We start from the raw sequence: 140533 nt of genomic DNA on the forward strand, positions 1-140533 counted from the left end.
ATAACATGCAAACTGCACACAGAAAGGCCCCCACTGAGATTCAAACCAGGAACATTCGTGCTGTGAGGCAACACTGCTAACCACCACACTACTGTGCAGTCCATATATGGAATCACTGTTATTACTTTGTTACACCTCCTGTTACGCCTTTATGAGAGCTTGAATTTTTGGAGTCATAGACTTCACTGATGAAATATACAATATTCTTCATCAATCAAATTCTAACTCTCTTTTGGAGCAGTTGACAAAGCAGCTTTGCAGAATGGAGTCCTGCTATGGACCTTTTTTTCTTTTTTTTTTCAATTTCCACCATAAATTTTCAATTGTATCGAGATCCGGACTGTTTGGTGGCCCATGTCGTTGAGTTGATACCTCTCGCCTGAAAAAAAGTTAGAAACAAGATGATTTATCAAAAGTTACTTCATCACCATCATCATGAAGCTCCTTTTGATTGATGGAATTAGAAAAGTGTTCCAAATGTCAATGTCCACTTGAGCATTAACTGTAGAGGTAATGACTGCCATCTCCCCTGGTCCTTGTGAATATCCCCACTGTGGGACTAATAAAGGACTAGCTGATCTTACTTGACAATAACCCCCTATCATCAATGACTGTGGGAATTAGTTTGTTTATTTCAGACAGTCATCTTTATATCCAACATCGTTTGAAAGACTGTTGCATTACAATTTCATAACACTTTCCACTGTTTTAACTGACAGCTCTCTTTTTTAGTCATGTTTTCTGTCAACCAGCTCAGTGCAACTTCTTGTTAAGGTCTGCAGACACTGGCCTTTGGCTGCAGACTCATTTTCATATCTAGACTTGTACGTGTATTTGTTTTAGAAATCTAAACTATCAAGTAATTCCATATAGTTTTTTCTCATGATTGAGTCATTTTTATCAAATTTCCCTCTACTGGATCTTGAAAAAACTTTTAACAAAACATTTTCAAAATTTTTCCAATTTTGGGAGTTTATGTATGTTTGCATGTCCTAGTCCTAGGGTCCTCCATATGCAAGTCCACATGTCCAAAACCATATGTTTATTTTGTCCCAACATGAATATCTTCATTCAGTCTTGCTGAACATTTTACCAAACAGCTGAATTTGATTGTTGTGTTCATTTTGTTTGTACCAGTTTGCAATGTGTGGTCAAATGTATTTCGAGTTTTTGTTGTCAGGTTAATTTGTTGGTCTGTTAACTAAATAATTTTTTTTTTAAAGTGAAGAAACCAGCCAGGGTGTGCTTCACTGATCTGTTCTCTTGAAATCGTGAGGGCGTTCGAGTAATCTTCGGGTAAATCTCTGGTTCAGACGTAAAGTTCCCGATGAGAGGAGCCCTGTGTAAGCAGGGTAGTTTTCCACACTTCTTGCTGTGGGGTGATAACCTTTTCTCACTTCCCTTTTATTCCACCAAATCCCTTCTTTTGGCATCTCATGAAACACTGCTCGTCCATGTGTGTCTGCAAGTCAAACAGTCAAATGAGCATGGAGATGAAAGCCATTTCATGTAGTTGTGCTTGGATGTGAGTCAGTGTGTCTGTGGTGCAGGGTTTAAATCTGAGAGGGCAACAAAAAATAGAGGGAGCACTCAACCTCCCTTCAGCCGCCCAAAATCCAGTGGCAATCCCCTATTTTGCTTTTTAAATCAGGTTTTACAAAAACCCTCCACTGCTTCGTCCATTCATGCATCCTCTTAAAACTCCAGATTTCAGTGATTTTAGTGGTGTACAGAATTGGTATTACTCCCACTATCAGTTGCTTGGAACATGTAGCTACTGCATACTACGATCCATATTGTTCTTAAGATATTTTCAATACACTCATTAATTCCAACTTCTAAAAATTCACCAGTACTGTGTTTGCCATAGGCGGTGAATGAATTCTCTCTGTTGTTGTCACATCAGTTACAGTATAATGCATGAGAATCCTGTTTTGTTTTTCATTGTAGTTAAATTAATCATTGTGGAAAGCAACCAAAGTCCCATTTGGGAAAGAAAACATCTGCTGAATGGTCACATCTCACTCTCAAAACCATTGCTGAACCAGGCCTTACCTGGTGTGTGCTTTACTGCACGTGTGTGCGCGTTTGGCAGTGCAGAAACCCTGCCTAACCTCCTCCGTGCTTCCCAATGTCCTGTCTCTGAAGAGCAATGGCCATTAAGCAGCTGTTCACTTCTAAAGCCGCAGAAAAAATGTGAGAGCTGCGAGAATGCAAATGAGTCTCGGTATGAGCCAAACGTCCTCCGGAGGGATGGACTGTTAGGTCAGAGACACACAGGAGCTCATACAGCACAGTACAATGTGCCGGCACGAGTATCTACACCCTCGAAGTTGCACAAATGCACTCACATGCAGCTAGGTTAGAATCCCTATTATGTAGTGCAAGGATTCTCTTGAGTATCAGATGATCTTGCTGTAACTACATTTCTCTTGGAATTGGAGAGCAGAGGCTTTAAAGTCTGATACATCTGATTAAACAGACTCTGGCTACAGACCTTTTATGTAGGAAAAAAAGGAAATGTTAAGCAACATTTTTTAATTTAGGTTACAGCTAGTGTAGTATGTCTCTCTTACTTTGTAATTGTGTGGTACATGGGCTGTTAAGGTGTGACTATAAAGTCTTGTGTTGTGCACCAAAGAAGAATATCATTCTTAACATACCTCCAATGTGTTCATAAAGCATCTCCTGTTTTCTTTTCTACTTTTTTTCAAGCTCAGTTGTGGGGATGTGCATTAGTGGAATGCCTTTCTCTTTCTCCCCGAGACTTGATTAGGCTCAGTAGAGTCAGCTTCCTGGTAATGAGTTTATATGATCAAAGGTAAATCATTTTATTTTCTTTTTGATTTCATACCCTAGTTTTATTTAAACCCATACATACAGCAGTCATTCTCTATGGAGGAAAAAATAAATAAATAAAAACTCTTGCATTTGTGGGACTGTCTGTTGCTTTCATGTGTATTGGTGCATGTGCATGCACTCCTTGTGCTCCCACCTAATAAGAGCTTAACCTTATTAATCACATTAGTGTGCCGGGGGTGGCACTGGCAACACTCACACATGCTTTCACAGACACACACACTCAGACATGCACACATAGGCAGAGGCATGTCAGTCTGTCATTAGTTAATAGCTCATTAGCACAAGGTGATTAATTACTCTGGCAGGGTGTGGGGATGACAAGGTGGGGGGGGGGTGAAGGAGGAAGGAAAAGGACCACAGAGACAGAACGGCTTCCACCATTGGAAAAAGAGCGGGAGTTTGGAAGGGTGAACTGGTGTAAAAATGGTAACCTCCTCTCACTTCCCGTAGGAAGGTTCCACCGCTATTGATTTCCAGAGAGTATGCTGGAGGGGCTATTCATGCAAGAGCATGGGCAAATGCGTGTGCACATACAATCTGCCTTTTCCTTGAGGCGTTTTGCTGGACTGTGTTTTTTTTCTGTGTCTCATGGGGATCAGCTGTAAAGGTTAACTAGTCTTTTCTTAAGCTTTCAGCCTCATGACAAATGACCGTGTTCAACCCATGGGGCACCTTACAGCACACCTTCTCCCTTACTCCCCCTTCACTGGCTATCCTTCTGCTTTTCAGTTGAGGAGGCAGGTCGAGGGAGAATAGGAATGGAGGTGGATGAAAATAAAATACATGGGTTGTTTTTTGTTTTCTTTTCAAAGTGTCACAGAAGAAGGAATAAATTGTGAGCTGAGGAGACAGCTAAAGTATTGGAAAATATATGAAATGACATGCATGGACTGTAAAGATTGTATTGATTGGCAGCTTGTAATTCAAAGTGCCCAGTTTGCATTTTAGAAACCAGATATTAACCGAAGGGTGTAGTAAAAATAAAGAATGTAAATCTGCATAAAAGGCCTATACATAGGTTTTACTTGATCTCAGGCCATTACATGATGCTTGCTCATCTTGTCTGTGACCTTTCCCAACGCTCCCTTTCATCAATCCTTTAAGACATTCCTAGCTTCTCTTTGCATGCTTTCCATGCAGCCTCATATCCTCCTCACTGAATTACTGGAGAATGAATGGACGCTAGTGAGTCACACAGAGTGGGCGCTTTAGTGTTACCCTCATATACACACAATGTGTATAGTTATATAGACATGCCAGGTATAATGACATCAGATGGCATTGATAAATAACCTGCATGGAAGAATTTTTCCTTTTATGTTGTAATGTATGTGTACGTACACGTGTATATATATGCAAGCAGGCTCATGTATGTGTGTGTATGATGGAGTATTGCAAAGTGTTGTCAAGAAAGCAATTTGTTTCTCCCTCAGATGGGTCTTTTATCATGACAAATCGACGTGAACCTCATCTAAAGATCCAGCATCTCCTCCTGCGCTCTTTCCGGTTCTACCTAGGCCACGCTCGCAACTGTATTATGAAGTCATGGCCACAAACCACCTCCCTCCCCCCTCCTTCTTTCTGCTGTAAAATTGAGTCTCAGCACCTCCACATGCAAATATGTGTACTGAAGGAGAATACCTGCCCAGGTGTGTGCCACTCTATCCTTTCCGCATACATATAAGGGAGTCGCACAGCTCAACTGCGTACATGCTTCTTACACAAGTAATTGTGTGACTCCTTGAGGATGATAGATGGGGTCTGAGAATGTCACGTGAAGAAATAGGGAATGAGGCTGACAGTGTTCCTCTGGAGAAGTGGCTCTGGGGTCGTCCTTTAGAGGGCTAGTCCTCCTCTCACTTCATTTCAGCAGAAACACACACCTGCATTATGTCAACTTGTGCTTTTCTTCTGACCTGAGCTTTTTTTAATCTGTGCGTGTTAGTGAACATGTATGCACATATCTGTTGGTCTACCTTACATGACTGTTGGCCTTTATTTGTGTGGCCTATTTGAGTCTATCATCCACATCAAATATAATATGTATAACATATACTATTAAAGCCTAAAAGAAGACGCACCAGCTTTCCAGAGGACGATATTACAAAGAAGCTTAAATGTTACACAGCTTAGTTATGTTGAGATACAATGTTTAAATGGGGTGTAGCTTTGATTAAAGTCTAAATACTGTTTGACAAGTGACTTAGGTGATGTGTCTTGAACATATTTTATGTCGATTAATTTGTTCAGTGATGTGGGATCATGCAAATATTAATATAACATGATGAGTTGGATGACCTCAGCCTTTTGGCTGATATGTGACAAAATGTCTGCCCTCTGCTGGGCAGTGTGAGGACCTTCACTCACCTGATAACCTGCCGCTTAAACTGGTGGCTGGAGTCTGGTGGGAGGCCAAAGAAAGGCTGATTCAATTTAGAAGCTTCATCTGACAAAATTTGTCTTTGTCTCTCATGGGACAAAATCATTTGCGGGATGAAAAGTATTTTTTTTCTTGTATCGTTTTATATTTTGTGAGGTAAATGTTTGATTGCAGAGAGCTTGAGAAAAATGTTGTTTCTTTGCCTGCTGTGTTTTTTGTGAAATTGTTCCGGTCTTATTTAGAGTCATTAAGTGGATTTGAGCGCGCCCATGTGAGATCTGCCATATTACTGGCTTCATCGCCGCAGTGTCCTCTGCCCTCCCTCCCTGCCTCCCACTTTGCATCTCTGCTTGGCTGCCTTGTCTGTTTTCTCCCTTTAACCTTAACCTTGTCCCCCCCACCCCACCGTGCCTCATTAATTTTTTCTCCTCCAGCCCCCCTATCCTCTTGTGTCTGCTATTTATCACTTAATGCTTTCCCCTCTTTTTCCCCCTTTTGCCTTTTGATGTGCATGCTTTGTCACATTTCCATGATTCTGTCACTCTTTCACTCTCCAGTGCTTCTAAGCTCCATCGTGTGTTCCCGCCCTCATTGCCACCTCCTCCTCCTCCTTTCCACCACTACGCTCTTCCACTGTCTCACCCATACCCCCTTTTTCTCTCTCCTCTGGCTCATTCGTTAGCTCCCGCCGTCATCCTTCCCCTCCATCTCGGTGGTGCGACGCTGATGGGAGGGAGAGGGAGAGAGAGCGGGTGTGTGCGCCTGTGTTGAGTCTGCTCTCAGTCTCAGCTGTGGGCAGATGGAGGATGGAGCCACAGCCACATCTCTCCTTGTCTTCTGCTCTGCCTGTCACAGGCTGAAAGGTATTCTTGGTGTTCTCTCATCCATCTGTTCTCTTGCGCCTGAGCTGGCCCTAATTTGTGACAGATCGAGCAACAAAAAGGACTGAGGACTGAAAACAAGGGGGTGACTAAAAGACCTGCAATCTCCTGGAAAAGGAGCACCGGGCATCGCGCTCATCTTTCTCCTCCCTATTGTGTTCAGGTGTGTGCTTTTCATCTCTGCAGTGCATCAGCCACACGTGTGCTGGTGCACTGATCCACACTGCCCAAGTGTGTGTCTTTCCTCCTGCGCGGTGCTCCGGCACTCAGCTAGCGGACTGTGCCTCACAGAGCTCACTAAAAACAGACAGCGAGCGGACAAGCAAGACAAACAAGAGTGAAGAGAAACAACAGCAAGGGAGATAGAAGCGACAAAGAGGACTTTGACAAGGAGGAGAAAACAGGGCTCAAAAGATTGAGAATCAAGAAAAGAGGACTCTTACGGGAGCAGAAAGGAGTGGAGTGTGGAGGAGAGGAGATAAGGGTAGAGGGTCCATCACAATGAGCGACAAGTACGGAGCAATGCATCACGCAGGCAACACTGGAAGAACCAAGACCCTCTCGCATGAGACAGGTAAGACCCCCGGACACTTCTATGTCGCTCCGATGATCAGATGTCATTGTTGTACATCTTCTTTATACATAGGTGAAAGAATGAGAACCATACTGGAACTTGAATGAAGCCAATCCCTTGTGAAGCGGATGGACAGACTTGTGGACCCTGAATTATTTCTCTCTGTTTTATTCTCAACTTATAAATTTTGCATTTCAGTGCCTAGCTGTAATGTAGGTTACATGTGCATATGATGGCGTGTATATGGGTATGGGTATGTGTGTGTGTGTGCGTGTGTGTGTGTGTGTGTGTATGAGAATGTGTGCATGGTGGATGTAGCGGTAGTGATCAAACGGCATACATTTGAATAGGACGCAGCTTTGATGTGCCCTTGAAGTTATGATTGGCATCCGCGATAGCCAGTGTGCGCACTTCGTATGTGTACCTCAGTGAGTGTGTTTGTTGTTTTTTTTCGGGGGGGGGGGGGTTTATTCTTTTGGTCAATGATTTCAAGTTGGCATGGATGTAAGTGCCTTTTCGTCTGTCAGCTCTCAGCTCTCTGGTGACCACGTTCCAATTTGCAATGATTGTAGCAATTGACAGGCAGATGAAGAAATGGATGGGAGACGCTTTGCCCCTGTTCCACATCAATACGTCATGTGTGTTCCTCAATATTTACAAGGTTATTTCTTAGTATTTGACTTTCTAATTTCATGCTGATTAATTGATTGAATATTCAGATGAGATGTGAATTTCATTTAAAAAATCAATGTGTTGTGATGTGTGAATGTGCGGCTTATTTAAGAACAGCAGGGCTCATATTTAGCATAACTGGGTTGTTTTAGAAACAATCTGACCTGCTTGGAAAAGGCTGCGTGTGTCCTCAGTATATCTCTGCTTCTGCACCCATGTGTGTATTTGTGTTTGTGTGTGATTCATATATTAGTTGTTTGATTGCTTTGTGGGTGTGAGGGGATTGCTAGCACTCGACAAGCTAATCAAACAGTTCCCACAGACAATCACAACGTGTCACACACCCCTCTCAGCAGCTCTGACACATCTGCCTCCTATCTGAGCAAACATTGTGAATTTACTAAGCTAGGAAAGCAAAGAGTGTTTTTTTTAAGAGAAAGACAACATTGTCTAAGGAAATCCACTTATTTAATGAGCTCACACACACAAACTCCCTGAACCACCCGCATGAACACAAAGATGCTCACCAACACACACACACACACACACATCTGTTACAGGGATCGGGCCCAGCGGTGGATAAATGTGCCTTTCTGATTGCTGCCACAGACAGGACGTGATTGGCATGGCAGACTGGGGAATTAGCTATGGTTTCCATGGTGACTAATTAGGAGGGTCCTGACTGGTGGGCTTATGAAGACAGATGACAGATCAGTGGTTCACTTCCTGCTTTACAAATCGGGTGGTCCCATTGGCTATCTGGACCCCCCACCATCTGAGACAGGCAGGCTCTCTGCAGGCCACCTCACACGTCTTCAGCTCACACACTGTCTCTAGATTTGCAGAAAATGAAATGTTATCAAAAACCAGCAGAAATTTGAGTCTTTGAGATTTAATCTGTTTTCTGAAGCAGTGGAGTATTTAGAAAAACAAGCACATCTCAGTTTACAGCCGAGTAGCAGCAAGTTGTTTTTTGGCTTGACCAAACTGATAGAAGTCAAATATTTCCTCACCACTTGGCCACTGCTTTACACATTAAACCCCACATGTGTGTCGCCGTAGGCTAAACCCACTGTTGCCTTATGCATATTTAGGGAATGATTCTGAACACACGTCTTTTATGTGATGGTAAAGTCAGAGGTGCGCACTCGCATGCACAGTCCCTCACGTCAGTGATGTAGCTGCAGGGCATGTGAGAGAGAAATAGGTGTGATTGGGTCCATCTGTGGCGGAGAAAAGGAGACAGAGAGAGCTCCATCTGTGGACACCTGCCCTTCCTCCAGGCTACTGTCCCATCTCTTCTGAACTGCCAGTGAGATCTGTGCTTGCACAGGTGCAAGTGCATCTGCGTGTTTGTTCACAAATCCGGACACGGTCTGTGTGTTTCTGAACATTTTTGTGAAGAATTTCTCACTACGTCGAGCTGATTTGAGGCGAATTCACAAACACTGAGAACCAAAAAAGCTGTTAAAATGTGTAAAAGTAGATTATTTTGTTTCTGACATTTCTTACCTGCTGTTAACACTAGTCTAAAATGTCAGTAAGTTGTGTTTCTTCTCTTCCAGCTGGTTTTCAACACAGACCATTTGGAATGTCAAAGTAGGGAAAAAAACAAGTGTAATAAGTTTCGTTGTGTATGGTGCTGCTAGGTTTGTTTGCTGGTATGGCTTACTGGGTCAATGTTAAGATTATTGGCTACTTTTGTGCTTTTCTTGCTGTAACTAATCCAATAAATGGTACAATTAAGGTGTCATTTTTAAGTCCTAAAAAAATAGAAAAAGAACGATCCGCCCAAGGGTGCACTTACAGCCTACACTTCTACCATTAAGTGATACTCACTGTACCATAAATAATTTATGCTCATGGACACAAGCAATTCAGTGTGCAACACAATGTTGAACACTGAAATTTTGTGATAACAGGTAGAAGGACAGTGAGCATACAGCTGTCTGCCTTGCCTCTCTCCCTTTCCCTCAGTCAGGCACCAGCTCCACCTAATGGCCTCTAAAAGTACTGAGGCACGCACGCACTCACACACACACACACACACACACACACACACACACACAATCGCATTCAGACAGACTGACATGCACATTCGAGCTTTGATTAAAATGGTCGGAGCGCAATTTCATTTCACCAAGACGAGCAGGGTAGTTAAAAAGCCGCTGAGATAATGGCTGTGCTTTTTTATTTTATTTTCCTTTTTTTTTTGGGTCAGACGCTACTTATTGGAGCGCAGCACCTCCATCCACACGGGGAGCATGGCAGAGAGAAGAGGACACAAAAGGAGAGGTGATTGGAAAAGGCACAGAGAGGGAGGGGAGAAAAAAGAGAAAAGCGATTGAAGAAGACGTGCGTGTCACGGCTAAACAAATAAGCATGTGTGAGAACAGATGGTAATAAAGTTCTCTGTTACAAGACTAGCGGCTTGTACACACACTCATTCACACACACACACACATGGGCTGACACACATAAGCACAGCTTGATTATGCAGAGTATTGGGCCGTGAGTCATTAAGACTTTGCCTCAGTGAAGCTGACTCAAAAGTGAGCAACGACAGTCATCTACAAAGACCGGTCACTAGCAGTCATCTCTCTTTCTCCTCTCCCTGTCTGTCCATCTGTCCCTGTCTGCCCTGCTCCATCTTTGTCTTTGTTTCCACTTATTTCTGACTCCTACATCCTGCTTCGCCCCACTGACTCTCCTTCGTTCCAGGCCTCTCTGTGCCCCCATCCTGCTTCAGGAAGATGAGTTTTTTCTCTGCTTTTAGCTTTCCATTCTGGCGTCTGTTAGCCAAAATGTGTGTACGAGTAAGTGTGTGTTGATGTGTGAGGGTGTTGTGTCCTCAATCACAGTGAAAGCATTTGTTTCCCTCAGCCGGGGGAGATAGATTATGTATTTCACTCCTTTTCTTCACATTGGCTTTTTTTCCTCTCCTTCCACCACGCGGTTTGTCCTCCCCACTCAAGGTCGGTCGGAAGATTGCTTTCAGCCCCCTGTGTCCTTCCCAACGCACCATGTTATATTGTGCGAACGGCCGTCAGTGCCTAGTGTGCAATTCGTTTGTGCATGTTTCAAATCGCGGAACATGGGGGCTGTGTTTTGTATGGTTCAATCTGTCCCGTCTCTCATCAGGTAAGCACTTATGTGTTTGTGCTGGCTGATGGAAAAGCAGTCAGCTGGCTCAATCTAAGTCTGCAGGTACGTTCTGAAGAAAAGGAAAATGGAAAAGGAAAAGAAATTGTTAAGATTAGAAAGCGGATATTGAAATCTTTGAGTGTTTTTGTGTTGAATATTTTTAAAAAGTAAAGTGTTTCAAAGGTTTTCCTCACATAGGCTTTTTTCTATGTGAATATTTAACTCATTTATTGATTTCTAGAGTGAGTACGTGCATCTGCAGTTGAGTGCGTGGCTGGTTTTTGTATGGACGGTTGGAGGTATTAATTTTCACAGTGGTGATTTGGGTGAGTAAAGGGCTGGCAAGCTAGCTGGTGTTCTCAGCATGCATTTTGAGCGTGTGTGCATATGTGTACGAGTGTTTGTGTGTGTCTGATCGGCGAGCTGGCTACATTTATGCTTCACTATGCTGGCTGCTCATCCATGTGTACCATCTGCATGTGGTGCTGCCATGTGTGTCACCTGTACCCCAACACATCCCACTCCTCTCATATATCTAACTATCCCTCCATCCACACCTGACACTGTCTTATTGTCCTCTTATCGCTGGCTCCTCTGCTTTCATTTAAAAAGCCAATTTATAAGCAGAGAGTGAAAACAAAACTGACATTGCTGTTAATTTAAAACCTTTCACTTACTTTGCAGTGCATATTAATATGGAAGAATAATATCTACACATAGTTATTCATCATCCCTTTTCACCTTTTAATTTTCCTTTAAAAAAAGAAACCATCATATCCTTAATCAGTGCAGCTTTGTAGGATGCAGCGTTAGGCCATTTGTTAGCTATGCGTCGCCAACACTCTAAGTGATCGATCCACACCAAAGTTAACTATGAGACAGATGAAAGTGTCACAATTACAGTCTGGCTGAAGTGAAAAATTGATCCCTGAAATTCGTCTGGAAAGGAGTTTAAGTCGTAGGGATGCAATCGCTCATCTGCACAGCCACATTGTAGCTTCTGGTGCGGCAATGACAGCCATGACTCATTGACTCATCACGTCGCTGTTTGTAAACTCAAAATCCAACTAACAGTTCCCTGTTTCATTCTTCATCTTATCTAATGTTTCCAGTTCCTCTGCTATCTCGGCCTCTGCGCTGCTACCACCTCCCGTCCATGTATCCCTCGCCGCACCTCCTTCATCTTTAATATCCTTCTCCCCAAAGCACTGACTCCAGCTTCCTGAACTCTTCACCTCTTCTTTTGTTCTCTCCCCCACATCTCTTTCTCCCTCACACGTCTGTTATTAACATAAAAAAAAGGAGAGAGACTACCTTTCCTCAAAGCCTAGACTGTGAGTCACTCCACCCTGCCAGCTTCTGGCTGCTTTCCTGGCTGTCACGGCGCGACAGATGTGAAACCGATTTTAAGGGACTGGGTGAGGACAATGGTGCACGCATTCGAGAGTTGCATCCAGCAGGTTCAAAGAGTTGTGCTTCTGCAGAAGACAGCCGGTTCTGTTTCTGCAGCAAAAATGGGTCAAATGCAGGATTGTTTCACAAGCACAGAAAGGGAGTTGTTTCTGTGAAGATATAATGGAAATGAGGCCACTCTTAAGAGTGTAGGAGGTGTCCTCATGCAATTGTGTAACTGCCTTTGTTGTGTCAGGGCATACCTTATAGAAGTGAATCCCCACAAAGTGTTTTTTTTCACACAGCTGCCAGAGGGTAGAGTGCGGAGAAACTTAATGCATAAATGGCAGTGGGGTAGGTACAAAATAAAGTTGGAGCACTCTTCCTTACGGTGCTGCTGTCACATTCGTTTTTAAGAAAAATGTTATTGATTGCATGTGCCTTAAATCACACGAAGGACTTCAAGCTTGTCTTCATGCAGAGAGAAACGCATTGAAGAGTTTTATTACTTCTAAATTACTTTGATGAACACAGTAAAACGGCTCATTCGAAAAAGATACATTAACCGTCCATCAATTTTGTGAGGTGGATGACTCGTTCAACTAAAATGTTTTGTCACTTTTCACTCAATTAAATCAAGATAATGTTCTCACATCCGCGAGGAGTCGATTAAATGGAGAAACATCACAGCTTCCCTTTCGGCATTCAGTCACAGCATAGGCCTATTTACAGCTCAGGAGGGATTTGCTCACTAGATAGTACAGATTTTTATTTTTTTTTTTTACTTTAAACTGAAGACTTTGTAGTCTTTAAAAAGGCTTGGAAGGTTTCTGTGTTTGTGCTACAAAAAATAAGCCATCACAAATTTGGAGCTTAGAATAAATCCTATAGATGCATAGCATTTTTTTCAGTATAGCTAGGATACAGTTTGTATTCATAAACAGACACAGCTTCAACAGAGTCTCCAGCTGCCATTCTGAACCGTACTGTTTTGAAGAGACAGGGTTGCCTTTAGCATGATGACAAAGTGAAACTCAGTATATTCATGTGTGTTTGTGTGTGTGTTGCTAATGACCAGTGCTTAAGGGGGAGATGAGGGGAGATGGGCCATGCAGCAGGGCTGAGGGGGCAGTGAAATGATCCCATCGATCATTCTTGATCACCTGAACTGTGTCACACAGCTCCTTCATCTCTATGTATGTATGTGTGCCTCACACTGACACACATGGTGAGGCTCAACTGTCTGTCAAACCATTTTCTGTGTATGTTTGAGCTTCAGAATGACGCTGCGGTGACTGAGCTGGCCAAACACCAGCTATTGCACGATTCCATTAGCATTGCGAAGGCTGGCCGTAGATTGCTATTGATCGAGCGTGGCTTCTATTCATTGGCTCTTCAGCAAGGAGTGCACACGCACACTTATACATTTGTGCTGAGTAGGACTGGAGTATGTGAAACCATACTGACACTTGCATGTTGAGGATGTCAGATTTTTTGTGTTTGAGTGTAATTTTACCGTATTTTTATTATCAAACTAGTGAAGCGCTTGTTGCTTGGGGGATATGGAGAGAAAGCCTCAGTGATTTGACTTGTGATTCATTGTTAGACAGGCCTGTGCAGTGTGTGTGTGGTTGTTGGCTTTTACGGGACTTGAGGAGGCTGAGCCAGTCGATGGCTGAGCTTTGGATTTTAAACAAATCAATGCCAAGTGACTGGACCCCGGAGCCACTTCTTAATGAGATCCACTGCACTGAGATCTCCATACTCTCTCTGTCTCCACTTCGCTCTGTCTGTCCATATTTCGCCCAATGATCTGTCATTATTTCTCACACTGACTTTATTGTCTATCACTCTCATTTCTCTCACCTTTTGCCCTTTGCCCACAGGCTGCATCTGCACACATACATATACCTCAGACAGAATTTTCATACATACTTTGTTTTATATTCTCATGTTCTCAGACAGTCCAATTCAGACCCTCCAGTGGCAGAAACTTTTCTCTTTCAATTTGGAAGTGTTGCAGCAGTGAAAACTGTCACAGTATGTCTCCATTTTATAAAGAAATATTATCAAAAGTCTAAAAAGACCAACGAGGCCTGCCGCATGTACAGTATTATTTCAAATATATACTTTTTTCTGGAAAATGTGCTATACATCCAGGTATTCGTGGGTCCTCCAAAAACTACATCAGTTATTTAACAAGGTGTGCACGCACATTAGAGAGCAAACATGTGTGGTCGTGTGTGTGTGTGCGTGTGTGCGTGTGTGTGTGTGTGTGTGTGTGTGTGTGTGTGCATGTGAACACATGGAGGGGATTAAGGATGTAATGCAGGATTATCCAGAAAGCAGACATCCCACTTCTTCTGGAGGTAGACGTGGAGTCACTGAGAGTTTTCGATGAGGCTGATGGATGGATGGATGGATGGATGGATGGATGGATGGATGGATGGATGGATGGATGGATGGATGGATGGATGGATGGATGGATGGATGGATGGATGGATGGATGGATGGATGGATGGATGGATGGATGGATGGACGGACGGATGGATGGATGGATTTAAAGAGAGAAGAAGAAACCAAGTGTAATTACCCTGAAAATACAATTTTTGTAAATATGAAAAAAAGACTGCATGCATGAAATGATTGCAACTGAAGAATTAATTGTATATTTGCATTACAGATGAAATAGTTATTAGAAATAGACATCCTAAGACAAACAGTCACAGAGGCTTACACTTTGGTAATTCTTTCCACAAAAACATAGTAACTCCTCGGTGTCTCCAGGAAGAGAAAACACGCTAGCTCCAGATGATCTAAGTGCTCACATCGTTTCATACCACACATGCAAGTCAGCAATGTATCTTGGGAAGAAGTCATTTAATCATTTATAAACAAGGCACACTATGACTCACTAAAAGCTAGTGCAGTGTCTGGAGAACGCGTGTAGAGGTGTGTGTGTGTGAGAAAGAGAGGGGAGGATTGAGGAAGGGGACAGGGGAGTGGAGGATAATGGTTTTGTACTTCCCAGGTGAAACACAAAATATAAAATTTTCTGAACCAGTAATAGGAGCAAATCGTCCCTCCACCTCTTGTATTTGTGTTTCTGTGTCAGCAGATCTGTCTCTGCCCTTTTTGTCAGCGCTCTTAACATTGTTAACTGCACAAATCACTGTTACTGAACATAACGGCACACATTCAAATATAATGAGACTTGAGTCATTGCCATTGCTCTGTTCAAAGTGGTTTTTATTTAGTGCGGCATGCCCAAGGTCCCCACTGTCTTTGCTCATCAACAATTGCCAAGTATTAAATAAAACATGAGACATAAGAGAAATGTGAGCAAAGGAACCCATGCTCCCCATTTAAAGCCCACACAAGGTGATAGAGGAAATCTTACACATGTGCGGGCACACACACTCACACCAAGCATTCGGGGGGGCACAGGGTCTGGAGTTGTTGCTTTTCATAATTGTTTTGGTCTAATCCTGGTTTTAATATGTCTCTCACAGCAGGCACGCCTTCACGCTTAATACTGTAGACACTGTGGATTTGTTTAATTATGTCTGTGTGTGAATGTGTGTTTCTGTGCAAGTGTCACATGCATTTAAGAAAGAAATGAGGATGTTTTAATTTACCACCTCCAGTTTGATGACGATTTGTAATGCAATCTGAGTTTGTGTAATTGAAAGGATTTGAACAATCTATAGGAGCAGGTGACAGCAAAAAGATGCAGAGAAACAAAGGGCATCTATACTTCTGGACACAATACTCACACATGGGGGCTGAAAAGACACACACATCTAGCAAGTGAACCCTTGGCAGTGCTTCTCCAGTCTGTTTGAAGTAGTGTCTCACAGGAGACTATAGGACTGTGGCAGTGTGGTGTTTCACCCTCTCAAACACACACTGGCTCGCAGGGAAAGAGGAATTGCAGCAAGAAAAGACAAGCAGAAGAGACAGTCAGAGGAATGTCCCTCCTCAAGCACACTTCAGTTCGCCTCATGCTTATCTCTGGGTCTCTAGCTGCGCTCTCTGCAGACATAGACGGGGAGCGCTCAGTGAGCAGGTTGAGGTTGTTTCCAGCCACAATTTTTTTTTCTTGCCTTTCCCTCCATGCCAATGTGCTCATATCTCCCTCTATCATTCTCAAGCTGATTGGGTGAAATTGAAACATTGCACTGGGGACACAGTGGTAAGATTACCCAGTCCTGCATCAACTTTAGAGACGAGGTGTGTTCCTTTATTTTTGTTGCACTGTAAATTAGTATAGCTGGCCATATGGAGATGGCTTTGGTCTCCATTGCTGTGCACACCAACCAAAATTAGCTGATAATCTAAAAAACATAGCAAGGGCTGTCAAACGTATCCCCACCAACTGCATCACTCAGGTTGATTGCAGCTATATATACACATAGCTGCAATCAACCTGATATATATATATATGCTCCACTCCACGTTTGAGAATCAGGTCAGTTTTCAAATGAAGTATTAGTGACCGAACTATTACAAACAACAGAGATGATTTTGCTAGACTGAATGTGACTTTGGTATTCCATTCGCTTCGCTTCTGAAACAGGTGCAACGTGACACCGCATGAGAGAACAGGTTAGAATCGCTCCTCCATTTCTCTTACTTTAGCAGTGGGGCCTGATCTGTGCTGTACAAATTCAAAGCCCCTCGTGACAATTTTGGGGCCTGTAACCTTAACTTTCCCCAAAACACGCAGTGCAAGCACATACGAATAAATAAAGAATAAATAAATAAATAAATGGAATAAATAAAGTGGGAAATCAAAACGTGTCGCTAGAGTGATGGTCGATTGAAACCTGTCAGAGCTCGGTTTATTTTTCAAGTGACTTAAAAAACAGCTCATTTGAATTTTTCTGGGTTTTTTCTTCCTTCAGCCGGCAGCCAGCCCACAAATGCCTCATATTTTCTTGAAAACAATAGATACATAAACACACACATCAAAAGATTACAAATGCACAAAACAATCCCACTTAAAGACAGTCTTGCAATGCTGCCAATTTGCAAAGCTATTATTTTGTTCCTTGTTCTGATGTTTTTGGCTCCTGTTTTCCAAGCAGTCCGTGTAAACCCAGTTATTTTCTTGTGCGTTCTGTATAAGAGCAGGTTTGTGGACAGGATGCTGCATCCAGCCATATCTCTTATTTTTCTATCATCCCTCTCCCCCTTACTCATTTCTCCAGATCTCCCTGTGGTGTCCTATAGCACAGCAACAAAAAGAACTAATACAGAAGAAATGTACCTACGCACAGGCACAGATGGAGAGACAGAAAGAGGGAGAGGATAAGGGGTGTAGAGGCAAAAGAAAGAAGGAAAGTGCCATGTAGAAACAGAAGGATAGAAGCAGGAGGGGAGGCACAATCTTGTATGGCAGAGCGGAGAGGAGAGTTAAAAGCTCTCAGCAATGTTGCCAGTGTAACACCCTTGTTCCATGTGTTTCCACGGCTTCTAGTCCAAGTTCTAAAGTAGTAGACTAGACTAGAAGACTGTCACTAGTTCTCCCGTACACACGCATTTACATGCAGAACTGTCCGTAACGGTCTGTTTACTGATGTATAAATTATTATTGTGAGTTTTTCACCCCAAAAGGTGTAAGATATTCAATAAAGGTACTTATATTTATTAATTGATAAATATAGATAAACAACAGTTGAACATGAAGGTTTATTCGAGGTTAAGACGACAATAAGATTTCTCAATGTTCCCCGACCGACACTGTCTTTCTGCACAAATATAACTTTCCTCAAGAGATTGTGTGCATGATGCACATGAAACAATCTTCATGCAATGCTACCAGTTTTACATATTTGAATGAGAACAAAGACAGTGTTATTCACTGCTTTGTGTTTTTGCTTCAGCACACATCACACTCAAGTTGAGCAGTTCTCTTGCATGTTTTCTTGAACATAAAGCAAATAAAATTCAAGTGAAACACAGAGATTTCACTTGCAGTTATAATACTGATTAATGTGTGTGTGTGTGTGTGTGTTTTCTTTAAAATACCACACAAAGTCTACAAATCCACACACAAACATGACCATTTAAAGGGATAAATGTGTGTCAGCTGAAAAAGTCATAAAGAAAGCCACCATGCATAACCCTCGAGAAGTTATAAAATTTTACTGAGTCCACTCCTCAGTTTAGTGTTTCTATAACCTTCCAGAGTGTCTTTTGCACCCTGAGCTACACAACCAGGTATGAACAAACAGACAGATAAAAGACTTGCAGTGTTATGACATCATCAAATGTGCTTGATCACCTCATGAATTTTGTATTACCTCTCTCTGAAGCTTGCAGATTTTTTTCCGGAGGTTGTCAGTATATTCTTTCCTCTCTTTAGTAATTACTCAGATTTAAATCATGTCTTAGATGTTTTTCAGTGGTTTTACTCCTCCATTATCCCTTCTATCATGTCCAGACATGTCCATGTTGAATTAATTAATTGCATAATGCTGCATAATGTAGTTAAGACCTGCCACCACATGATAGATTATATGTTCTGGATTCAAGAATAAGATTTTGTTTACTTCAAATTCAGTTTTTTTCCCCTTTCCTTTTCTTTTCTTTCTGTGCTTTTCCTCTTTCATCCTTGATTTTATTCCATCCCTCTCATGCCCTTCACCTTCTCCTCTCCTTCATCCTCTCACTCTCCCTCCAGTTCTAGAGGGTATTTTTTTTTCATCTCCACTTAGCTTTTAGTGCTCTTCTGTGCCCCACTCTAGGGGAATCCACCTCTTTCCAGACACGGCCTTATTTTAGCAACACAAGCTGGTCCTTGGAGAGCGCTGTCAGACCTCATACACTGTGCTGTCTGCCCCTCTATCTATGTGTGTGGGTTTCTGGACTTGCATTTATGTGCACATTTTCCGATGTATGAGAACTGACAGGACAAGCAGTTTCATCAGTTTCTTTCTTTCTATCGTTCTTTCGTTCCTTTTTTTTCTCACTTACTTTCCTACTTTCTTTCTTTTGGTTTGGAGCAAAGCTACAGGTGAATTATTAATGAGAGAGGGAATATTCGTTCTACTTCTGATCTCCCACTGCTACGAAGAAAGTCTGAGAAATAAGGCAAGCATGAAATATCAAACATTCTTGATCTTCTCTGAAATTCAGCTGCCATCAAGGAATTTGTGTGCTTTGGAGCTTGCAAACATCTCTGTGTCTGTGTGTGCGTGTGGATTGATATTTCCATATAAATATTCCTATTTTTTTTCACTTCACACTCCCCCAGCAGAAAACGAATCAGCCATCGTGCGTCCGTTCTCTTCCTCACCCCACTTTGGGCCCTCGGATCACCAGGTAAACCTGCATTCCGTTAGCTGTGCAATGGCGCAACGAAAATGAGCAGCAAAGACGGAATATCGTCAGAAGCATCACCGCGGGCCAAATGCCTTATTATGTCAGATTTACAAATTCCCCGCACCCGCGTTGGAGGAAAAAGTGACCTACATAACTACAGACCAGAAAAAAACACCAATGGCCCAGTTCTCCTCTCCTCCACTCCCTCAATCCCTCTATCTCTGTCCCTTCCTGTTTAGCTGCTCTCTTTCCATTTCGTCACCCCTCGTTTATCCTTTCCCCGACAGCGGCTTTGTGAATTATCACCCCTCATTCAGATGAGAGGAATGGTGTCTATGTCTCCTTTTTTTTTGGTGTTTCTCAAAGGGTACACATTGCTAAAATAATACGGTGGACAGAGGGGGTGGTTAGGTTATCCAACCAACCTGCTACCTGGTAAACACCATCTGTTCGCACAAAATCTCCCCCCATCCAACACCATGACTAGAATAGATTGATCCAGTTGCACCTCTCCTGACGCACCTTTATCATGCCAGCTTCACACTGAGGTGTGTGTGTCTGTGTGTGATGTGATGATAGTAGATGATGACAGAATTGTTGTTCTTTTAGATTTTCAGTCACACACACTTTACACCGCAGATTGCAAAAGAACAGTAAAATATGTTGAGAATTAAAAGAAAAATGAAAGAATTCTTGAAAAATAGATACAACTAGAAGACTCTAAAAGGAAGATGAAACAAAAAAGAACATTCATAAGCCAGCACAATATTCTCCTGGTTTTCATTAAAAACTAAAAAAAAATATTTTTCCTTTAAACTACACATAATGAATATTGCACTGAAAGTATCTTGCCTATGATATCTGATTTGCTATACATGATTATTGTTGTCAAGAGTATTTGCAATAACAATATTATCACAATATTACTGTTTGTGTAATATAATCAGGATAATGATATTTCACTCTTTTGATGTCCCAATTATAATCTTATTTGCAACATTCATGAATCAGGGGTAGAAACTCCTGTACCAGCAGGCAGCTGATGGCAGCATTTCAAACTCATTGTTCTGGGTAGGCTTGGTCCTTGTGTCACTAATGAGATTTACATGTCAAAATGATGAAATTTCAATCGTCTATTAAGCTTCTTATGGCTGACAATGACCTAACCCAAAGATGTGACGGTGGTACAGAATTATGTTTGCTACATTCATCCCAGATGTAATGATTTCCTTGCTTTTAATCCTTTTCATTTTCACCAGAAATGCTAAGTCCAAAGTTATTGATATAATTCCTCATTGATCCGTAGCAAAGCCTTAATTTGTCATCTCAACATTCAACCGGTTTGTTGAACTGTCAATACACAGTTTGCATGTCTCAAATGGGATCTCCTCCAGGTCTATTGGTTGGAGGGCTGCCTTGCAATAACTGGATTGTAGTTTCCTCTGCATTGTAACATAAAGGACAATAAACTGTAGACTGGAGTGGTGGCAATTAGATCACAATTCAGAGACTTGCAAAGAAGAAAACAAAGAAAAGAAAGCCTGTTAGTGTCAGAGAACTGTTTGACTGCTTAATCTATCTATATATCAACTATCTAATTATGTTTTAATGAAACATAGGATTATAAACACATAGATATAACATCTGTGCTGTCAACCTTTCCATCTGTCTTTTTCTCTACCCCCCCATCTCTCTCTCTGTCTCTCAGCCTCAAGCAGCATTGAGTCAAATCAATCAATTCAGGTTTCTTGGGCAGACCAGTGGTGTGGCAAGAAATTGACCTTTCATTTTAATGTATGTGTGTGTGTGTGTATAAGTGTGTGTGTTTGTACACAAACCAGAGGGAAGCAGTCAGAGCTAAGGCACTGCCTTAGAGCCCATGGTGCCACCCAGTGTGGCAGTGCCCCCAGCTACCTACTGTGGATCAGAAACACACACGCAAACACAGACACAGGCACATAGTCGTCCCCCATTAGCTATAGCAGATGTGACAAGTGTGGACACAGCATTAGCTAGGCTCCATGTCTTTTTTTTTTTTCTTTTTTTTTTCTTAGTTTTTATGCTAAGCAGCATGCCATTGCGGTCTTTCCATTTTTACCCGGCTGGGTATTGAGCGTATTGAGTGAGTGAGTTAGCCTGGGTTAAGTGGCTGTGCTTAAGGGCACAACAGCACTGCTGCGATCACCGGCTGCTCCCGTACAGCTTTGGAATGAGCCCTGCGAAACAAGATAAAGGGCTCATGACAACACACACACACACCCTGGCTGAAGAGTGGCAGGCACTGAAGCATGAATGAATGGACAGAGTGTGGGGAAAAGATGTTTGATTTTCTGTCATCCTTTTGTTTTTGCTAGATTGTCAATTTGTATTTATCTCATTTCCTCTCCTTTATCTCCCACATGCTCACTTATGGATTTGAAACGCCTCACACACACACAGTGCAACATGCACAGACTCATAGTACCAGATGTGGGATGACATTTCCCATCTATCCAGAAGGTGGAGGTTTAATAGAGATTTATAATGATTATCGGGAGACTAAGGAAGAATATTTTGTTGCTGCGTAAAAGTATACTGATAGATGGCGTGGATGAATGGCTTGAGAGGTGAGAGAAGTCAATTGGAATTCAGTGGAGGATGTGTTTTAGAGGCACTGACAGAGAACTGTTGTTTATCCCTGTTTTTGTGTGCTTCAGGCTACGTCGCATTTTTTCTAAAAAGTCCAAAATCTTAAGGGCCATGCTTCTGGTGCTATAACCTAAGGGCACTGTTTTGAAAAGCAATCCACTGTGCGTGCATTTGCTGTTAAGGGTGTTTCTTCACTAAGACTCCACTACTTAGTCACTCCGTGTAGCTTTCTTAATCTCATATTAATGCACTGGGATTCCTCCACTCCCCAACCCTCGTCTGCTCTCCAGAGATTTTTGTGAGGAGAATTTATTGGCCGACTTGAGCCTGCCCTCCACTCCTCTGCCGTTATCTGTCCGTCCTCATGCTGCTCTTCTGAACTAAAACAGCTCATAATTATTGTCTTAGCATCCTTCATGTATAATTTATCAGCCGTTTAAAAGCAAAGGTGCACGCAGCTAAATCTAGAGGGAGCTTCTGTCTCTCCAACTCTCCTCTCTTGCTTTTATACTCTGTCCCCTCTGTTGAACTCTCTCGCATGTGCTTTAACTTTCAGTCATGTCCTTTCATTTTGTTTTTCACTTCTTTCTGCTGTCCTCCTTCTGATCCATCTCTTAATTTCAAATTAGACAACGAAATTAGGAATAATCATGTAGATGTGTTCTTGTCCTCTCTGTGTCCATTTTCTTTTCACCCTTCACTTCTTTGCTTTTTTATTCCCTCAATACCAAAAGGAAGGGAGAAGAAAGGAGAGTCACAGAGTAATTGGATTCCCCCTAATAGCGAGGGTAATGTTGACAGTACATAAATCCTGCCACTGAAATAGCGCCTCGTTTATCTTCAGATTTTGCCTCATTGTTTTTCGGCGCCTGTTTCCCACCCTCATCTTCCTCCACCTCTAACGCCTGTATATTTTTCCATCCATCCTCCTCTCCTTACCCCTCATCTCCCCGGGGGTCTCATCAGGTAGCCTTGATTGTATAGATGGGCCTGGTATGGGACAATGCATCTCCACATAAATTGGTCGACACGGTTTGGTTGCTACCACACAGATATCGAAGGGAACAAGGCTGGGAGGAACGCAGATAAAAGGAACACATGCTTGTTGCATCGGATATGTGGTGCGACATAAGGTTTACAGGAAACAATGAAGGATGCACTTGACTCTGCTTTGAGCAAATAAAATCTGTTCTTTCTCGTGCGCATTATACTTTGCCTGTGGGACTTCATCTGCTCTCAAGGATGGTGATATTTCAGGAGAACCTTAAATCACATTCAGTGTCAAATCTGTAGACTCCTGCGCCTGTGAAACAACCACTCACTTAATAGCAAGTAAAAATTGGCTCCATAATATATTCATGCAATTTCTAAACGTTATGACTTATCCCTGCACTTCTCACAAGAGACAAATTGAAAAATCAGAAGCAGAGGGTGACATTTTCTTATTTTTGCTAACTAATACGGGTTAAGCTCTTAAAGGATACTAGATTCTGTTCCATAATCAACTTAATCAGCTTGATAACATCTTTTTATTTGACCCCCTTCCCATCTGGTAAATATCCACATGCTTCAGACTAAAGAAGCATGTGAATCTGTATTCTCCATACTGACGTGACAGACTGATTGCATTGTTTTCATCATCACAGTAACTTTTTTAGACGTTGAAATCTCCAAGAGGCAGAGAAACAACTGGTGTAAGAAATGTGCACAGAGATACTTTCTGCACTTCAGAAAATTTTGACTTTCTGGTGATTCTTTTAACTATCTCCATTTCATTGAAATACAATATCCTAAAAATTTAATTAGTAGTTATGAGCATTCTTTTTTATCCCTTACAAACCAGGGCTTTTGCCTCCCATGTGTCTGATGCCCGTTGATTAGCAGTTCCGTCAAAGACTAAAACCAAGCCTGGCATCACCACACAAATCCGCCTAAAACTGTTCAGTTTTTTTATTTGATTTGATTTGATTAATATATTTATTAATTGATTAATATACTGCTTTGAATAACAAGCTAGTTATAAAACGGACGAAGGAAAGTGCCAATAAAACAACACTACTCCTGTCGTCTGGTTCTGACTAAAACCTATCCCTCTAGATCCCTTCTAGTTCCGTAAACTCCACATGTTGATGGCTGCATGCTGAAACCAATACTTTAGAACAGCACTCACAAAGTAATGGGTGACGTCACAGTGACCACGTCTATCTTTTATATACAGTTAATGGGGGAGACCCATTCAGCCGGAGCAAATGAAACATGAATCACTCAGCAGATTTTATTTAAACTGTTTGAAGTCTAAAGAGGTAGAATTATTCATTAGACCCCAAAGCTTAGAGGAAATGCATAACCTGGATGCATCAGCAAACAGGCCAGCACATTGTTTTAGCAGAATTAAAATCTCTGGTCAATATATGAGGACTTTTGAACCAAATCAACTACCTACACATTACCAGAAATTAGGAAAGAATAAGGGCATGGATATGGTAGAGAATTGAAAATGTATTAAGGTGATGCACACAAAGAAGATAAAGTTCATGCCACTGATTTTCTCCCCTCCTCCCCTCTCCTCTAAATATCAAACAACCTCATCAATTATTGACCAAAAGTCTAGCAGTTGATCTAAACAGCCCTTTCTAGCTGTATTAGGAGCCCATCACACACACTCTCCAGCATACTCCCTTTCATGCTCTTTCATGATCCATCTCATTGACGCAGGAGTCCAGGTCAGGTCAGCTAATCAATCACCTGGTTGGCATTTGAATTGTGTGGTCTGTCAATAGGCTTCCTGTGTACCTGCTCCTCTGACCTCATCTGCCCCAAACATAGGATACACCGCCAAGGTGGCCCAAGTGCGAGGGCGCTCAGTACAATAGAGCTTTGCAAATAGTGTACGTAGGGTCTGAATGGTTTCTGTTGATATTTTCGGCAATACTGACAGTCATGCTCTATTAACTTGGTCACGTTATCCTCTTTCTTCCTGAAGTCCTGGGGCTACACACTCACCTTTCGTGCATGACAGCCTGGAAACAGAAAGAGACAATGGGATGATATGAGACATACTGTCACAGTTTGTGATTTAATAGTCTTGTTTTCAGTTTCTTATGTTTTCTTTCTCATGTTTTCAGGTTCTTGTCATGTTTCTCCCCTGTCACCTTAGTCTCACTCATGTCACCTGTTTCATTGTCATCAGCTGCACGTCATCACTAATCACTCCTTCCACAGCATTTAGTCTCCTGGTTTCCTTTCGTTCATTGCAGAATCCTCACTAACCCTTCATGCCTTGCTGCAGAAGTAAAGTCGTTAAGTTAAGGTTTCCTGCCTCATGTTCTTGCCATAGTTCATAGTCCTATTCTTGTTTCAAAGTTATTTATTCTATAGCCTTGTTTTTTTTCCATAGTCTTGTTTTGTTTTCATAGTCTTGTTAATTCACCGTTTGAGTATTTTGATAATCCGGCTCAGCCGAGCTTTATGTTTTTGCCTTGCTCCCGGTTTTGATTTTGGAATAAACCTTTTTTGAATTCAAAGAACTGCATCTGGGTCCTACCTCACCACCGATCCTGACACATACACTATATTGCCAAAAGTATTTGCTCATCTGCCTTTACACGCATATGAACTTAAATGACATTCTTAATCCATAGGGTTTAATATGACGTAGGCCCACCCTTTGCAGCTATAACAGCTTCAGCTCTTCAGGGCAAGCTTTCCGCAAGGTTTAGGAGTGTGTTTTTTGGAATTTTTGACCATTCTTCCAGAGGCGCATTTGTGAGGTTAGACACTGATGCTGGAAGAGAAGGCCTGGCTCACAGTCTTAGCTCTAATTCATCCCAAAGGTGTTCTATCGGGTTGAGGGCAGGACTCTGTGCAGGCCAGTCAAGTTCTTCCACACCAAACTCGCTCATCTGTATGGACCTTGCTTTGTGCACTGGTCATGCTGGAGCAGGAAGGAGCCATCCTCAAACTGTATCCACAAAGTTGGGAGCATGAAATTGTTTAAAATCTTCTGAAGCATTCAGAGGTCCCTTCACTGGAACTAAGGGGCCAAGACCAGCTCCTGAAAAACAGCCCCACACCATAATCTCTCCTCCACCAAACTTTACCCTTGGCACAATGCAGTCAGATAAGCACCGTTCTCCTGGCAACCGCCAAACCCAGGCTCCTCCATCAGATTGCCAGATTCAGAAGCATGATTGTCATGATTGTTAGTCCAGTGGCGTCATGCTTTACACCACAGCACCCGACGCTTTGCAGCTGCTGCAGCTGTTCGGCCATAGAAACCCATTCCATGAAGCTCTCTACGCACTGTTCTTGGGCTAATCTGAAGGCCACATGAAGTCTGCATGTCTAGGTGCTTGAATTTATACACCTGTGGCCATGGAAGTGATTGGAACATGAATTTAATTATTTGGATGGATGAGTGAATACTTTTGGCAATATAGTATGTATACGATGTAATACAATGAGATTTTCTGCAACTGACTGCATTGACATCAAGGCACTTATAAACTCAAGTGTCTATGTAGGTCAGTATTATTTGTCTTTTCACTGAGAGGTCTGCAGCTGCTCTTAACACAGCCTCAGCCATTTAATTGGATTGTCAATCTGAAGAAGGCCTCTTTCTCCCCTTGTCTAACTCTCTCACACAATAACACACCACAGCCCTCAGACGCCTACCTTAACCACACATCAGAATCATATAATAATCTGATTTTATCTGTAGCCAAGCCACATTTTTGGTTGGATGCTAAAAAATTATTGTCAAGTGGTTAAATTTGAAGGAATCAAAAGTAATGTGAATACACAGAGGAGAAAATAAGGTCATAATTGTCTTTTGGTGGTGTCTTTTCAATACTACCCACACCCCCAACATCTGACATCATTCTACAACCGATAGGTCGTATTTCTTTTTGCCCTCTGCCACTTGTTCACTAGTTCCTGTTTGTACACGCATAGAACACAAAAACTGACTCACACAGTTTTTTTTCTTCCTTTTTGCTTCTTCTGTAGATGAGTTACCACAAGTCTTTTTACAGCTGCAGTCTCATCTCCTCTTCACCTCGTCTCCGTCACCAATATTTTTTTTTAAAAATCACTGCCACGTTTCATGTCCCTCATGCTGCTTTTTTAATGACACTTTAAACCCCCCATCTCAAATTCTCTTGTTCAGTTTGCCATCCTTTTTCCCTTCCCTTTCTGCTAATTCTTTCCACCTCCTCCTCTGCTTTTAATGCTCCTCTCCAATTGTTTTCCACTTTGCGGCTCTTCCCTTCATCAGTCAGCGTGCGCTCTGACAAAGATGCAAGGTCCCATGAAGACTGCCAGACTGTCTGCACAAATCTATGCAACAACATACACATGCACACACTTGACATGTAGAAAACAGCAGGGAAAAACTTTACAAAAAAGGTAAGAACAAAAAGAGAGCTTCTAATGAATCCATTTTACTGAGTTCCATTTGATTTCACTTGCATTTATTTCTCTCAGGCCCTTTGTCAAAAAAAAAGAAAAATAGCTGATTCACAGCATAGTTCTCTTGACATTGTATGTAGAAAATCTGCAAGGAGCTAAATCAACTATTGCTATTGTCTGCATTACAAGAAGTGTAATCTATCCATTTTTTTCAAGGCCTCTATAACAAACTCTAAAGTTGTGCGTATGCTCTCAATGAAAGCTATCATGCAGTGGATTTCCTCATTTTTTGGATGAAATTAAATAGGCCATCTCTGTATTATTGCACGTGACTGTGACCATTTTTGCTGGTTTTGCCACCCTCTGCTATATCTGATTATCGTGCTTCACCAACCTGGCATTTTTCTCCTCGAAGGTGCTGGAGCAGGACTTAGCTTCTCACTGAGTCAACTTTGATAGCAAATTTGTCCTTCACACACAGTGCTATCAGAAGAGAGACATAATTTCTCTTTACTGGAAAGAGTTTGATTCAGTCCCTTCCCCAAATGCCGCAGAGTAAACAGACACAGCAGGCATTTGGTTTGGCATTCTGATGTCCTGTGGGAGATAATCTATGAGAAAAAATGAAGATGCACAGTTTGATTCTGAGGAGAGATGTCCACAACCCTCTTTCTTCCAGCACTCTGTTTTCATCCCCCAATCCCTTGCTAGCCTGGGTTGTCTGTCTCCAGGGCTTTCAGAGGAACGAGTGGGTGAACGGTGCGAGGACCTGCAGCATGTGTGCATGAGTGGATGGGAACATGTTTGGAAATGTGTGCATGCTTGAAGTGAGATGACGTGATGGAAAGTCAAAGGAATTCATGTGCAGCATGAGGAAGATTCACAAACAAGGACAAAGGTGCAAAGACAAATTTGGTTCTGCAGTTTTCCAAATGCGGTACAAACTGCTGTGGATTCCATTCTTGGAGTGCAGAATTTAGAGATTTATAGAACTGGGATGAATGAAAACAAGAACAGACAGTGCTGGCCCTATAAGAGTCAATCTGTTCCCCACTCTATTGTCGGTTAAAAACAAAGAGGGCCTGGCTTTAGACTCAGCCATCCTCTGTCCCGCTACAGCTTTCTGTCATGGATGTAACAGTTAATCCACCGCCACAAGTGCCATCAAGCGCCTTCTGCTGCTTTGACTGAGACTCTTCCATACATGCATACATGCGTTGGGATCCATTTTCCTTTTCTGAACTGTACTCAGCCATTCAAACCTCTTGCCACTCATTTTGCTTCTCCACATGTGGCCTTATACTTAAGTTTATGAGTGCAAATTTGATGGGGGGAATTTGACTGAAGGCAGATAGTTAAACAGAAAATATGACATTGTACCCTGATTTTCTGCACCACTCCTGATAAACACATGAAAAAAAAAACACATTTTCAGGCAAAAGAAACTTTTAGAAAAGCATTTGTTAAATGGATCATCAGTAAATGAGGCGCTGCCTGTTAAATGAAGAATCGAATAATGTGCAGTTAACGATAAACAGAACCTCATCATCAGCTTGGTTTAATGATAGTCTAATTGATTTTTTTCACGGCAAAGAATTAGAACGATCATTTTGACGCTGCGAGCCACAGGCTATGATGTAGCTGTGGACTGTCGATAAAAATAGCAAGCTGTCCGGATCTTTCGTTTCTTGGGTGTTTTTGTTGACTTTAATATTTCAGGTTTGTTGATTTAGGATCCATTGTAAACAACACTGCTACAGAAAACCTTCAGTGTAGCATTTTCTATTTTCTGCTCCACTAAAGAACTGATAAAACTGTTTTGCCTCCAAACAAATTTTAAACCAAACTTAGATTCAGTTTTCACTGCAGGGAATGTATAAAAAGCTTTTAAATGAATTGCATTTTCCATTTTCTTCCACTTATCATAGCCATTGTGGGATTCAGAGCCTGTCACCAAGGATGCCTCCAGATGTGACCCAACTGAGGCTGCTTCTGTCTAAAGGCAAAATGTGCCAGATGGGGGTGGAGGGGTTCAGAGTGGCTGCATTGATGGAAGGCGAGGGCCTCCAGGCAAAGAGCAGCCCTGTGACATTGAGGGGCACAAGTGGCTGCAGAGCTGACAAGATGAGAAGTGATATGCCCTCGCCACTCCTGTCAGTCATTCCACCTCATTAGAGATGGAGAAAAAGGGAGGGGGAGTCTTCAGAGGGATGTGATGAGAGAAGGTGGTATTTATGCTAGCAAGAGCCCAATCTTTTATGAGGAGTACAATCACAGGGAAGCTCCACAGCTGTCAAGGATTCCAGTTCAAAGAGTGTTAAATTAGCATAGTTTGTCCCACTAGCGTAGCAAAAAGTGTCGCTGCAGAGGCAAAAAGCATGGAATTCGAGCTGGAAGTTAAGAAAAATGGGTGGTGGGGTTGTGCAGAGGAGATAATGCAAAAGCATGAAATATTAACCCCTTGCTAAACACCAAGGCTGAGCTGTGTGTGAAATCCCACTGTTGACAATTCTAATACATGCATTCACAAGGGAGATGACGAGGCCTTGTTGGACCGTCAGATGGGAAGTGTGCATTAAGAAGCTCTTTCTTGTATTCATACACCCATAATAGGATAGCTAAGACGAAAATCCCAACAGTCATTTCAGTAACACAGATGAAACAATACTGCAAGATTCAGCAATACACGCATGCACATGCACACATCCTCACGCACACACTCACACACACGGACACAGACACAACATCCTTTGCCTCTGAAGCTAAATAGTTGATTGATGGTCTAAGCTGTGAAGAAATGCTCTCCTTTATGTCTCTAAAGGTTTGTAATTGCAGCAGTGAAAGGATGCTCACTCGCCTGGAATATTGATCCTAATGGGATTACTATCCTGCACCAAAGAGAGGGTGATGGAGAGAAGGAGATGGAGGGAGAAGGGGAGGGGTCTGGACAGAGAGGTGAACTGACAGACAGAGGGAAAGGTCCTTGCCATTTTTCATTGATTTATTTATTTTTCAAAACAATGATTCAGTAACAACTTCCATATGGGAATGATAGAATCCCTCTCTGGAAACAAGCGATGGAGAAAATACTGGCGAGAGAATAATGTAGAAGTGGGGGCTGGTTCTCATGGGAGAGATCATGGAGGGGCGATGCAGCCCTCCTCCCTCCTGCTCCTTTGGGACAGTTGTTGTTGTTGCTGTTGAGGATGTTGGTGCTGCAGTTTGAATGTTGCTAATATCCCAGCATCAGCAAATATAAGCGGGTTCAGGCAGCATATAGCAAAGATAAGTCAGAGAAATGTCTTAAAAGAGAGAACTATAATGACTTATATCAGTGTGAAGCCGGAGGTGTAATGTGAACAGAAACTGAAATATGAACAGAAACTGAAATAGAGTATAACCATATGCTCTCAGTGACCATATTGCAATTCCAGGAAAATTACAGCCCAGTGCCTCCTCTGATTATTACCATCACTATTCTGTTTTCACCCCGCCCTCCTCATCTCTCTAAATTAATCAGCATGGAGGGCCATCAGCCTGTCCGTCATTCTGTCCATCCATCCGCCTGCCTGTTTGACTGCAGTAACCCCAGATGGAGAGCTTGGCCATCAGCGTGCGGCCAGACTGTCCTTAGTAGCTAATTGAAATGTTACTATGAGGCAGAGTCATGAAATCTGCATGCATGTGTGCCTCAGCTGATAGCCCATCTGAATGTGTGTGTTTGTGTGTGTCAGTCTGTTCTAGTGTGGCCATAGTGTGGATCATCTGTGTGTGTTGTGACTAACTCCAGGCCCAATCCATGCTGTGGAGCTCGGCCACTTAGCGGCACTCACACAAAAGTCACCTTTATGAATAATTATCAGCAAACCATTATGTCTTTTCAGTGCCTCTTGATGTCCCTCTGCGGGAGTGTGTCTTTTCATAGAAGAGTGTGTATGTGTGTGGAAGTGGCTCATTGTTTGGCTGGCTTTGAAAGTTTGTTTTTCCCCAGTGGGGGTTGAGGGGGTGGGGTGTTGTTTCAGGGAGAAATGACTTTGCGTAGAGTTCAAAGGGAAGAAAGAGGTAAGGATTATCCAGATGAAGAGAAGAAGATGCGGGGGGGGGGGGGGGGGGGGGGGGGGGGGGGGCTTAGAAACAACAACATGGTCTGTAACAAACTCTGGACAAGACAATGATAATCAGCTGCAAACTGACTAAAGCACAGAGAATATTGCCTCACACAGCTGTTGAAAACTGTCTGTCCGTGTATACTCACCCACGCAGACATCTCTCTGCATGACTGTAAGGTGATTGTAAAAATTAGTTTTCAATAGCTTCAAAGACTTGTAATGCAGCCACCAATTTTATTTTGACAGACACACTTCTAAGGGTGCATTTTCTTCTTCTACGGCACAAAGAAAACTCACAGAGGGTGTGTGTCCGTCTGGTTGTGTGTATGCGGACTCAGTGTTGATCAGTCTCCCACAGTGCCGTCTCAGCCTTTAAGAACTGCAGGAGACTTGTGGAGGACAAAAAACAGCATGAAAGGAGAGAGAGAGAAAAAAAAGAATGAACGGAAGGGCAGTGTTAGGTTCACTTTCCAGCTGCGTGTTTGCATTACTTTCTGAAAGTACACTTTTTGACAAGGAGGTCTTTGCAGCATGATTATCAGAGCACAGGCGTGTTGCCTGCTGCTTTAAAACTGCTAGTCAACATGATAAGCAAGCAGGTCTTGAATTTTAATTACTGCATGTCGGGGAAGAGGTTTTAAACACGCATATAGAATTATCTAAACATTCAAAACAATTTCCAGGAACTTCATTGGCACACATCTTTCTTGGCAGGTAGTTTGCTGCACTTTTTGGGTGGATTCATTGTCTCATCTCTCTCTTAATGTTATCCCAGACTGACACCACAGTAGTGAGGTCAGGGTTCTGCCTGGGCCATACCATCTGTTTTTCGAACTCTTTGATCTTCTTATCGCTGAAGTTAGTTCAGTATGACTCTAGATAAATGTTTGGGGTCATTATTATAATGCAAAATAGATACCACATCCTTAACGATGATACTGTATTACAGATCTCAAGTGCATGAAACTTTTGCACAGCACTTCAAAGGCAAATACATGGACACATGCCATAAGAGGCATCACCGCCAGCCTTCCTGCAGGTGTTTGATCCTTACGGCAGCTTGGACTTCAGATTGATGGCTCGGCACTGATTGTTTTTGACATAGGACGCAATGGGGAAAGCCCAAGGGCCTATAAGAGCCACACAGCTTCATTTTGGCATGACATCACTGGCTGTGACCCCAGAGGTGGATTATCACTAAGGGCGCAAAGTGCCTCATTTGATTGAGCTGAGAAAGAGTTTTGAAAGAAAGAGTTGATGATATCAGTGTGAGAACTATTTACTGTAAGATGGTGTAGAACTGCAGCCCAGTCTCACAAGAAAATGTATAATGTAATATATACGTTTATCCACATGAAGTGGACTACATGTTCCAGTCATTTAGAAGTTTTTATATCTTTTCTTGTGAGACTGCGATTGTACTGTGGGCCAAAGTGGGCACATAGATTTTCCCTCAGCTCCCAGAGCAATTTTGTTGCATTATTTTCTAAACTGCTACGGTAGTTTTTGTTTTGGCTGCATGGTAATACTGAAAATGCTGCCTGACATACAGATTTTCATCATGCTGAGGCATAGATATTTAACCTACACTTTGGTATTTTTTATTTTATTTTTCTTTTTTTTTGCCTTTTTCTTTTGGAAATTTGGGGTCAGTTTGAGCCAACACAGTGGAGGCCTTAACCCTGACCTTTCTAATCAGTAACCCATAACCTTGATTATTTAATTTATTTTATCTTGTTTTATTTCATATATTTTATCTTTATTTGATCTTTATCTCATAAATCTATCCTTATTTTGTAGGAACACCAAGTCAAAGACAGCCCCTCCGTCTGTTATGTCATTTCACTGTTTTGATGTGGCATAGACCTTTCAATGCAATTCTCCCATATAGAAGAAAAGAAAAAGAAAAGAAAGAAAGAAAGAAAGAAAGAAAGAAAGAAAGAAAGAAAGAAAGAAAGAAAGAAAGAAAGAAAGAAAGAAAGAAAGAAAGAAAGAAAGAAAGAAAGAAAGAAAGAAAGAAAGAAAGGATTACTGCCAAGTGACTGAGTATGTGTGGGGTTTTTTTGTTTCGTTTGTCTCTGTGTGGACTGGTGACCTATTCAGGGTGTAACCTGCCTCTCGCCCAGTGGCAGCTGGGATAAGCTCAATGACTTTAACGAAACAACAAAAACAATCTAGTTTGATGGAGCACTTTTTGACATACAAGCTGTCTTGCTTGAGTGCCTAAAAAAAAAAAGACTGAGCACCTACAAAACTAATAATATATCTTCAAGCTCCAGTCAATCTTCATTTGTATTACTTCAAATATGTGCACTTGTTCTTATTAACTGATCACATGAGTGGAGTAGAGTCAAAGTCTCATATGAAGAGTCTCATATGTAGAATTGACTTTTCTACCAAGACTTCTCCTGGATGGCTGTGAGTTGAAGGAGCACATCCAGAGACATAGATTATCTGTGACTGATAGCATCTGGAATACAAAGTGGATTATTCCAAATTTGTGGTGTCTGAGGAAAAGTCCCATTTTCAATTTGCCGATCATGGCCTGAGGGCTCTGCAGGTTGTTCACACATGTGTTTATGAATGTGTGAGTGTGCATTTTTTCCAAACACAGTGCCCTGAGACTGATGTGCCTCATGCGTAATAAAGAAGCAGTGTAATGAGATGCCTAACTTTCCCTCTTTGAATGATATTTTACATTAAAAATGTAAATTAAAAAGTCTCCCCCCACCACTACTATACTCTCACCACACCCCAACCCCCCTCTTCTCATCACCATGTCCAAAACAATTTTCTGCATGGCTCCCTTGCGGTGGTGGGCTGGAGTGTATGTTTGTCCATGTCTCTCTCTCCGTGTATGTGTGTGTATGTGTCCCCGTCCTCGTCTGCACCCTAACTGATTGTGATTGCGTTTCCATCGGATTTTCTCCCGGCGCAAAGAAGAGCTGGGCCCAGACGGAGAAATAGGATCAGAGGGGGAAACTCATCTCCCCTTCCCAGATACATTCCCTTCTGGATTGTGTGGTCATCATCGCACACACACACACACATACACGTGTACAGTGAATGGTGTCCTCAACTACTCAGGGTATTACCAACACTAATGAGGTGTGAGAGACGGACAAAGAGAAGGCAAGTGGAAAGGAGGTGGATCACAGAAACGGATCGAGAGAGAGGAAGAGGAGTGACTATCAATCTTGCTGCAGGGCAATCGATACGAAAGGTAGAGCTGGAGAGGAACTCAGTGAGCAGAAATTTGTTGGAAGAGAACAGAGTGAAAGTTGGTAAAAGAGCCAGAAGCAGGGGAGACGAGTAGATAGAGGAATACAAGAGATCGTTGTAGCAAAAATTGAGAGGCTATATTTCCCAATTAAATTGTGTGTGTGGTTTTGTATCTGCTGTCCGTGGTTAGATGTGTGCTGTCACACACGTGTGAGAAGTTGTTTATTATGCCTCATAACCCAGGAGGATTTTACAAATTGTTGAGTGGGATGATGAGATATCTTGACTCACTAATATAACTGTAAGAGATGGTCTCATGCTTCCTACCCATACTATGTCTGTGTTGCGTATATGTGCACATGTATGTATGAGTGTGTCGGCTGACAATTTAATGCAACTGCATCAATTAGACAGCAATGAAAAGTTAGTTGTGCCAAATGTTGTGTATATGATTTAAAACAGTGTTTGTACAGTTCTAACAAGCTTGAAAGTCAATATTTGGTATGATCTCATCTATTCTTCAACACAGCCTGAACCCTCTTAGACAAGCTTTCTTGTCTTTTTTTAAGTAGTCTTCAGGACTAGTTCTCCAGGCTTCTTGAAGGACATTTCAAAGCTCCCCCTTGGATGTTGGCTCGCTTTTGTTCTGTTCACTGCTTAAATCATGTTGAAGTCCAGGCTCTGGGGGGTATTCATCCCTCCATAAGACCTGTTGCCACTGATTTTCAGTCCACTTCTTGTGTCATTTGGCATAGCTCAGCCTTTTCTCCCTGTTTCCCTTCCTTAAGAACGGCTTCTTGACAGTCACCCTTCCATGGAGACCATTCCTGATGAGGCTTCAGTGAACAGTATACGGATCAAGTGAAAGATGAGATACATGTCTCAAGTCCTATGTCAGGTCTTACTCTATTAGATTTTTTAGAATAGCTATTTCCGCTTGTTCTGAATTTGTCTAGTTTCATCTAATCCTTTAAGGATGTATAGCACACCAAGTTGAGGTATGCCAACCTTTCAGCTAATTGCTTTTTGGAAGTCACCTTGGTGCATAAATACAATTTTTATGCCTGATAAACTGGTTGTCTTTGGCATTTTTGTAGATGCAATTAAAGAAATTAGAACAAATGATGTGTTGTTGCCACATGTGGCTGGTAAGAAAATGCCAAAAAAAAAGGGTTATTCTTAAAGTTGTCTGTTTTGTGTTGATACAAAATTGATTACTGCCTAGAGGTAGCTGCCCTCTATGCTTGAATGTTTCATAGGTAAGCATTAAATGGCTTAACACTGACAGGTACAAGGAATGGACTAAAAATGAGAAAAATATTGCTTAACATGACTTGGAAAAAAAACTCACTGGAAGCTAAATCCAAAAAAAATTAGGAGTAGCAGAGTATTGTATGTGTGAGTTGTGTTTTACCCCAGATGAAACTGGATAAATCTCCCTCTAATTACCTTGTTGTCAGGGTAAACTGATTCACAGGTTTAGAGCAAAATCCACCGAATCACTCTTCACCCATCTCCGCTCTCGTCTCTGCATGACATCCATCCTCCTTTTCACTCCAGTCTTTTCTTCATCTGTTTTCTCCTCTCCATCTGGGGCCCCGCTAACCTTCTTTTTCTTCTCCCCACACCTTATTTGCGTAATCACTCTTTTCTTTTTATTCTTTGCCCCTTCCTCCTCTTCCTGCACCCTTTCTTTTGTCTGTCATGGCTGAATAGAGCGCACTCGTTCGCTGCTCTAGTCTATAGCTAGAAGCGCTCTCGCTGAGATAGATGCCTGCCTATGAAAGACATTTGTTTCCTTTACTGTCACTGTGCAATAATCAGCCTCGCTAACGCAATCAACATATTGCCCTTGCAGTAAATACAGCTGAGCAAGTGGGTCTGTGTGCTTTTTGTGTGGGCGTGTGAGCTTCTGTGTGTGTGTGAGGGAATTGGTTAAGACGAAGGGTATGGTTTTTGTTTTTATTTTTATTTCATTTGAAACGGCATGCGAATGCAGATTCTCATGCATGTGCGTGCCATGTGACCGAGAGAGATGATTCTTGGTGAAAAAGCAGTTTGTTAGCGAATTAGAGTTAATTAGCCAACTTTCAGTTCCCAATGCTGTAATTGGGCCCATTTCTCTCTGTTTCCTCCAGCTGGCGTCTCTCATCCACTGCGGAGAAAGAAGGGGTGAGAGAGTTAGAAAGAGGGGGGGGGGGCTGCCTTACATGTCTGTAGGGGTCTGTGGAGTGCGAGCGAACTTACCCCCTGGGGGTAGGAACCACTTGCACCAGGATGAAGACAGTAAGAAGTATTAACTGAGAGATAATGACGAAAGGAAGGCTGATGGGTAGGAAAAGGGGAAAAAAAAAACATGTGAGATAAGGGCGGAGGAAGCGCACAGGGGGGTAAAGGGGGGATGGCAGAGATATTGAAGGATGAGAGGGGAGGTGGTGAAATCATAAGCCATTGCAAATTGAGGGAGAAGAATGCTCAGTGGAACAGAGGTTTCAGGGTGAGCATGGAGCAGCTGTGCTCAAGTTCAGCTAATCTAGAACTTTCGCCAATATCCCTTTTGAACAGAGAAAGTTCTGGTGGTGGCTCTGAACCTCGCCTAGTGACAGACTGGTTATTTCTTGTATTTTTCGCTGAATTCAAACGGGAAAAAACGCTGAGCTGGTCCAGTTTGCCTAATCCAATGAAAAACAAGCACGTTTTTTCAGTGTAGATGAGAAGACAAGCTAGTTGTGGAGGTTGAATAACGAGGTAATTTTTCCTTTACCGGTAATTTCCTTGCCATATAATGTTTTAATAGCATTTGCTGGCATATTTAACCCTGTTATAAACTCCAATTTGCAATCTTGTTGCAAAGAGCCTTTAAACATGCAAACTGCTGTTAGCAGGGAAAATAAGACAAACACCATGCTCTCGCCTTGTCCTAACCAAATATTGAGAATAGACTTGGGGAGGTTTGAATTAAACAAAACCAGTGCTGTACCAGAGTTACACAGTGACATAAACAATGGCATGAGTTAGAACTCCAAAACACCACTCAAGTAAGTTAGGAGGTAACAGACTCCTTTCACTTCAGCCACTCCATTCTTTTCTCTCTGCATAATAAATCCATAAATGGGTAAAGATAATATTTGAAGAAAACAACACTTCAAGGGTCCGGTTGAGAAGTAATGCATCATAATGAAAAAATGGTGAGGAATAGCAGATTGAAGAAGAGGCAAGGGAGTAGTGAAATGAAGGAGCAATGAAAGATGGGAACAGACCCTCTCTTGGTAATGCACTGTGATGATCAGTAGAGTCTAATGAAGGTGCAGATATCCCGCAGGAGTCTTGCGCTCTCTTGACGACCACTGGGAATGGCAATTAATCCATGATGTACTGAGGGAGGATGCATACACTCACACTCCGGTTGGCACACATATTCAGACACAAAAAAATTTACATAAAATGTACCCCAGGCCCACTTGGCATGGGCCGTGGTCAAATGCAGTGCAAACTGTGGTGAATTCAGCCATGCTACACTTACCGTCAGATTGTAAGATATAATGTGAATGGCTAGCAGAGACCAGCATTAAGTCCACTTACTCTATACCAGCGCCAGGAAGAATTGCTCACTGTTCAAGTGATTGCCTCCATTGTGCATGCAACGTCCTAGAACTCACAACAACATGTGCCTCTTTTTTTTTCTTTTAGGAATTACAGCTCAAAGGAGCCCTGTTCTGCTTTATTGACCTGTATTTCATATATAAGCCCTATGAGTGTAAGTGAATCCTCTCACACTGACCGTCTGCTTATTATAGTCCTGGTATTTTATTCCAGTTGGTTTACTGACATGAGAGAGTATGAGAGAGATTTGGAGTGAGGAAACGAGCCTCAGGTGGACGAGTCCCTGCACTGCGGATTAGCAGCGCTGCGTGTGTATGCAGTGGAACAACTACTTTTAGAGCAGGTCACTGAGGGACCCCACACTTATGTAAAGATGAAAGGATAAACTGCTGAGACAGGAGAGTGGAGAGAAATGGACAGAGTAAGAGATAAAATAAAAAAGAGTGAGTGTGTATATATGTGCATTAGTGTATCTTTACACAGCCGACTGTGCATGAATGAGTTTCAGAGTATCTGTGTGTGTGTGTGTGTGTGTGTGTGTGTGTGTGTGTGTGTGTGTGTGTGTGTGTGTGTGTGTGTGCTTAGCAAACGTTACAAGCCAAATATGGCTGGTCTGCCCACTTCTGAGATAAAAGCATGTGCCTGTGTACTACTGGGACTGCAGTGTAATGGCACTACAAGACTGAAGCTGACACATGGTTGGAGAAAAGGGACACTATGTGTGTGCATGTGTGCTGACGGATGGGGGTCCAGAAACCTGAAGTGATGGGCGATTGACGTCACTATCAGCCCTGACATTTAGTCTGCAGGGGTTGGAAAACAGACCCTCTTCTCCTCTACCTCAACCTCTGTATAGAAACTTTGTCCCTTTTTGTTCCTGTATGTCCTCCACCTTTGCACATATAAGTTGAAATGGCCTTTTCCATCTCCTCATTCTTCATTTTGAACTCTATAGCTACTTACCCCTCATTGAAAATTAGTATTTCTTGGTCTGAGCTGCATAAAAGACAGATGAAAAATCCACCGTGCCTGCTCCTGCCATCTTTCATCTTCAACAAATGGGCACAAAATCATTAAAGTCCCCCGTCAAGGTTCTATATTTAAGACTGTTTTTCAGGCAAGTTCCATCTTGCAACCATATAACTCCCTAAAAGTACAAATGTATTTATGACTAAGAACACACAGTTAATTTCAAAAAGATTGAATAAGCCATCTATTACATATTTCTTTATAAATACTCACACACGCATCCACACTGACAGTATAGAAACAGACAGCAGAGGTGCTATCAGTTGTAGTTAAGGAGGAGGGGTCTTAGTTACCTCTAGGTTAATGATCCTCATTAATATGCGCTAATATACCCCAGGTCATGCAGTAATTAAAAATCTCATTCAACACTCTCAGCTTACGCTGACTGACTTGGCTTCGTCCTATAAAGATTAGCATTTATTATTTGTTACAGAGGTCTGCAGTTCATAGTGAGGGGTGAGACTAACAGTCAAATGTTGAGCGTTTAACTGGGCCGCCTGCCTCCACCAGTACCTTGTATAGGCTTCTGCCTGTGCTTGGCTGGGCACAACTGTTTATGAGCTGAAAGGGTTGCAAGTTGTGCCTTGGGGAGTTGCATCACGTTTGCAAGAGAGTGTTTGTGCAAAACGGGACCGCAAACAAGCACTCGGAAATACACACTTAGGCATACACGAGATGCACAACTGCATGTTAAGTCCATTAGCACGGGGACCTCAATATTCCTCTGAGTCAGCTGATGTCAACTGATGCAAGCTGTGCTAATTGTAAGATAGTATGATAGTTGCATGTTCTTGTTCTTGTTCTCCGACTAGATAGATAGATAGATAGATAGATAGATAGATAGATAGATAGATAGATAGATAGATAGATAGATAGATAGATAGATAGATAGATAGATAGATAGATAGATAGATAGATAGATAGATAGATAGATAGATAGATAGATAGATAGATAGATAGATAGATAGATAGATAGATAGATAGATAGATAGATAGATAGATAGATAGATAGATAGATAGATAGATAGATAGATAGATAGATAGATAGATAGATAGATGAGGGACATATTTATGTTATATCCACTGCAACTTTCATCCTGGTTGAGCTCGCAATCTGGATGTAATTAACATCTAATTTGCTAAGCCAGCAGCTAATAATGCAATCAGAGATTAGACTCACCTCCTAAGCACATTCTCTGAGAGACGAAGAGCTTAAAGGGGGAAGTTCTGCAGTAGGATTAATCTGAGATCCACAAAAAAAAAAAAATTGTCATTTCCAAAATGTCATTTCCATTAACTGAACTCCACAATTAAACTCTAACTGGAGGGAATAAACTGGTTGCCTATTAAATTCTAACTGTTACCTATTCATAGAAAAGTATTTAAAGGTATATGAAGTAATTAAACGAGAAATATAATCGTATTAAAAATTTCTCAAACGAAATCTTTCATAAAAAACACAAGCAAACGGGATGTGAATTTCTCAGCAAACAATAGCTTAAGTTTATGTTTAGGGACCACATAACTGCTTTTCATTTAATCCTTTGTAGTACAAAATAGTCTATTAGTATTTATGTTAACTACTTGTTTTTCTTTTTAAATCAAGCTTCTTTATCCATATAAAAATGACCCTGAAGCTCCTTTTCATAATGACTCTATTGTAGTTGCTTGTAGTTGTTTGTAGTATCTTACATGTTTTTGCTACAATTTCAGCTAAGTCAAACTGTAATAGTTATGTTGGTCCACAATACAAAAGATTACAAAAGCATTGCTTTTGTAAAGCATGATTGCAGTGTTATTGGGTGAATCATTGAAATACATCTTTCTGGCAAAGTTTGAGTTGCAAATGGAGCTTAACATGTTACTTCATAAAGATCTTTATCAACCCCAACTATGGTCACTTCCTCAAGCTAACCAAATGTTTTTATGCTGTAGTTAACTTATCCTGCCAACATTCTGAAGAGGGCTGATTTTGGGGCTTTTTTGGCTGCAGTGTGACTTGAAAAGTTACAACAGAGAAGGGTCTCAATAAAGCCCTACAAACTGAGCTCATAACAATATTCACAGCCTCCTGTTTTCTATAGTGAAGCATTAGGTGATGTGATGCCAACATGTATGAATATATTTATTTGAATAACATTTAAATCTAATCATGACTTAACTGTGTATTCGGTAACCATGACCAACTGCAACTGAGTCCAAAGCAGAAAAGGTCAAAGTTGGAGGACAGTTGGTACTTGAACTTGGTTCTCTTGCCTGACAACCTAGGGTGTAATGTCACAAACCAAACCCCCTTAGTCCTTATAAAAGTTTCTGAACATGTCGTTGTTGGGCAAATATCACATTTGAACAGCTTATTGGAAATATATGGTACAGTTTTCATTTGCACATATTTGCATGTTACATTCTTGGAGCCATGGACCTGGGTGGCATAGGCTCAGCTGATACAGTGGTTCCTTTCAGGAGGTTGGCTGTTTACCTACACCTGTCAAATTGTCCTTAGGCAAGACACTGAACCCTATATTGCCCTAATTTATTCATCTGTGTGTGACTAGATAGAAAAGACACTGCATATGTATATAGTGTGCTTATGGATGATTAAAAAAAGTGCCGTACAAGTGAATGGATGAATGAGACAGTGTTTTGTGGAACCTAGACAGAGTAAAAAAGATTCTATTTAACTGTAAACCACTTGAAAACTGAATATACGCAGCAGTTCCACATGATGCAAAATGAAGGCATGCTTTGATTTTGAAATGGACATTGTAGCATACAATGATGTTGTAGCCCAAAGAGTGTAGTAATTTTACAATTTTTGATAAACAACTTTGTTTCGTGTTGTGGACCCACAACTATTTCACATCCTGGTGTGAGACTGTGTTAAAGAGAGGTATTCATGTAAAAGTCTTGACAGACTTTTTTGTGAAACTAAAATTCTTTGCTGTGTTTGCCAGGATAAAAAAAATATATCCATGTTTTCAGAGAGAAATTTAGTATTCTCTCCTTTGCAGGAACATATTTCAGTGGAGAGATTTATCACTGCCACTGTGGCCTTTACAAATCCAAAGCACCATTGTAAAATTCTATAAAATCATCCAGGTTCAATTGTTCCTCATATCATTATTTTCAAAACGTTTCCAAAAATGCATGCACCTGAGTGCAAGAGGTACTCAGAATACTTCGGATGACTTAAAACGACACTCTTGCAATGCCACGTCTCTCAGATATAAAACCCTCCCAGCGCTAACATGCAGATTCGTGAACTGAGGTGCAAAAAACATACATTTTACTCAGAGTGAGGGGGCTCGAGCTGGTTCAGCTTGAAAGGGCACAATGCTCAAAAGTAAGCTAGTTATGGAGAACATATTGTGGCTTACTGTGTTTTCCAGTTCTCAATCCTTTTTTCTGCTCTTACTATAAATAGAGACTGCAGAACATCAAAGAGAGGAGGCAGCAGGCCACAGTGCAGTCATTATCCACCGGCTCTAAATACATCAGGCCTCTTTTGGCTGATCCCATCTCTGAGGATAGCAAGGACTCTTCGTACGTGTGTACTGTGAAAGGAGATAATGCTAACTCATCCTCATAAGCACGCACACACACGTGTCATGATACAATATCACACAAGAAACGTTATCACTGAAATTGAGTTTATTCTCGGCAGGACGATGTACATTCTATTGAACAGGCAGATCCGTTCAACCAACACATGCGGATTGCAGACGCTTTGCTTTATCCCATAGCTCTTCCATCCGCTGTTCTTGTCTTTTCTTTTCTTAAATTTTTCTCTTTGCTTTTCAGGTGTTTACTTTTCTTTTCTTATTTAGCTTTTTATGGAACTATAATGTCATAGCAACCACAGCACACGGAGGCACCCACAATGTTCAGTTCAGTGGTTATTTGTGTAAGTATGCATGATGTTTGAATATGAAAGTGTGCGTTTCATAATATGTGATTAAAAGTGTGCATTATGGTGTGTGGGCAAGTGTGCTTGTCACGACCAGTTCTGTCTTCAATGGATTTGCGATAACCGTAATTTCAAATTTTGGACGATTGCTTTGTTTCTGCATGGGCTCCAGCTTGCTTAAAATACATTTTATCTACACAACAAAAAGAAAGAGAAGACAAAAGTATAACCAGGCATAAAATTTGCCTTGAACTGACGTAAATATCTAATTAAAACTTTGATGACTGAGACTTAGGTGTTATCAAAACTGCCTGAAGCCAAAAAAATTTCTTCTGTCTAATCTTCACCTTGATCTTCATTAGAATATGTCACAGCCTCATCTTAACCTTTTGGTTCACTTTAATTAAAACCATAATAAAGGCCGGTTGTTAAATTAAATCAACATTAACTCATTTTTGCAGGTGTACACATGGAATTCCATTTGTGCTGGAGGATAATCATTCTCTCCTAATGAATAACGTGTCCACCATATGGTATTCACAAAACACACTCTTTCTCATTTCTCTTAACCTTTTCTGTGAATGATTCACCAGCACGGCAGATTTGTGGAAAGGCTCCTAGGTTTTTCGTCCCTCGGATGTTTGTTTTGCCGCCTTTAAAAGCTTTCACCGGGCGAAATAACAAACACTAACAACCAAGATTAATTTGAAGGTCTAAACAAAGCTGATTGCAGATTTCTTTTGTTTCACATCATTAAGTGCCAAGACCAGGTCCTGTTTCCAATACTCAAATAGTTTGTCCATACGTCACCCCTGAGTCTTCTCACAAGTGAGGAAAAAATATGGAAGCACGCTTGCATGTGTATAAAAACAATTCCAAAGTACGAGAAACTCTTGTGTTTAATGTTGGCCTATACTTATTTTGTCATAGTTATAGTTGCACTGTTTTGTAATAATTGGTCAGCATTTTAAAGCTTGAGCATTTATTTTCTTTAGCATGTCTACAGTTCTTGTTACTCCATTGTTTTATCTGTATCTTATTATGTATGTATGATATACAAAACACCACATGTTATTAGTTTGCTGCTCATTTTTATTTCACCTAGCTCTCTCCAGCTATCACATTGATTCATTAGTCTGCATTGGGCTGCTTAGTTAACAAAGCTGCTGCAGAAACAGCTTAGTTACAGCTGCTGCTGTACAGGTTTTGCGAGTTACTCACACATACACACTCATACAAAGACCTTTCTAAACAGATATTTCCCCCTCTGCAGATCTACTCCTTTCAGCCATTACAGAGCTGTTCAGAGGTAATGGAAGGTTGAGAGGGTAGGTACATATCCCTGTGCACCTTGAGTTGAGTTCAGATTTGTGTGTTATCACATGCACTGAATGTGTGTGTATTCGTGTGCCAGTGTGTTTGTGCGCACTATTAGGCAAGTGTGCCTTTTTTGTGCGCCTGTGCGTGGGTTTTTTATTTATGTGGGAGGAGGAGGCTATTTATTTTGATTGTTTTCAATGAGGGTCCAACGCGTAGAATCCATAACAATGCCATCAATCCACAGCGGCAGCAACAACATAGATGTAATTTATATGGTAATGCAGCCTCCATGCTTGCCCCAAGTCACACAGTGGACATCTCTGACAGTGGACAGCATGAGTGTGCCGTAGCATCCTAATGCTATAACTAGATTGCAAACACACACACACACATACATGCACACCTAAGCATCAGGAAGGCATCTTTCAATTAGCAGATGCAGATAGAGCTTGGAGTGTATTCTTGCATCTAGGTGTAAAGGTTGAGTGTATTGCTTTGCGTCAGGTTAGGCTGGTCCTCATCTCTACGCTTCTCAAAATCAAAAACAGCCTCTTGAGTGGGGACAGGAGTGAGAAAGGACATTCACATGTTGGAATTACTGAGAAATGTTCCACTGGAATTCATTACAGCACCTTGTAACACATTATTTCTCTTGATAAATGTCAAGGAGGAGTTGCAACACAACATAGCTGTATCGTCACCCCGTCTGAATCAGTTGAATAGGCCTAATTTACGGTAACATTGTGACAAAGTTCAGATGGTTTCGATGATATGGTGATATTTGGCTAAGATCTTGAATGTTTCCATTTGCTACATTCAGTAAATTCAGGTTCATTTTCCACCCTATTCTCATGTGTGAAATGAAGCTAACCTTTTATGGGAAAAAGGTAGTCATTATGAGCTTTGACTTTGACCTACACCTATTTTATTATGGATCAACACTCCATCCTATTTTCTTGAAGCTCTTCCATCCATTCTATCTCCTGATATGTGTTCATATCTCATTGAACGTTTTCATATTTAGATTTATTAGATTTATCATCTAATTGGTATCTTTTATTGCTGTGCTCTTCTCTTCATATCAAGGCCAAAGAATATTGTTTAGAGGCCTATTACTTCTTAATGACTTCTAAACCTGTCATCTGAGGTGGAGTTTGATTTGTGACTGAAAGATAGTTGAAGGCAAATATCTAAAGATGTTTTGCACAATTGATATTTTCATCTCTCCGCTCTGTATGTATATCAATTTTCCCTTTTCAATGAGTCGGACCACTTTTTCTATGCACATCCTGTTAAACTGTCTTTATGTTTGCCAATTTGAGAAGTCATCTTATGATGATGACAGCTCATTAATGGGGGTTTTAATCAGATTTATATTATACAAATGTTTTCAGGTTCCTCATTGTGGAACAACAAGCGAAATTGAAACATTCGTTTTTTATTTAAATGACATTAGAGTCACCATTAGAGTTGGAACTGATTTGGGAAGAAAAAGTTGATTGTGATCTCACCATTTCAAATCAAAATGAGTACACATATGCAGTCTAAAAATTGTTGGGAGATACACTATGACATGCTACTGACTCTCTTCCCAGTACCAGTAGATTGTGAGCCTCTCTGTTTTCTATTTTGTGAAACATGTTTACTGTCACAAGTGCACCAGACAACAGGGTTAGGAAACGGGAGAGAGAAGGCCAGTGAACATGTCTTTTGCTCTTGTCTTTTTAAACTCAACACTGACTGAATATTCTTGAAGAGCTGCTTAAACAAAAGCAGATGGAATTTATAGCTGAGACAACAAGAGTCACAGAAGTTAAGGACGGAGGCGACAAGCTTCCAAGATATCGCAAATCTTGGCATGACTCTCAGTTGTTTCTCTTTCATAAGGCTATACAATTAATGCCACTTTATTTACAATTAGAAATCTGTATTTAGATAATTACAAGAGCAAATTAATCAGGACAAAACATCATTTGTAGTGTTTTCTATTTCATCCAGATGCTATTGTCTCATGTTGCATTGCACTGATTTTCTTTACAGCAGTGTGCCTTCATTTCACTCATCCCCAGGCATACTTGGTTCAGCTTGTACTTGTAAGCTCTTGTAATGATGTACTTGTACTTGTAATGATGTTTCCAAAATCAGTAAGTAATAAATTAATCAACTAGACCCAAATAATGACAATGCTCACATCCACAACTGAGACAACCTACCTTTCCCACTGGTGGATTTTTTGTATATTTGTCTTTTTGTCCATTAAGGTAACTGTCATTTCTCTAACTGTTGCAATTTAGAGTAGATGAGAACTAATTTGAAATCTAGCGTAAGGGGTTAGCTAAAACTGATTTCAATGGCTGAAATGTATCGATGGTCGTGCATACCTCACCAAGTTAATATTAATACTTCAACTGCTCAAATGTTTTAATTTGTCATTGGTGTTGTTAGAGAGCATCTACTTCAGATAAATATGTTAACTACTAAATTCAGATGTGATAGGATATGATTTGATAAGATATAGTATAAAATTATGTACGGCAATATGATACAATATTACAATACTTGATTGTCAGCTTGTATTGAAAATTATTTTGGACTCTTTGTCCATTTTGACCAAGAGAATTAAAAAAGATCACTCACAAATATGAGATATAATCCTAACACAAAAGTAAGGCTTCTGTCAAAAACACCCTTACCACCTAACTATAAAAGATGATAAAGATTTTACAGTACACCAGAAAGTAGAGCTTTTCAATGCATGGGACAAACAAACAGAACATAACATGAATTTTAGGGATAATTCAATTTACTAGATGTCTCAATCCCCCCCCCCCCCCCCCCCCCCCAAAAAAAAGGGGGGGGGAAGCAATAACTTTTCAGTAAAAGTAAAAGTACTTTAAATGATGTTTGTCAGTTTCAATTCTCAAGGAATTCGAAAAAACCTGGAAGCAGAGTAGTGTGATGTGATAGCACCTTTCTCTCTACTGAAAGGAAGGCATATTGAGCCTCAGCTTAAGGCTGTTTGTGTGTGTGGAGGATCCGTGTGTATGGGAAGAGAGGCCCATAGTTGTACAGCAAAGAATTTATGCAGGGAAGATGAAAGAGAGGAACTAGGCACAAGCTGAGGAGAGCTCTGGGCCAGAGACGAACCCAGACACACTGTTACACATCAAAGAAAAAACAGTGATACAATCATCTCTTTAGGCTATGGAAGCCCAATTTTATTAATTAAAATACGTCTGTTGAATCATCAACTCATCTCTCCCTTCCCGTTCTACTCATTGTATCACTCATTTTCTGCAACTGAGCCGATTAGAGGAGGAATAAAAATATGGGGAAGGCTGTGAGAGAGCGCTTTTGCGGCACAACGCAAATGAGCTCAGAACATTCTTGGATGGGCAGCAGCATCCATTTGTTGCTCGTACATCCCGGCAACAACAGGTGTGCAAGATGCACAGTTAAACTAAATATGAAATATTAAAAAGCAGTGGAAAAAAAGCCTTGAGCAAAAGGGAGGGGGAAACAGGAAGAGAGATGAGATGGCGGAGACAGACTGCACTGTATAGATAAATAGAGAAAAGGGCTCATTGTGTCAGCAGCTGTCTAAATAGCCCTCAGATCACTGTCAGGCACTATCACACATACACACACTTACACATAAATGTGTGTATAGTTAGATAACACACACTGACAGACAGCTCCCCCTCAGTCCAACATCTGTGATGACAGCAGCCACGGTAATGAGTCTCTCCATGTGCCAGCAAGGGTGTGTCGCTTCTCTTTCCTCCCTGTTCAGTCCTCATTCAATCATTCAGCATCGTCTTTATCTTGTTGTCCCCCCTTTTCTTCATTTTTTGTTGTCAACTCTGTAGAAGCAGCACAATCCGCATGAGTTGCCACTCAATGAAAGCAACAATGAGTAACCTTGAGTGGTAGGCCTGATTTCTTTTTCCAGAACTACTATCCAGGTGTGCTGCTTTTCATGTTGAGGTGTGGAAGAATAGCAGGATGAAAGAAGGAAGAGATGAAGAGATGATGAATGGCTCTCGTTAGAGGGGTAATTTGTCTCTCCTTGTCTGACTGGGCTCCAGCTGTCGCTCCATCCCTCGCTCCACTCCACTCTCCTCTCCTCGGCCTAGAGCTCCTCACCTCTGCCAGATGGGTGGACGGATGGGCAGATTGAGGCGGGAGAGAGGGAAGGAGGGACTGAGAAGAGAGGAGAAAGCCATTGTGCAGTCAACAAGCAGACGTATATCTTCACAGCAAGGATTGCTTTCAAGGAGAAACACTGTATCCTGCAAACTCACAGTGAGAGGATTCAATAGAGGCGCACAGAAGCAAAGACAACAGGCAAAGCTTATACACTTGTTTGGCACATAGAAGCAAGTCAAAGCATAGTTCTTGCACATAAAATTAATGATACTTTGTAGTCAAATCAACAAGGGACTCTTATGCTTTCAATACAGTGCTACAGACTATGGATGCCTAGATTTTCCCCCATGATACACTTCTTTTTCGCACTAATCAACACTTGCATAAGAACGACAGATTCAAAGTGTGAGAGACGCGCACAGAGAGGAGGACTCTGAGCTGTATACAGATGGCCAGGGAGGCGGCTGAAGGATGGCAACGAAGAAATTGTCAAGAGAACCACGTGAGCTCTTTGCCAAGTCTTTGTTCTAATAACACAAAGCAATTTCCACTGACCTTTCTAGAAATGTAGCGGGCAGAAATGACTGCGTTAAGGATGCCCCACAGCATAATTGCTAAGGAGATTAAAGTTCCCCTAATTGCTTTTGGCCAACTCGTGCAATTTTTCCTTTTTTGTAATTAAAGTAATTTAAAATATTAATAACTACACTTGCATACACATAACCTTATGTGCACGGGCACACACTCACAATGTTGTGATAAAACCGCACAACAGCAGTAAAATAGTCTTAAACACACACATTTTTCATTGCCACTGTCACCAATAGCCTCATTACAGGCCTTGTGAAATATGCAAATAGCTTGATCCATTCCAAACATCATTCGAGGAGTGATTGATCCTTTTTTTTTTAAAGAATTTTTGCATTTTCATCCATAGCTTATTCCCTCCTTTTTCTCTTCACTCTTTCTGGCTGATTATACGCTTCTCTATTGCTATCGCCTCTATTTTTTATTGGCAATAAGTCTTTCAGCTCATGGTTTCTGGGCTGTCCTCTTTTTTTATTTCTCTTTCCATTCATTTTTCCCCTCTATTTCTCTCTCACATATTCTCCATTCCCCTAGTTACCCCTCTGACCTTAATGTCTCTTCCGCCTCTCAATCCGTCTCCTACTGTCCCTTCCGTTTCGTCTACTTTTCCTCCCCGTCAGCCACAGTGTTTGCTTTGCCACTGTTTATCCATTTTTCTCTGTTTGCTCTGATGAGATTGACCGTATACACACACCGAGGAACAGACGCACATACCTAAACAGAAGACAAGGCTGGCGTCTCTCTGGGGTGCAGTTAGCGTGGGGCCGTGGATCGATCCTAGCTCTGGTTTCCTTGATGCAAAGCTCTAAGGTGGAGCAGCCTGGACAGCAGGACAGAGGCATCAGTCTGCTTCTGTTTCTATCAAATCCATCTCCACAAAGCAGTGAGGATCCCTGGAGTCAAGCATGTGTTCTTCATGATTTATGTGTTTCACTTCGATGCGGTATAAATGGGCAAGTTAGAGAACAGCTACGCCCAACTGCTTTGTATTTTAAATAAGGCCTCCATTGATTTCCTCCCTCCCTGGCCCATGCGCTGTCTCTCTCGTGCGAGCAGTATTGCACAGTCACCTAAAGACGACCTCCATCTATTACAGGGTTTGCAGATTTTGACTTCTGTCAATAGTCAGTGATGGCATGGTGTATACTGTCAAATTAAAATCACACCACTTTTGTAATGTGAGGAAGTGTCAGTGAAAGAAAAAAAAGGTGGCGCTGGGGGTGGGGTCAACCAATACTTGTCTATCTTCAAGGTCTTCATGCATGTATGCTGTTTCCTCTATTCTTGCCAGTTTTTTTCTCTATGGTAAGAACAAAAAACGGAGACTGAAAAGCTGTGCATTGTAAGTTCCGAAGTTTTCACCAGCAAATGCAAATGATAGTATGGAGGGCGTTTGTAAAACTTAATAATAAGGCATCACTTTGTACAATAAAAAAGATTAATTTGTAAATCTGTACGAAAAAAAAAATATTGCAGGTGCCTACGGCTATCATTTTGAATGTAGAATCAGGAGACAATAAATGTTAAAACGTATTTGATCGACTGTCTAATTAGTTGTTATAATAACCTGAGTCCTTTGGTGGATTGACTGGACTCAGTGGCCTCATTCTTATCGTTTTGTTGATTGATTGAGCTGCAAATATGGCAGTCATAATTATTCTATATTTTGAGCCGTCTCTAAATAGAATTTATTAGATTTGTCTTTGTCCTTGATTCCAAACCTTCGGAGAGTAGTGCGAATTCTCTCCATCCCTCTCTTCTCTCTCTGGTGTACGGGACAGCCTGATTGTGTCCACGCATCCCATGGCTCCGACTATTTAAAGACTTGGCTGTTAACTTTCTTTTGTCTTATCCATGTAGAGGACGATCGAACAGTGGATGTAGGTCCTCACGAAAATCCTCTCCCACCATTTATATTACGGTGGGACCACATGGCATTTAAAAGAAGAAGCAGCCGATTATTTTACTTACAAAAGAACAGTTGAATTCAGAAGTGATACGATGCATTTTCACTCAGTTTGTGGTTAGGAATATCAATGGGTACTTTTGGAATTTTGTATTTCTTTCAATTCTGGCTTTTTGTCTTTTTTATATTTTGTCGGTTTAAAGAATTCTGCTTTGTTCATGATATGAATTCTTCATGAATTCATGATACGCATTTAATATACTCCAGTAAAATTATAAGAACCTTTTGTGTGCGTGAGGCTGCTTTATATTACTTTTATAAAGGGGTATTTAAAAAAAGCAAGGTTACCTACAGGTTTTACTGGATAACTTTGTTGAATACAAGCTGCAGCAAAGGTTCTTTTCACCTTTACATCCTGCATGCAGAAAGGTTTGCTCAAGGTTCATTCTGAAAATGTGCTCATTCACTTATATACTAGTTACTCTTCAGAACAACTGCTTTTGATGGAAATTATGTGTTTGACAAAAAAAAAAGTTAGAATGGAAATCATCCATCTTCAGTCACTCTTACTGAGATTATCGTGGTCAAATTTAGACGGATACCGAAGTTTTGGCAGAAAATCGCATTTTCTATCATTTGGGTTTTAAAGGGATTCTGGCTTTTACTCATCTAAGATATCCACCTATTTCATTAACTCCGCCTCTTTGAACAGGCCCCTGTATCACTGTCAGTCATCTCTTTTGTCTAACATCCCCTCTGTCTTTCTCCTTTCTGTCTGTCCCTCCATCTTCCAGGTCGCCCACTCCCTCCAATCTCCTCCTCCACCCTGCTCCCTCCGTCCCTTCCATCCTCCTCGTCAGCCCCCCATCACCCTTCCCCCGGTCCGTCTCCACCCATCAGGGAATGTCAGGTGCCCCTGCTGGAGAAAAACTCCACCCACTCTCACCTGGAGCCCCACCCAGAGGACTCATACTTGCTCCGAGCCCAGCCCTCCTCCGCCGGTAAGCCAGCGTTCCATTCAACCATCCCTTTAAGCATTCATGTATTTTGTGTTCGCACAGATATCTCATCCATCTCCTGGATCACTGCATTACCTCATCATGTGTCCATTTCCTGATCTGATTTAGACTTTGTTCAGTAAAATGCCAAGCAATTCTCCACTTTAATTTAAAGTCGCATCATGTTCTGGTCTAACCATTCCGTTTCAGCTTTTCCACATTCCTCCGAAGTCAGCATTTGTTTTCAGAGCTGGAAATAAAACCAAAAAGATTGTTTTCTGTTATTATTTAAAAAAAAGAAAGAGATGAGACACTGTACAGATCGAGACTTAACGGGGAGAATTAATTCAGGTCATGCTGAGTGATAGGTATGATCTTACTAAGAGGAAATAAGCCGCTTACTTATGACAATAACGTTTATTAATAAGTTTAAAATGTTCTTACAAGAGGCTTTTTATTGATTATATTATATATTAAGGGATAATCCTGAAGGCTGTCTGGCATTTACTGTATTTAAATAGCTCTGCTATAATTGTTGAATTTGAAATAAGAAAAATCATATGTTTTTGAATACATCCTGAACTAATGAAAGACTGCATTCTCTAATTATAAACTTCAATTCCTTTGTGGCTCGCGTGACAATTTTGAGCAGACAATAGTTGATTTGTTAATGGATTACATTTTAAATGTCACCCTCCCACCTTTCTAAGCCAAAAAACAATGATGCAAGTGAATGCAACCTCTACTTTTGGCAGAGCGCGGATCGGTTGCCAGTGAGTTGGTGTGCTTGTACTTATTTTTTCCATATGACATTAATAATCCACCAGAAAGTGAAAGGTACTGGGATGATGAATTTTAAGTGCCAGTAAGAGGATCACTGTTGTGAAGACAAACTAGTTGCTTTCCCCAGTTCTAAGCTTTTTCTTTCATCACTAGGCTCTCTCTTGCTGGCTGTTAAAGGCCCAATGTGCTTGTATCAGCACCTCACAACTATTTTTCTCTCCCACACTCACAAACACACACACAAACATCCGCAGTGATGAGCTTGTTCATTAGTATATGCATTTGTCCTCAACAACTGTGAGCCAACTTTCGGCCCTTGTTTCCCTCTGCATGTGCCTTTCCCGCTCTTCCCCTGATTCTCCATTCCTCTGTGCATCTGCACTTGTAATCAGCAGATATATTTAGCAGAGGCCTGATGGGAGGCAGAGGGGTGGGCAGAGAAGTCCTAATGTGATTTTTGGTGGAATACAATCTATTGTTAATGGCGTTAGGCTCTCCTTTGATCCAGTATAAATCTTCATTAGGCAAGGCCCGGGTCCCAGGTTCAAGAGCAACGTGATTAGGAGGCTTTTAAAATGACGTTACATCAGCTTTCTAATTGGTTTACTGTTTGCTGGGGCAACATCAATCATTAGCCCAGTAACCGCACAGCAAATAAATTCACTCTGCCACTGACACCCTAATGGCAGACACTGGCAAAGAGGGAGAGTGAGGCTTACAGGCACGCTCTCTCTTCCTCTCATTCTTGTTCACGTACACCCACACTTTATGTTCTGGGGCTCTTTTCAGTCTATGCCGAGTATGTACGCACAGACAGCGAGCAAGAGACGAAGATAGGGAAGGAAAAAAATTACAGCGAAGCAGAAAAAAGAGGCACAAAGAGGCAAATGGGAGCAGAGATAGAGAAAGTCAAACTTTGACTTTTGAAGCTCGTTAATGAGACATCTTGTATGTAAAAGAGAGCAACCAAAGCACACCAGCAAAAATAGATGGAAAGAGCGACCGAAAGGGAGATAGAGAACGAGATGCATGGAAGTCAAAGAGACGGGGGTTGGGGGGTTGGGAAGGTAAACTGATGAGAGCTTAGAGGGTGAAAGAGAGAAATTTGGATGAAGAGAGAACAACATTGAGATGAAATTGCAAATTACCATGTTTCTCAGCCAGGACTGCTGATCTAATGGGTGCAGAGAGAGTCCTTGGCTTTGGGCATCCATTAAAATGGACCTAAATGAGTTTAGAGTGGCAGTCTGGTGCTGCATAAACATACGCTGGCATTTCAGAAGGCACAGAAATGGCTGTGAGCAAAAAAAAAAACCCACATATAACCAGCAACTGCTTATGCATGTGCCGTGAAAGCGAATGCCTGTCTCAGTGTGTGTGTTCGGTGTGGTCCTGTAGAGAGTGGATGCTGTGCAGGAAATGAGCCTTACCAAGCCAGGCAGAAACTGACCACAGCGAGTTAATCCTCAGGAAGCTGCGTGCTGTTTGTGTATTTGTGTATGTGTATGTTCCTCTAAAGTAGTCCACCATTACCTAAGCTAACAGGTGGACAAACATGACTTGTGTTCCTAGTGAAGCATGACAGGTGAATGGGAACGGAACGTTGTTGCTGAGGATTGGCAGGGAATTGGTCCCTGAATGTTTATATGGGAATACTGTCTGGCTCGGAGCACCTGTCTGGGAACGCTCCCTCAGAACGCTGGGGGGAGCTGAGACGGCCAAACAGAGCGTAGCAGAGCGCTCCTGGAAAGAGCTAGCGTTAGCGCTGTCTCTGGCCATTCATTATACATGGGGAACACTAAGCTATTTTTAGCCAGACCCTCTTCTAAAGTGGCTAGCTATCTGCTGCCAGGGAAGCCACCTCAAGTCACTGCTGAAGCAATGAATGTTTAATGGCTTTGTTGAAACAAATCTACAGAAACAAAGGCAAAACAAAAACGCATTCTCTCCTTCTCCAGTAATGTTTACTTCCTAATGGGGCTTATGTATGGGTGACATTTGCGTAAAGGTGGGATGATTTGAGCGTGTGCGAGTATGGCTATGCATGTGCGTGCGGGTGAAGTGCACAAATGCATTTCTGCTTGTTGAGAGTGTTTGTTTTTGGCTGAATTTGATGACTCTTCTCTAGCGGATTATTGCCTCCTAATTAGATAGAGATGACTAGCCAAGGCAGAGGCGTTGTGTGTGTGTGTGTGCATGTGTATATGTCTTTGACTTTATCGGTCTTACATTTTTTCCAGTGTATTATTGTGTGCTCATTTGTATATAATAAACCCATGTGAGAATTAGGGCCCTTTCTCAGCATGTGTGTGTTTCTGCAGTTTCACCTCAAGCTCTCCTTTCGTGCTCATCCTCTGAGCTCTGAGAAGAATGACAAATGAGGGGTGTGTGACATTCTAAGACAGAGGACATATGAAGCAGCAGCACATGGGAATATACCACCTCGAAACACTGGGTGCATAGCAATTAACACGGGGAGAAGGTGTATAAAAAACAATGGCTGCCTTGGTTTTGACAAAAGAAAGATGGAGGAAGAGGAAGTGTGGAGCATGAAATAAAGAGATGGAGAAACAGGGGAGTCAAAAGGATGGAGGGAGGAGGAGTGAGTGGTGGGAGCTGAGCCCTGCAATGATCCCTTTTTAACTGCTGAATGAGCATTTTTGTGCTGCACACACACATGCTCACACAGACACACATCCTGCCCTGTGACTTTTCTCTGTTAACCACAGAAAATGTCAATAAACAGTTTGCTCATCCAGGGCTACAAAACAAACTGCCTTGGTTGGCTCCTGCTGCCAGCTGGCCACACACTCACACACAGACACACACTGTGAGATTAATACGGTGTGGCAAGCCCCTGCTTCACTTCACACTGATGCATGTGAGTGTGTGTGTGTGTGGGGCTTTTTTTTTTCTATGTACAGGGGAGGCAGGTTAGCAGACAGGCTAATGCTCTTCCGCCGAGTGAGTCTTCGTTGAATTGGCGAGCATAATGGACTTCCAGGGATTAGCCCGAGCCAAACCCACCAGCTTACAGCTATAGTCCCCCTTCACCAGTCGCAGGGGACCTTGGACAGAATAAAGTGGGTCAAGCTTCAGCAGCAGTCAGAAGGGCTGTGCGTTTCTCCACAAAAGGTGGCTGTGACAACAAAAGAGAGCTGTTGAGAAAATCTTTTCATGATCGGTGTTTACTCACACTGGCGAGTGACGGAGAGAAAAGAAAGGAGAAGATAAACTGGAATAAAATGTGATCTGCTTGGCTGCTCTCTAATTGCTCTATTTCCTTGTTGCATGTTTTGTCTTTTATCAAACTGGGTTCCTGGTAAAACGGTTGTTGCTATTAGCCTACCTACAGGCTGAACTGTAGCACTCAATCAATTCATCTGACTAAGTCACCTTTCTTGATTTATTGGACCAATTACCTTGTACTGTTACTGTGCTCTGCATCTGTTTCAAAGGTTAGTCTTATTTGCGTTTCTGTAGCCAAAACAAGCTGGAGTTTTCTGCAGTGGTTGTCGGCGTGTTCTGTATGAAAAACAGCCTTGTGCTTGGACTTTACTTTGCGGCAGACCCGCTTCTCAGTATGTTTGTGTTTCCTCTGGGAAGCTCTCGGTTTGCTTTTTTGTTTTCTAATGGATCTGTAGCGTATTTGTGAACAAGTTTCTCTGAAGTAAATCTCTTGTCCTGTTGCAGGAAAAAAAAAAAGCAATTTGTCTCTGATCATGAATATTTTGAAGCATGTCAACAGAAAGAGTTTTTTTTTTTTACACCAGATATTTGTAAAATTCTATTTGTCTATAATAATACGACACTGGTGAGTTGTTTATCTGCTGTATCGTGCAAATATTGATTTAGTGGAAAATAAAGGAAGAATTTAATTCTGCTGTGTAACAATACAGTGCATGACTGTTCTGGCAGTAAAGAGAAGAGAAGCATTGAATTACAGACAATACTTTGTCAGACTTGACATTTTTCTATCGTTATCTGGTGTAATAAAAATTTGCTGCTTGATGATAGACAACAGGATTTTTTTTTCCTTTTCTTTTTGACTCAGTTAGTGAAATATCTATATAAAGAACGTGATGGATCATGCCTATCTTTGCTCAACAATTTATTGCCCGGATAGTTCAACATGCACATACACAGATGGACATGAACGCAGATAACAGAAGAGACTTCAAGCCACTTCTAAAAAAACGTGCATTCCTCCTCTGTACAAGCTACACAATATATTATTCATCTGAATTTGAATTTTGAAAAAAAAGTTCAATATTTATTGTAGAAAAGATAACAAAGACAAAAGCATCCATTTTTGCTCGCTGATTTAAGCATGTGAGACAGTGGGTAAGTGTGTGTGCATTGGGGTGTCTGCTTTTGTTTTTTGCATCGCTGGGACTGAGTCCTTGCCTGCATCTGAGTGTGCAAGCCTTTTTATATGGCTTTTTGTTGAGTGCATTGTTACTAACTAAATGTATTTATGGAGATAGGATGTAGTCGGAGGTGCTGTTTCTCACATTTATAGAGGCATTGCAGGGAGGAGAAGTCAAGTTAGATTTATTTATAAAAAGCTTCTAACAAATAAGATTTACCTCAAAGTGCTTGTCATCATCGCAAGGGACACAAACAAAATGCAAATAAAAGCTAGATGAAAGAAAGGATAATAATCCTCCTGATAAAATTACATTTCATAGGAAGGAGGAGTAGTAGGAGGGCACAACAAAATCTTAAACTTCTTACATATGTCAGTTTACACTCTGCATGTATGATGCAAGAGTTGTCCTTTTCCTGCAGGTGTGTAACTGCATGTATGTTTGCATAATGCGAGTATATGCGTGCATGTATCACTCTTTCCCAGGAGGATCTTTGCATGTTCAAACAGATGTTTCGTGCCTCTCCCGTACAGCTGAGATCTGGCCCCCATCTTTCTCTTGTCTTCCTCTCTTTTTCCCCTACTCTCCCCTTTCACAAGCATCTGTTCTTCATGGCCACGTTGGTGACACCTGCGTCCCAGTGGTATAACAGAGGAATCAGGTCATGTTGCAAACTGGGGCCATTACAGCTGCAGTTGCAAGGGAGCTTACTGCCCCCTACCTGCTCTTAGAACCCATTCAAGAGAAAAGGAAAAGAGAGAAAAGTTAGTTAGCGCATGTGAAGACAGTGTTATAAATGCAATTTATTTCTGGAATTATTTGCATGATGTGGTTGGAAAGTTCATCTGCCTTTATGTTTGTGTGTATGTGTAAAGTTACTATCATTTATGCCTCTCGGGATGCTTATGATATCAGAGAAAGCATTCAGGAGAGTGCAACACATCCACACATCTCTCTTCCTCTCACACAATTTTTCTTTTCTTGTCTAAATCAAGCAAAGATGACAAATGGAGGAGGGCAAGTGTGATCACGCAGTTTGACAAAGCAGTTGCTTTGTTGTTTTTGCCCCAACGTGTATGTCTGCACATGTGCACTTACACAAACCTTTGATCGGTACGAGAAAGGCAGTGTGCAAACAAACAATCATTTCCACGGACTTTGTGCTTAGAAGTGTAAAATCATGCTGGAAGTGCAATGTGCGGCATTGCTGAAAGAAAAAGCAGAGCCGGAACTCAAGAGCCAGAATTCAAAACCAAATGTAACATCGATGACTCTGTGTGTTCTGCACTAATGTAACATTTCTATTCAGAGCGCAGCAGTCTAGAGACATGGACACTTTGTCATGACACTTGGAAATATTTTTCCTTCCCCAAGGCTGAGCCAAGACAGAATGTGTTTTCAGCATCATTTTGTTTGTCGGTCTGTTTGCTGTTAGCGACACCGTGCAAATGCTAAGAAGCCAAATTTCTTGAAACTTGGTGGAAAATTGAGCATATCACAATAAAAAACACATTAAAATTTGATGAAGATCGGCATCATTTTAAAATTCAAGACAAGATTATGCATTTGCATTTTTGGATGTTTTTTCATCCATTGTGCAGTTTTCTTCATTTCTTTTTTACCATCTGTACATCAAGAACTTGCACACGGCAGTGCTCAAGAATGATCCAGTTTGGTCAGTCTCTCCAATGTGGTTCATTGATTTTTCTAAGCATATCCCGCAAACACACATGATGAAGATGGACTCTAATCCCTCCACTGGTTCACAGACTGAGGGAGAGGGAGAAAGGTGATGTGTGAATGGGTGTTCTTGTCTGAGTCATGCCAGTTTGTTTTTCAGCTCTCTCACTCAACAGTCCATTAGCTCATTGTTAGAGGGGCTGCTATTGGATTCTAGCTGACATGTTCCCTCAAGTCTGAGAGCAACAGATGAGGGCGCATGCTGTGCTGAGTGCTCGAATATTGCTCACACACACACACAGACACACGCACCTTCACTTTGATGTGACAAAGAAAACTGTATACAAAGGCTGATAGATAGGGACACAAGTGGAAGAAGAAGTGGCAAACAAGGAAACAAAATATGGAAAATGTGATACAAAATGGAAACATATTTTTTGTGCATATTTAGTTGGAATTTCCATCTGAATTAAGTTATTGACCATTTGGAAAATATGACACCCAGTCTCAAATTATTGATTGTGGAACATAATGGAATTTTAATAGTATTATTTGATGGCTGAAGAGCATTACTTTTGATATACAGAGAAAGAAACACATTTCTGTTCTACTTTTGGATTTGTCACATTTCTGTAATTAAATCCTTAACTCCTGTGAGAATTGTTTGAACTAAAAAGTGTATCTTTGTGCTTGTTTTTTTTTCCAAGGGGCTGCCAACCATCACAATCAGTCCACATTACGGCCTCCACTGCCCCCTCCACACAACCACCAGACCTTGTCCCACCAGTCTGCAAACAGCTTGAACCGAAACACCCTGAGAGGGGGGCGTAACCCCATTCACGCCCCGGCTCCAGGCACTGGAGATGGGCCGACCACCCCGGAGTCAGTCCAGTTACAAGACAGCTGGGTGCTCAACAGCAATGTCCCACTGGAGACCAGGTCAGAAGAACTGTTTAGTCTCTATTTCTATTTTTACAGTTGATAAGGTTAAATGTTGCTGATATTTGAAGCCACTTACAGTACAGTAATTACAGCATACACAAACAAATGATGTTTCTATAATAGAGGTTTGTCCGTAACTACTGTGTGTTTGACAAACCTAATCACACAAACGACGAAGTGCTAATAACTACACATTTATTTATTTTAGTTATCACCACCATTTTCATGCGCAGGGCAGCCATATTGGATTTTGAAGTCGGGGGAGGTGTGGTTCCTCCAACTTTCCAAGTTGAAAATCCAACTTTGGGTAGAATTCTAGTTGAATTTTATCAAATTCTAAACCTCTTAGTTCAAAGAACTGCACCATTAATAGCAACACTATCACACTAGCCATAAAAGCCTTTGTAAGTTTGTTAAATGCAAGCTAGCTTTTGACCAACTGTGAGTTGGCAGTTTATAGCGGAAGAAAGTTGTTTTTTTTAAATGTGACTTTACATTTCTCAAAAGTTTTGAAAACCACTTATAAATCCAGCAGAACAGTGTTATATAAAACCCAGTTATGATGAAACTCAAAACTTGAACTCATTAATCCTTCAGTAGTCAGCATTAATAAGTGAGCAAGGCAAGCCCAGAAACTTTAAAACGCATTACACAACTTTGCTTAAAAACACCAAGCTACATAATTTTTACGAAAACTAAAACCAAGCATTAGCGAGGAAAAAAATATTCGGATTAAGCTATACAAAGTTTGGGCTACAGCTGTCAGACTATACCTGAAAGCACCACACACATTTGTACGTCTCCACAAACTTATCCATTTAGAATGGCATTTGAACTAGAAATGAACTGGAACGAACTGTCTGCACCAATGAATGTTGCCATGAGAAGGCTCCCTGTGATTTTTGTTACTTCACACCCACCTAACAGAACCCATTGTGTAACTGATTGTCTCCCTCATGATTAATTCAAATATTTATCATTCCTTATGATACAATTTTTACGGATGCCTAAGAGATTGATGTGTTATGAGATTCTTCAAAGCAGTGATACATAGAGTAATAAGAATGATGAGAAGCTGGGGTTAAGAAGAAAAGCAGAAGGCCTCGTTTTTCAGTTGAACAGCTCTGCTAATTTGTCTCTGGGAGACCAGCATATTTTTTTGAACACATAGCATAATTTTTAAATGATTAATCTACATACTGTTCTTCACTAAACAGCAACCACTATACCAGCTTAAAATCGAAAAAAGTATCGCTGTCACTGCAATGCACTCTACCTTATCACAAAATATGACACAAAAAAGTCACATGTATCAAAGTTATTATGCATGCAACCTAGAGTGAGCTGGCTAGAAATACAAACCGTTTCACAGACGCTACACATGTGTTTTTGCCAGTACACAAAGAACACTTACCAGGCAAACAGAGCATTCATGCAGGGTATTACTATTCATGAGGCATGCAATGAGAGTTACAATGCCTACATGCTTGCTAGCACGCACGTGGCCGCTCTCTGAGCATTTGCTCTGCAAGCTGTAGTTGTGTTTCTCCTGCTGGGCAGTGGAGCTTCCACCTCTGATGGGCCCAGATAAGCTCCCCCGAGTGGTGGCCCTGTGCAGTATTTATGAGGCTGGGACATGTTTAATTCAGTCCCACTGATATCGGGTCTACGCTCGACCTGTGCTGAAGCATTGTGTTGATATGCTTGATAGGTGAGAGGTATTGCGTTAAACAAGAATACCAACACCATTTTTGGAATTTGTTATTTCGACCTGTGTAATAATGGTAAAGAGTAAATAATTTAAGGGGAGAATTTCTGCCCTCAAAAATGATGCAGGGATCTTTGAAAAAAATAAATGATAAATTCTCCTTCCACTGCGACTGCCATCTTTACAGATTTAAATGAACCATCACACACCACACTGTTGAGCCCTCCACTGTGCCAGTATTTGGCTATGTTCAGGTGTTGGGGTTGGGCATGGCTCAGAGCCCGTCGCTGTGAATGGAGCCCAGAGAAATTTCAGCTCCACCCTCCAGCCCAGATTGGGCCCCATTCTCTGATCCCGGCAAAGGCGCCGGCTGAACGGGCTGACTGGAGCTGCTGATGAGCTTGCGATTGGGTCAGAGCCAGCCAGGCAGAGCCAAAGAGTCACGCCACCCCTGAGCTGGCAGAGTGAGGCCTCCATCTCATTATAACCAGCAGCTATAGGAAGAGATGAGCAACCTGTTCATGTGAGGGCGCGAGCGTGTGATTGAGTACATTTGTGTTTACTGTGTGATTACATCAAAGCATGGGTGCCCTCGGCGACTGCGGCTGCTCCCCATTGTGATCATATGTAAATCTTGGCATTTGTTGTCCACTTGTTATAGTAAATGTGTGCACGCGTGCGTGTGTATTTTGGATTGATCCAACAGTGTGACAGCAGTGAGAGGATGAAGATTGATCACCTAAGAACACCCTAGGGCTTGGTTGACTGGCAGAGGAGGAGAGAGATAGGAACCGGCGATTGGGGGGGGGAGCAGTGACACAGCAGAGGAATATAAGTCGGGGTGGGAAGGGCAAAAAGAAATGGTTTGCGGTAGAGGAGGGAGAGATAAAGAGGGAGAGAGAGGCAAAGACACGGAGGGAGGAGGTGATTGAAGGAGATTGTTTTGGGGAGGGTGTGTGAGGGAAGATAGAAAGGCAGAGGAGGGAGATTGGGGCCCTTGGAACATGGATACATTTACCGGTGTGAGATAAATTACTATAGATGGCTGCTGCCACTGTGTGTGTGTGTGTGTGTGTGTGTATGTATGTGAGAGAAAGAGAGCAAGAAAGTGAGTGAAAGAACGCATTTCTCTGCAAGAGTGCAAGTGCACGTGTATACATATGTTGCAGTATTTTGTGAGAAACCAACTGATTTCCAATCGCTCCCTCGGAGTCTCTTGCCTTGCTGATGCCAGGTTCAATCTCTCTCTGTGATCTCAGGACATTCCCCTGCACCCCCTGCCTGCTCTGCTGTGGGCCACGACTCTAAGGGAGAAATAAGATCACCGAAAGGACTGCAGCATCTCAATTTATCTAGAAAGAGCAGCAGGGGATGAGGTGGGGGGCTGCTACAGGTTACTTTCAAATGCATTACTATGGGGACAGATAGAAAGCGCAACCTGTGGGAATGACCGAGAAAAGATTCATTTTCAGCTCTACAGCCACAACTGTAATGTGCAATAATTACTACTTCCAGTACTATGCAAGCTTTATTTATGATATGACCTTGCATCCGCACAGAAAGTGCTTTAGAAATGATATTCAACATTTTTCATGCAGAGCTACTACGGTAATAATCTTTATTAACTATGCTTTCCCTTATCTCAGTAGTTCGTCCTAAAGATAAAGTAAACACAAAATGTACATGTTTATTTATACCAGGCAGGAACTCTCTTATCTCAGCAGTACCTTAAAACTCCACCCATAGCCACAAAATGCTCATTTAAAAACACTACTAGCTTCAGAACTTTTCATGCAAAAAGCTTGTTATTGTCATTACATTCACAGCTCCAAGGTTAAAGTGTGCTGATGGTCATTTGTCTACTAGAAAACCAAGCTGGTCAGACACAGTGACCATCAAATGCAACTTTGTGTTGACCCCTTAGAGTTTTTTTACATTTAATATGACAGTGGTCAAGCTGTTAAGCCACTTGTCTACCAACTGGTCAGATTGGAATGGCTAATTATGATGATTATTACTGATGTGACTGCTACATATATTCAGTAGCAAAGATGTGACATCCTAACATAACATGTATTAACTTCAAAAAGCATCTTGACCATTTGTTGCTGGTGAGCAAATCCTACATTAATTAATGCATTAAATCATCATAGGTCATGTATTGGCTAAGCATTCAGTGGTAAATGATTTGAGTAAATGTACCCCTGCTATATGTGATTTTCCAACAGACCTGCACTAACTGTGTGAACAACTGGAAATATCAGCCAGTAAAATAGTATCTTTGTAAGTATTGTAGTCTTACAAGATTGGTATGTAAAAATCTAGCATGATCTAGAACGCACAGTTCTCTCACCACACACTGAAATATGTCGTGATAAATACAATTAATTTTGTGTGTGTTGTAAAAAAGTTAATACTATACACAGTTTTTAAGAGGTGGGAATCTTATTAAATACCATTTAAGTCAACGTGAACACAAAATTGACATCAATAACAATTTTCTGATTACTTTCAAGCTGTGCCCTTATATTGGTCTCTTTCCTTTTGAACATGATGTGACTTTTTTTTGGGAGAAAATGACAACAAGCAACCCTACTCCCCCTGCCGTTTTTGTTTTTCGCCGTCTTTTCTTTTCTCATTTCTTCCTTTGTTCAACTAATCATTCCAGTACTCTCAAGGTGAGAATATTAACCGAATCCATAAAAGATTGGAGTAGCTGAAAGAATGTTTCTTTGTATTTGCACTATTCCATGAAAAAGTCAAATATGAAAAGAAATCGAAAGTGATGATGCACCTGAATTTTTCATTGGTGTTTAGATTCCGTCTTGTTGAAATAGCAATTCTTAACAGATCTTAAAATGATGTAAACACAACCTCAGATTAACAACAAAACATGACAAGTTACAGTGTGCCATCAATGATTTACAAATTCATAAAAAATCAAATAAAAAAAACTTTAATTTAGAAGAAGTGAGTGAAAAACTAAGTACATCCACCCTGCTTCTGTAAGATTTAAAACAGTTAGTGGCAGCCAGGTGGTGCTAATTAAATGTACTTGATTATTAGATCATCAGCAAGCCTGAGCGCCTCTATAAACATGGGGGTTTGGGCAATTTGTTTGTCTTACACGTTCAGATGTGTGTTAACACAATGCCAAGCAATGATCATAGGGAAGCAACTTGTTACTTCACATAAATCTAAGAAGGGTTTGTAAGACCATTTCCAAACAGTGCATCATTCTACAGTGAGGAAAGATTATTCACAAGAAGAAAAAAAATCATGACTTCTTATAATAGGATTATTGAGTCAATCACAAACTCCTCTGTATACCAAAGTATTCTTAACTCAAATATGAGGCCATCTGTCTGGCTGCTAAAGCTGGGCTGAAAATTGGTCAAACAACAGGACAATGATCCCAAACACCCCAATAAATGGCTGCAAAAAATAAAAAAGAATCAAGGTGTAATGACCCAGTCAAAATCTAGACCTCAACCTGATTGAAAGGCCCTGGAGGAATTTTAAGAGAGCTGTGCATAAGCAAGTGTCTCAATGAGCTCATGCAACACTGTTAAGAACAGTCTTCCAATTTAGTTGTGGGGGAATCAGGTTATTGCTACTAAAAAGCTGTTTATTATTATGTATTTTAGAATATCGTCTACACCTACGTTTAACCTGTTATGGGTTATTTTAAAAGTAGTAGAACATGTTGTACATTTGATACATATAAGCCTCAGCTATTTTAGATCTCCCCTTGTCAATCATCAAGGCAACACTCAGCAAATGATGCCCATGATGCTGCACCTGTCTGCCGATTCATTTCTTTCCTACATTTATAGCCGGTAACAATTCCCACAAAGGTGTCCTCAAGCATCCTGCCCTCCCTGAGAGCCCTTTGTTTCATTCTCAGGTCTGACTGTTTTCCTGTCACCCCCATGCCGAGTCAACCTCTGTTAATTGTTCTCTACATCTGATGGTGATTCTCAGACTGCTATCCAAAGCAACCACGTTTGTGATAGCTGAGAAAATGAAGTGCGTGTGTGCCCATGTGTGTGGGCATGTAAGAGCATGTGTGTTTGTTCACTCAAGGGGAATGCGAGCTTTGACTTCCTGCTAATTACCCAGCATGCTCTCTGTTCTGTGGTTAATTGTCCAGGTCCTCTTTTCTCTCAATGGGAAACAGTGTTGGAATGGAGAGAAAACACATTGTCTCTTCTCTCTGCCTTTTTTCTCATCTGTAGTCTTCATCTCCATCCTCGATCCTGTTCTTATGTCACTTTTTTGTTCTGCAGGAATCCAAATTAAACATTTGGTTGAACATACAGGGCCAGAACATGAAAGAAACCCACATATATTTCTGCTGTTTGTGCGTGGGTGGGCGCTTATGTCTAAGTGAAAATGTGTGTCAGTGTGTGAATGCTTGTTCTGTGTGTATGTGAGTGGATGCAATGACAGCAAGGTAGCAGTGGCTGAGGAGCAGAGGGGGAGACGGGGAGGGGGGATCTCTGTCAGCTCTCTCTAATTATGTGTGACATTTCCATGCTGGACCACTGTCAAAAATCCCACAATATTCACATACAAATACACAAACACACAAATAGGCACACACACACACCAGCCTAATGATACACAGTTGTGATTGCTGGCTGCCTGCTATGATAGAACCCCTCCATAGCCATCCGCAACATAAATCAATGTCAATTACCTCCCCAGAGCACATTAGACACTTTCCATTCCTACTTGTAATTAGTACGGCCCATAGACATATTCCCATCCCACACAAGCTCACAGTAGAGCTTCTGCACACAAACAACAAAGCCGGGGACTGAAATGATTACAGTGAGGAAGTTCAAATGCGTACCAGCACATCAAATCATATGCATTGTGTTATACAGAATGCAAGAGATTCACCAGTTCATTCTGGCACTTTAGGAGTATTGTAATTAATTAGCACTGGCCCTGCCATCACAGAGTGCTTCAGCGAAAGCTGAAAATGAGTTCAAGCAGACACATGCTGCTTGACCTTGGAAAGTGTGTGTGTTTGGCGCATACACACATATGTGCATTCTTGCATTTGGCAGCTTATAGGTCCATGCATGCATAATAAAACTGAAGGCGGTGACACTAAGAGTGCGGTATTTTTAGACAATTATATTGTGTTTCCTTGCATGGCATCTCCTCTTGCTCCCTCAGCCTCTATCTGTAGGGCACATTTTATTCCTATTTTTTCTTTCCCCTATTTTACCTGGCAGCTAACCTGACAGGTAAAGGGAGAGGAAGGGGGCAAAAAAAGAAGAGAATCTGGCAGGATAGCAGTCCAACAATCAGTGGCCTGAGATGAAGAGAGAAAAAGACCAAGAGCAGCACAGACTGGTTGAATTATTGATAGAGTACAGCAGTGTCCCCAAACCAAATTGTCGGTCTCTGAGCCCAATACCTGTTTTCACCAAATGTTTTCAGACTGTGTAAATACACACTTATGTAACAGCAGTTATTAAAGGCATCAAAATGATAGGAAATCTCAAAGCACAGCTGAGCATAAAAAAACAGAAACATCCAATTAGTAAAAGTGGTGCGTTATTACTGGTCTAACGAGGCTGCTAAGAATAAAAGTGACAGGAGGCTACAGAAGCCAGACGACAGTCCTGACACACATGCGTGGGAACATGAGTCACATGTCTTGGTCTGGAGGTGGAGAAGAGTCACAATTCCACTTGACAAAGAAAAACCCTGCAACTCAACTTTGTCTTTCACACAAATGAGTCACGACATTTAGATTTTAGTTTTTTTCTATTAAATGACTTGCCTCCTCTACAAGCCCCAAATATTAAAAACTGTGTTATAAGAAAGATTTCAACATGGGTTTGTCACCTACAACCCCCGTTCTAAAAAAGGGGGGATTCTGTGTAAAATTTAAACAAAAACAGAATGCAATGATTTGCATTAAATAATATTTTGTTCACATTTGAACATAGAAAACATATCAAATGTAGAAGATGAGACATTTTGTCATTTCAATGTTTCAATGTAAAAATGAGCTTTTTGTTATTATGATGGCAGCAACTGTTTCCAAATAGTTGGGATGGAGGAAACAAAAGGCTGAGACAGAAAGTGTTTCTGAAAAGAAACAACTGGAGGAACACGTTGCAACTAATGAAGTTAATTAGAACCAGTTGAGTAGCATGTATAAAAGAGCACCTTAGAGAAGCAGAGTCACTGCATCTAGGAATTGTGGAGAAATTTCAGAATAAGAATGTTTCTCAATGTAAAATTGAGACTTTGAATGTCCCATTATCTACATTACATTATACCATCAAAAGTTTAACCTCCATGTCAGAACACAGAAAATAATCAGTTCTGGATGACTGTGATCTTCAGGCCCTCAGGTGACACCGGATATGAAACAGACATGATTCTGTTAAGGAAATCATTTCATGGACTAAGAAACAATTCCTGAAATCACTGTCTGTGAACACAGTTCTTCGTGGCATTTATAAATGCAGATTAAGGCTCTATTAAGCAAAGAAGAAGCCATATTTGAACATAACCCAGAAACACCACAATCTTTTCTGAGTCAAATCTAAATGTAAAATAGACTGAGGCAAAGTGGAAAAGTTAAGGCCTTTCATGTTCCAGCAAGAAAATGCTAAACGACATAGTGCATCTATTACAACAGCATGGCTTCGTGGCAGAAGGGTCCTAATGCAAGAGTGGCCTGCCTGCACTCCATAGCTTTCACCAACTGAAAACATTTGGTATATGACAGAAACCAAAATACGACAAAGAAGACCAAGGACCATTGAGCAGCTACAATCCTATGTCATCTTAGAAGAAAGGAGCAACATTCCTCTTCCGAAGATCAAGCAACTGGTCTCCTCAGTTTCCAAATATTAGTAGACTCTTAAAAGAACATGGCATGTCGATAATTTGTAAAAAGGTACATTTCAGCTTTTCAGCAGCCTCAAAATAAGTTTTAAAAACAAGCCAAGATGATGTGAAAAATATAGATGTCTGTAACAGAATAATCTATGAAAACCTGCCTAATACTAAGGCCCCACACTTCTAATCCTTTTGATGAAGTGAAGAGACAAATTTTCATCTCTTTGTAGTCATCACTCCCAAGGTCAGAAAATCACAAACATAGAAGTTAAATTACATTCTCACTTCCACACTCAATTGCAAACATACAAACAAACAAGCTCCACGGAAATTGTCAGACAAAGTCTCTTTTTACTCCATCTCAGAAGAAATCAAGTGACCTTTCCTCCTCTGATATGTCACCCTCACCTGAGGGCTTTGTTCTGTCATACCACCTGAGGTCTGTGTGGGAGCAGCTCCTCACTCCCTCTGTGTGCTGTGGGTGTGTGTCGCAAAAGATGTCACAAAGGTTTCACAAAAGTTTTTCTTTTTCCTTTTTTTCTCTGTGTCCTTTCAGAGATTTTTTTTCCTTTTCATGTTTCCTTTTTCACTGGCCACTGCGTTCCCTCAAGGTTAGATGAAAAAAAAAAATCTGAGCGGAGGAAGAAACATCTTTCAGGGGAAGACATGATTACAGAAAGAAGATGCTGAAGAATAAGAGAAGGAGTGGGTCAGCAGTGAAAAAATATGGGAAATAGGAAAGGAAAGGGAGGGAGAACAGTGTTGGGTGAGCAGGTGCATTGATAGCAGAGGATAATAGGTAATGTGACCAAAGGGATGGCGGTTCAAATCCCTCTTTTATGTTCTTTCTGAGCTCTGACCCCACCTGGACAATGAGGAGGGGGGCGGCACTGATCCTTTCCTGCCATCAAGGGCAGAGACGAGACACATCGTAAGTGGGGTGAACAGAAGAAAAGCGAGGGCGTGGAGGTAAAAAAAAAAAAAGAAGGTTGCAGCAGGTGGAGGTTAAAAAGAAACCCGAGACTGGAACAGGACTGAATTGAAGACACAGTCAGTTCAAAGATGTTCACACCCATAAGGCAGGAATGGTTCAGCAGACAGAAAGATTGGACAAAAGCTTACACATATGTTGCCCTGTCATCTGGGCTTTCATTGCATGGTGGATTGTTTACTGTCCCACAACTACAGCATTTTTTAGTATGAGCTGGTATCTGAAGTCTGCAGCTACGTATTAAATGACCTTTTTTCTCGTATTTTCTTCTCTGCAGGCACTTCTTGTTCAAAACGTCATCAGGAACCACCCCTCTCTTCAGTAGCTCCTCCCCCGGGTACCCACTGACATCGGGCACAGTGTATTCTCCGCCCCCTCGCTTGCTACCCAGAAACACTTTCTCCCGTTCAGCCTTCAAGCTAAAGAAGCCGTCCAAATACTGCAGCTGGAAATGTGCCGCGGTGACAGCCATTGCAGCCGCTGCCCTGCTGGCCATCCTACTGTCCTACTTCATTGGTAAGCATCAAAATATTATCCATGTGGAGGACTGGTGAGCCTAATAAAATGTTGTAAAAGTGCAGTACACTTTCCTTGAAGGATTCCAAGCTCAGTCACAAAAGACCAGTTCCTTTTTTTCAGGTTGGTTAGTCCTGTTTGTTTTGCCCTGACCTGCAATGCTTGAACTTTGCTCTTCTTGTTCCTCCTACACCACAACATAAAAGTGCCAAGTTCACAGCCCACTATAAGCACAAAGCAGGAGTCCGGATGTGTGAGCTTTGTCACTTTAGTCCTGTGCTGCTCTGTCGAAATCAGGCCCAGCAGGCGCCTTGGCCTCCACTCAGCATCAGTAAACAGCCAGTCAGACAGACAGACAGGAAGATACATACACCGCAGCACACCAGGGCTGTTTCTCTGAGCAGGTATCAGTCAAGGTGGGAATCCTAACAGACCCAGCAGGAAAGTGGATGTTTTTCACTGATCCAAAGCCAGCGTGCGATAGTCATACTTGAAGGAATGGTAGATAACCAGAAGAGAGCACTTACTGAGCACATCAGGAAGAAATTCTCATGGCTGTCTACCAGTGAATCTGTGAGAAGAGAGGGATGCTGTTGCTCTGAGTGCGTGGGGGTGTGTGTGGGCAAGGATTTAATTCCTTCTTGAACTCATTCGTTGGTCAAGAGAATGCAGACCTGTGCTATATATCTGTCTATATATGTGAGGCACAGAAAACAAAAGAGAAGGAGCATGAAATGTAAGTATGTTTGAATGTGTGTGCGTGTGTCAGTTTGAGTGTGCGTGTAGCTGTGTGTGAAAAGAGGCAGATGTGCGACTGTGCCCCTGATTGGCCTCTTACCCCAGAGACCAGACTCAACAGATGGGTAGATCTTAGGAAACAGTGGCATCAGCAAAAAGAACAACCCCCTCACTGACTCTACATACATTATTAATATAATTTCATATGATTTATAAATATATGTATATATATATTAATACATTACAAACCTCCTATCTATAATAGCAGCTTTGCATTTGTATGCCCATATGTGTTGGACCCCCTGCTCACCTGGATGTGTCCAAATTGTTGATGTTTTTTTTATATGGCATCCGTGTGTCCACTTTGGTGTGCATTTGAATGCCCTTGAGAGTGGTGTGTGTCCTCCAGAGCAGATCAAGGCCCATTGCCTGGGGCACACAGACAGATCCGTCCCCTCCTGAGCTTTGCTCGGTCACACTGCGCTGGACAGGCACATATGGAGCTGCAGGACAGGAGTGGGGAAGGGGAAAGGAAGGCCACGACTATCACTAAGAGTATAACACCCTTCCCATAGATAATTGAGGACGAGGGATTTGATTGTGAATGGACTCATCTAACATATAAGTTTACTTATCTATTAGTTCATTAGCAGCATGAAATTACTAATGACAAAAAAAATACTAGTTTCCTTCAGAACACACATACATACAGAACAAATGTTCTAATAAAGAACTAATTTGGAAAATAATCCAAATATGTTTATCTCAAAGACTAATTACTATCTTTACTTCTTTTTTTTATCCATTTTATCAGTGTTGGTGCACCATGTGCGTGCATGCCAGATACAACCTATTAACTACAGTGCCTGTCTGTCTTGATAATTGGCAATATTATAGGCTTGAGAGAGTACTTTATTAACAGGTGTATTCATGGCACAAACTAGACCGATAAGCGCTCTGTCTCAAAGCAGCACACTCTACACTGAAGCATTTTTAATTTGAAATAGGTTAAGCTCCACTTTTTGTATCTTTTCAGTTGTATCATCTGCCAAACGTCTGTGCCTTACCACCAAATTCTATTGTCCAGCTGGCTACAATTCAGTAAGCTGAAGAAGGCTGAAATGATACTTTGTTATTTTTACATTTGCTAACTGTAAGGCTCCTTTTCAGCTGTTCCAGGGAAATGTTTTGCTCCAGTGTTTTGTCTGTGCTGAACAGAGCTGTAGCAGTGCTGCCAAGCCTGAAACCCCTGTGTTTACCTTGCTTTTTGTAGCGTTAAACGTGCAGTGGGTTCACTACTCATAAGGGGGATTTTGTCGTACCTTGTTTGTGCGTGAACGCGCGTGTATGTGTGGGCCCAGCGGTCGCTGGGGAGATCTGCAGAGCACCCAGAGCCATGCAGCGTGAAGAGGACCCCTCTGAGGCGTCCGCCCAGGAGCTCACTCATAAATTACACCAGGACACATGTGCCTGAGCAGCACTTTTTGTGCGTGAACGTGCGTGTATGGGTGTGAGTCCTCCTGCTCCAAGAGCTCAATATAAAATGTGTGCACACACAGTGTTAGTGTCTGATTGTGTGGCTTTCTTTTTCTCCTATTTTCCAAGAGCGTAAATATAGCTTCAAAAATTGCCAGACAATCTTCCAGAGACACATGTATGTGTGCACACTGAGAGCCTTTTAGAAAGCCGTGTTTCAAGAGCAAGGCTGACAATATCTCTTTGAAGCACCATCCCACTGTTAGAATGGAGCCATGGGGATGAGATAAACACACACACATAGATACATAAAATGGGGATAAGGGAAGCAAGTGCAGCTGTGAGTCTGTACATTTTCAACATTCTGCGTTAAAGAGAATTTGTGAGGACAGACGGTCGTAATTTTGCTCCAAACTCCAGCAGGGTATGGCCTCCTCTTTACCTGTGAAGGAATGACTGAACGAATGGGGGGAGGAGGATAAACGAAAGTGCTTGTTCCTCATTCCCCCGGCGTCTTGTTTGCTTGCTCCGCATGGAGCACCCCAGCCAAAGGAGAGGTGGTTGCTAGGATACAGGTGAATGGTTGGCATATAGGAAGACAGGTCCATCAATGTGAATGACAACCTGAAGAGAGTGAGATAGGGTTGGGGGGGAGACTTGGAGCATTTGTGAGTAGAGGGCAGAGGGGAACGTAAAGGGGGGATTGGAAATGGAGGACAGAGGCAAAGGAGAGGAGGGTTGAGGCTGATATGTCATTGTCAGCACTGTAAGGTGTGAGCGTGCAGGATTCGGGGGTGGGGGTGCACTGGTTGAACTGCCAAGCAAAAAAGGTGATGATGATGAGGAGGAGCCAGAGTGACAAGACAGCCAGGTGTGGAGAGGAGAAACAGAGGTGATGCAGAAGGAGGGGAGATGAAGGAGAGCGTGGCCTCCTGAGGCTTCTGTCACCTGGAATAACCGTGGGACTAATGTCTCCTAATTGATCACGGCGAGCAGAGAACAGAGGGAGTGTGACAGGGAGACGACAGAAGGAGACTGCAGAGGACGAGAAGCACGGGTGGTGACAAAAGAAGTTAGAAAGGATGAAAAACAGAACAAATATATAAGTCTCGGAGGACAGAGCATGTACACAAAGAGAGACAAAAACAGCAGAGCAGAAAGTGGGAAAAACTGAGCGAGAAGGAGACACATTGTGGTTGGAGATGAGAGGTGAGGCTGGTGTGATAGATGAAAGATCAAGGATGTGTCAAATTAGTTGTGTCCAGGTGTACTGTTTTCACATACTCATATATACACATACACAGTCACACACATAAATGTGCGCCCTTGTCTGCTATGAGTAAACTCTTGCTAGCGGGCGCTTGTGTCACCTTTGCAGGAGTGCTTCATATGAATGTGTGTGTGTGTGTGTGTGGATGAGTGGTGAATTTGTGGAACACAGTGGCATACCCCACATGGTCCTGTCACCACTGATGAATGAGAATACGCACACACTCACACCCACAAACATAGATACAATGTATTTTTAGGCTTTACTCTCAGCTACCCCTGTCTGTTGATTAAACAGAGCCACACACCACACACACAGATACACTGTCATCGAGTGTGACCTTCATGCCTCTAAGCCGAACACTTTCCATCCGTCACTGCCGTCTTGCTGTTCCAGACTGATCACAATCGCTTACTGCCCCTTCCTCCCAGCCATAAAAAGACTCACTTCAGTGAATTCACATCACCATTCCCTTACATAATAACATGCTAATGGCTTTACCGATTACAGCTCTGTAGTTTAGCTAAGTAAATAGATAATAATCAAAGGTCTTTTGTTAACTCAAATGTATCACATGCACACCTACTTAAAAAGAGAATTAAGTCATGTGAAAGACACGGTTCCCGCATGTCGGAGGTTGAGCTGTGTACGAGTATGAGCTAAACTAAACAAAAAAGGAATGCATTTGCCATGATGCATTATGTCAGTCGTCACACCCTCCTCTCGAATTTAGTTTAGAAAACTGGGAAATGTGAAAAATGCACGTCAGAGATTTTTAGATGTTTATTTCACACATATAGAAATCTTCTTGTGACCCCTCTTCACACGATAATTAGTGATGTTTCCATGATTGTTTCTTTGAGTATTTTTAGCTACCCAATGAAGTGAAAGATGACAAAAAATTTAAATAGAAAAAACATGTTAAGCGAAAAGAAGAAATGTTTTGTTTCCTCTTAGAAAGTACGTGATCTCTGTCTGATACATGTTGATTCAGCAGCATGATTAAAAATGAGTTAATATGACTGTTTTTAATCTTGAATAGGATGAAAAGTAAATGATATCATACTTGAGTGAGATAGATTATTCCATCTAATTTTTCTTCATATTTATAGTTGGAAGAAAAAAAGTTTCTTGAAATTGTCAGTGGCTGAGTTGTGTTGAATCTGCGGCTCTCACATTGTGGCTCCTCTCCAAACCCACCTCCTTGACCCCACTGTCCCCTCTCACATTGCATGTGGCTTCCCTTCTGCTGATCCGAGGTGGAACAGCAAGAGGTCAGGATGTGTCACTCATGCCAGCGTCGGTGTCTGTGTACTTATACGTTTGGTGTGTGCGGTCTACGTGTTTGGAGGTGAAGGCACAGTTGGGCATATGGTGGATGCAGGAACCTGGGCATAAGGATCAGACGTGGAGCGTGTGTCCGCAGCAGCGGGGCCTGTCGTACTGATAAAGGTTAGGATCTTACCACACGCTGCCAGTCCAGGAAAAGGGCAGTGCATGGCCAGGACCAGGCACAAGGTGCTATACCATCTGCGCCATGAGGGATAAATGGGTCATCTGCTCTGGTCAGGTTATACAAAGCAGGGTGCACAGTTGTTTAAGTGGTAGCATTCATCCTTTGACTTTCTGTTTGTTCACCTGGAGTTTTTGTGCGTGCTTTGAAATATTTTGGGCTCATATTTGTGCACAAACCCTGAATTTGCTGTCTGTCTGATGTAATTTCTACGTGCTGTTAATTTTGCCTGCATTAGCGTGCCTGGGCTCATTTCATTTATTTATTTCCTCATTCATTTATTCATTAGCCCAGGTCTTATCTGGACCCAGTCGTTAGTCCAATTAGGCCCACTGTGCTACACTGGTCCTGTGTATGAAACAGGAGATGGATGAAGGCAAAGCAAAAGAAACTGCTCTTCCCCTTCTTGTTCTCTCTGTCTCTCATTTTCTTTCTGTTTCTCCATCCCTTGGCTTCCAAAACGTGCTCTGTCTTTCATCCTCACTCATTCTCTCCCACCCTCTGATCTGCGATAAGATAGCATAGTTCCTCATATCCGGTTTCTAATACAGATCGATGAGAGCGAAAGGACTGATGTGGGGAGGGATGAGGTGAGGCAGAGTGGGTTGAAGCGGGGGGTCAGGGTACAGATATCTGAAGAGGAAATGAGTATTCAGAAAGGAGCACATCACTCAGATTCACATCTCTTTCTATTTAGCCAATCAGACACACGCATGAAAGCAGGCACAGGCACAAGCACGTGGCCGCATCTGCGGAGGGCCATGTCAATATTTCAGTTCCAGTCAGGAAGCCATTTTGGCTGTACGATTGAGTGAGTTGCCGTCTCTCTTTTTGCAGGTAGGAGCTGCCAGTGACTCATATAACCTTTTGTGTTGCAGTCAATTACAGTTCAGTTGCATCAGCTGGGTGAGCAGATCCCGTCGGGGGTTGCAGCTTTGTGCGCTTGTTGTTAATACCATGCAATTTGCAGCATGCATACGCAGATGCACACACGCACACTCAGAGGCATATAAATTGTCTCTCAGTGTATGTGACCCCCAAGGGCAGCAGCCTACCGCCGCCCCCGTCCCTTTGTCTGAGTCTCTAAATGATCTCAGCAAGCAGCATCTTCAGAACTTAGCTGAAAAAGACGGCTGCCTTATTTAAGCAGGAGAGTGGAAATTGTGGGGTAAATTTGACATAATATCCCAAAAGGCCTGAGTATTGAGACTCTGTGGCAGCACACTGTTCTTTCCTCAGTCTCTCAGATATTAGCACTGCACCCCTGTGCTGTAGAGACAGGGAGAAAGGTGCGAGTAACACAAAAAGACACACAGAAGGTGTCAGGGGGCTTCTATTTTGTGCATGTGTTTGTTTTGGGCTGCAAACTGTCTACCAGTCGGCAAAGTGAGGGCATCAGAGATTGGGGAGTAGTAGAGGTGGAAATGAAAGGTAAAAATAAAGGAAGGGAAAAACCTTCCTAAACCAATTAGAAGCCAGGCCAAGAATGAGGAGGCTGGTCTCGGCTACAATTACTGCCCTAATTGAGGTCAGAGTTGTTAATTTACTGGTGAATTAGAACAGTTAATATGCATTTATCGGGATGGCCAGGGGAGAAGGCAAATGAAAGTGTGTTTCCTATGTGTGTGTGTGTTTGTGCTCTTTGTGTAACTTTAGTCGCATTGCAAGAGATTAAATACAAATACATGCAAGAGGGCGTTCTCTGTCTTTAGTACAATTAGTAGCATCACAGCTGGTTCAATTGCAGATGCTGTCATATAAATAGGCAGTGATAAGGTTGAGTTGAGGCAGAAAAAGGTGAGAGGCATGGGAGCAGACAGGAGGGAACAAGAGATAGGGAGAGGATTTGAACAACTGGAACGTGTTCCAAAGAACAGCATGATGATGATATAATATTTTCCACTCGGGGGACATTCACTGCAGAATCCACAAAGTCACCTTTCTCTGCCTTTGGTTCTGTTTTTTCCTTTCATGCAGAAATCAATTCACACCCTTTAACTTTGAGACATGTGAATATTGCTCAAAGCATACACGTGTGCTTTGGATTTCCTTCTGAAGCATGCATTGTGAGCCACTTACTGTCAGAGGGCAAATCACGACCATCTTTTCCTACCCAAACAAAGAACGCAGGGCCGCTCATCCCTTAAATCTTTCTTCTTCACTTGCCGTCTTCTTCTTCTTCCCCTATCTCACCCATGGCGGGGATTTATTCATCTCTTCCTCCCATCTCTGCAACATCATCTGTAGCCTGTTTTCATGCTCTTTTTCCACCCTCGGGGAATTTTATATGTTCTTTAATATTCTCTCAGTTGCTGTTCTCCAGTATTCTCTCTGTTCCTCGCTCCTCTCCTGATCATAATTTCTCCAAGAGCTTCTGACCGTTGCCCTCTCTGCCCAATGTTGGCCACCACCTCCTCCTTTTCATCTCCGTTCTCCTGGTGTACATCAACCGTCTTCTCTTTTTTTTTGGTTTTGTTTCAGGATCACGTGTGTTGTTGCTTTTTCAGATGCTGTCTTTTGCAGATGATACAGGCGAGCGCTTTGCCCCTCTGAATTATGAATTGAGATTACATAAAAACCTCATGATGTAGCTGATCTATTTTTAATCCAGCACATTTGCTTGTTAAACCTGCTTTTCTGTGATCTTTCCATATGAGTGTGTGTACATGCATGTTTTTGTGAGCACATGAAGTGAGAGGGCATATTAAAAAGAAAGCACAGCCCAGGCCGGACTAACTCTCTTGTTCTTCCTATGTCTGTCAGTCCATTTCAGTTCAGATAGGCTATTGGCATGGCACTTAATAAAGCCTTGAAATGCAGCTTGAAAACAGTTATTATGGCAATTATGACAAGAAAAGAAAATGCAAAAAGTTGTGGCAACACAAGGCTAAATGCATCAATTTCAGCAATTTCATTTTAGCTAAAATTACACCCTAACAGGATAAGAAGTGTTGTTAAGATGGGGGGATGGGAAAAAGAACGACAACAAGCGACTGTCTTTGTCTTTCTTGTGTGTTGCTGCAGAAAAAAAAAAAAAAAACCTGTTGACAGAGCTTTGGCTTTTGTGCTCTGTCACCAAGGAGTAAGTGTGCCATCTGTTGGTCAACTTTTCACAGCCTTCCAGAAGAAAAGGCAAAAAGGAAAGGCAGAGGAGGAAAACTAATTTGGGAAAAGCACACATGTGCACCGGCCCTCACAGTCACATAAACACAATGAGCAGACATACACAATAAGCTCATGGTGGGTCTGTCTGATGTGTTCTTGGCGGTGACCTAGATTGAGAGTGCCGTCACAATAGATTCACAATTGCTTACTGTCTCCAGCTGATTCAATAGGAGATCTTTCTATCGACAGCTCACTGTGATACCATCTTTGCGTGCGTGTGTGCCTGTATGTTTGTGGTGCATGCGTGTCTGCGTAATCTACAAGGAAGGACAGGCAAAGATAAGAAAAAGAGAAGGAAAAAAAGGGGGAATTAAAAAGAAAAGAGGAAAAGGAATGAAGGTCAACACAATTAAAGAGGAGAGGGAAATAGGTGCGTATAAGAGAAAAGAAGCAGAGGGAGCACTCTCCCTCTTCCTCTTGCTCTATCTCTCGTTTTGTTTTGTTTTTTGCTATACCACACCCCTACCGCCATGAAAAATTAGAAAAAAAGAGCTGACAGTGGAGGCCAGGCAGCAGCCAAGGTGTCAGCGCTTTCCTTTGACCAGGAAGCGAGGGTGGGGAGAAAGAGATGGAGCATAAGAAAGAGGAAACAAAGAAACAAAGGGAGGGAAGGGAATGCATCTGCACCAGTGCAAATCGTGTGGCCTCATCTCTGTCCTCTAAAACTTTTGCACTCATCCAAGTGTGTGCAAACCTTTGGCAAGTGAAGATAGAATTTGGCAAGAGAGAAATTGATTCTCAGGCTTCAGTTGCAAGTGTTGTGAGCATTGTGTGCAGGGAATAAGGCCAATGCTGAGAAGCGTGCAATAACACCCACATAATACGTTCCACACAACCATACTGTACGGCCATGCTGCATCACCTAAACCCACAGGATTCATGAATAATCTCAATTTTGCATTTGCGTTGCACCTTCACTGTGCAATTATCCCATATGTTCAGACATAATGATCCATCAAGAGTTTTTCATTCAAGAGACTGTTCAGAAGCATTAGAGATCAAAATACTCATTATCAGCAAACAAAAACATACCTGTCTCTGAAGAAATTACTGAACTTATAACTGTGCGCATAGTTAGGGAACAGACCGTCTGCTCAGTGTTTTCCTCTCTTCTATGTTTTCGGTTGGAGAAGACGTTTGGCAGCAAGCTAAGGAGAGAAGAGACATGGGGAGAGTAAAGAGCTGACAAAGTGAAGAGCGAACACACTTGAGCCGACTCATACCGCCAGTACACATTAACACAACGGAGGACAAAAGAAGAAGAGAAAGGAGAGGAGAGTCATAGAGGGCTCTCTTGAGAGAGCAATCTGTCACTTGCTCTCTGTGAGATGGTGTAAAGGCTTCCAAATAAAAGCAGGAGATGGAGTCACACTGAACGATGGTTGGGAGAGGCTGAGGCAGAGAATGCAAAAGAAAAGAGATTTTTATGGTTTTAATCGAATGTTTTGTAAGACTGAGCTCAGTTTTTGTGTTTCCAGCCACTTTGAGAGCAGAGCGTTTGACTGATATGCACTAACACAAGTATAGCAGTGACACTGTGTAACAGCTACAAGAATTAGCCTTATAAATCCCATGATGAGCTTGAACCGTCCACCATGAACAGTCCACCATCCAATTCAAACACCCCCCACCTCACCATCCAGCCATCTCTCACACCTCTCCTCCCTCTCACGTCTATTCTCTCCACCTTTTTGTGTGCAGCGATCAACTTGCTGGGTCTGACATGGCAGCTGAAGCCCTCCGACGGTCCCGTGTTAAACAACGGACTGGGAGGTGGACTGCCTGTCAACAGTGACGTGGCCACACTGCCCTCTGGAGGGAGAGGTATGAACTATAAAGCACACTCCCCACATTTAGATCCTCACTCAACCTGTGGCGGCAAACACTGCCTCAGCAAAAGGATTAGGCTGCATATTAAATATTCTTCTTCCTAGCGGCAAATAACATGAAAACACTTAAATCAACAATCAATTAATCTCTAACAAGGATTGTTTGTGTAGCCCATGACTGATTTTGCTTACTTCTCTGTGCCGTGGAACTCAATTGCCGTTCAGGAACTATTAGAGACAACATTAGAAAAGATGACTGGGGACACTGTAGGCAACTTTGAATCAGTTCCATACTCTCTACACCATCCAGGTGCTATCAATACTAATAAGCATGCCAAATGTGTATTAATTTGCAGCTGCAGTCGTTTTATACTCCTGAAATGAAACTTTGCTTTTTCAACCCATTTCTTAAAGATAGATATATGTTCAGCATGAACATATAAACTTTTTTGTATGAGCAAAGTAACACATCATTGAATTTGTTAGAAATAAGAAAATTACCAACAGCCTTATCCTTGATGGATTTTAAATGGTGCATCTGCCGTATGAAACTCATTCCAACAGATTTTTCCTGCCAAACATGCTCACACAACTAAAATATTTATGATGCGATGCAGCAGCGGATGTGTCACCCGTATGTGCTGTTTAACCACTCTGCTTTGGAGTTGTGTCGAGCAGGGTTTCTCGTTTCAGTCAGCAGCGAGGTAAAACTGCCGTCACTCACGCCCCTCTCTTTAAAGGCCCCCATGCGGCTTTCTATCTGTTCTTCTTTCACTTGCTCGATCTGGCTCTGTAACACACACGGCACACACTAAAGGTGTGTGTGGGCTGCTTCTCTGTCTCTGTATTCTGCATTAATGAGAGAGCTGTTGTGTTGTGTTCCCCAGCCGTCTAAGCCAGATGCTGCTGTTGTTCTTCTCACTGTTGCTTTTATTCCTTGCTGTTCTCGCTCACACGCACATGTACACACACTTACTCACACTCAGTGTTTTTCTGTCTGGGCCCTGACACTTTTCTGTTAGATGGCTGACCTGATTGTAGGATTCTGTGTGTTGCGTGCGCGCCCGTCTGCCTTGTCTGCTCAGAAAATCTCGGCTCTGCAGTTCTATCAGCGCTCTGCCGTTTCAGCCCAGACAACAAAGTCAACTGTCCTATAGGCTTTGAGATAAAGGTGTCATTTTGCGTCCCGCAATCACATGCACACTGACATGCTTCTGTTTGTAGCTGAGCATGTAAAGAATGGCTTGATTTCCAAAAGGCTTAAAGTTAAAGATGACACATTCTCCCGCTATCAAAGATTTGCTAATTGCAGCCAAGACATCATTTCTTGACTTTGTGAATCAACGGGACTTGTTTCCAAAATTAATCAAGCTTGTTTAGATTTTCATTTGCAAAATTCTGGTATTAATTTTTTTTCTTGCAATAACACGAACACCACGTTTGTGCAGTTGTTGCTCAGTGCACCTCTGACACAGTCTGCTAAATCTTCCCGAAGGGTACACTACGACAAAAAAAAAGCAGTTTCAGGTAGAAAAGTTTAAAGTATAAAGATTTGAAAATTGAATAGCCATTTGTTGGAATAGCCAAACAAGTGCAAATAAAGGTCTAAGACCTTGGTCGTAGTTATCTGAGATCTAAAAGTTATTGAGATGTTTTTTCTTTTCTTTTCTCCCTCTAAAACTATGCTGAACAAAAATGTCAAACTAAGTTTTGTTAAAAAATCGAAAAGCATGCTACCCCTGTGTCTATGTATCTCAGGGATCAGTTAATCTTCTATTCACTTAACTACTCGCAGTAACAGAAATGACTGGGAATTTCTTTTTTAAGCATTTCCATTAAACTGTGATGATTACTTATTGACTCTAGCGATCAATGCCTGTAATCACAGATTATGCAGTTTCTTTTCCCCTCTCTCCAGGTTCGTGGGCAGGCCGGAACAGTAGCATAGACACCGGCAACATTGAAGTCGGGAGGCGGGTGTCCCAAGAAGTCCCTCCGGGTGTGTTTTGGAGATCCCTGCTCTTTCTCAGCCAGCCCCAGTTCCTCAAGTTCAACATCTCCCTCGGCAAGGATGCCCTGTTCGGAGTGTACATTCGCAAGGGTCTGGCTCCCTCGCATGCACAGGTAAAATCTGTCCCGATTAAGCACATTTGGAATGATAGGCTATTGTTTTGTTCATAATGAACAATTCATAAGGAGGGAAGCAACCTTTATTTTCATCAACTAATGTAGAATGCATTAAAGAAAACCATCCGGTTTCATGAGACATCTAAAAATTCATTTGTGAATCATTATAATAGCTGCTTGAAAAAAACTCATTTAGAAAAAGATTTACACTTAATTAAATTTCACAGTAATGTAACTTTTACTGCCTCTATTTAATTAGAATCTACTCAATTAAAAATGTATTTGATTTGTTGGAAGGGATAATTGCATCCAGATAACTGTTTCATTGCCTGGTCTAACTTAAGCTGGTGGCTACTGGGCTACAGTAAAAACAGTTCCTGCAACATTTCCAAAAAAACAAATAGAAAGACAGTTCACAATGAGCTCTGTGTGCCAAATCTTTTGCTTCCCTGGCAAATCCAGCCTTTAAAGTGGTCTTATTCATTGTTTTTTTTTCTCTCTCTTTTTGTGCATTTATAATATGTGCAGAGTGGCAAAGCCCAAGGCCCACATCAAAAGAAGTTGTTCTTTCCTACAGGAGACACTGCTCCTGAAATGCTTGAAACATCTTGGTTGTGGTCCAAGCTTCCCCAACTTATCCAGATCAACACGTAGAACCTTTGCGTAGCGCCTGCCAAACAGCTAATTGATCACACCACTAACAAAGCATGAGCAGCCTCACACTTTACCATTTTTGACTATCCAGTTGACCAGTCGGGGCAGATTTGGCCCTGTGGTAGTGAAGTCTTAAAGATACAAGATCTAAAATGAAGCATGTCGGACAGAAGGTGGCGAGAGGTGCTGCAGCAGTGTTCAATATGAGATATAAAAAGAGTGTGTGTTTGAAACAGTAAAGCATGTCAATTTATTCTATTAAGAAATTAAATTATGAACCAGGACTGAAAAGGACTATGAAAAGGACTTAATCTTCCAGCATATGCAACAATGAAACATGGGGAGAAAAGTCCTCTTTTATTGTCACTTGAATTAAACTTTGTCTTACAACTTTCTCCCCAGTATGATTACATGGAGCGCCTCGATGGGAAGGAAAAATGGAGTGTGGTGGAGTCGCCGAGGGAGAGGAGGAGCATTCAAACTGTGGTCCTCAATGAGGCGGTGTTTGTCCAGTACCTGGACGCCGGTGCCTGGCACTTGGCCTTCTATAATGATGGTCGGGAGAGAGAAACGGTTTCCTTCAGCACAAATATCATGGGTGAGACACAGTCTGCATTTGCTGTTGTGGTTGAGGGGGATGGTGAAACAAACAATATTTAAACAGTTATCAGACAAAAACAGGATGAAATTTGTATGACCAGTGAACACTGATGGTATTTTTTTTTTACTAACCCCCCCCCAATTTCTGGGTGTCTTCACACATTCAGAATGTGTAAAAACACTCCCCAGAAGCATGTTCACTATGTTGCCAAAAGGTATACAACTACAAGAGCTTTGTCACATAGGAAGGACCGCTTGGTGAGTTGAAAGAATTGTGTTTGCCAAAACATGGCAGGACACAGTACTATATCCAATATATGCATTCAAGAACAAAACAGCTTTTTAAATAAAAGATTTTAGAGTTGTGCCCAGTGTGATTGTTAATGCATTAAAAGGAATAATTACTTTCTGATCACTCACTGCACCAGAACATATCCACTGTAAACTGTGTCACAACCCTGAAAACTGAACACATTTTGGAGCTGCAAATTATTTCAGTTGTGCAGGAGCCACTAGTGTTTGAACAAGGAGGATGGATAGAAAGAATCGAGCAGGGTGAAAGAATCCTTCACTGTCAATATCAGGGGTTAGTGCTCTCTGCAGTAGAAGTAGGGGAGAGATGAAGAGATGGAGAGGCAGTGAGGACAGAATTAGAGCGAGTAGTGAGGGGGGGAGTAGGAGGAGAGATATAATGGTAGGGGTAAAACCAGAATGCAGTGAAGTGGAGTGAAGGAGTATGGGGAGGAGGACCCTAAGAGGGGAGTGAAAGAGAGGGTGGCATTAGGGTAAGAGGGAGACGAGGGGCTCAGATTTGGGTTGAAGGGCGTGGGCTGAGGGCAGAGAGAAAATAGGGGAAAAAAGAGGAAAGTGCTTGAAGGAAAGGCAGCATAGAAAAGCCGAGTTTTGCTTAGTGTAAGAAGAGTAACAATCGAAGAGTAACAACATCATTGCATGTTGAGAGGAGGAAGAGATGGATAAAAGTCCAAAATGAATCCTTATGATTAGTATTGTACCATTTCTTCCCACCAAAATTTTTCTCCTCTTCTAAGTGGGTTTAAGAGGCACTTAAAGGTGGTAAGATGGGCTAAAGTGGTGTATACACACACATAAAACCTAGATAAAATCTGCCCAATTGTGCCTAACAACCATAAGTGAGGAGCAACACAAGGAAAATAACCAGAGTGCAAAGACAAGGAACTAAGAGGTTCATGAATGCTTGTGTAAATTACATGAATTCCCTTTCAACCACAAAAACTTTCCTCAGGCACTGGGAACCTTCGGCGTTTTTTTACTGCAGGGCCTATAGTGTTAGTGCTGCTCAAACACACCACAGTGGTGCTTTGTCACTTTTCTCACCAAGTGAAGGACTGAAATAATTTCTGTTCACATTAAACAACTAGAATGAGGGGGCCGTGCTTTCTAGAATTTCATGTAAATCCGTGAGGTTGCTTTCAACTCTGAACATTCTTGGCTGGACGTGTAATCTCAGCCAGTCCATGCCTGTCATGTCACAATCAATCTCCACAATAGCTCATAAGATTGAAGTCTTAAACACACAACAGACGGACCAAAAGATCCTTTTAACGCCTTAAAAGGGTTCCTGCGACTAAAACGTTGCTTGTGCTTTGGGTGGAAACATGGCTGTATTTTCTGATATGGATTGCAAAGCACTGGTGGAGGGGTAATGGATACTTTCTTGAAAATTTATTCAAAGTGCATCTTCCCCACACAGCACAATGGAAAATACACAGAAATGGAATGCGTGGAATCTCAGAAGAGGGTGTTTTCTTTTGATGTCTGTGCGACTGAGAGACTCAGAGCGCCTTCAATTTGTCGTATCTTAAAGAATGAATGGTGCCAATGATTAAATGGAATGCTTTGATGCTTGCCATCAAACTCTCTCACCCCTCCCCTCTTTCTCTCTGTCTCACTTCATCTTCTTCACAGATTCAGTGCAAGAGTGCCCGCGCAATTGCCATGGTAACGGAGAGTGTAATTCTGGAGTGTGCCACTGCTTCCCAGGATTCCATGGCATGGACTGCTCCAAAGGTATTAGCTGTTTACAAAATCCGTCAGGAAAGATTCTGTCACTTCCTCTGTCTAATTAGTTGAGAAGACACATTTTGGCTCCATGCAGAAAGTAGGGAGGATTAAGAGCAGCAACATGGAGCATGGCCTTAGGTGGAGCCGAGACAAGATGACTGATGATGAATGGCAGCTCCCCAAGCAAACGACTCCCTGGCTCGGTGCTCACCTGGGATAGACAGCTTTGATGAATAGTTTAGTTACCTCTGCCTGTAATTACTCTTCATGTCATTGGCGCTCTCCAGCCCCTTAACCACTCTATCCACTCTCCTGCATGGTGGCGTGTAGATGCATGTGGGTAGGCAGCGTGGCTTTTTGCTGCTCTGCAAATCTCTAAAAAGCCTGATAATTGTTTTTTCTTTTCTTGTGCACAGGGTTTAATCCCGCCTCCTTTCTCATTTTGTCTTCTCTTCTAGCTGCTTGCCCCGTGCTGTGCAGTGGCAACGGCCAATACGACAAGGGCTCCTGTGTGTGTTACAGCGGCTGGAAAGGCCCTGAGTGTGATGTCCCTGTAACGCAATGTATAGACCCCCTTTGCAGTGGCCATGGCACCTGCACAGATGGAAACTGCATGTGCTCTATTGGCTACAAAGGGCAGAGTTGTGCAGAAGGTGAGTGCCGCCACGATAATGGTGTGATGATCATCATGGATGTATGATGGTATAACGTGTGTCAGCTATGTAAGAGAGAGGCGATTCGTTTAAGCTCAACAAACGCATCTCACACATTCTCACACTGCCTTCCAGCTCAAGTTCGTCAGCTCATTATGCTGTAATCTTATGCTGAGTGCGTGTTCATTCCCTCCATATACGCGGATGAAGTATAATACTGCAGCCAAACACATCAGAGATTTTATTAAGGGCTGAAATCGCTCGTATTGATCCTTGTTAAGAAGGATCAGCATGGCACATTCTCAGTCATCAGAAAGCAAGCGAGATAAAGAGAGGGATTGGGAGGGGGAGTCAGGATGGTAAGAGGTGAATATATATGAGGAAAGTAAAAATTAGAAAAGGCGATAGAAAAGATAAAGCAGCATGCCGTGGGTGACGATAAAAAAAGGGAAGACAGTGGAAGGAGAGGAGTAGAATGACAGAAAAAGTCCAAACACAGGGCCACACAGGAAACACAGGAACAAGGTCAGCATTTTCTCCTCTCCGCCTCAGTTTTTTTCCCATGCATCCCCTTCTCACCCACCCCCTCCTTTTCCTCTGATCTCAGATCTAATATTCATCAAAGCAGAGTCCCTCGAACAATTTACCTGAAGTGCCAGCGACATTAAAATCGATAACCGTGATCCGCCATTTCTGCTGGGCAAACAGAAATGGATGGCCAGGGATACATGGCAGCGCGTGCTTTTATTAATATGTGTGTGCGAAGGGGAGCAGAAGGGTCAATCCCGCCTGAGGTGGTGGGAGGGGTGGAGGGTGGAGTGGTGTCACACACAACAGGACAAGGAAAAAGAGAAAGTTGGTGTGACTGGGACAGAAAAACGAGAGTAGGGTGGAGGAGGGGTGGGTGGGCTCTTTGCCGGGAGGAGGTAATTTGTCAAATTGGTTTTCACTCACTGCTCAGACTCAGAGCTGCCTGTCAAGCTGGCAGACTGACAATGTCAGATTCTCCCCCTTGTATTGGCACACGGAAATGCGTCCGCTCGCTCATGCACGCTGGCAAAAAGCACACACCCATTGATGAGCCTGCGATGCTGTCTGCTCTTTCAGAGAGAAACCGATTGCCGCTGTGCTTCAATTATACACCGAACTCTTCTTCATTGTGTGCTTTATGTCTTGCTATATTTGTTTTATTTCATTATCTTTTTCTATACATAAAGAAATTCTGTCCTTTCTTTCTTGAAAAAAAAAAATTTGATGAACTCTGATGAGACTGTTTCCAGCTTCTGTGATAACTTTTGTTCATTTGTTTATTCCTTCTTAAACACTGGCTTATCTTCACACAGTGGACTGCTTGGATCCAACATGTTCCAACAACGGTATCTGTGTGAATGGGGAGTGCCACTGTAAGCCGGGATGGGGAGGGCTCCATTGCGAATTGCCAAGGGCCCAGTGCCCTGACCAGTGCCACGGCCATGGTGCCTTCATACCAGACACTGGGTTGTGCAGCTGTGACCCCAAATGGATGGGACCCGACTGCTCTCTGGGTAAGTTGGACCATTCAAAACTGAGTCATAGAACAGTCAAATGCACTGAGCACAAGAGTGGTGTCAAAGTTGGAGGAAAACACCTACTCAGTAATATTAGACCCAACTTATTTCTTGGTCCCAGGATACATAGTTAATTAGTTAGTCATTTTATTTCAGACTGTTCTGGATTTCAAACTGAGTTTGGATGAAAGCCACAAAACCACAAAAACTACAAGATGCTCAGAAATAGGATACAGCAACTGTTACATTATTTAAGCCAAATTGGAACATGCAGGCATAAAATGTGGGAAGATTTTGCTGTCAGTAACAGTATGGTTATGACAGCTTTTTATGATTATCGGGGTGCTGCTCCACATCTAAAATGGGAAAGCCAAGGCGTTTGCTTTTACAGAGCAAATTTCACTACATTACAGGAACAACATGTCATAAATTAAATCTAAGAAAGTGCAGCAAGAGCAAATCAAAGTGAAGAAAAGAAATGAGAACGTTTTAAGAAAAAACACCCACAGGAAAACTTAAAACCTAGACCAACAAACACACAGATCAATCAGTCATATGTTGTTTCTGAACTGCAGATTTTGAGGTCAGCATTAAGGTTGTTTGCTGTGCAAAGTAAAAGCAAGGAAAAGCCTCCTTAACAAGATCTAGATCTCAGGTACAGTTGGAGGACCATCAAATGATGGCCTGAGAGATGTAGCCTGTGTGCTACTCAACATTTACAAAGGAGCTAAAGTTTAATGGGCTGAATAGGTTACTATAAGAATTATTTGATTGATTGGTTGGAGCTCATAAATCCCAGATACAACCCAAGATGGAGGTCAAAGTTGCCAAATTTAAATGAAACGCTCCACTTTTACAGGCTTTTCTCTCAAAAAAATAAAGCTGTTACATTTCTACTCCTGCAGAGGCATCGGCTTCTAAAGTGCCAGTCTGACACTAACTCTGTTTGCTAGTCACTAACAGAGCTCCAACATTTGTCACAAGTGAGGCAGTGCTTAACTTTGATAAAGGCAACATTGTCTCACACCACAGGATTCAGTAGCAAGTGTGTATCAAAATGTCTGTACATACCCACATTTCCTGCGCACCAGGGGTCCGGAGCTCGCGAACGGGATTGTCACATTTCACCACATGCACCTTCGCTGCCTGCAACATCTGAGCCTCCCAGTCAGTGAATGTAATGGGGGCTTAGGAAATAAACCCTATCATCACAGAACTATAATCAGGGATTTTAATTAAAGGTGCCCAGTGGAGAATTGCGCTTTATTTAATGCAGATTTGATTGTTTTGCAGCTTAGAGTAACTTAGAATAAGTTGATTTGAAGCTTTCTCACTGTCACATGTGAATGAAGTCAAAGATAGAGCTGACTATGATTTCAAAGTTTAAGCAGGTTTAAAAGTTTACCTTTTCAAGATGTCCACATTATAATTGATGACATATTTCAGGATTTCATTAGGACCTGCTGGGGACTGAAAAATAGCCATGCTTGTGTTGTTGAAACATGTTTATGCCTCCCAGGCATCTAAGATTCATAAAGGACCTTTATTGAGTAATTCATTATGAGTACATATGTGACAAATAGTAAAATGCAAACATCAGAAATTCATCACTTCTACAAAAGCATCCATTTCTCATTCGCGAATTGTGACCCAAATATGTCTCCGTCCCATCAGAGGTCTGCTCGGTTGACTGCGGAACACATGGTGCTTGCATGGGCGGAGCCTGTCGGTGCGAGGAAGGCTGGACCGGTGCAGGCTGTGACCAGCGTGTGTGCAATCCACTCTGCATCAAGCACGGAACCTGCAAGGACGGAAAGTGCCAGTGCCACCAGGGCTGGAACGGAGAGCACTGCACCATTGGTAAGTGTCCTGTCTTGTGTCAAGATGTGTGCTTTTGGCGTGTGTCTGTATGTCAACATGTGGGTGTGCACAGAAACACCAAAACCAAGTCAGACTAAAGTGGCAGCTTCTTTTTACTTTGTTAATGGAATTTGGAAATGAGAGCTACAGGCAAAAGTAAGGCCCCCGGGAACTAAAGAAGGGTGCTGACATAGAAGGTGGGTGAAGAGAGCAAAGGCGGGGGGCCAAACTTCTAAGAAGTTATGGTGGGAGGATTACAAAAGAGCAGAATTTATCTGTTTAGAGGCTGCCTCTCAACTGCACACCTCAGGAGTTTTAGTTTTTTTATGGCCTTTGAAACACCAAAGTTATGTGATGAAAGGCAAAACTCTTCACCTCACTGTGATCAAAAAATAACTCTCTCACATTATTTGTGCGTGTGTGCATGCACACAGTCGTGCTTGTGCGTGTGTGTGAGTGAGTGTTTTTTTTGTCAGTCAATCACTGTCTTATATTGACATCACCGTCACTTTGGATGGATGAGTGCCAGATCCCTTTGATTCACTTGCAGTGCCGTGAGACACAAAGTCTCCTTTTCTTGTCACCAGAGGCAATGTGATTGCAGTGTGATACACAGCCCAAACAAATACCAGGATACATACCCGCACACACACACACACGCCAACACATACATATTCACGGGGGAGTAACAGTTTATGATCTCCCCATTTTCCCCATCAGAAAGTAGGGCAGCTTTGACTGCAGCATCAGCCCAAGATGAAAGAGTTGTCAGGCCTCAGCTTGGCGCAAAGCACACTTCACAAGCACCAGACACTCTTGGTGTTAGCTTATCGCAGCTTGTCTGTTATTCATTTCAGCTCTGCATGATGTTGCTTGCATTTATATATAAAAAATACTCTCCCCATCTCTTACCTTTTGCACGTTTTCTCCCATTGCAGACCATGGGAGCATGGTTGACAAAGCAGGTACCGTATCTGACTCTGGTGTTTTATTTCTTAGCCTGTGGTGGTAGAAGCTAGCTGCTGCATTTGTGGGTTTTGGCCTGGCTTGGCTCTGTAGACTCTGTGGTGCTATCTGTCTGTAGTAGACCAGGTTGCCAGCCTCAATGACAACTCCCTACATGTGGTGCACTCCCATTTCTTGCAGTTCACTGCAGCAGGGCTTAGCTGTCATTGAGCCTTGATGTGTCGTGGGGTACCGTAGAGCCTAGTGTGGGATCAGCAGTGTTGAGGGGCTGTGCTGTGGATGTGTGGTCGTGCATGCGTGTGAGCGTGTTACTTCCAGTGTGGGACCTGAAAACACAAAACAAAAAGCACTCAGGTATTCTAGTCTTGTACTGCATAAACACAGTTGCTTCACACAAGGAGAAAATGATGAAAGTTTGAAGCTCTTTCAAGGTAATTGGTGAATTTCATAGGCCACTGGTGCAAGGCCTTAATGTGGTGTCAAAAAATGCAGAGCTGATAAGTGTGTGGGAGCGTTTACATTTGGGTATTTGTGGCAACAGTCACGGCCATGGTAGAATGGCTAATAAATGTATTTTGTCTGCATGTGTGTGGGTTTGATGGTGCGCGCGTGACTCATACAGCATAAATTTCAGGCGCTCTATCTTTTTATCATAGCCCTCCCTGCCAATGTAAGCCAAGAAAAAAAGACAGGTTAGTCAGATCATGCAGAGGTAAACAGAATGACAAAAAGGTTAAGAAATCAAGGCAAACAGAGAAGACTGCACGTCTAGAGTCAGTCGTCTCACAAGCTCAGCAAGAATGCTTATTAGATAGCCCCGCAGCTGAACCTCAACCGGTTTGTGCAGAGCGGCACAGATTGCCTGGCAGTACAGGTCCCCGGAGCACCGTTGAGAGTGTCCTCTCACCCTCTACGCTTAATGGAATAGCTCTCATTGTTTTATGAAGAGCTAGCCTAGAGAAAAGGTAAATTGCAGGGTTAAAGAGAGAGCAAGACACAGAGAGGGAGAGTGAGGAAGAACACGGGGAGTCAAAAGGAAGCAGAGTGACAGGTCAAAGAACAAAGGGATGAAGCAATCATTCATTTCTTAGGTAGCTTGTTAGGATTAGTAAGAATAGGTGAATGGACATTTGTTGTAGAAGGTATTTGGTCCATCTTTAAACTGTGATTGTGTACCTATGGCAGCAACCTTTATTTGATGACCTTTAAAACAGACAGAGCTGGGCACAGGGGGGATGGAGAGAATGGTGGAACTTTTTACTATAATGTCTTGACTGAGTTTCTTTTCTGCACTTTGTTCTCATTTTTCTGTGTCTCATTCTCGATCTCTGCTTCTCTTTCTAACTATCCCTCTCTCTCTTTTCAGCCTTTCAGTCTCACACAATATCCATCCGGTCATATACCCCACCATCCACACCCACAGACACTGCATACCACACAAGAGTGTGTGTGCTGACCCATAACCCAAGGCAATTTCTTCTCCTTTTTAAGGGGATTTCATCAGAGTCCAACTACATTACTGAGGAGGGTGGACTTAATAGTTTCTGAAATCCCACTTTATTCTACTTAGTATGGGGGGGATATCGACTGGGTCTTGGCATTAAAGAGAGAAGAGCCTTATGCTGGCCTGCCCAGGCAAGCCAATCAATGCCCGCTATGGATTGTCCTGTCCGGGTGCTTCATAAGTATTTGGCTGCTTTAAATGGCAACTCCATTTAACAGGCAATCACTGCTAACTGCCTTTGTTCCCTGAGCTCAATACTTGGGGACAATCTATTCCAGCCCGACTGTTAATGCAGCATCATGAGCGGTCCCCTGATGCAGAGAATGGTAATAATTAAAGATAAAACCTTTTATTTGATTCCTCGTGTTGAGCTGAAAAACATTGTGAAGCTACCTTGCCTACGCAGCCCCCAAAACACGATGGCATACTGTTTTCTTCAAAGTCCTTCCTTGACTTTCCCTCATCACCCTCTGGTTGAGACCTATGATAAAATGCCAATCGAGGTGAAACGCCTGTTAATTTAGCTGCTGCCACAGTTTAGATTGCACTATTTGTATTCATAATGCATGGCTTTGTTGATGCAGCGATTTGTTGGAGGGCAAAATTCTACAGTGCAACTTGAGTGAAAATATGTTCATTAATCTCCTGAGCAGGACTCAGTAAAAAGCATTTCATATTCATAATCTCTTACTGGGTTATTTTGTCCTTCCTCGCTCTGTGTCGGCCCACTACCACTGAGTGAGAAATGTCAGGTCGTATCTCTGGGGTGCATCACGCTGGGTGCGTGTGTGTGTGTGTGTGTGTGTTTGAATAAGGGCCTTTTGTGCATGCACATTATGTTTTATAAGTCAACCCTTTCTTTGCCTCCATCTCCCGTGGGTAGACTTAAGATTGTTGCATCCCGCTCCCTCATTTATTGTGGAGGAAAATCACAGTGACAACTTTGTTTGAGGCTCTTTGTGATGCTAGAGAAAACATTGTCGTTGTGTGTCATCATTCCTTTTTTTTTTTTCCTCGTCTCCTTGATGGATTATAATGTTGAAAATGAAGTGTTAAAAATGTTTAATTCAGATTGAGTAAAATTGTAAAACAGGCCAGGAGTTGAAGGCTTTTTTTTAAAAACACATTCGTGCCTGAACAGTCTATGTTCAAGCACAAATAGTCTATGGATTATTTTGTTTTGTATGAAAATATTTCAGTGAGTTTTCATAAACTCACATTTTTATTTCTTATTGTTCAGCAGGTGCTCCACTGACAGAATCAAGTCAAATCATTTTGATATAGACAATGTTAATGGACACCTTAACTGATACCTAAACTAGTGTTAGATGAGAAGTTGGGTGGATATAATCTCATATCTGTCTTTAGAGAATGCACATATCATATTTCTACTTTCTTTTATTTGCACAGACCCTGAATCTTAACTTGAAGATTGTTTTTTTATGCTAACAATATAGCATTAACATTTAAAATCATATTTCAGTCCATTTCTATTCCTCATAATCAGCATGAGTTTCAAAATTGTAGCAAATCTATAGCGCCATCAGTATAGCAACTCACAACACCCATTGTATATGACTCTATAAAAAGAACACACCAATGAATATATTTGAAAATACGTCATGTACTTTACTGAATGGGCAAAAACTGTTGGACTAGTGGGGGATTAGAGCATATGCTGAGACCAGATCTCTGCAAAATACCAGCTTGGTAATTAGCAGATCCTGCACTCAGCTGTGCAATTCAGTGTTTCCTGGGAAGGTCCATCTTCTTTTTGCCTTCCCTTTTTCCATCTCTTTCTTTCCCCACCAGATTTGACCAATTTAGCCAAACAAAAACAATAAAATAACTAGGAAAAAAATGGTAACATATACATTTGACTGAAGAACGTTCCATACAAGATGGTTCGACCGGGACGGTTTGCATGATGTACTTTCACGTTCTCCTTTTTTAAAATCAACCTGGAGCCAGCAACCAAGTGGATCAGATTTGCATAGAGACTAAAAACAAGGGGAAGACTGGTGCTGGTCAAAATATAAAAAGTTTTTGTCTTACAAGGCAGTCGCAAAACAACTTCCTTGAGTAATTATTGGTTCCCCAGTAACTGTGTATTTAATAACAACAGTACATGAAATCACTGCTGCTGGGCAGAAAATTGTTTTGATGAAACTACAAAATTCAAGTTTTCATTCCAGATTTCTTGTTTTAAAAAAAATAAACATGTTAACTTGAGTGTTAAGGAGGCGCTCATAAAATTGCAAATAAACCAGGGCAGACATTTTACCTAATTCCATTCTTTATGTCCCATAGCCATAGCCTCATCTACAATAAACAAATATGAGTTTGGTTTCATTCCCCAAATCAAATATAAATTCAAAATTAGCACCCTGATAAAAGCCATCAGAATGCAGCAAATAATTCTGCTAAAAGAAAATAATACCATCCTATATAAGCATCAGCCTTTCCATCCCTTAAAGTCACTGTTAAGTTCAGGGTGCCCTTGCTATTCTAGTTACCGACTTACAGTACTTGCCTTTAGGGCGTTAGACTCTGGAAGGGGTTTCTGCTTAAGCTTAAGAGAGGGTTTATTAGTTCGTAGACTGCCACCACACAGAAGTATGAATGCACACACTCTCAACACACACACACGCGTGCACACAAACTGTCAAACATAATCTCATTTTCTCACGAGAAAGCATTACTCTCAGGCCATCAGAATCCCATTACCTTCACTGAATCATAAGTAGAGGGAGGAAGAGAGTGATGATCGGGTGGAGCTCTATCCAGTAAGTGAATAAAGTGATCTATCCACCTCTGTCCACACACACACGCACACACAGACAGACATTAGCAGCCATCCCTCAGGTGTAGAGTCATAACGATGGAAAGGTGCACGCTGAAACTTGAAAACTGAGCTGCTGATTTAAACGGGTTCTTGAACAATCAGTGCTGACACTGTGCCATCACTATAGGTTTATTAAACTGTGTGACACTTGTTGCTCTAGCTTGACCAAATGTGTGTTCATCTGTGTATCATTAATGATGAAACAAAACAAGCATCACCCTGTTTCTCTCCCCTCCTGTCGTCTTCACCCAGACGGCTGTCCTAACTTGTGTAATGGGAATGGCCAGTGCACCATGGGTCAGCAGAGTTGGCACTGTGAATGTCAGACGGGCTGGAGGGGCCCCGGATGCAGCGTTGCCATGGAGACCTCCTGCGCTGACAACAAGGACAACGAAGGAGGTGAATTGGGGGGGAGTAGGAGAAAATCAAGGGTAGAGCTGTGATAAGAGCAACATTCACTTAAGAATGCCTCTTGTTCATTGAAAAGAATAAAGGATTATAGAGGAAAAGTAATCAATTAAATTAAAGAGATAGAATTAAGATAGAGGTTTCCTGGGAGGGACGGACTCACTGGGGAGGGCAAAATTAAACTTTCTCTAGTGAGAGAAACACAGATTATCGAGCTATAAAATCGAGAATGGATTCAGTTAGGGCAGCTGCTTGAATTACTCACTGCCCTCTCTATCTTCTATCAGATGGACTGACAGACTGCATGGACCCAGACTGCTGCATTCAGAGTCCGTGTCAAAACAGTCCCCTGTGCCGGGGCTCGCGGGACCCTCTGCAAGTCATCCAGCAGAACCCAATCTCCCAGGCCCGAGTTCTCTCTTTCTACGACCGCGTCAAGATGCTCGTTGGGCGGGACAGCACACACATCATCCCTGGGGAAAACCCATTCAACTCCAGGTATGGCAGGAAGCACACACAAAGACACTGAATGTGTCAGACACAAAACCTGACAAAGCCCACCACGACTGCACAAATAAAAAATATATAACGTGGTATCCATCCATCCATTTTCTATACCGTCATTCTGTTAATCAGGTAGCTGGTGGGCTATCCCACCAGTCATCGGGCGAAAGGCCAGCTGTCATCCTGGACAGGTCGCCAGTCCATCACAGGGCCACATAGAGACAAACAAACATGCACGCTCACACTCACTCCTACGGACAATTTGGAGTCACCAATTAACCTAACATGCATGTTTTTTTTGGATGGTGGGAGGAAGCTGGAATACCCGGAGAGAACCCACACATACACAGGGAGAACATGCAAACTCCACACAGAAAGGCCCCAGGCAGGGATTGAACCTGGAACCCTCTTGCTAATGAGGTGACGGTGCTTACCACCACACCACCGTGCAGCCCTAATGTGGTATCATTTTTCAAAATATCAGTATTAAGTTCTTAATTCATTGGTGTTTTCTGATTTAAAATTGGCTTTAGAACCATGTAGTGAAGTGATTGTTCCACAGCCTATAAATTTAAAGGGTGTTTTTTTTAACACAATCGAGAGAGTTAGACTTCTGTTCCACAACACGTTCTTTTTATTAAGAAATGTTTAAAATACATTTAAGAATAGATACTCACTTGAGGGGTTTGCAGAGCTTGATAAGACAAAGAACAATCCCGGCATCAAAAGCAGGAAAGCCAGGACTCCCCTGTGATTTAGTAGAGCTGTGGAGCACTGTCCTTGGTGCTGATATTCCTCTGCAGACATTAACTGCAACATCAGGTGTTGCAAAGGAAATAACTCATCAAAGGGAAAAGTTTAAACGTTCCTCTATGTGTGTGACTTCTTCAGGACACAGCCACAGGCACCAAATAGTGCACGAACCTACACACATATTCATCAATATTGTCATGGTGTGTTTATGTGATTGACATGCACTTATCCTGATGGCGGAGGTTGCTGATTGGTTCTAATTAATGAGTGGTGGAAGACCAGAGCAATGAATGAATTGGCAAATTGGATGATTGAAAGATGGGAGATTAATCAAATCAGATGATGGATTGCTGGGGGGACCGGGTTGATAGATGGACTTTTGCTCACTTATCCTGTCTCTTCTGTCCTCTTCCAGTTTGGCATCACTAATCCGGGGTCAGGTGTTGACGACAGACGGAACCCCTTTGGTAGGGGTGAACGTGTCTTTTGTCAACTATCCGCACTATGGATACACCCTGACGCGACAGGATGGCATGTATGTACAACAGCAATCTAGCTCTTCTTGCTGAAATTTGGAATCTACCTCACTACAAAGGCTGTGTGATTAGATTAGATTAGATTAGATTAGATTAGATTAGATTAGATTAGATTAGATTAGATTAGATTAGATTAGATTAGATTAGATTAGATTAGATTAGATTGGTTTAGATTAGATTGGATTAGATTGGATTAGATATCTTATGAGGAAACTAAACTGTTTCAGACACAAATAATAGGATATAGCAAACAAAGGAGATTTCAGATAACAGGTCAGTAAATGTATTTAGCGAGACCAACACAACTAAGAACTATGACAACGCAGTCTGAAGGAAAACTGAAAATAAGTGTGTATAAGTATATTGCTTCCATTCTGTTATGCATGAAATTGTTAACAACCCTGTATTCACTCACTTGAGATACATTACCATGTAATTGTCACCTAAATATGCACATCCTACATGTTTTGAAACCAAAAATAGGAGCAATCAAAGAAGTATCAACAGGAAAATATTTACAGCCTCAAATTCTAATCTATTTTTTTCTCCTTTCTTTAAAAGCCACTTTCCAAATACATTTGGTCAGGTCATCTCACACGTCACTTTTCTTCTGCAGGAATTACAATTTTTGGGAAGTTGTGCTGTGATTTGACTGTTTAGTCCTGTTGTCCCCCCTCGTGTCTGTGTCCCCCGTCTTCTTTTCTTTGCAGCATTTTCCTCCAGAAATATTTGAACTTTTAACAGACTTTGCATTTCAGAGGCAGTTAACAGTTTCATGCACTTGTGACTTTAATGACTATGCTCTGATGTCTCTGTTTGGCCTTGTTTTGTCTTGCTGGGTGCTATTTTCTTCCAGCTGTTAGATGCTATTAGCCTCAGCAGTTCCAGACACTTACAAAGCTCTTGCCATTTCCTGTAAGCCATGACAATTGTGTGTGTGACCTTTTTCTCTTTACTAATCATTAACCCACAGTTGTTTACCATTATTCGGTGACTAAAGGCTAAAATATATATCTAATAAAGTCACTTCTATTCTGAGACCAGTGCTCTAACGTTGAGTGCTGGCCAACTGCTGGCATTTGTTTGTTGCATAATGTTCAGACTTATCTGAAATATTTGTTGCAGGTGATTTGTTGTTGCATTAATCCTAAAGAAGTGGAGTATGAATTATAAAAGAAGAAGAAGAAGAAGAAACAATGGCACTGTTTAAATCCAAATAACTATTCATCCACCACAGCACTCCTCATCTGTACCTCATTCCCATCCTCTTGTCAAAAACCTCTCCAGGTTTGACCTGATAGCTAACGGTGGTGCGTCACTGACTCTGCGGTTCGAGCGTGCCCCCTTCCTGAGCCAGGAGCGTACCGTGTGGCTACCCTGGAGCCAGTTTTATGCTATGGACACTCTGGTGCTTAAGACAGAAGAGAACACGATCCCAGGCTGTGACCTGAGCGGCTTCGTCAGGCCTGACCCTCTTGTGATTGCATCCCCTCTCTCCTCCTTCTTCAGCTCCAAGCCAGGGGAGAAACCCATCATACCGGAGACACAGGTGCAGTACCACTGACCTCTGGCTGCCGGCTAATCTTCCTTCTGGTTTCCTTGCTCTCTTCCTGCTCTCATATATGCCTGTCTTTTGTAGCTCCCTCCCCCTCTTGCTTCTATAGTTCCCTCCACCATCCCTTCCCTTCTTCCTATTTCTGTATATCCTCCATTGTTTTTCCCTATTTCTTGTCCTTCAGCCATCACTGGAAGCGTGACCCCCATTACTTCCTCCGTCTCTAATCCCCCTAATCCCTCTCTCCTGTCTCTTTGTCTTCCAGGTGCTGCATGAGCAGATCGAGGTGCCTGGCACTAGTTTAAAGCTGAGCTACCTAAGCTCCAGGACCCAGGGTTACCGTTCCCTTCTCAAGGTGACCATGACTCCAGCTGTAGTCTCCATGGGCCTGCTGAAAGTTCACCTGATGGTAGCAGTTGAGGGCCACCTCTTCCAAAAGTGGTTCCATGCCTCACCCAACTTGGCCTACACCTACATCTGGGATAAGACAGATGCATATGGGCAAAGGGTCTACGGTCTCTCCGAAGCTGTTGGTGAGTGGAAGAGATAGATGGGGAAGAAGCCGCGTTGGGGGCGGCACAGCATTCACTGACTATATGAAGCACTTTGCCACTAAGGGGGCACTAGCAATGACAGAGGAAGAGAGGCTAATTAGGAAGCTTGAAAGAGAGATAATACACGACAGACCCAGCTTAGATCCACTTTGCAGTATGGCCACATACTTTTTTCTCTTTTCCATACGTCTATTTTTCATTGAAGCTGCGTTTAGTTCAGTCAGCCAGCCGTAACTGTGGTGAAGGGTTATTAGCCATCAGGGTGAGTTAGCAGTTAACTACTGGAGCAGCAAGCAGGAGTCCAGGGGAGCCTCAGTGCTATTACATTTTGCTGTCACAGTTGCTCACAGATGCTGTCAGCCAAACACTGCTGTCAAGCCACAGATGCAGTGGACATCTGGGGCTTCAGTGTGGACTGAAATCATGAGGGGCATACTGCTTGGGAAATTGCATCCACTCAAAGATCCCAAGTGTTCCCTAGAGTAACTGCTATTTTGCATTTCTCAAGGAATATAGGCTAGGCCAGTTTTGCTCACTGTACAGACTCAGACATATTATATACTTGTTTGTAGAGAACCTGAAAATGTGCTGGCAATAGCACTCTTGCTGTGACTCAGGTGGGAGTTGATGTGTTAACACACATTTCCATTTAGCAAATCAGTTCACAACAGCGCACACATATAATGTACAACATGCACACCTTCTATGAGCAATCTGAACATATATATACCTGATCTAAGTGATTTTCCCTATGTGGCTATATGAGTTTATTTATCTAAATCAGCACAGACTCTGCCAGGACATGTGGATGATCGGTGCATAATGTTTCCCTCAGCAAAGTTTTCACCACGGCAACCAGCCTGGCCTCTAGGTTTTGAAGCCTAGAGGGCAATCTTTCCAATTAACAAGGTTTATAATCGATTTAGCACCATGAGAGAGTGTAAGTTAGGTGTGAGTGCAGGTTTGGGTGCAGGTGCTAACTAGCTTTTCTGTGTATCACACCTTTCCCCTTCTAAATGAGCTTGAAAGAGTGTGCTCGAAAGAAGCTGCACAGCCTTTCTTGTTTCTTTCATAGTTTTTTGGGTCTTTTTGTATTTCTTTATACTCTGTAACACTAATTGCTGTCTCTTTTTCTCTTGCCTCTACGCTTTCCCATATGTAGTTTCGGTGGGCTATGAATATGAGTCGTGTGCAAGTCTGATCCTTTGGGAGAAGAGGACGGCCAATCTGCAAGGCTACGAACTGGATCCCACCAATTTGGGTGGCTGGTCCCTCGACAAGCACCATATTCTCAATACACGTTGTGGTATGTATGCTGCAGCTACATGCCCTGATATTTGCCCACAAATGAGCACAGAACAAGTTTTTTTGCTCTAATTTTGCCTCTAGTTTATATTTAGCCAGTTCCCTCCACGTTGCAGGTTTTCAGTACTGTATTTCTCACTGAATGTGCGACTTTCTTGGGGTGGTGGGGTATAGTTTTCGACCACACCGCGCTTCCTGAGGCTCACATGCGGTTGCGAGGCGCCAGTTTTTACCTGACAGTGAGGATTTTCACAGGAAGAGCATACGTTGTCTCACCTAGTGTGACTCTTTCTACTAAAACTGTGCATGAACCAATCAGCAGCAGCCGCAAGAACTGAGCCAGGGGGTTGATGTATATGGAGGGGGGGGCAGAGGCACCTTTTCCACAAAATTATCTTTGTGGTGGTTGACAGGTGGGACTTATTCTTTGTCCCCTTATCAAACATTCTGCTGCCATCTTTATCTGCTTATGATTAGGCAGACCTAAACCTATAGAAGCTATGAGCTAAATACAAGCATATTTATGCAAACATGCACAGAATGACTTGACACTATGTTAATGTTTTGCTGGTAAAAGTCTGAAAACATTTTGCATGTTTGCATACCGAAGCTGAGTCTAAAGATCAATAACAATGAACTATTTGACTTAATACTGGTGCTACCAAAGTTTACAGTTCTTCATCAGGTTCAAGTTCTAGGAGACACACTGCTAACAGAGCTAAAAAATGCTAGTAAAAGATGTTAGCTTATTTTACAACTCAAAGAAGAATGATTTGATGATGATCACAATGATTACTCTGCTCATGTCCAGGCATCCTTCACAAAGGCAGTGGGGAGAACATCTTTGTGACGGAGCAGCCACCAGTGATCACTAGCATCATGGGAAATGGCCGCAGACGCAGCATCTCATGCCCCAGTTGCAATGGCCTGGCGGACGGTAACAAGCTTTTGGCACCGGTTGCCTTGGCAATGGGCATCGATGGCAGTCTGTATGTCGGTGACCTCAACTTTGTACGTCGGGTCTACCCATCTATGAACACAACTGGCATCTTGGAATTAAGGTAGAACCCCATATTCGATTTTGAGCAGGGAAGGACTTTAGGATTTAGAAGTTTTATTGATGTTGCAGATACTGACAGAATAAGGGCTGGTTAGAATGAGGAAAGCAATCACAAGAGAAAGAGGGCTAAAGATTTTATGTTTATAGTGTAACATGTTGGATAAAAGAAGTGAGGTGAGACACTAAGGATGGAAGGACTTAGGCAGCATTAGAAACTGTACTAGATATCAATTCCTCAGAGTGTTTTTTACTCATGTTTACATTTTGTTGTTCACACCTCAACTAGCTTTGTGGTGCTCTCCACAGACAGTGTAAATTAACATTTGTTTTGTTGTGCTTTTATCTCCTTTTCTCTCTTAAAGAAACAAAGATTTCAGGCACAGGTGAGATCCTTATAACCATAAATAAATAGCTGCCAGGGATTTCATCAACAACTGAAAATGTTCTAAAAATATCCTCATTGAAAATATCAAGTTGAAAACTAATAATTGAAATCCTAATTGTGTGGGGGTTTTTTGTCACTTCAGTAACAATCCATCCCATAAGTACTACTTGGCTGTGGATCCAGTTTCTGGGGCACTGTTCATCTCAGACTTCAACTCCCGACGAATTTACCGCGTTCGCTCATTAACGGGTGGCCAGCTGCTGTCGGACAATGCTGAGGTGGTGGCAGGGACAGGGGAGCAGTGCTTGCCCTTCGATGAACGCTGTGATGCTGGTGGAAAGGCCACTCAAGCTACACTCATGGGCCCCAAAGGTGAGCCTCTAAAGAAAAGCACAGCCATTTTCTTTTAAGTAAATTCTCTGGCGAGAAAATAAGAAAATTAGGTTGACAGAACTCATCGTTTTCAATTTTTGTCAGGCATACCCCTGCTAAGATTATAATCAACACTTTCAATTTACATGTGAATGTCACTGCTTTACGTTTTCATTTTACTCCATAACATACCCATCTTGTGGATGAAAGAAATCTTATGAGCTAATCTTGTGAACTAAAGCAGGACAGAGAGAGAAGGAGGTTATAAACCAGGTTAATGTTAAACTTATAATGGAATTATTTTTGTGGATCAGATCTTAGAGCACAGTGACACCAAACTGTCAAGGATGTCACACTGTCACATTTCTTGTCAGTGACGTGAATGTGTGTCTGTGTAGAACTGCAGATTCTACTATTAAATAGTATATGCATGTGTGTGTACATATTTTTTGAGAGAGGGGATGACAATGAGTCACGGTTTCCCTTTCACGTGTCACAAACAAAGTCAGCCAGCAACCAACAGCCTGCCCTCTCTCGCCTTTTTCTTTTCCGCATCTCTTTTCTGTTTATCTGTCTCTCTCATTTGCCCCGTGCCCCTTTGCTGAATCCTCAGTCGGCTGTTTTGTATCTCAGTGCATCTAGAAGTTATTTTGGGGCACATCTGCCATGAACAGCTCCCTTGAACTGCTGCCTGTTAGACCGAAAAGGCTGGCACCACCTGACTGGTAAAAAATAGAAAGAAATAAAGGTGGAAGCAAATAAAAAGTAGGAAGCTAGGGGTGCAAAAAATGCAGTGAGAGGAAAACCAGGGCAGGAGGAAGAGTTCAAAAGACTACTCTCCATTCTATCTTGTTGCAGTCTGCATTTGCCCTCTGAGAGGTGTATGAGTTCAGCTCTGCCTCCTGATGACTCATCCTAAAACTTATACTTCTCAACAGTTCAGTGCCCGTTCCATGACAGAGTTCCCTCTCACTCAATGAGGCATTGAGGAGTCCAGCTGCCAGGGCTGTTATCCATTTTTGAGTGAAGTTTAATTGACTTATAATGTCTATGGGTGGCTGACAATGTCAGAGTTACGAGTTGGCACTCATGGCATTCCATCTCTGCCCGGACAGGTATAGCGGTGGATAAAAATGGGCTGATGTATTTTGTGGATGCCACCATGATCCGCAAGGTGGACCAGAATGGCATCATCTCTACTCTGCTGGGGGCCAATGATCTGACCGCCGTACGGCCACTGAGCTGCGACACCAGCATGGACGTCAGCCAGGTAGGAGAAAGTGGAGAAGAGACAAAAGGGGACGGTGTGAATGATGATGATGTATGAGGGAGAAGTGATTTAGAGAGTTAGTGGATATAAAAATGATCATAATAAAGTGAATGCTGCTGCAGACACTTGAACATGACAGACTTATCAGAATTTCGTTTCAAAACGTCTCCCTCGTTATAGTTATTGTCTTATTTCTGCCGAACAGGTGCGTCTTGAGTGGCCCACAGACTTAGCAGTGAACCCCATGGACAACTCTCTGTATGTCCTGGAAAACAATGTCATCTTGCGCATCACGGAGAACCACCAGGTCTGTACCACACGGCTGGATCAACACTGCAAACCCCTGAGGGCGGAGGCTCACTGTAGGGTTTTGACAAGATTTCATCCCAATTAGGTTTTCTCAAGCCAATTTAAAAGCAAATTTCTACCAGCTTTCTAAGTTCTGCAGTGGTTGAAAAATAACCGATTAATTAGTTGCAAGAATATTCATCTTTCTTTTATCTAACTTAATCATGGAAAGTTTTATTTGCCATTTCAAAAGAAAATCACTGCTAATATTTATGTGGCATTATCAGCTTTGCTTGATCACTGATGTCATATTCTCTGCTGTTTCTTTAAGGTGAGCATTATAGCAGGTCGGCCGATGCATTGTCAAGTGCCAGGCATTGACTACAGTCTCAGTAAGCTGGCTATACACGCAGCCCTGGAGAGCGCCACAGCCATTGCCTTATCCCACACTGGCATCCTCTACATCGCTGAGACAGACGAGAAAAAGATTAACCGAGTTAGACAGGTGTGTGCTGGAGACATTTTGAACATAGTTTTTTGTCTGTCTGGTTGTTTTGGAATTAATTTGCTTCTCTACAGAGGATTTAAAATTAAACCAAAACTGACAGCACACCTGTTCAGGCTGTGTTTCTTGATATGATTTTTCAGATTTCCAGGCGACACACACCTAAGTTAACCTTAAAATGACCTTTGCTTTTGGCAATACATTTTCTCTCATTCAGTGGTGAGAATATTTAATTTTTTTCCAAACTCAACTCATTTACCCGTTCCATCTGTTTTTAGGTGAGCACTAATGGAGAAATTTCTCTCCTGGCTGGTGCTGCCTCAGACTGTGACTGCAAGAATGACGTCAACTGCAACTGCTTTTACGGCGACGATGGCTACGCCCCTGATGCCGGTTTGAACTCGCCCACCTCATTGGCTGTTTCCCCTGATGGGACACTTTTCATTGCGGACCTCAACAACATTCGCATCCGAGCTGTGCGGGCAAATCGACCTGGCCCTGCCGTCTCAAGCGTGGGCTACGTGGGATCTGCGCAGTATGAGGTTGCATCGCCAAGGGAACAGGAGCTGTATGTCTTCAATGGGAAGGGGCTTCACATCCAGACAGTTAGCCTTGTGACCGGGGAGCCTCTTTACAACTTCACTTATGGCTCTGATGGTGAGCTGGCCATGCTGGTGGATAACTGCAACAATACTGTTAAGGTGAGGAGGGATGGTCTCGGACAGGGAGGAGGAGCGGGCCTGCTCAGGCTGGTGCTGCTGCCAGAGAACCAAGTAGTGACACTTGGACTTGACCCCACCGGAGGGCTGCGAAGTGTGTCTGCCATGAGCCAGGAGGTGGCTCTAATGGGCTACAGTGGGAACACAGGCCTCTTAGCTACCAAAGCTGATGAGACTGGATGGACCACATTTTATCAGTAAGTGTAGAACACAGAGCAATGTGTCTGAATTTTCGTCCTTATTCAGGTCGGGTTTAACTGTCTAAAATATAAAATGAGTCAGTTCGATAATTCCTGTTTATTTTTTACATTTCAATGATGTGCTGCTGCCCTCCAGTGTTAGCTTTTATAGCTACAATCAGTTCCTGTAACAGGACTGGTTAGGTTCCTCTCTGGCAGTGTTTCTGCGTGAATGACTGTCTGACCTAATCTATGCAGTACAAGTATGAACAGGTCCCTTCCTTGCTAACTTCACTGCAATCTCCAATCTCCCAGGTATGACAGTGAGGGTCGCCTGACCAATGTAACATACCCAACGGGCATGGTGACGAGCCTTCACCGCGAGATTGAGCGCTCCATCAACATCGACATTGAGAGTTCTAGCAGAGATGATGATGTCACCGTCATCACCAATCTGTCTTCAGTCGAAGCCTCGTACACTGTGGTGCAAGGTAGAGACACACTCAGCACGCAGAGGACATGCAATGGAAAACTGATCTGGTCATGAATTTTTAAATGCTGATGAAATTACAGGATGTGTGGTAAAAAGCTCAAATCATCATCAGAGAACAATAGAAATCAAAACACCACTATACAGACTTGCAATTAAAATGTATCTTCTTACAAAACATTAATGCTGCAAAAAGAGCCACACATTCTTCATCTTTCGAAAACAGAGGCACCCTCTGTGATGGTGACCATCTTCTTGCCTCTAACTGTAATTTTACTTCAGTTAAGTGCAAATTCCAGGAGATTGTTTTTTCTTCCCTATTTCTTCCACATACAGACCTCTCTCTTCTGTCATGGAAAAAAACTTACCAATATATAGTCGTTAATCCCAGCTGGGATCATCCAGCTTCTGAATGTCATCACAGCGAAATTCATTAACTCATTTCGAGTGAATCCTCCTCATCCCTTAAGCTTTCTCTTCACACACGCACACTCGCGCTGACATACAAATACAACTCTCAACCAGGTCCCATGATCCCTCAGCTTATTTGGTGTGTTTAGAAATGAGAAGAAGAGAAAGAAGAATTGTCTCATTTCCCTTGACCAGACTCAAGCTGTGCGGCCCAAGTATGAAAGCAGACAGGACTATAACAGTCTAAAGGCCAGGGAATAGGCTGTAGATATATTCAGTGATCCACCTGCGATGCAGTAGGAGAAAAGTTGTTCACAGAGCTGTAAGTCATTTAGGGTTTCCTCTGCACTGTGTGGGTTTCTGCTCTGCTCTCTGCTGACATACTCACTTAAGCATCTCCCTCTCTTTCCGTTCTTCCTCGCTCTCTTCATTAACTCCTGCGCAGTGAATTCTCCATGGCCCTCAGGCTCTCATTTCACCCTCTCTCTGTCTTTCCCTCAACCTCGCATCAGTTTTATTACGAGGTTGTTCAGACAGAGTGAGCAGAGAAGATTTATCTAAAGGCTGTTGCTGCCAAGTCAATGGAAAAAGCTTCACTTGTCTGTTTGAGGTATTGTTAAAATGTGCCTGGAGCTTTATTACAAATTGGCCTCATGGATTACTGTCATTTATGGCAGCACTTCAAATGGAAAAAACATCTGATCCTCTCACCTTTTTGTAAATTAAATAAGGAAAGCCCTCGACTTTGCATTTTCTGGATACTTCTAAGCTCAAAACAATTTTATCTCCTTCAGTGTCATCAAGATGCTTGTTTTCAGACATCAGAGGGGAAAATTAGCCTCAGCATTAGGCGTCAGCTTATCTGTCTCCATTCTTGTGAGAGAGACGTTAAATTGTGGAGATGGTGAGATTGTGGAGTGTCGTCAGTTTAGCAGGACTTTTTTTCACTCTGAATTTCGGGAATTGGGAATCACATCTATTTTATGGACATGATCTGGTTCTTGCTGACCTTAGTCCTTATGGCTCGAATTTCACATTTCAATCAGATGTCAGTGGAAATTAAGTGCTTGTTCTAACTGATCATTACTGGTTGGTTGGTTGGTTGATTAGGTTTAATCTTGGCTTTTGTGTGCTGACAGCAAGAAAAAACATCTAGTACTGTCAACACTGCTTGCACTTGTCTGCATTCTCTTCGGTTGGAGTTTGTGATGTCAACAGTACAACATTTATGATGGAATCCAAATTAGGTGACAGTTTATTGACATTTTTCAATAAGTTCTATCTGCTCTTACTAAAAAGGACAGTACTGCATGTTCTTGGCCAAAAAAGTCATGAAAATGTAAATCACCAAATCCTTTTATCCAGTTCTAGAAGTTTTGACACATCTCATCAACATCTTATCTTTCTCCATATTAAACCACTGCTCTAATCCAGTTATAATCATTTCTGATATTAAATAACAGATTTTTCCCTGACTGATCCCAATCAAACACAACATTTTTCATTTTGGGTTTGATTTGTCTTACAGTCCGTTCTACTCATTTTTCCCTACAGACCAGGTGAGGAACAGCTATCAGTTATGCAACAACGGCACCCTGAGAGTAATGTACGCCAATGGAATGGGCATCAGTTTCCACACAGAGCCCCACATCCTGGCGGGCTCTGTCAGTCCTACAATTGGTCGAAGGAACATCACCCTGCCCACAGACAATGGCCTCAACTCCATTGAGTGGCGTCTGCGCAAGGAGCAGACCAAGGGCAAGGTCACCGTGTTTGGGAGGAAGCTCAGGGTAATTTCTTGTTTTCTCCTGAAAAAAAGTCCTTGATGGTTTTGTTCAACTCTAAGCGTGAAGTGTACATGACAGACAACTCCGTGTGTACATATAACTGAGAAATCTTTTCCTTTTCTTTAGGCCCATGGCCGCAATCTTCTTTCCATTGATTTTGATCGCAACACGCGCACAGAGAAGATTTACGATGATCACCGCAAGTTCACACTGCGCATCATGTATGATGCTCAGGGCAGGCCGGCTATGTGGCTGCCCAGCAGCAGCCTGGCGGTGGTCAATGTTTCATATTCATCCACGGGACAGCTTGTTGGGCTGCAGAGGGGGAGCATGAGTGAGAGGACAGAATTTGACTCCCAGGGACGCATCTTGTCTCGTTCATTTGTGGACGGGAAGGTGTGGAGCTACAGCTACCTTGACAAAGTGAGTACATACATCTTCAACGTCGTCATCCAAGAGTCAAATCTTACCAAGGAAGGCATAAGCAATAATAATTTGGTTTGTGGAATTGAGTGACATAATACATCATTTTTATGGTTATGAAGCTGCAGATTTGTCAAGTGAGAGCAAATTACCCCAGGTGCTATTTCACAGGAGGCAAGTCATCCATTGATAATGCTATTAAACTAATCCATATTTCAACTCTCTCTCTTCTTCCAGTCCATGGTGCTGCTCCTGCAAAGCCAAAGACAGTATGTCTTTGAGTTTGATGCTTCAGGTCGGGTCACAGCTGTCACGATGCCTAGCGTTGCTCGCCACACCATGTTCACACATGTGTCTGTTGGTTATATTCGCAACACGTACAACCCCCCAGAGAGCAATGCCTCTATCATCCATGATTTCAGTGAGGATGGCAGACCTCAGGCCACGCATTACCTGGGCACTGGCCGGCGTGTCCTCTACAAGTACGGCAAGCTAGCAAAGCTGTCAGAGATTGTGTACGACAGCACTGCTGTCACCTTCGGATACGATGAGACAGCTGGTGTGCTAAAGATGGTCAACCTGCAGAGTGGGGGCTTCTCTTGCACTATCCGATATCGCAAAATGGGCCCTCTTATTGACAAGCAGATCTATCGCTTCAGTGAGGAGGGAATGGTAAATGCCAGGTTTGACTACACCTACCATGACAACAGTTTCCGTATTGCCAGCATGAAGCCAGTCATCAGTGAGACGCCGCTGCCTGTTGACCTCTACCGATATGACGAGATCTCTGGAAAGGTGTGTAGTTTTTGCTCTGGTCTATGCTCCCTTTTAAGCAATATTATGCAAAAAAAATGTTTTTTTAACCCAACTGTCTGTCAGGGAAAGCACCATTCTTTCCCTTCAGAGGACTCACCTTTTCTCTAAACTTCTCTCTTTGCTGTAGGTGGAGCACTTTGGAAAATTTGGGGTAATTTACTATGACATTAATCAGATCATCACGACAGCTGTTATGACACTGAGTAAGCATTTCGACACCCATGGCCGCATCAAGGAGGTCCAGTATGAGATCTTCCGTTCACTCATGTACTGGATGACAGTGCAGTATGACAGCATGGGACGGGTGGTGAAGAGAGAGCTGAAGATTGGGCCCTATGCCAACACCACTCAATACCGCTATGATTATGACGGAGATGGACAGCTCAGCGGTGTCAAGGTGAATATTGTGTGTTGAGAAACTGTAATTAAGAAATCTGCCTCTTCTTTAGAGAGTGCCTCTCACATTGCTGTAATCAGGGTACAACTGCCTTTGAAATGAGGGTTGAAACTGGTTGAATCACTCCATGAAATCATACTCTTTAATCCAGGTGAATGACTGGTCTACCTGGCGGTACAGCTACGACCTAAACGGTAACCTCCACCTGCTGAATCCAGGGAACAGCGCTCGGATCTTGCCACTTCGCTATGACCTCAGAGACCGCATTACCCGCCTGGGAGATGTCCAGTATCGCCTGGATGAAGATGGCTTCCTCAGTCAGCGTGGCTCAGACATTTTTGACTACAACTCCAAAGGTCAGCTCCTGCGGGCCTACAATAGAGGGCCTGTAGGCTGGAGCGTAGTTTATCACTATGATGGGCTTGGCCGCAGGGTGTCCACAAGGAACAGCCTGGGGCAGCACCTTCAGTTCTTCTACGCTGATCTCAACCATCCAACCAGGGTGACACACATCTTCAACCACTCCAGCTCAGACATCTCCTCACTCTACTATGATCTGCAGGTAGGCAGGGGTGGGCAGATGTTCTGTCAGCCAACATTTAGATGTAGAAACACTGCCTGGCCAAAAAAATAGTCCCCCACTCAAAACTTTTGTTGGATCATCTTTAGGTTTTAATTAGTGCGAGCACATTTTAATGTAACTTTACTGAACCTACAGCTGAGCAAACTGAAGTAAAACCCCAGATCATAACACTGCCCCCACAGATTTGTACAGTAGGTACTTGGCATGATGGGTGCAGCACTTCATCTGCTCCTGCTCTTTCCGAGATGCACACATCACTGGGGAACAGGATAGATCTGGACTCATAAGACCGGGTAACTTTTTTTGCCATTGCTCCAGAGTCCAATCTTTATACTTCCTATCAAATGAAAGCCTTTTTTCCCCGAGAAACCTCACTGATTTATTTATTTACACACAGCTGTTTAGTCCCAGTATCTTCAATTCTCCTCACGTTTCTTGTCTGGAAATCCTCTTGCTTTCATGATTAAACATTGCAAAAAATGTCACTGTTGATTTTCTTCTATTCAAATTCCCCAAAAGTTTAAATGACCTTCCAGTCACATTTCTTCACACTATCCTTTTTCTGGCAATGCTTTGAACAAGCCTTTTTTCTAATTTATGTGGTTTCAGCAGTCCTTTAGTTGTTTTGTTTGCTTGATACAGAATCTTGTGAAACGAAAAGGGTATTATCAGGATGTGTCCTCTGACACGATTGGTCATGAATTTAAAAGCTACAGTATTCGCTGCATCAATTAGGGTGAAATAACTTGTTGCTGAAGCATATTGATCACTGCGGTAGTTTTCCAGTGAGAAGCTCTTACGGATTTTATAGTTAAATCCAGGTGTTATCCAGGTTATCTATTCATTTATTTATCTGCTTTAGGCCAGACACTGATTATCAGCAAATACAGATTACCTCCGTCTGGAAACCTTGAAGCAGATAAAGACAAAGGCTGACATACAGATGAAAAGGCAAAAACTTTATCCTGAAACTGGAGAGATAAGATCATAAAACCAATTAATTTCTCACTATCTCTCCGTTAGGGTCACTTGTTTGCAATGGAGGTGAGCAGTGGAGAGGAATATTACATAGCCTCTGACAACACTGGCACACCACTGGCAGTCTTCAGCAGCAATGGACAGATGATCAAACAGGTAATACACAAAGCACAGATGAATCTGCTACAAGATTGTGTTCTTCCACCTGTCTGACTACATGGATTTGGGGGGGGGGCTTCTGCGAATTTCCCAGATGATCTACTGCTATTTTATTGCAAAAATACCTTGGATTTAGTTTGTATGGTCTTGTGTTTTCTACCCCCCTGCGTCATTTTATATTACACTAACATTTGAAATAGAATCTTTTATGTGGAACTTTGTGATACTTTGTTTTAAGCATCTTGACCAGAACTCCCTGGAAATTGAGATTTCATAATTAGACTTTGCCGGCTGGATAAAAAGTCAAATGAAAATAAAAGTTAAGTTAAGAAGGGAAACATTGATTAAAATCTCTGGCTGTCTTCAAAGCGACAGTACATTATATTCAGCGACAGCAGCCCAGTTCTGTTCTGCAATCACAAAAACGAAAGAATCACTAAAACCAGACTGATTCTGCTTGTGTCACCCAGGTCCAGTATACAGCCTATGGTGAGGTATACCTTGACTCAAACCCAGAGTTTCAACTAGTTGTGGGTTTCCATGGTGGTCTGTACGATCCGTTGACTAAGCTGGTCCACTTCACCCAACGGGACTACGACGTCTTGGCTGGACGTTGGACTTCACCCGACTACAGTATCTGGCCCAAGATAGGAAAAGATCCCGCTCCATTCAACCTATACATGTTCAAGAACAACAACCCTCTCAGTGACATGTTGGATGTCAAAAACTATGTCACAGGTAGATTATTAACATACACTGAGTTGTTGCTCGTGTTGAATTCTGTTGGATGAATATTTTGGCATCTTTCCTGAAAATAAGGTTTCAATTCTCTCAGGTTTTTCTTGAGATGTTTAAAAAACGAGACACAGAAAAGCATGTCGTTTTTGTTCAGTGAAAAGAGGTCAAACTTTGTTTGCGTCTCGATACTGTCAGTGATCGTCAGTGTTCAGGAGAAACAATGAAACATGTTCTACAGATGACACAGTTGCTGATAGCTGTGCAAAACAACGGATGAGTCACAGAGACAAACACATTTTGTTTTTTATGACAAAATTGAGGATTCATTTGCTACTGTGTTAGAATTTGTTATGAAGGAAAGCATGTTCTTTCTTGTCTGTTACTGTAGATGTGAAGAGTTGGCTGGTGATGTTTGGCTTCCAGCTCAGTAACATAATCCCAGGGTTCCCTCGACACTCTCTCTACTTTGTGGAGCCACCCTATGAGCTGCAGGCCACCCAGCACTGTGAGAATGGACAGGTACAGTCTGAGATGCCAAATAATACTAACACTCTCAAAGTGACATACAAAATATGCAGTTTTCCATCAAATTTTATGTGAATACAATTAACTCCACATTCCTTTCTTTTAACTTTTAATGTAGCTCATCACTGGCGTCCAACAAGCAGCGGAGCGCCACAACCAGGCCTTCATGGCCCTCGAGGGTCGTCTGCTCAATAAGGAACGTCGCAGGCGCAAAGACAAGCCTGGTCATTGGTTCGGCACTAGCACCCCCATAATAGGCCGAGGAGTAATGCTGGCGCTGAAGGAGGGTCGAGTGGTGGCCGGTGTATCAGCACTGGCCAGTGACGACAGCCGCAAAGTGGCTCTTGTGCTCAATGGTGCCCAGTACCTTGAAGGCACTCATTACACCCAGGATGGAAAGGACTGTCACTACTTTGTGAAAGTCGGCTCTGCTGATAGTGACCTGTTGGCCCTGGGGCTTACAAACGGTCGTAAGTCACTGGAGAGTGGTATCAATGTAACAGTGAGCGGCCGGTCGAGGAGAGGCGTGACTGTGGAGTTTGCAGTTCCATCGTTTGTACTGAGTGTTCGGTATGGGCTCGCTGTGGATGTGGTGGATGAAGAGAAGGTAAGACTGTTGGAGCTTGCTAGGCAGAGGGCCCTGGCGGGAGCCTGGGCCAAAGAGCAGCAGCATGCAAGGGACGGAAAGGGAGGCAGTCGCCTCTGGACGGAAGGAGAGAGACAGCAGCTCCTAACAACAGGTAGAGTACAGGGCTACGATGGCTACTATGTACTGCCTGTGGAGCAGTATCCAGAACTGGCCGATAGCAGCAACAACATCCAATTTCTCAGACAGAACGAGATGGGCAGGAGGTAACAGCCCTCCTGAATTCACTTGAAGGGCAGACTCCTCCTTCTCTCCCTCCTTAACATCTTTAAATTCTGTCCCTTTTTCCTACCCAGCCTCCTCAACCTTACTCCTCTTAAAAGCTGTGGAGAATTTACCAACGAACGGGGGTTATTCACGGAAAGCTGCAGGGACTTTTGAAAAGAATGACTTATCAGAAAAAACGTTGTTAATTTTACTGCCACAGGCAAAAAAAATTAAGAATTTAGTCAAACCTTTTTTTTTTCTCCTTTTTTTGAAAAAAACTTTGAACAAATGAAAAAGCACTGAAGAACTTTGAAAACTGTTGCTTAATGAATAAGAAGATTCCCCTTTTTAAAAAAGATAGTGATATTTTCACCCATATTTTTTGGGTCACACTGAAGAGCGGCCACGATAGCAACCGATCACAAGGATGACTTGCAGTGTGGTGTCTCTGCGTTTAAGGCTTGTCTGTCTCTAACATATACTGAAGGCAAAGGGACCAAAGCGGAGACCAAGCTACTCCAGAGTGCAGCCATTACCACCACACATCAAGGGCGGACATCATGAACAGTGACATATAAGGCAACCCTTAAAGTGAGTCGTCTCCCTGTCTCAGGCCTCCCATTGTCCACCGAGGACCCGTCCTCTGCTGCCGTGGCAGCACACATCTAACCAAGCGACACACAGGATAATGGCATCTTTGAAAATCCAAGCTCTGGATGGACTAGAGAATAAACTTTTTAAAAAAAAAACAAAGTAAAAAACGTGATGGCTATATTTGTGGACAGTGGTATCACACAGCATTGTTTATTTTGCAGTGGGGAGAAGAATCATATTCCAACATATGTGTCAGACTACACTAAATTTCAGGATGTTGCGTATACTGTAGATGCCGTAGTTTTGTACGTTTCAGTCGAGGTAGAATTGTGAGACTTTCACCAAGGCACTTCTGTACAGAACGATCAAACACACCACCCACAGAGTCTGGAATACATACTTAGTTAGTATTTATTTGATTTCATTCTTTATTTATTTATTATTAGTACTATCTGACAATCATGAATGAGTCACCAGTTCTATTCGACGAGAACGTTGATGGATGAGCGTTTTGTTTTTCCTTTTGTAAAATATGTAATAAATGTTCAATTTGTTTTTGTATTCATTTCAGTTTGCTGGCAGGGCAAATAATAGTCACCCTCAAAAAGAGTAATTTATGTAATAAAGTGTTTAAAAAAACAGTTTATACTTTAAATAAAGTCTTTAAAACTGTGAAATCTGTTTTTTCGAAGTATATTTCGATGTACAGTGTATAGACTTACCTTTATGCAGCACAGTAGAATATTGTTCAGAATATCAAGTTTTATATTTCTAAGAGGAAGTGGCTTGTAATGTGCAAAATCTTTAGCTGGTCTTACTACTCTAGAGTTTTGTGGCACTCTAATACTCCATTATCTAATATATCAGTCCCCAGTTTGTTGTTTTTTTTTTGTTTGTTTGTTTGTTTGTTTCGGAAGCAGATAATTTCTGTCTTAGGTCCCAACAGCAGTAGCAGTAATGGATCCCTCTCACTGTGAGGAGACTCGTGCTGGATGTCATGATGTACCAAATCAGTATTATGGAGGGTGATTCTTATACATTCACTGAAACGAAACTCTTCTGAGAACCTTATCAATAAAACATCATTGTTTACTTCAGCTGAGCAATGTGTAGTTTGCTTTCATCTTATGTCTATGTTTGAAGACCAATTGTGTTTTGACAGAACACCATTATCAATATTCACTGAAATAAACACTGTACATTCACATGAATTGTTTTTCACAGCATATTCGTTAGTTTTGTTTATATGCTGGAAAAGCTCTGTAAATCTGTCTTTTGCCAACCCTGCATCATCCTCACTGATTAGATAAAAAAAAAAAATACGAACATCATCCAGGTTCCGTTTCCAATCATCCCTTCAATGGGGAAAGTGGAAAAGTGGAGCAACTGCATTCCCACGATGAGAGGGGAGTTGCTCTCCGATATTTTGGATTAAAAAATGAATACATATCACGATGCAGTCCAGTCCAAACAATCAGATAATGATATTTCTAAGTTCACATTTGATTTTTTCCCGGTTGTTCACAAAAACAAGCAATGATTTAAATTATTATTTATTTCTGGAACCGGTTCCCCTCTACCCCATACTCCCCTACCATTGAGTTGGTTCAATCCAAGTCTTTGTTTACGGCGGCTTGCGGGTTGGAGCCCATACTTCGGTAACAAATGTGTCACTTTATTTCACTCCTATCAAAGACAGAAAACTGGACATTTTAAGGAAAAAAAATAATAATAACGGAGTTATGTTTGTGAAATAAACGCATTTGGCCAGCAGACTATAGTCGAATTATGTCTTCAAAATGCTATACCGCGCCTTGTTAGTCAACTGAGCTAACGATTCTGGTCGGCCAATTAGCTCGCTCGCCGAACTATGGTCGCTTTGGAGACGAAACGTTGGTTGCTGAACTGTGTTTCTTTAGATTTTTTTTTTTAATTTAATTAAATATTGTCTATTTTGTGTCTGTTTAACTTCGGTCATTCTAAACTGTAGATATGCAGCCTTTTTGCAGCATATTGTAAGTCTACAGCAAACATTGTGTTGCCACTACACAGTTCTCATTCACACCGTTTCAAGCACAACGTTCAGGTACAGCAGTCAAGTGGGATGCACTTATTTACTGAAGGACAGCTGAAGTAGTGAAGGCAATGCGTTCATTCTTCCACCTCTCTTTCACTGTAGCATTTTGATATACACTACTGCAAATGGTGCCCTGAAATGGCACTGCAAATGGTGTGTTGATGGTAATATCCAAGGGGTGCCTGTGCTCACGAGCAGTGTTTGTGTGACATTCAGGAGCATGACACAGCAGAGCAGTGAGATGCAGGTAATGGCAATAAAAAGGACAGGGTAACTAAACAAACAAAAAAAGTTGTGACAATGTCATATGACTTCAAAATTGTTTGGCTTTTGTTAAAAAGCCCCCACCTAGAATTGTTTTTGTCTTTGTGACAGGAGGGCAGTTGTTCAGAGAGAAAATAGGTCATTACTCATTATCCAAAATTAGATCTGTTGAGATGAAAAATATAATTTATCATCTAATACAAAGTGGTTTAAAAGCCTCAGCCTTAATTCAACTATGCCTTTCAGATTTGTACACTGAATTAAGTTGCTACTGCTTGCCATGTCGACTTTGAAGACCTTGAGTTTGAAGCTTGTTTCTACTGCCACCAAGTGGCCCATTAAGACATTACAGGTTTCAAAAGTAGTAGTAGTGATAACAGCTGCTATTGTTGTATTATTTTAATCCTTTGTTTGGACATTGAGGCTGTGGCTAGTTTAGGTTTTAATACTTTTAGTAAAGTAGTTTTCAATTTTAAAGGGGGGGAAAAGAATGGCTGTAGGATATCAAGAGTAACTGCACTCCCACCACCAGGAAATTGTTCGTCAAATTATAATATTTCTATCCAAATTGTACTTAAATGTCAGTATCAGAAAAAAAAAATGAACAACGCAAATTCGTGCAAAATAACTCAAAACTATACAGAGTAAACTGTAGCATTTTTTTACAGTTTCAGTTTACAGTCAGGTTTGTGTGAAATTGTTCTTCCTCTTTTTTTTAATTTACACACAGCACAGCCATGACAGCAGTGTTTTTCAGTGGGAGGTTGCATCGGTTTAGGTTAATTGTCTATTTTGGAGAGAATCCATGATGATTTCCACAACCTAAAAGTATTTTAGAAGCCCGCACCTAATCACCTATGTTTCATTACCATGGAAATAGGTTTTGTTTAAAGGCTTAACCAAGCCAAAAGCAAGCAACAGTGTTGCATCTCTCTGCATACCCCTGACCTTGTATGGCCAGTTTTTAGACGTTTACCCCAGATTTTTGTCTTTGATTCCTCTATTCATTTTTTGTTCTTTGCCATAAAGCCACAGTTTTTCATGAACTCATTTTTTTTCAGTTTTCTCTTCGTGTTGAAACTCAGCTGCATGGTTGGAACATGAATTGTCAGCTCAAGGTGTTGGTCCCCCGCTGTCCCTTTCACTCTGCTGGTGCAGACTTTTTCTTTCACCTCGTGAAACAAAGCAGTCCTCGGGATGATTAAACAATATCTGTCAAGAGTTTGGCAAACTTCCGTAAGATAAGCTTTTTGTGTTTTCACAGATGTTGCAGGCAGACGTGTTGCAGTGACAGGTGTGTTAAAAACAGCAGAACAGATGCAGCCAGGCTTCAACAGCTACAGTATTGATCTACACTTTCTGCCCTTCCTTGATCTTCCACACGCCACTGACACAACATAATGCTGCCATCCAGCCAGTAATTGCAAATGACAAAATTTTTATTAAGGCAATAAATTATTTTAATGCAAGAGTCTTATTCAAAGAGTCCAGAGTCTGGGTAGACATATCTGAGGATGGCTCAGGGAGGGCTCTAGATGTTCAACAGGCCAGCAGGGGTAGTTTACAGAGGTGATCTCTGTAAAGTGCCAAAGAACAACACAGTACATGAGCTATAGATTTACTTATGCTGCTACAGACCACTCGGAGCAGAGAGGGACTGTTGTATACTGCTAACAATAGTTCAAAACATTGTTGCACACATTGGTAGTCACTTTTCTTTTTTTCAAACTAAGGTGAAAGGGTCTGAAATCTGATCTGAGATCTGACTCTCAGGCATGTGTCTGTCACTTCTCGTGGCTTCCTGCATGTGAACTACAGAGAAAGAGGAAAAGAGTTTACAGAGGTTAGAAACGATAAGAGAAAGGGCAAAAGAATGGAAAGAAAAGCAACTGGTGTTTTCTTTTCCAATACTGCATAAAGCCCAAGATAATTACTCTGTCAAGTCTCCAACAGCGAGTTCAAGGGTAACCATAGCTGATATGATTTCCCTCTAATTACTTTCCTCAGGGGAGGCACATCTCCATGGTAATGCCAGCGCCGGCAAAAGTCACCATCAGACATCAGTGCTGCTTTTAATTATTACTGGACAAATTACATAAGAGCTTTTAATACCACCGTCCATGTCTAAACAAGACATTCACATGTAAAGCATTGGATCATCATTTACTCAATTCATCTACATTAGAAACATGAAAGGATTGTGTTATCGTCCTAATAGGTTTAGCAGCTGATCAAGCCAATGGATAAAAAAACGTCTAACAAGAGGATGCATGCCTCTCCCCTTCCTTGTGCGTTTGTCTTGCCCTTTTCACACGGCACCCTTCTAGATGGGACTGATGTCTGCTTTGCACATCAACATCTTCTGTACAAAGGCAGACTGCAGGTTTGAAGTTGATTATCAGACGATAAGGCTCTGAGCCAGCAATGGAGATCATCAAAATACAGAGGCTGTCTGTGTGTGTAAGAGACATGCTGTTCTTATCTGATAAGGATACAAAGATTTAATTATTGTTCGACCAATGTTTGATAGTGTTAGTCACAATCCAAATGTCTCACAGCAAGGAGCTCAACATATTCTCCTGCCCTGTTATCTACAGAAGAGATGAACGCCTGCCAGGCTTCATTTCTTGTTTTTTTTTTTTTCATTTATGTTAACTTGTGGCAAACTGTGATTTGAAGTTGGAAAAAGTCAGAAAACAGGTCAACACCACTGTGGTAAAAGGCAACAAATATTTTTAAACATGACAAAGTCAGCTTTGCTGCTCACTCGTGGTTAACGGTGTTATGAGACACCTTGTGTACACCATTCGAAATCTGTCCATGTTCATAGCATAATCTGCTGCGTGTCACCACTCCCGTGTGTGAGGAGGAGGTCCACCCTGCCACCCTGTCCTGGGCCAGGATATGGAAGGGGCTGCTGAATATCTGGGTTGCACAATGAAGACATGACTTCGTTAATATGTATTTATCAATGCTGGCAAATTAGCACTAAATACTTTGATGACTCATATATCAAGCACTGGTAATTAGAAGAAAATCGAACTTTACATTGATTTTATTTCGACAATTTATGAAGGCATGAGAATGCTCAAACTGTGTCCAAATACAGAAAATGACACATTTATTGCTGCAGCAGCGCGCGTCGATGACGTCATCCCAGTAGACGAGTGTGTAGAAAGCCCTTTGTAAGCCCCCCGATAGCCGCCAATAACAACAACACAGCAGCTATGAGCTAACAGTGCAATAGTATGTGTTCATTCGTCTTAAAGTATTGGTGAAATAAAGACAGATGATGCCTTATTTAGAGGCTATATTGTCAATGCCCCCGTTCTGTCCCATTATATGGATCTCGAGTTATCTAAATATTTTCAGAAGAACGCTGACTTTCACCAAACTGTTCTCGGTGAGTAGATTTCATGCCAGAAATAAGGTCTAGATTTAAAAATACCGGAGTTCCCCTTTAAGGCAACTGACAGATCACACTGTATTATGGTTATAGTGAAATTCATCGTCATTTGTTTTTGTCATTCCAGCTTTAACAGTACCAGGAACTATGAACTTGCTAAAACTACATCTTACCTAATTTCCTACAATTGAGCTCTTCCTGCTATCACATGCCAAAACTAAAGCTGTAAAACTACCGGTAGGTCTATCATCAGATATGTTTCTCCTCTTTGATACCAACGTTCCCTCTTATGTCAATACAGTATTAGAGTAGCTGCAAAAATAATGAGTAAACAGATACAAAGAGGATAATAGATTCAATTCAATTTTATTTATAAAGCGCCAGATCACTACAGATGTCATCTCAAGGCACTGCAAAGAGTCAGCGTTAATCTTGTAGGCCGCTGGATTTTTGTTTTGCCCTCAGAAATCTGTAGATTTTGGTATCAGATTAAGGCCTTGTAGTTATGAATGCAAGCATTTTAATATCTGCAGATTTTTCTGTGCATTTGTACCTATCTTCCGTTGCAGTTTTTGGCATTAAAACCTAATTGTTTGGAATAGAGACTTCCTTCCTTTTATAGAGACTAAGATCTATGTACATATATCTAATATACCTGTAGGTTTACCTGGACGGGCTGTCGACAGGATGGGACACAACAGATAAGCTGTTAAAAAGGGCTGACACTGTGCCGGGGACTGCTCTGGAGCTGATTGTCCAAAGAAGAGTGTTGCACAAGCTGATGAACATAGTGGCCACCCTCTACCTAACATAATGTTGAAACATCAGTTTGTTCAGTGAGAGGCTTCTCCAGCTCCACAGCAACACACAATGATACAGCAAGTCATTCTCGCCCACAGCAGTAACCATACGCAATGACAGTTTATGATCATTTTTTATTTCTGCAACAGTATCATTTCTCCTTAAATAAGTAAAGTGGTTTTTTTTTTTTTTATCTTTTGAGCTTACCCTGATACCCAACATCTTATCTCGGTGGCCTGGACACTCAGAAAAAGTGTCTGTTTCCTGGTTAGATAACGATGAGAAGCAATTAGTCACTCTTGGCTAGTATGAAGGCTTGCTCAATGTGTGTGTATTTGTAGACACGAGTCCATATGTGGACAGGTCACATTAGAGATCTCAGAATCTGTTAACATCAGAAATTAGGTTTTACTGCCAATTTGAGACATGAGAAGTGTATGACTAAAGACAAAATCCAGACCTGCGCATCCTAACGCTGTCCATCACTGAGCAGTTTTCTAACCCTCTATGCTCATTAGCACATGAATATGGAAGTTAAAGTACTGAATATGTCCAAATGCTGACCTAGATATTATTTCAATGGGTTTCATCCGCTGCAACGTGAGCTTCAGAACTAGATGTTTTTACAGCAGTGAGCAACCGTCTCCAGAAGTCCAGTGCATATTGTGTTAGTTGAATGCAAATTCATATGAAGGGAAGAGCACAGGGAGAGCCTGTTAATGTTCACAAGCCAGATGACCACAAGAACTGATCTTTACTGCTGCTCCCTAATGGTCAACAACTAATCTTTTGATTTTCTGAAAGATTAAACGGACCAACATCATACAGTAAGTGGTAAACATAGGTTGGTGGCTGAGGGTTCGTATTTAGGGATCATGTTGCTGTCTTTTATATATGAACGTGGTGTTAATGAGAGATCTTACAGACCTTACACTTTATGACACAGTTAATATTAACATCTTTCTTTTTGTTTGTTTTTATTCTCTTACATCCATCCAACATCTGCATTTAATGATCTTATTTTTGTTTGTTTGTTTTAAGATTTCATTTTGATCTTTTTTGCTTCTCAACTCTTAGCTGTACATACTTGTCAGTCCGGGGAGTCCTGCTAGTGCGGTGCATCTTTATGACACAACAAACAGACCTACTTTCCCACTAATGGTGTATTTGGCGTCATTTTTAGGGTTAAAGTCACAGTATTGTATCTGTTTCGACCTCAACCCCTGTCCTTTCCTCTCCATGTTCAGTGTCAAAAAGCAGGTTGTATGGGTGGGCATGTGTTTACCTTGTTGCCATGGCAATTTTTGCTGAGGAGTAAGGAGTCCCTACAGCGGGCATTTTCAATTTTTCTTTGTGATAACTTTACTGCATGTGAAGTGATTCTTGCAGGAAAAGAAAATTGTAAAGAGGGAGGATCTTTTTTTTATTACTCTCCCAAACTGTATTTTGTAATTATTTGTGTTTAAGGCAGACAACTTAACTGTCTAAAATTTATAGCAAACTGTAAAACAAATTTCTTCTTCAAACCCATTTTGTAAGAAAGGCCCTGTTAGTAGCTCAATTCAGCTATCTGTAGCACAACACAGCAGCAGCACTGTAACCCCAAATGATCTTGTAGGGCATATTTATTTTATATTTAATTATATACATTTATTTCTAAAGCATACTTCCTGGCATGTGTTCCTACCTTTTAAGTCTCTGGGGTTAACTTGCAAGTTCCACTTTAAACCAAAAACTGTGGACTCATCAGAGCTGAAACAGACATTTGTGTCATAAATGCTCAATAAATCTATGTTCACAGATACGAGATAACAACCTGACCAGACTGGAACTCCATGCACACTGCATTGTGGTTCTCTTTGTCTGCAGCTGCCTACATTTGTTCAGAAATGGGGTGTTTCTTGATGTGCTAACTTGTTTGTGCTTGTGTAAAAGCATCACTTGGTAGGCCAAGTACTGTACCAGTTCAATCTATGCATCAAGGCTCAAATGCCCAGACACGTACTTGCTCTGCCCATTTTATCAAGGATAAATCAGGGAAGGGGGGACTTGTGTGGACTTGGGACTGCCAAGTATCCCAGAAATCATTTCTCAACATAGAACTCACAATGCCAGCAGGAAGAACTCAATACAGTAAGTTGTAATATTTTGAAATACTACCTTTACTTTGTCCGAAAATATAGTTTTGAGATATTTTAGACATGATATCAATCCCAAAACTTCAAATATGTATGCAAGGCCGCACTTACAAACAGCTCACAAACCCCAGCAGCTGTAGAGAGGCAAGGCATTCGTTCAGTGACCTTTTTCGTGTATCGAAATTTTGACCCAAAAAAAACTCGATAACACTGTTGATACGTCTAAAAGGTGATCATTTACTGGAATGTGAAAGTGTTTTTCTTTTTAGAATTTTTTCTAAACATATAAACAACTGTTTGGGTCACTGATTAGCTCAATGGGTTGAGCAGGCATCCCATATGCAGAGTCTAAAGCTCCTCCACGCAGCCGTCCCCCTGTTCCAGTCCTGGCTCGGGGCCCTTTGCTGCATGTCTTTCCCTCTCGCTCACTCTCTGCCCCATTTCCTGTCAAGCAACTTTCCAATAAAGGACAGCAGTTCCAAAAAATAATGGTAAAATAAACAAGTGTTGATCAAATTTCTATTTTCTTTTTGTTTCAGGTATTTATTGTCCATTTTTTATAGGAATTCTTTTTTTTCTGGGTAGATTTGTATTGTAGACAAAACTGTTTAAGTTACATGTGTAATAATAATGATGATATTGTATTGTTTTGTAGATGTGGCATATAATTCAAATTCTGTAGACAGCAATGTGTGGATGGAGGCAGGTAGCTACGGGAAATACGGATACAATATTTCATCCTCATTAATCACACTTTCATTTGAATGATAAATTGTGGAACCCGAACATATAGTGTTGCAGTGGGGAAACAACTAAAACATCATCATTTCCATAAACTGTCCCTGTTCTGTCATATATGAGTCCCATAACATTCCCATAACAACTGCAGACCCAACTGCTGGTTTGTGTGTAACAGACAGAGTAAAGAAAACTCAAAAAGGATCAGATAAAGCAACATTGACGATATATATATATATATATATATGCTTTTTTGATAAATGGAATCAAGTTTTATAGGACAGACTTTGAAGTCACAAGATAAATTCATAATCCAATCAATTTTTTTATGCTCACAGTATAATATAGTGGATTATTAACCATTGACCTGACATATAACAGAACATTTGGGTACATCCCATATCTGTTTACTGCAGCACCAAGTGAACTTTTCTTTATGGTCCGTGTTGAAAGTATTCTTGACATCCAACCCATGTTCATGTTTGGGACAGGGTTAGTCCACAAAACTTTGTCCTGCCTACATATGTTACATTTGTACTTTTTTTAGTACTTTTATGGAACACTGTATAAATGTTGCATTACATTTACAAGCTTTCTATCCTCTAGGAAGCATTACATTTGGCTGACATTGTCACCTTCCTGACAAGAAGGTATGTTATTCCTTGGTGAACACAGCACAGTGTACAGTTTCAGTGTTAGAAGTTTAGTCTGTCATAGTCCTTTTGCAGCCATTTACGATGAATTTATACTTTATATTTATAGAAGTCATTTATACTCACGTTTGTACACTTTGTTTGCACTTATACATACAGAATTGTATGTAAACTACTTGAAATACTTAGTTAGTTGTCTTGATTCTTCGTTGTCTTCTATTTTCTAAAAATGTCCATCCCTTAATAAACTTTGAATCTATGCAACATCCTCATAGCATTCCAATAGAAATGTTGGGCTTGAGCTGTGTCTGAACTATCCAGCCAATAATAACGAAGCAGGCTCTATAAAAGGTATGCCTATAAAAAGATATGTCTGCCCTACTTGCTTTACACTTTGGGAGAGGGAAGCGCATTTGGAAAATGAATTCATATTGACACCTGTCCTGCCTCCTGATTTGAAAGCTGCAGTGATATTCCAGTTCTCCTGGATAGGCATTTTGTATATTGATTGATTAAGTTAGTTCTCTGACAGATCATTCATCATCTGTATAGTTGTTTGCCAGTCTGAACCGGAGAGAAAACCTGTCTTTGAGAACATTTCATGTAGAAAACTGCTTAAATATGGAAGGTATAAATCTACTGCAAGAAATAAAAATGTAGCCATTGTGACTTTCCTCACTGAACTGGGGTAGGAGCGGGGCTGTATAGTACAAGATATATGTTGCATGTGCTATAACATGCTTGTAGCATGGGTGTGGTACTGTGGCCAGATTTAGCCACAAAAAAAATCTTGTTTCAAATCTCATTTAAAAAAAAAAAAAACCTTCTGTATGTGTTCGACGGTACCACGACTACCCTTCCTGGTAGTTGCAGTCAACTGTGGTCAGTGATTAATGTTATGTCTTGTGTATTGAACGCCAATTCCCACAATTCCTCACGGTCGCAGCTTCCCGCTCTGTGCCATGCGGCTGGGTTGGCACAGGTACACAGCGGCTAACGTTACTCCGACGAGCCAACACACATGAAGAGATTTTTTTCAACCTGTTCGCGTTGAGAACACAAAACGAACGAAAGACACCCTGGAGTTACGGTTGATAGCCTCGCTGTCAGCCCTTGTAATCTACCAATCATGGCTGGAGCGCCATCAGTGACCAAAAGGCAAACTTTCTGTAAATCTGCGACAATCTTTTGAAACCTCTCCTCACCTGTGATGTGTCCCTCCATTGGAATAAGCCCTAAAAGTTCTTCTCTAAAGCGCACTCTTTATCCACAGCGATGCTCATAAGACCAGTTTTTTATAGGTTATCCAAAAGCTTCCTTGAGAAATCCTTTACGAGTAATTCCACTCTACGAAGAGTTGATGTGTCCTAGACAGGCACTTTTTTAATGGATGAGGTGACGCTTTCTTTTCCTTTTTCATCACAACCACTTCACCAATGACAACGAGCATAGATCTTCTGTCCCGTTAGTGTCCAGGCTACACGAAGGGATGCTATCATAGCCCACTCTTGTTCCGTGACCCTGTTGAAATGATGCTAGCGGACGCTGTACTTTGCTTCGCCGTTCATCCGAAACCTCTGGAAAACGGGCCGAAAATGAACCGTGCTTTGACCTCTAATGCCGCTTCAAGTTGTATTCTTTCATCGCAGATATGCAGTCGTTGAACAGTACACAGACCAGTTAAGTACTGGACGCGGCAGGCAAAAAAATGAATTTGTCCGTCTATTCGCGGGCCACAAAAAATTTCAAGCGGGCCGCTAGTCAAATAGGCCTGCTCTACGATCTCCTACACCTTCTCTGGAAGACTTATCACTACAGTCCAAAGTCTCTGAGCTGAAGGCAGTGGGTGAAATGCTGGGTGTGAATGTTAGCAATCCTTCCAGTGTGAAAGGTAATTGTTTATCACTGTGGAGAAGGGTTAGAATGATCACAGACAGGATTACATGACAGTTCTAATTTCTTCAAAATAAAGATTTAATTTTCATTCAAAGGGACATGTGCCTTGCATGTTCTGCTCAAAGAAGGTGGAGCAGGAAGACAGCGGGCAGTATGCTGCTACACTGCAGCGTATGTCCCACCTGGGCAACCTCTCCCTCTGCTGAGATTAAGGGCAGGGCCAAGAAGGTAATACGTTCCCTTTATACCCTTTAATCATGTTGCGCTGAGAAATCATCTCTCTGGCCCAGAGAGAACAATGACCTGGATGAATGAGATTTGAGAAATGTCTGAAGTAATTTTGCTGCAATCTCTGAAATGATTTTTAGATAAAAATGGAGATGGATTACACTTGCTGATGTTAATGTGTAGGTGATGAGCTGCATTAATTGTCCTCTGTAGAGGTGACAGGCATTTTTAGGGTGTACTACAACTCTGGTCCTGTGCTGAAAAACTGTCAGCCTCTGTACCACTAGCGCTGAAAAGTGCTGAAAAAGTTAACGTACAGCCCTGGTAGGGGGCTGCATCTCATCGCACCAAAACAGAATTTCTTTTGACTCTTTAGTACTGCAGGGCTGTGCTGGAGTGAACTGCCACAACAGTCTGTAAGGCAACAGAAAGTCTGACGTCAAAAATCAACCAAATGGGTTCTAAGCAAGACCCAAGCAAACTGAAGAGTTGTCTGGTAATTTAAATGCTCCAAAACGGCAGGAGACTTTTTAGATTTGATGAAGTTTCGGGCTATAATCTTCAGGTAAAAGAAAAAAGAAGAGGTGCCAGACATTTGAAAGCCCCAGCGACTCCCACGACGACGCAGCCAAATGAATAAAGCAGACATGGAACGTTAGTGAACTGAATTTCCTTCTGTGAGATTTTACTGAAGAAGAAGAACTGGAGCCACTGACAACATTATGTCGTCAATAAGAGGATTGAAAAGTCAAAATGTTGAGATTGTCATACAGAAAGGCAGGGATGCCAATAAAATGATGAATCGCAAAAAACGCACGGGCCCTGACAAGTGAAGCAACACATGCAGCCGAATCTGCACATGGAGCTGTCTGCATCGCTTTATCTCCTTTCACAGTAATGAAAATGCCTGTACAGCAACTTTTACCCATGAAACTTTTAATGCTGTAACTTCCAACCCAACAGAGAATGACACGGACAAAGAGGATAATGGGATTGTTGAACCACAGGCATCAGTTCCAGGAGATGGAGGAACAGTGACCGGGCACTTTTTTTATAAATGGATTGCAATGGGCCCAGTGCAGGCAGAACTTTTATTTGCAGTCCATTAACCTTGTCAATCCCCAGTTACAGCAACACAAAGGCTTTACAGGGGGAATTGTTTCCTAAAAATGAAATGATACCATAAGAATGGTTGTGCATCTATGAAGAAGAGATTGAGATGGTCCAGCTCGGTGGTATTAAAGAGAAGTGTGGAGACGTTGGGGGAGTTTTGCGCAGTGCACTGGGTTGTGGGACACCTTTATCATAGAAGCCACCTCTGGAGACATAATTAGAATACCAATGAATAGACACGACATGGAAGAGAACCTGGAAAACATTGTTTAAGTCACGGTCCTTGGCTACAACATGGTTAAGTACTTGCCTGTAGTGCTACCCATTCCTTCCTCTCATATTGTCAGGGGGTTAAAGTCATTGATGACGGTGGTTTTTGACATTTTAAGGAACTGTTCCCTCCCAAGAAAAAGCAAGCAGTGAAGGACTTCAAAACTATCTCTGCAACAGAGTGATGGTTAGATTTCCTTCAGGCCCATAATGGTAGAATTCTTGTTACCAAGGCAGAAGTTGGGGAAGCTTTACTTGACGGGGAACATAAAGGATTGGAGCAGGAGCCTGCATGTATAGAAAGTGTTGGAGCAGAGACCTCAGAGAGCTGAAATTGCCCCCAGGAGGATTGGATGAAGTCCTTTTCAACCTCACTTTTACTCTCAGGAAAGTTGTAGCCGTGCTACTTGTACAACAAGGGAGAAAATCTGACTCTTGATTTCCTCGAGAAGTTCAGAAGGAGCTATACTAAACTGTGACTGAGGACACTTTTAAGTGATTATTGATTATTTGATCAAATGTTTTGGAAAAAAAAATCCTGCGCGTTGTAGATAAGTCAAGAATTTATTCAATCCAAAAGAAACACTCTGATGTTCTTTTTTAAAGGATTTTTCTCTTTTTAAGGTTTATTCATAACCCTTTTTCTTGTGCTTTGGTCAGATTTGTGTCCATGTTCTGAATGAAATGTTGAGTTTTAGGCTGTCTGGAAACTAAAAAGTACAAATCCACCTAAACATGTTAACATATGAGATAAACAGCTTTCCTGGCCAATGTGACGTCTTGGAACAGGTTATGTGATGCAATCACTGCCAATTTTAAGGCATTTCATTTATTTTTCTATTTTGTCTTGATATTTGAAGCTTTTATCTAAACACAGTGCTTAAGAGTTATACTTTCTGCCTCAAGACAACGACAGTGAAAGGCTCTAATTTCACCTTCAACCTGATCATGACTGACGATGGGATTCAATTGAAGTACAACCCTTTGTAAAGATTATGGAATCACTAAGCTTTATATTATTATGTTCCAGCTTTGTAAGACATGCCTGAAAAAATTTAATAAATTGCCTCTTTTTCCTTTTAAGATGAAGTAGAGAAACTACTTCAGAAAACAGTTACAGCCGTCTTTGAGGACTTCGGTAATTAAAAAGTGATATTCTTCATCCGTCAGGTCCAAGCAGTTTTGTGTAGCAGTGATCCGGTGTGCAGTATGGATCCTTGTTATGTACCTTGATTTATTTCTTTTTTTCCCATTTCACCAATCACGTTTCAATCAGGTTGAGATCCGGGCTGTTTGCTGGCCATTTATATTTAGCTGATATGTCCTCTCCTGGAGAAAAGTTTCAGTGCTTTTTGACCGATGGCAAAATGCACGATCACACTGAAAAATGACATCACCAGACTGCCTTTCCACTCATGTGATCAGAAGAGTACATTTCATTGTGTAGTTGTGCATTTATAGTAGAGGTAATGACTGAATTTATAGCATATATCAGTTAATATGTCCAATTTGTCTCATTTTAAGAGTAGTGCTGCATTATGATATTCAGTCGAGTGTAACCCACAGCTGTTCACCTCTTAGATTCACTATCACATCTAATCAAATGGGTTTGTTTTTCTACCAGAGGGCAAGACATTCAAATGTGTGCATCCTGGTCTTAAATCTGATTACTCTTTATAGCTGCTACAAGTTTATGAGGCCAGATTTGATCAGTTTGCAAACGTGTGGGTGATGGAAATGATTTAGTGCTCAGTGACGGGTAGAAATTTAAATGAAGCGAGAGGTGCAGGATGCGTATGTACCAGCTGCTTTGTTTTTCCCTCAAATGGCCAAGCAGTTAGGTGCTTCAGTCTCTCCTACTAATTCTCATCAGAACTCTCACTGCAGTGTTTTTGATCAGCTGAAGGCTTTTTAACCAATTAGTCAATCTTTGACTGACACATACACCGACTGGCTTTTCTGCACCTCTCTGAGAGCGCGTCCAGCAAACTAACTGACCTGTTTTTTTTGTTCCAAGCGCTTCCAATGTACCATTTTCTGAGCATTTTTGGAGACAGATGGCACCAATAAAGCCGGTTTAGGCAGAGCTCCTTTTTCTCCGGCGGCTCTTATTTTCAGTCGAGATCAAAAGTCCTTCCCGGGACATTTAGCTCAAACAAATCAATGTGTCTCTTTACTGTTCCCTTGTTGGTATCAAGCATTGAATGTTTTCTTGGTGTTGGTATTGCGTGTGAAATTTTCATATTGTGAAATTTCGCAGAACTGTGTCTTCCTGAGCGTAAGACGGATGAAAAGCTTTTAGTTGCACAGACAGCTGGGGGATCTAAATTTTATAACGTTGGTATTAATTGATAACTTGTTAAGCCAGAGTCCAAATGAGATGACATTTGTCAAACCAGTGAGCTCAAAAAAGTTTATTTTCTACCATGCGGTAGGTATGACAAGGTCTATTTCGAGAGAAGCCATGTTGATTTCAAAGCCTTATCCAAAGGCTTTATTGGCCAGAATTCTCTTTTGAAAGGTTATGCTGAACCAAACAGCAAATGTAGGGTAGTGTGCTTTTGGATGGTGGGAGGAAGCCAGAGTGTTTGGAAAGAACCCAGACGTGCAAGCTCCAGGTGAGAGGCAAACCGGGCACCTTATCGCTGTGAGGCGACAGCCAAACCACCACCTCAACAAAGTCCAACAAACGCACCATGAATTAATAATGAGTGTCGCGGGTTTCACAAACTGCTGTGAGATAGGGCTGTGAGGCGTTAACATGTTATTGCATTGGACAGGCAGCCATGTTACAAAGTCCTGCACTAAGCGGCTGTAGAAAAAAATAATGATTGAACAGATGCAGCCGGGCTCCCACAGCCACAGTATTGATTATAGTCTCTGCCCTCCCTTGATCCGGCTATCCTCTCAATAATTGGAAATCACAAGGTTTTCATTATGGCAATAAATTATTTTAATGTAAGACTCTCATCCAAAGCAAAAACAAAGGCATCGAACAGACAATATGGTTTCTTCAATTAGGCAATAACAATCTTTTTATATCCTCAGTTTCGTTTCCAAGGTACGTCATAGAAATAATATTAGAATAGTTTATCCTATCGGTGTAAGAAAGAAAACATTGCAGCCATCAAATGTTAACAGTAATTAAACCTTTAAAAATGCATTTAATTTATTTTCACAAGATTTCATCCAATGACGAGTGTATGCAAAAAAAAAAAAAAAAAATAGTGTGAAAATGAAAGTGATACATTTCAAGCATCAGGTTCTTAAGATTACCACAAGGCTCATTAGCAGCCCGGGTCTTGGCGAACTTCGGGAACAGAGCCCAGAATAAGGAAGAATAAAGTCCTTATGCATCGAAGATGACGTAGCTGAAGAGGGTTTAGGGAGGGCTCAAGACGGTTCAACAGGCAGGCAGGAGTAGTTTACGGAGGTAATCATTGTAAAGTGCCAAAGAGCATCACACTAGATGAGCCTGAGATCCACGTATACTGTATGTACTATATGAATATTGTGTATCTATCTTTGTGTGTCTGCATCTGCACTTGCTGTCTGTCGGTGTGCAACTTCGGAGAACAGCCTGAGATTCAGGTTATGTTTAGAAGCTCAGTTACAAGCTGCTACAGTGTAATTCCTGGACAGGTCTGTCAGTCGGTGCTGAGGGCTTCACATCAAGGTAGACTAAGAAGAATCACGACTTATTAATAGAGGAGTGCAAGACTAACAGAGGTAAGGGGGGGGGGGAGCTGTAAGGTGGTGCGAGGTTTAAGGCAGATGAGGTAAAGGGTGCTGGGGTTCAAGGCATAAAGCTGGGGGGGCAAGAGAATAGTAGGGGTGAACAAATGGGGAATAGCGTTATGTAAGCATGTCCCAAAGGCAGCAGCAACATAAAGCTGTCCAGCAGGCTGTCAGGCACGTGTCTCCTGTGTCATCCCTCCTCCTGTCTTCCACCACATACACTGTAGAGTAGGAAAGAGGAAAAGAGTTTGGAAAGGTTAGAAGGATGATCGACCGGATAAAAGAATGGAGAAAGCATTTATTTTCCAAGAAAGTGCTTAAAAACAGAGACTACTCGTAGAATTACACTGTCTAGTCTCCAACAGTGAGTTCAAAGGTAGCCATGGCTGATATGATTTCCCTCTAATTATGTTTCTCATTGGAGGCACATCTCCATGGTGGTGTCATAGCAGCCAAGAGCCACGGACAGACATCAGCACGGCTCGTAACCATTTGCAGGCAGGTAAAATGGCAGCTTTCAACATTGTCTACAGTACATTCATGCCCAAATGATGCATTTTGTTTGCTTCACTTGTATCACAGAGGCTTTAATTCTCCCTTTCTTCCAGTGTCTGCGAATTAGAAACATGAAAGGGCTCCATTACACATACATAAGCTTTAACAGCTGTTCAAGCCAAAGGACAAAAACAAGTCAAACAAGAGGCCTGTAGAGTGCAGCGCCCATTTCTTCATCCGATTAATCATTTATGTGGAGCCAAACACTCATCCAGCTTTTAACAGCCAAGCTGCTTAGGTGACTTGCTACTACTCGAATGGTCAAGTGAAGGTAGCTAACTGCTCAGCAGTCAGAGTTCTGATAAAGATCCAAAGATTTGACGAATGTTTGGCCCAAGTTGGATCACATTAGTCTCCAGTGAAAAGTCTCACAGCGAAAAGCTCAACAGAAAAAAAACACTTTGCTTTGATCAGATGGAGGAGGCACATCTTAAGTTAATTACAAGAGCAGTAGCACCTCAGTGCCTTCTATAATTCAAAAAGGTATTAACTATGTTCTGAGCTCTTTGCATATTCATTTTGAATATTTCATGATGCTCCTTAAGTTTCACAGCTTGTCTGACAGTTTAGTGGATGCTCAGTGGGGAGGTGCTACTGAATTAACACTAATGCACCTTTCGTCTTAAATCTAGCTCAACTTCACACTTGTGAATTCTTAATTACTTGCTCTCTTCACTAAAAGTTGTAACATTTTACAGATCAGGAGATAAAACAATGAACTGAAAAGTAAGCGACAAAACTATGAATAACATCTACTCAACAACCCAACAGATGTTTAAGATGGATGCAAGAAAGATTAAATTCCATTATACAAAATGGACTAACAGAAAACTTTGACAAATTATTAGAACCTCCAAAGTGTTGGTCTGCTAAGATCATGAAACATTCCAAGAAAACAGCCTTGTTTTTCTGTCATGAACTCACTGGAAAACTGGTTTAGTAAAACCTCAAAAATATAAATGAAGGCCACTGACACTGACGCCCCTCGCATTTTTAGGTTGGACAACAATTTGTGCGAAATAGCAAATCATTAAGCAGTTACCAATGTAGTTCAACGTGTCCTCATCACCTCAAAGCACTGTGCACACAAAGAAGCTAAATTTAACGTGTCTACATGGGTGTCATGTTTCACACCACTGAAGATCACAACGTTTCACAAAGCTGAAACTGATAAATCCAAGATTACGTCACAGCCATCTGACCTACGAATGAATCCCAAATACACAGTTTATGTTTTTAAGGACAAAAGCCAGATCTCGCTGGGTGGCAGATTCTGTCATTTAATACAGTAGCTCAACTAATACAGCACATATTCTCACCATAATCTGCTGTGTGTCACCACTCACCTGTGTTTTTGGGAGCCTCCCCATACATAGGCCCAGGAGGGGGTCCACCCTGCCAGCCAAACTGCGGTTGTCCAGGGTATCCATAAGGAGGTTGTCCTGGGCCAGGATAAGGACCTCCAGGGCCCATCGGTCCAGCGGGGTAGTTGGGGTAAGATGGATTAGGCTGCTCCATGTTCACAGGGTAGCCCTGCGGAGGATAACCCTGAGGTGGGTAGCCCTGGGGAGGTGGGCCCTGGGCTGGGTAGCCTGGAGCCGGTGGACCACTGCCTGGGTATGGAGGGGGCTGCTCAAAATTCATCTTTGGGTTCAAAAGTCACTTTAAATAAAGAAAGACAGGAATTATGGTGAAAAGGGGCACACTGAAGACGCATGGATTAATGACTACATATTTATGTATGTAAGCACTATTGTTCCACAGGAAAAGAACACTTCATACTGTAGGAAGTCAAACAGTGCATACTGGTAATCGGTACAGTTGGTTTCCTGCTTTTCTGTAGAAATGCTGTAAAAAAGAATTGATTTCAAACAAAAACACCTCCAAGGCATAAATGTTTAGGAGAGACCTGTTTATATCCAGACCTGAATGCGACTGCAAACAACGTCATTAAACATTTCCCTGTAAGAAGGTTAGGTAACCTCTGGAGGCACATTAAGTGATGAATTCCCCCGAGCCCAGATCAGACATTACCCAAGACAACAGAATACACATTTTATTCTTGACTACTTTCGTCCAGGCACCCATCTCCAACCATTTTCTGCCCCTATAGAGTCACATGGAAAAACTGGAGTCACATGGTAAAGAAAAGCACAACACATTATTTCCATGTTGGCAGAAGGTGTCTCGTGATTCAATGGTCAGTCACAGCCCGACAGGAGATGAGCACCATTATTTTTACTGTCCACACACAGACTTTATACATCGTCAGCTTCTCGGTGTGCAAGATGAGGTTGATGAAATGAACCGTGAGGAAGGGAAGGGGTGAAGGAGATCACTGTGACTGTACAAGCCTGTGTTGGTTATAATCTCACACTTCATTTCCCTATTCGTTCACACACAAATGTAAGAGGTCATACCAGATCACACATTCATGCTGTGCGTGGTTTCCGAGGCTTAACATGGGACGGAGAATTCAAGAGACCACTTCCAGTTACCGCTTCGATACTTAAGCCACGCTTACGGTGTACATATTCCACTCAAGACCTTCTGAGAGGGAAGAACATTCCAAACCAACCTCTAAAGGCTTGCGATGAGATAGATCTGGGTCCGCCATGCTTGGTTTCACTTCATTTGCACATGTAGAAAGCCAAAAATAATGGAAAAAGAGCAAGACAAAGAGGTGAAACTCCACCCATCCTCACATGGTCGATTCATATATACACCGTAAACAATCCTTTCTGCTCACCCTCTCCAACAACAACCAGTTCTCAAAGGCAACGCCTTCACTTTAACTGCAACTTGAGCTATGCAAAGAGCTTTATCTCTGCTAGTTGAAACTAAAGCGCATGCTGATATGATGTCAGCTTTATTTATCCTTTATCCATAATAATCAGTTTTGGAAAAACTCATGCAAATGAAAGCATTAATGTTACCCTTGAAAAATAAGATAGTGCTTGTCACATTCCAGATTTATCACTACAGGGAGAGTGTGAGCATTGAACACACCAAAGGGGAAATGGAGGAAACTCATACTACGCTTCTATCTGCGGTGCTTTTCAAAATATGGTTGGATATTTCACTACTTTGTTAGTTAAGCCACTGACCGATGACAAAGCCTCGGTAACTATGGTTGCAGTGAAATCCCAGGTCACCAGTATCCAGCTTTAATAGTTCCAGGACCAAAGAACTAACCTACCTAAAGGCCTTCAATTGAACCTGAGCTCTTCCTGCTATCACATGCCAGAATGTCTACTGTTAGAAAAGCTCTGCCAGATCGATTTCTCCCCACTGACAGCGAGGTTCCCTCTTTTGTGAATACAATAACAGACAAGCAGATAAAGTTGAGAGGGGGTTTCTTTCTGAGGAACCTTTCAAATGATGAGGATGAGGACACCAATGAGGATGACTGCCAACAGAGTCAAAGTTTGCCTTGTACCTTGTACTGCATTTTTACTTCACTCGCATAAATCTCAAAGCAATCTCTTTAGTATCATCATGAGAACAGCTGAGAAGTGATTCGTAGCTCCTGGTTAGTACATAAACTTGCTCAGTGTGCGTCTGCCTTCGTTGTGTTGTTACCAGTATGTCCATTTGCATGCATGTCATTAGTTCTTCCACTGTGAACAGCACGGGTAACAGGGTGAGCTTGGATAATGTTTTCACAACACTATCACGTTGATAATATCACACAGAAACAAAAGGCACACACAGACCGTCTCTTTCTCTAACCACACGTTTTCACTGCCTAAAAAGTAAACAGGCACAGTCAATTCTCTTAGAAAGCTGTTATCAGAATGGCAGCATCAATAGTTTATGATAAAAAAAAAACACTAAAGTGGATGAACACCACATCAAAACAACAACTATGTAGACTAACAAAGCTGCAATCTAAATATCTAAATCTATCTTAAATCTATCTGTCCTGTTTATAAAATACCATGGGGAATCACTTCTTAGGATACTGGTGGCAATGTAAATACCATACCATGATATGTAGACATGCAGCACATTTAAAAAGGGAAAACAGAAATCAACCATACAATGCTAACTATAAAGTAATATGACCACCAGAACCAAATGAAATCTTGAAATTATTTCATAACAGACTTGACGTGCTGAACAGTCCATAAGACAAAACACCTCTAGAGACACTAAGGCTGGCTGTGCATAAAAGACACCCCTTTGGGCCTCATTAGAAAGAATAAGAACCAATATATCTCGCACAAACACCAGCTCGGGAAGACAAAAACAACAACAACTGATACAGCAACTAATAGTTATGGTTATCCACGTCATTTCGACTGAGTCAAGCTAACATCATTTTAATAATGGCTCAATATTTTCACATTAGCTTTTGTTATAATTGGTAGCCAATTTATACGCGTGTTTATGACTGTATTTTTCCAGTAGGCTTCCTAATTAGGTTAGGCTATCAATAGGATATATAATAACCACGGACAGAAGGCCAAAAGACGAGGCACCTGCAGGCCATAACCCAACCCATCGTTGTTCAGTTTCCTAAACCCGTAAGTTTAAATGACTATAGGCTGGTAGACATATAAATATAGAAGTTAACGGACGAATTGAACCCCTTACCTTAAAACAGATAGTGTCCAAACGCGTTTCAGTCTCTTAGAAAGAAACTCCCGTGTCTTCGCAGTTTTTCCACTATTATTTTCTTACCGCAATGAGCGACTCTGTCCAGAACTCCAGTGCGTATCACGTTAGCTGGAAGTGACATAATATGAAGGTTTGACGACGGGGAGAGCTCGCACGCAACGAACGACGGGATTGGCTGCCTATACGTCCGTTAGTCACAGCGTCCAATCATAAGCTAGAGCGATGACAAAAGGGAAAAAACTATGACTCTTGATCATTTGACTTGTTAAAAGATTAAACAGGCCAACATCATCAAGTCAGTGACGAAATGTGCACAAGGAGAGAGAATAGCTTAGATGAGTAACTAATAAATGTTAATCATTGATAATTAGCGGCCGGATTGCATTTATTCATGTAAGTTTACGTGTTATGTTGGACATTTGGGACTTTCTAATTGCTATCAAGCACAAAGCAAATACCAACTTTTGATTTCTACTTTTTCGTTTGGCTTCATAATTTCCCTTTTTGTTCACGATATAACAAACAACTTTTTATAGGGAAGGTGCATTACTGTTGTTTTCCCAGCAGATGTCAGACTATACCCAGTCTTATCTCTGAACTTTTTGCTTCGTCGTCCACTGAACAGGCAATGAATTGTGTTTTTACTTAAACTTGGATGTTCCCCAACATCTGTATCCCATTTTCCTTCTGTTGTTTAACTTTCAACGGAATATGCTTATGGATGCTGGACTATTTTGTGTTTATATGTAAAGTGTAACTTTATGATACAACTAACAAACCCACTTGCCTGAGTTTGATAATATTTTTTTTTTAGGTTAGAGGTCACAATACTGTGTCTGTACTATTTTAAGATGTTCTGTTTACAGTGTGGCAGCCTAATTCACAGTCACTCCTCTAAGTTCCTGTTATAACAAGAAAGAGTTCTAGCTGGGCCTCTATGGAGTTTTATTTCAGCGTCTGCCCTGTTTTTGGTTGGGACAGGAACACTCATATGGGTTGATATGCATAGCGCCTAAGAAGAAGTACTTGCATAATGCAGTGCAAATAAGTCATAACATGCAAACTTTCTGCTATCACAATGTTAGCTAAGAACATGTTTTATGAGCTAAATGCACTGCTGACAAGTGTCAACAGTCAAGTTCTTAGTGGTGGAGCAGAACAGGACCTGTTCCTCTTATATTAGAGAGTTACTGCTTTATTGACACATTAACAGAGAGTTTTAATACTGAGACAGTCGTGTCTTAACAAAGCTGTCCTGTAAGTATGATGATGAATAACATGAAGAATTTGTGTATATGACTATTTCATAACTGTAACTATCAGATTTTAAAGCCACCGTTGTACGTGTAAGGTAAGGTTCGTAGAGATTGTTGCGAAACATCATCTTCACTTTTACATTCAGAAGAATTACAAGAATATTGTAGCATGCCAACAGGCTGCCACCGAGGCAGATGCCATTAAAGTGGATCATAAAAGGAAGCAATCCGTGTTCTGTGAGATTATTCCAGACCATGTAGCAATCTGTGAAGTCTTGCACAATCGGTGTGTGCAACTTGTACAGACCAGTTGTATGCCTGAAAATCAAAAACCAGACCTGTGGAATATTCCCACCAAGCTATGTTCACACAACAAGCGTTGTGCACGGCAGAGAAGTTTGTGAAAGGCACTGGTGGCACATTAAGCAATAACATACCAAGAACTTTTAAAAGACTGCTCTTACAATATCCTGTGAGGCACAGCAGTGATTGGGAAACAAACAGGGAAGGAAACTTCAGCTTTTTTTTTTTTTAGACAAATACATGTCGACACAATGCAGTCCTGACAGGGAATCTCTTAAAAAATTCTAAACACTGTTTTTCAGTCTCGTCAGATATTCATGTTCAAAGTAGGACAAACTCACGATGGAACATTTAGTTTTAAAATACTTCAAGAAGCTAATGTAACCCAAGATGTTGCTGACAGCTTCTTTTCTAAGCTCTAACTTCAAAGGGAAGTTAAAGGGATTGAAATGCAGAATTCCCTGAACTGTTTTACTCTTGGTCAGCAGAAGTCGCTCCGTCAAACAACTGGCTAAACTCCACGTGCCGTGTGTGTTCAGAAATGTGCTGTGAAATGTGTGTTTGCTCATAGACAGCTTGAATCAAACGTGACCCTCTTCAGCCCTCTGCCACGATCGAGGTCGCGAAGCAGGTTGTGCGTTCAAGTGTCTGTTTACGTCGTTACCCCGGCGATTTGACCCGAGCCCCTTCCATCGGCTTCGACAGGGGCAGCCGACAAAAATAGAGCCTCATCGACTAACCCAGACTCTACCCAACCCCCTGACAGGGGGACTCGAGTTTAAGAGGGCTCTGTTACACTCAGAGGGGAGGAAGGAATGGTCATTTACAGTGTTGTTTACAGTAGTGGAAGGGAGATATTTTCCAAAACAACATTTTGGAAAGCATTCAAACTGTTGACTGTGGATCCACAGGAAATTATGGGAAATTTCAAGATCACGAGCCAAATTGTTTATAGTTGCTGTTTGGATTGAATGGAACACTTGTGATCTTATTTAGCCACAGAGACTTGGACATTTTATTGGCTCTTTTCAATTCTCAAAGGTGTGTTATTATACACTAAATAAGAAAAGATGAACGTATATAAAGATTGCTGTTTGCAGCTGCTTGCAGCTCTACTCTTGTGATTTACACCCCACTATTAACAGCTTCTTACAGCTCTGCTACAGAAATGATTGGCATATCATGTATCACTTATAACTACAAAAAAAAGAACATGTGACAACTTATTCTAGAAATCCTGTGCAGATGAGATTAGCAGCTTGTGTTTGGAGTAGACATCACAGATTGACATTGAAACGGAAAAAAGTGATTTGATTTATCGACCGTATAAAATTTTGTTCCATTTCGTGGTTAGCGGGCTTCCCACCATGGTGTCTCAGTGAGGTTGAGGTCTGGACTTTGATTGCGTCTTTGCAACACCTTGATCCTATTCTTGATCCTATGCTAATGTGTCTGGACGATTATCCTGTTTCATGACCCATTTTCAGCAAAGCTTTATCTTACAAACAGATGGCCTGACATTTGACTCCAGAATACTTTGGTGTACAGAGGAGTTCATGGTCAACTCGATGACTGCAAGGGGCCGAGGTCCTACATCTGCAAAACAAGCCAAAACTCATCAGCCCTTCTCCACCGTGCTGAACGGTTGATATGAAGTTTTTTGTGCTGATATGCTGCGTTTAGTTTTCTCTCAAAAAACGGTGCCGTGCATTATGACCAAACTTTGGTCTCGTGTGTCCAAAGAACTTGGGGCTTTGGGTCTGTTCAGATGCAACTTTGACAGCCTAAACAGTTCTTTTTGAAGATCAGACTTCATCCTGGAAACCCCTTCAAAAAAGCCATACTTGTTCAGTCTTTTTCGACCTGTCATGAATTTTAATATTTAACATGCTCACTGAGGTCTGTAGAATCTGAGATGCAGCTTTTTTTTGCAGTTTCTCTGAGCATCACACAGTTTGATCTTGGGGTGAACTTACTGAGATGTCCACTCTTGGGAAGATTGGCAATTGTCTTGAATATATTTTCCATTCTTTCTCACTGTGGAAGGATGTTTGCCGTGTGCTTTCAAGCAGCATATGCAGTTTCGTATTTCCACAAGCAAAGAGGAAATCCCCTGAAACCGTGATAGAGCAATGCAGTGGTTGTCGTAGTCACCTGGCCTTGTTCCCACGTGCTGAAAACCAAAGGCACACAAACTGTAGGCTGACTGATACGAGTTTCGGCTAAATTTCAGTCGAACAGCACTTGCTGCCAGTAACCTGCTTTGTGCCAAGTTACCTTGTTTGCTCTCGAAAGAATTGCAAATGACCATGTTCCAAGTCTAACTGTGCCCCTATTATGAAGCAGAAGTGAGTAAATCAGGTTCAAATTCAGCTATTATCTGTAATGTAATTGGCAGTGTTTCCCAGTCAGGTCCGTGAGACAACAACAGTTGCTGAGACTGACCTACATCACAAGTTACACACGACACAGAGAGATGCTTATCTCTTCTTACAGCACTGAAGATGCACCATGACATTATCAATGACTAAACCCTGAACTGTGGACTCACAACAGCTTATGCCATTAA

At 41.9% G+C, this 140533-nt stretch overlaps 2 protein-coding genes across 4 annotated transcripts; one reads left to right on the forward strand and one right to left on the reverse strand.

The window, feature by feature from the left end:
- The first annotated feature begins 5982 nt into the window (after window positions 1–5982).
- On the forward strand, window positions 5983–115002 carry tenm2a (teneurin transmembrane protein 2a). Of its 3 annotated transcripts, none has more exons than XM_072396073.1 (34): window positions 5983–6697; window positions 51899–52105; window positions 59643–59874; window positions 69730–69968; window positions 79832–79954; window positions 81857–82083; window positions 83143–83338; window positions 85288–85389; window positions 85842–86036; window positions 87380–87580; window positions 89258–89443; window positions 95011–95157; window positions 95454–95664; window positions 96839–96958; window positions 98247–98508; window positions 98780–99047; window positions 100231–100374; window positions 101185–101434; window positions 101796–101816; window positions 101961–102190; window positions 103306–103460; window positions 103666–103767; window positions 104080–104253; window positions 104532–105169; window positions 105467–105642; window positions 107607–107842; window positions 107966–108262; window positions 108500–109057; window positions 109206–109475; window positions 109627–110037; window positions 111082–111192; window positions 111666–111933; window positions 112322–112452; window positions 112577–115002. In XM_072396073.1, the coding sequence occupies exons 1-34, from the start codon at window positions 6625–6627 to the stop codon at window positions 113312–113314; spliced, it is 7899 nt and encodes a 2632-aa protein (XP_072252174.1). In that variant the 5' UTR covers window positions 5983–6624; the 3' UTR covers window positions 113315–115002. The 3 variants fall into 3 exon arrangements, with proteins under 3 accessions (XP_072252174.1, XP_072252175.1, XP_072252176.1); XM_072396074.1 differs by having other exon boundaries at window positions 81878–82083; XM_072396075.1 differs by lacking the exon at window positions 51899–52105.
- Window positions 115003–130418: 15416 nt separating this feature from the next.
- Window positions 130419–136518, reverse strand: LOC140318312 (uncharacterized). Its single transcript, XM_072396072.1, has 3 exons — window positions 136382–136518; window positions 133129–133444; window positions 130419–131448 (listed from the first exon to the last, which is right to left on the reverse strand). The coding sequence occupies exons 2-3, from the start codon at window positions 133424–133426 to the stop codon at window positions 131345–131347; spliced, it is 402 nt and encodes a 133-aa protein (XP_072252173.1). The 5' UTR covers window positions 133427–133444; window positions 136382–136518; the 3' UTR covers window positions 130419–131344.
- Window positions 136519–140533: the final 4015 nt, after the last annotated feature.

This window comes from Leuresthes tenuis, unplaced genomic scaffold (genome assembly GCF_036924035.1).
Source record: "Leuresthes tenuis unplaced genomic scaffold, fLeuTen1.0.hap1 SCAF_11, whole genome shotgun sequence".
Taxonomy (NCBI): Eukaryota; Metazoa; Chordata; class Actinopteri; order Atheriniformes; family Atherinopsidae; genus Leuresthes; species Leuresthes tenuis.

Bases quoted from the DNA above. Each gene is read 5' to 3' on its own strand.
- tenm2a (XM_072396073.1), top strand. From the start codon at position 6,625: ATGAGCGACAAGTACGGAGCAATGCATCACGCAGGCAACACTGGAAGA. The intron at 98,509-98,779 runs GTGCAGTACCAC...TTTGTCTTCCAG, and splicing joins CCATCATACCGGAGACACAG to GTGCTGCATGAGCAGATCGA. The intron at 107,843-107,965 runs GTAATTTCTTGT...CCTTTTCTTTAG, and splicing joins TGTTTGGGAGGAAGCTCAGG to GCCCATGGCCGCAATCTTCT.
- LOC140318312 (XM_072396072.1), bottom strand. From the start codon at position 133,426: ATGAATTTTGAGCAGCCCCCTCCATACCCAGGCAGTGGTCCACCGGCT. The intron at 131,449-133,128 runs GTGAGTGGTGAC...CCTACTCTACAG, and splicing joins GGAGGCTCCCAAAAACACAG to TGTATGTGGTGGAAGACAGG.